General features: G+C 38.9%; 2 protein-coding genes across 8 annotated transcripts; both read left to right on the top strand.

The window, feature by feature from the left end:
• The first annotated feature begins 23,745 nt into the window (after positions 1 to 23,745).
• On the top strand, positions 23,746 to 83,369 carry HBS1L (HBS1 like translational GTPase). Of its 7 annotated transcripts, none has more exons than XM_009095246.4 (18): positions 23,746 to 23,911; positions 26,474 to 26,539; positions 28,302 to 28,439; positions 30,565 to 30,759; positions 58,102 to 58,210; positions 66,246 to 66,502; positions 66,934 to 67,099; positions 68,140 to 68,257; positions 70,830 to 70,976; positions 71,620 to 71,694; positions 72,458 to 72,575; positions 72,760 to 72,828; positions 76,044 to 76,148; positions 78,146 to 78,236; positions 79,831 to 79,939; positions 80,564 to 80,664; positions 81,579 to 81,723; positions 82,705 to 83,369. In XM_009095246.4, exons 1-18 carry the CDS (start codon positions 23,869 to 23,871, stop codon positions 82,714 to 82,716), a joined length of 2,064 nt encoding a protein of 687 aa, XP_009093494.2. In that variant the 5' UTR covers positions 23,746 to 23,868; the 3' UTR covers positions 82,717 to 83,369. The 7 variants fall into 7 exon arrangements, with proteins under 7 accessions (XP_009093494.2, XP_050828163.1, XP_050828164.1 ...); XM_050972206.1 differs by having other exon boundaries at positions 28,302 to 28,379; XM_050972207.1 differs by lacking the exon at positions 26,474 to 26,539 and having other exon boundaries at positions 23,749 to 23,911.
• A 2,243-nt stretch (positions 83,370 to 85,612) lies between these two features.
• ALDH8A1 (aldehyde dehydrogenase 8 family member A1) lies at positions 85,613 to 96,858 on the top strand. Its single transcript, XM_009095242.4, has 7 exons — positions 85,613 to 85,900; positions 89,867 to 90,014; positions 90,386 to 90,541; positions 92,245 to 92,394; positions 93,007 to 93,263; positions 94,063 to 94,224; positions 95,601 to 96,858. The coding sequence occupies exons 1-7, from the start codon at positions 85,763 to 85,765 to the stop codon at positions 96,051 to 96,053; spliced, it is 1,464 nt and encodes a 487-aa protein (XP_009093490.1). The 5' UTR covers positions 85,613 to 85,762; the 3' UTR covers positions 96,054 to 96,858.
• Positions 96,859 to 144,179: the final 47,321 nt, after the last annotated feature.

Below are 144,179 nucleotides of genomic sequence, written 5' to 3' on the forward strand. Positions count from 1 at the left end.
TTTATATGTATAACACTTGTTAAGTTTGTTTGTTGGGGTTTTTTTTTTGGGGGGGGGTGTTTGTTTAGGGTTTTTTTTGGTTTTTTTCCCCCAAAAAGTTGATCAAGATCTTAATACTGTAAAGACTAAAGGTAAGTCCTCAGTCTACTTGCATACCTATCTATGCAATATGGCCTGCTTGATGAGATGTATCTCTCAACCAAAGTTAAAAGCAATGTATATTCCATAACTTTAGGCACTTAAGACTGAGCTGAACCTCTCACTCCAGTGTTATTGCCAACAAGAAGACATGATTTGCAACTTGGTTCAACAAATTCAAAGGAAGGTATGAGTGGAAAACACATCTGGTGGTGACCTTTTTACTGCTAAACTTATCTCTGTCATAAAGAATTCAAAGGATAATCAATAAACACAACATTGAAAACTGAGAAATCCACAATAAAAAAGAATATGACTCATGAAAGGTATGATCTTACTTTGCCTTATTGGTAAAGATGAATCACAACTGTGTGTGAGAGCTAAGTGAAAAGATCAACTGTAAATACTGCTTTCTTTTTCCTACCTTTTATCCTGTTCTTGTACCTATGAAAGAGGTTGCTATTAAAAAAAGTTATATTTTCTTTCTGTGAAGCAATATTCACAAAGGCAGAGTCTTCACAACACTCAGCCAGCCAACCTGGAAGTTAACCTAGGTTTGCTCATTTTCTTCAGTTGCCCAAGTTTTTGCTCCAAGCAAATGAGACCAGTTTTTAAGGTTCAGCTCATCATTGGACTTAAAGCCAGAGGTTTTGCCTTTTTGGGAAACTCCTGCACTCAGCTAAGATGGAGAGGTGGTGTTTTGTCTGAGCAGGCTTTTGAATCTTTGATTCTGAAACCTCATGATTGCAATTTTAGCTTGATATGTTTGCATAATTTTTATGTTTGATCAAACCTTCTTGTGTCTTAGTGCCTGTGAATAAGCTTGGCCTTTTTTCTGGGCAGTCTGCAATTGAAAAATAAAGAGAAGAAGTAAGGGTGATTTGATTTTGAAGTTAACAAAAGTATGAGTCAGTAACTAAAAGAAGTCCTGCTCCTAAACTTGACCTTAGTGGTTATTGGCCTTCGATATAAATTCCTGAGTGTATGATATATACCAATGTTCAGTAAAAACAAAAGTTCAGTAAAACCAAAATTATTTGATTGAATAATTGATTTTTTTCAATAAAAGATGTTTTATAAACCAGAAATATATATATATATATATTTAATTCTTATAAACTCTCATAATACTCCCAGGTAAAATAGTCACAAAACACAGATGGATATATTAATATTTGAGCAGGTAGAGCCAGTTCCATAATCTTTTATAAATCAGACAAACTTATTTTTTTCCAAGTAGTGCTGCAGCCAGTTTTCCTTCACTGAGGATCAGTGCTACTGTAAATTAATGATGAAAGTGGGGAGCTACTTCACAAGACTACTGCCACTAAAGTAAAAACAATTGCAGTTGTAAGATTATCATTCAACCTGATCTTTAAATACTTCAATCATTCTTCTAGGGAAGTGAGTAAAGTCATCCAGAATCTGTCCAAAAGGCTTTTATCACCCATGAAGTGGTCTTTGAGTCAAATCCATAGGTCCATTTATGAACTGCACAATACCATATGCCTCTTCAAAACTACCCAGCACAAGCAATATCCTTCCACCTCTGATTTAACAGGAGAACCAGAATGGATCCCAAGCTTAGCAAGAGGGTTGAGAAGCAGAATACATCTAAAATGCAATATAGGTGTGACCAGAATGTTTTTAGGGGCCCATAGTGATGAAGGGGCACAGGTGGTGAAGGCACCATCAGAAATGTCCCCAGCTCAGAATAAACCAGTATTTCCTTTTTTTCCTAGCCATGTAATATGTCATCTCTCTGCTGTACTGGGCAATTTCTACTGTACTGTCCTAGTCACTATGGAAACATGAAATATAACTGGATTCAGTAGACCCAAGGCAGAATCACATCCACTTGAGATACTGTTTTTGTTTGGTGGGAAGTCACTGATAAGCAGATTTGAAACTAATTCAGCCAACCTTATCTACCTGATGGTGACCACATCAAGATTCTGCTTCTCTCCAGGAACACCACGTGGACAATGACAAACATTTACTGCGGTAGAAATGCAGCCTTCTGCTTCTTCCTTCTGTGCTTCTTATGTCTATTACCTGTCAAATAAATGAATTATTTTGGTGTGAAGTGAGCTTTTCTTGACACACCCTTGTTGCTTTTTTTTATCACTTTATTATCTTTAAGGCTGTTGACATGGATTGTTCAGTAATTCATTACAGTATTTTTATAGACTGATTAGTTTATGATGCTTGGCATCTTCACATCTTTCCTTCTTCCTTTGTAAAGACTTCTGCCTTTTCTCACTTAATAGAGCTCCCCTTGTCCTCCCCAGGCTCCCACATGCAACTGCTAATATTTGGGAAATATTGATTAGTTCTAAAATCAGCTAGTTTGGCTACATCAATCTTTTTGTTGTTTTGTCTAGGGTAAATTTCATCTACCTCTGTAAGCTAAAACGTTAATTTAAATTTGTTCTTTAACCTGCTTTTTCTGTATTGTGTCTGGTACTATTCTGTCCTTCTTAAAATATATTTTTTTCCGTGTGTCTGATTGCAATGTACCTTTCATGTTTGTGTGTATGTCAAGCCATGCTTGCTTGTTTCCTACATTATGTAATGGATTTATACATTGTTTTCCTCCTCCTTCTAATACATTAATAGCTACTTTTTTCCTTGAATTTTATGCCTCATGATAATTTAAATATATTTTCCATCTGAGATTTTTCTGATTTTTCCCCACTTGATCATACTTGGAAATAACACTTATAAAATAATATGCCTGTTAAGAGTGCTGGTTGTAGAAGTGGAAATCCTAACGTAAAGGCCAGGAAATACAAGTTTAAGTACTTAGCTTGCAAAATAAAGTTCCTAAAAAATGGGAATAAAGTTCCTAAGCAACTGGGAAACAGGCAGCAGTTGTTGTACAAAAAGAAAAAGACTTCTTCCTTTCACTCAAAGCTTAAAACCAGTAGCTGTATATTATGACACTATGAACTAACTCAAATATATTGGAAAAAATATTTGTAATATCAGGAAAATATGGAAAAACATAACTGATGTCATTAGGAAAATAGTGTCAAGATTATATAAATATTTTATTTTTAATATATTAATCAATAAAAATTTATAATCGTTTCCTATAGAAGATTATATTTTAGGTTTGACATACAAGTTCTCGAGCTGCATCATGAGATGTGTTGTGCTTATCATGTAACTGACCTAAAATCTTTGAAAAGTATCATATGTACTTCTCAAATAGCTTCTGTGAGTACACGTTGTCCCTTGTATGGTCATGTATCTTTCTCTCTTCTGTTTAGAAGCCTAGGCTTTCATAAAGAGTCTGTGTTTTCTTTTAAAAGCTGCTGTGATATGCCTTTGAGCATGTTTCATTTGCTGTTTTGACTGGCTTGACTTTTCACTTCAACAATTCAGCTGAATTACAAGTCTTGCATTAATTTTAATTAATCCTTTTGATAACATTAATAACAAAGAAGTCAGTCTTATCAGGGGTAAGAATCAAGAAGGATTAAGAAGCTGAAGCATGAGGGACAGAATAGAACATGAATCAGGTCTGCCAGGTGGAAAATGAAATGATGAAGAGAGAAGAGTAGGGGGTAGCTCATGAAATAGAGAAGAATTAAATTGGTGAGTTGGGAGTTCACAAACTATCAGACTTGCCTTCAGACATCCCAGCCTTTTCTGAGAGGCACAGTGAGTACAGGCACTGCAGTTCTGGTAGTGATGACACAGAGAAAGGTGGCTGTCCATGTTGCTGTCCTGCACGAAACTGGGAGCAGGCACACGTGCTGGCTGTGGAGAGATCACATGCCATGAGCCTGTGCTGGGCTGGAATGCCAGGTGTTCAGGGATGCCTTCAGTAAAAGGAAAGGAGATAGATGACCTAGCTCCAAGCCCTTTCCCACCCATTCCATGGGGCAGTGGTGCTCCAGATGAAGGAAAAGATGCTCCATCTCCCACCTGTCACCATATCCTCTGAATATTCTCTGGAGATGCATGCTGACCTTCTTGCCCTTGGCCACATTAAACATTTTTTAAGTGGCCTGGAAGAAATAAAACAGTTGGCTGAAGTAGATGGGTCTCATACAACCGAGAGCAAAGATTAGCTATGAATTTCTGGGTGCTGTTCTGGCCACATTAGCTTGAAATAGAGACTGAGTTTTTAGCATGTTGTTATTCATAACAGAATTTTCAAACCACTGAAGGACAGTTAGTGACTAGTCCCCAGTGAACATCAGTGAGGACTAGACACTCAACTCTCAGCTGCATCTCCCTTCTGCATCACTTACAGGGCTGGCAGAAGGCTAAATCAGGGAAGAGGTAGACTAAGGAGTGTTGGTGGGGTAAATAGGAATAAGAAAGGGAGAACAGCAACAGCAGAATATACCCAGGTCTTTGGGTTAAAGGACTATTGTATTAACAGGGATTGGCAATCCTCAGTGGAAGTATGGATGCAGGACAACACTTCTGCGTGGTTCTGAGAATAGAAGTAATTTTTTTAACAAAAGTGTATTTAATGTAATTGCAGGTTGCATGTGTTGAAAACAGTTGTTGCTTCATTAGAGTGTTTGCAGTGTGGGAGGTCAATTTGCAGATATATACATACATAGCTGTACACATATATATAGCTATATATATATATATATATATCCTTGGGAATCCAAGTAGCTTTTCTCTGACTTCTAGTGTTATGTTTAAAATAGCACGATGGCTGTTACTATAGTACAGCTTTATCATGTGCACTATTTAGGTCTGCCAAAATAAATGGGGATGTAAAGGAAAGAGAGGAATGGCGGCTGACTGAGTAATGTTCAAACTGTCAAATTTCTCATGAACAAATTAGCTGATCCTAATCTAGTTGACATTGGGAAACCATCCAGAACACTTTTTTTTATTATTTAGGGTTTTTGATATGACTTTTTATTGGAACTGAAACCACTGCTTCCTTGGCTCTGATTACATCCTTCCTCACCACAGAGTGCTTGGTACGGCAAGCAGAGAGAAGTCTTATTCTTATGCATCCTGCCTGTGCATCAAGACAAAGGAGGAATAGGATAAGAGGAATAGGATAAGAAAAAACTCTTTGCTGAAGGCAGCCTGGAGAAGAAAGCCTATGGTCGGCTGATGCAGATGTGAGAATGCTCAAGCTTTGCAAGAAGCTTAGGCTAGAGCTGGGCCATTCCATCATATAAAAACAGTCACAGTTTTGCAATGATCCTACTGAAACTGGACTTTTCCTTTCCCATCTACTTGGAATAATTATGTGTTCTTATTTTGTCCCTGAACATCTTGGAATCAAAACCCTGACAACAAATGCACAGAAGATAAGTTCTGTTGTAAAAAATACTTCTGTTGTATGTGGGTGAGCTGTGCCAGTTTTAAATTGTCATGGGAAATCTCTGGATGTGCATATGATATGCTTAAATGTGATGCTTGGGAGAGCTCTTCAGAAGTCTGTTCTTCAAGTTTTGTTCCAGTTCCAGCAGGCTGGTTCACCAGCTCGGCTTTCTGGTTGAAGAATGAACAATTTGTTACTTAAATACCTTTGGGTTACAGATTAAAAGTGAGGTTTGGCTAAGTATCAGTGTGTGGTTGCTAGATGCTGGGGAACTAAAAGACGACAACCAGAGGGAAAAGAAGGAAGCTCATGTCTTCTGTTCAGAAACAAAGACAGAGAAAAAAGAAAACCCTTAAAAGGGGAAAATTAAGAGTTACAGCAACCACATATTAGAGCTAATTGCCCGGACACTTTACGAAATTTGATTTCAGTGTGGGGGAACTTAATTTGCTCTTGGCAACAGGGTAGAATGCTTAATTCAACTTAACAAAAATACGTTTTTTGAAAGAGGAAACAAGACTGACAGAATTTTGGCATGTCAACAAAAAGCAAGAATACAAAAAGAAAAGGATTAGTGAAAAGAAGATCAAGAAAGGATCAAAAATATATTGGCTAGAGTCCAGGAAACATTTGTTACATTTTATAAGCAAAGCTATTCTTCCCAAGTGTGTAGAACAGAGGAACTAGCTGATCTTTACCTAAAGCAATATTGGCCACCCTGTGTGCTAATGAACAGATGTCCCCATAGGAATCAGAAAAGCGTTGATCTCCCCATGGTAACTGAAATGGCATAAACTGCCAGGTCTACCTGCATTTTCCTAAATGGAAAAATCACTCGGGACTTGGACATTTAGACTGATCTATAAGTAAACAACACTGTCCATATGTTTAACATAATATAATAAAATTATTTGACATTTAGTAAAATCTTTCTTCTTTTTAAATTCTGTTTCTTGCAACATAAAGATCTGAGTCACTCCATAAAATGGTCAGCCTGATAGAAGAAGAATATTTTTTCCATGTGATGTTCAAGTGTACTGTGGCAAAACCAGGGCTGCAGGACAGCAAGAAAGTCAAAATATAGATTAATAGTTAATATAGTTTCATCAACACAGAATGTATTCATCAGGAGGTTTCAAACTGAGAGACCCCTCATTTGCTAGTGGCCAATGCAGGCATTGAATACTGAGTTAGATCAGTCTTAGGTCTCAGCCACAACAAATATTTTTGCAATCTACTCTTGGACTCCTAAGACCTGATTTTGTATTTGCCATGTTTTTCTAACAAACTTGGGAAAAATTTACTCTTAGCTGCTATTTCCAGGTGAGGGTTGTTATCTAAATAAATAGGCATTCTGTTATGAAGTCAATCAGATTAGCTCAAGACAGGCTCAGATTGGTTCAGTTAGTAGTTAGCCTCTTCAATATCACACTGAAAGGGACTAGGAGTGTTCACAGGGCCATCAATAACACAAACCACAAATAATCCCAAACCTGATTTTTTTTTCAGGTGGTTGCAATCGCTGATGTATGCCTTGAAGTAGAATAAAAATTCAGAGCAGAATTACTAGAGGAATTATCTGACTGTTGGTGCTGCCCACCCAACATTTTTACGTTATCAGTGCGTAATAAGATACAGAATGAACAGAGTAAAACAATTCTTCCTGTGGTATAAACTAGGAAGGGTATAATTTATTTTATTCAAATAATTTGTCTGCAAAGCAGATTAAAGTTGAATGACTTTCTAAAACTATTCAAAGCTATTTCAAGACTGTATAATGTCAATTTTCAAGTGTTGCCTGCAAAATTTTCTGAATACCTTGATACTGCTAGGATACATTTATACCTTGCTTAAATTCAGATCAGCTGGGGAAAAAACATTTTGGACACAAGACGGTGGGAACTGTCAAGAGGACTAGTAATTGTAGGCCAGAGTCTTTCACTGCTAAATTATGTCCACATCGACATTGTTAAATGTGTGAAATTACTTTGATTTAGCTAAACTCAAGTGACCCACAACTGTCTCTTTCTGATATGGAAAAACTTTTTTTTTTTTTTTCAGTTTGTATTACCTCATTTGGAAAGGGATTCATGCTTGACTGGGAAGAACCTTCTCATACCTGACAGAAAGTTCAAGCTATTTTTATCTGAGCAGTGATACTGGTGTAAATGACTGACTCAACCTGCCTGTGTAAGTAAGGCAGGAATCACAACTCAAAGGCCATGGAAGCAACCAAGAGTCATAATCTGGTGGCATTCTGCTAGCATGGGTTCTGTTTCCTTGGTCCAGTTCCTGGGAGATGACCATCACCACCAGAATTCCAAGTAATTTGCTTGGATCAAGTAGAGAGTCTGATATAGAGCAGTCAATTATCTGCACTAGAAATACCCCTCCAAGATACAAGGAGCAAGTAATGTAAGCAATCTTACCCACTAGAGCCCACTGGTATGGCTGTTGAGAGGCTGAAAAAGAAGAAGAAAACTAAATCACAGGTTTTTGATATGAAAAGTTGCTCAAACTATTTATTCACAAGGGAAAAAAAGTTTTTGAAACAACTAGAGATTGTTATGGTTGTTATCAGAGTTTTAAAAATGGCAGTGAATCATCAGAAGTCACTTGCAGTGACTCATGCTGTGGTCAGAGCTTTCATATGTCAAACAGGTATTTTTCTCAAAGAATACCTTTTCATGTTCTTTGTTTATATTCAGTTATGCAGGATATGTCTTTGTCTTTAGTCTTCCCCACGAGCCCATACTGTGAGCCAGTCTGACCAACTAGCTAATTGTGCAACATGATGTTCTGTACGCCTTCTGGTTCAGCCATGGTGAGCTTTGGATTGGCAAAGACAGCTCAAGTGGCCTTTGGACTACAGTGTGTAGGTACACAAGAAGAACTCTGTTGCTGATTGCTATGGGATGGGTTGCGTGGGCTTCTGCCCAAGCACTGAGAGCAGATCCTCTGCCTCCTGCAATCTGGCCCTACATCCAGTGCCCACTGAAGCCCACTCATGTCTGACTTCACTGAGCTTTGCACCTGGATGATCCTTTAGAGTGTAGCAGCCATATTTTTATTTGACAGTGCCCTCAATAACATCATCAGGATGATTTGTCTGGAGTGATGCTGAGACACTTTTAGGAAGAAGGATGCAGTTGTGTTCCAGACTTCCTTCTTAGCTCCTGCCTTTACTAATCACCTGTGCAATGACAGTTCTTAGAGGTTCAACAGCAACTAGGTGGGTAGGATTTCATTTTCCTGTAATGCACTATTTACCATGGTACCATGCTACCTTTAGGATATACACCTAAAACCACTTCACCCCGTTTTCAATAACACCTGTTAATTATTCAGTTGAATTTTTTATTTTGACTGTACTCAGTCTCTGGGGAAAAATCTTGCTGCTGATTTTAAACATAACTTTCCATTTGGCTTGAGTTTTAGTATTCTTTTCTGTATTGTATATAACATGCCTGTCTTTGGAATTTTTTATTATTTTTATTATTAGTGAAGAATTGTACTGAATAAATGTGATACATTAATGTTATTCCTTACAAACACATTTGGAAGATGTGATAATATATAATGAAAGGACCAGAGTTTCTCTGAATACTTCCTTAGAAATTAAAACCTTTATAAAAAGCAATTTTTAAATGTTTGTATAAATTTTTAAAGAAATTCATTACTGGTTAATTTTAATGGTGTTCATAGTATGGAGTCATGGAGAAGACTAAAGACAAAGAAATGTCCTGAATAATTGAATATAAGCAAAGAAACACAAGAAGGTATTCTTTGAGTAAAATACCTGTTCAACATACGAAAACTCCAACCAGAGGTAATGACTTCTTTTTAGAGGAACATATTGCTGGTTTGGTGATTTGGGGAGGAATATTCTTTACTAGTACAATGCAGTCTTTTACATAGGAAGCCTGATCCTTTATAAAGGTTCAATTTGAAATAAAAAAAATTAGATCTGTAAGGCAATTTTGCCAGCAGTTGCCCCCACACCTCTCCCTCCTGGCATTTTTGGAGAAATCAAGAATTTGCCACAGGTGGAGTAAGTGTGTCCTGGAAACAGTTCCTGGGGCACCCCAGTGTTCCAGCTGGGCACAGGAATCGGGAGCGCTGGCTAATCTAGACCGGTGACCAGGCTGACTCCCATGGCCCTTGCTAATGCCCGTTTACAGTTCTGTCCTTTGTACAACTCCCCAAGGCTTGCATAGAGTAGTACTTGAAGAAGTGGCTAGACTTGAGGAAGCAGTAATTTTGAGACTCCTCTTCTGGTATGGAAGGAAAAAAACTGTGGAGACTTGTAACGGTGTGGTCTATGGATGTGTTATCTCTGTTCTGGTGTTTGACAGGCTTTTGATGCCGTGATGACTCACAAAAAAAAAGAGTTGGCAGAGAAGCCACGATGGGCCATGTGCCCCACTAGTGATAGCAATGAAAAAACAATGTCTTGGACTAAAAGTTTGTGTCAGCCTTTGTTTCAGAAGATACCTTTGTTTCAGAAGATACCTTTTGTTATCACTCTTTGCTTTGAAACATATATTTGTACAATTAATTATGCTCAAATTTGGTCTTGTACTAATATATTAAAATACTTCTGTGACAGTTATTATTTTTTAATTGGACTTGAGATTTTTGTCAGTAGTCTAGAGAAAATTAATAATGCTAATCAAACTGAAATGATATTCAAATTTTCTGTGTGCCTGTATTACAAGTGCTGTAATTGTACATTGTATTTGTTTATGCAAGTAAACATTTGAATGTTTAGAACTGATGCATATACATATCAACATATTCCTTAGCTATTTTGTACACATGCTTTATTACATTTAAAGATGCATTTGGGGTATTTATTCATGCATATGCTTATTGAATAGCTTACTGCATGCTGAATATTTCTTACTGCAGGGAGGTTTTGTATTTGTAATTAATAGGTGGTTCCATAATTCCTTCCTAAGCAAAGGAATTGATGGTGTCCTACGGATTTGAATCTTTTGTGCCTTAGCCATTTCGACCTGTCTCAAGAGTTATTTTTTCATGGCTGACCTGTCAGGATTAATGTGCTCTGTGGTCAGCCAGTATGTGTAGCTTCATTGGACAATAAGGCAAATATTTATTGGAACTGCTGAGTTCTTCTTCCTTTTGCTCTTCTGCAGAATTAATGTATGATGGTATTCCACTAAGGAGTTCAATTCCAAGAAGCACTTAGGATCATAATTATCTTGGAGATACTTGCCACATTTTGAAATGTCTAGAAACTGGCTAGTGAAGTCAGAAGGTATGGGGCAGGAGACAGGTAAAGGAAGAGACAGACCTCTGGACACAATCAAATGCTTATCACTTTAGGAATTCAAGTTAAAAAAAGAAGAGTAAAATTTATGACGTTTCACTTACAGTATCTACAGTAACTTTTCAACAGCTCCAGGATAGAGTTTGCTTCAGATCTATGGTTGCCCTGGAATTCATGGCCTGAAACTAGGTTCAACTGAAAAAGCAACAACTAAAACAACAAAGTGTTGTATGGCTTTACTGTTGCAAACAAAACCTTCCAAATAAAGAGCAGTATATCAAAGGTTTTTTCTATTTGGTCCCAGAGAAAGCTCGATGTAACAGAGCAGGGAAATCTTACAGTCACATGACATGATGACATGATGATATGGGCTATAAATACATTACTCTCATACAGTAGTTCCTCTGATCTACCCAGAATGATCCATAATTCTCTTTGCTTGCATTGTTTTCACCTTGAAAAATTTTTCAAATTTTCTGGCACTTTTGTATCTCCTTGGCCTAACTTAAGTCTTTTTTTCACTTTTTTCTTGTTTCTAGTATTCAAGGTCTCTTAGCACCTGTTGGCTGTCTCATTTCCCACAGTTTGTGTCATCATGTGATAACACCAGCTGAAGGACTGCTTCTAAAACAACAACCACAAAGGCAGACTGTGGTTTTGAGAAAGGCACGTTTTGCAGAGGGTGACATCCAACACTATCATGATGCCACCTGCATCTATATTTGAAGTAGTCTCAAAAGTAATATGAATCATGTCTGACTTTGTGTGTCAGAGGTCCAGTGTAGAAATTTGAAAAGAAAATTAGCTGCTTTTATAAAGAAGCTGAAGCACTGAAGTCAATTACCTCCACTTGGATAATCTGAGGCCCTAACCATATCATCACTTACCATGACTCCTATTCCTTAGCTCTTTCCTAAATAAAACATCCCCAAACTCTGTACCACATTCCCATCCTACCTTGTGATCCCAGTAGCAGCTGTACCCACAGAAAGTCTTTTTGCTTCAAGTTGCCTCTCATTCAAGTAGAGTGAACATCTTCTTTCCTAAGACTTCACTCTCTGCCTTCAAACATATAGAGTGAAGTGACACCTGCTACCTACCTGAGCAGAAGACTCACCACCCTTAGGGAAGACTTATGATTGGGCAGCAACAGTCAAAAACTCCCTCTTTCCTCCCCAAACAGCCAGACAAAACTAGGATGCTATGAGTAGGTATCTTTCAATGTTCAATTACTTCAGCTAGAAGGGCTGGGTCTTTCACATCACTGCTTTCTCCTAGAGGATATGATACCTTTTGAAAGAAAGGTACTGCAGAAAGGCTGCCATGCCATGAGAAATACTAAAAAACCAAACCCAACCCAAAGATGCATTATGACTCTTTAAAAAATGCTTCCTATTATCCCCTCATATTAATGAGAACAATGAATGGCCTTCTCTGCCTACCTGAACCTGAGAAGAAATTCAATGCCATAAAAATTAACACTATACTTAAATCCATACTGAACAGGCACCTACGTAGTAGGCTTTGATATGCCACCCCCCACCTCATAGTTCAGAAACAAGTTTGATTCTAAGACAGCTTCAGAAAACAACTGTATAGAGTTGTGACCAGAATAATTCAGATCAAAATAATTCATTCTCCTGTAAATGCTCAGGATTTTCAATTCTCAAAATGCTGCTTTGTCATATTATTACAATTACAGTGATCCAACGCTCAATTGCACCAGTTGTGAATGTTTCCTCAGATGTTACTTTCCCTGGGATGAACAACACCTGTCCTTTTCCTCAGCAAGGATAGTCAGCCCAGCTAGCTGCTAGCCTGTTTTTAAGGACAGCTACAACACCCCTTATATACTTGGGAGAATAAACAGGAAACAAAATATTTGAGAATTGGGATGCAGGTTGAAAACGTGAGAATACACATCTTGGAGATCCTGAGGCCATGGTATATGTGCTATGTTTATTAGATACTCAGTAGTCAAGACAAATAGATGGGAGGAGTGGAGTATGGGGAGAGGGAGTGTTACACAAATGGCAGAGAAGTAAACTGTAGATGAAGAAACTTAAGAGAGTGGCTGCAAGCCTAGATAAAGGTCACAGAGTTTTTCCTACACATGCAAGTCAAACAAGGTCAGAGCTCACACTCAAGCACCTTTCTGCAGTTTCTGGTACTCCTACAGTTTTAGCACACTTTGATCCTTGACAACTAGCACTACTATCCCAGAAAATGTGTGGGTATCACTACATGGACAGCATGATATACAAGCCTTGCCATTAATTCTGCATAAAATAAATCTGGTTGGGATGGGGTGGTGGGGATTTTTGGATCTTAATTCAAGCCATGTCACGTGTCTTCCAGGTCAATGTACAGTTTCCAGTCTGGTTTACCTATAAATGTAGTCCAAAAGACCTGCTGTAGAAAGGGAGCCAAAATAGAGTGGTCAGGGGCTGTTGGTTGCAAGCCTCGACCTCTTTTTCTGTCTTTCAAGCATTTACTCTAGAGATCAGGATAAAACAGTATCTAAAAGCCATGAATCAATTCAAATAAGAACTTCAGATAGTTTATATAGGAAGCCAGGTTATGTGGTAACATTAGACACTTGATTTATAATCTTTAAAATTATCTGTATTCCTGGACAAGAAAGAAAAGAATGTTTGTCAGAAAGGAACAATAAACTCACACAGAAACCAGGTAAATAATTTGTGTGAAGATGAAACCTGTCTCAAAGGTAGTTAGTTCCATTATTACAGAATGCTGGAACTAAGCTGTAAATCAACAGAAACTTGTGTGTGGGTTATAAATGAACATAAAGTATTGTCTTCCAGCTCTCACTGCTGATACCAGGAAAAGCCTTACAGTCTTCTCTGGCTGTTGAAAGAAGCATAATGAAGTGCAGTATTTCTAGTTAAACAAATCACATGGGTTTTTTTGGTAATTACTTGTTGTCTTTTGCACACAGGCAAGAGGTTTCATTCACCTTCTTGTAAATATTTCCTTGTCTTTGCAGAGATAAATGCTTCATTTTGGGATTTTTTAAGGGGAGATATTTTGTTTTTCAGAACCAGGTGGGATTTTGAGAGCAGAGATGGAAATACTGAAGTCAACTCATTTTTGTTTCTTAGTGGGAGGCCCACAGGAAAGAGCAAAAACAAGTTTCCTCAGCCCAGACAAGTTTAGCAAGATAGTATGAGCTGAGAGCTCAGACACAGACACTGATCATCTGCAGGCCATGTATTTGATGAGCATAGAGCCCTTATTGTTGATGGTGTACAAATCCCCCCAGGAATTGTCACACTAATATTGCATAACCAACCACTTCATGCTCAGTAGAAAAAATTTACACTGATGAATGGGGGCACTCTTTGAGAAACATCATAATGTGAATTCTCATGTCCATGAATCAAACAATGAAAAAAAAATTGCATATAACTTAAAAAAAAAAATTACTGATGGTGGCTTAGCTAAAAACCTTTATCAGAAGGAACTGTCCTAAGTCATGATTGCACCGTCAAGGTGATGGTGTTACACAGCTGCCTGCAGCTCCCCCACTTTTGTGTGTGTGTGTCCCTGAACAAACAGATCCCTGAAGGTCACACTTGCTTCTTCCCGTGATCCCATCTGCCTCTCCTGTCACTGAGTCATGTCAACATTGTTGTCCTGCCTCCAACCACTCTGCCACTTGAAAGGCTAAATGTGGGCTTCACTTCTTGCTTTTCCGGGCTAAGTTTAGTTCATGAGAGGCTGCTGAAGTACAAACAGGTACCATGGAACTGGAGCTCACTGCAGTTGTTAAGGGTGAAGACAAGGTCACTGACAAACAGCAGGAAATCAACAGCTGAAGTCACAAACACCATTAACATAAGAGCTTTGCAACATATGGGAATGTACCTATAGCTGGTTGTACTCACAGAGGATGGATGGATGGATGAATGGATGGATGGATGGATGGATGGATGGATGGATGGATGGATGGATTAATGTACAACACAATCCCTAGAAGAAGCATGGCAGTACAACTTAATAAGCGTGGCAGTACAACTTCCCTTTCTGCTCATGCCTTCCCAGCTCATGCCTTCCCTAACTCCTACCATCAGAAAGCCTAATAAAGAGTAGTTATAATCTAGCATTTGCACACCGTGGCAACTGATATCTACATTTTTAAGCACAAGCTTACTTTTCTTCACTCGTCTGCTGGCCTGTAGTTATACAAGTCTCTCCATACTTTGTTTTTCATTAGACATTTATCCCTCAAGTAAAGAGGAGAAACAGAGTAAGCAACTGTGTCTATCCTGCATAGAACTGGTAGAAATGATTTATTTTATAAAGCAATGATTTAATCAATTTGCTTTTAAAAGGTTTTTAAAGATTTGGATTCTTTATTATTACAATTGCCCTTTTTCCTTGAAGATCTGGTTGTGGGGAAAATGTGTATAGAAGAATCCATTATTCCCTTCTTGCCTGGGGCTGCAATTATAATGCTAGGCCAGATAGTACCTATTACCTGCCTGCTTCCTGTTATTTTTGGAATGATCTTAAACAAGGTGAAAGTGCTTATTCAGGGTGCAGGAATAGGAAGGTTTTATTTCACTTATCCAAATATAAACTCTGTATTTAGCCAGTATTTTACATGACAAGCTAAGGACCAAAATCAATTCATCTTTATGTGAATCTTACAATAATGTCAAGTAAATTGGACAAGATCCTGAAATAACAAGAATTACACATCCTGTGGGAATCTGCAGATGTTGCATTGTCGTTCCCAGCAAACTCTGTACACCATGTGGCAGTGCCTGCAAGCACCTCTTTTTTCACTTTCTAACCCTCACAAAGTATTTACTGTTCACAGTCAAGTGTGTTATGTCTGTATGAGGCTCAGACTATAAATAGTCACATTGCTTATAACTGGAACAGATTGTTTGTTTGAGCATACTCTTGAAATAAATCTTTTTACATAAAAGCAACATGTTCACCTTTTCACCAGCTAAAACCTTTTCCTCAATACTGCTGATGCAGAGATCACATTTAAACTATATTGAAAGTCTGTCTGTGTTTTGCTTTTTGTTGTTGTTGTAGAGTACTATAAGAGACAAATTTAGCTTCCAGAGAGATAGGACAGCATAAAAATTAGCAATCTGTTTGGGTAAAACTGAATGTAGACCTCATTTTACAGATTTTGCCCATGCTGAAAGAACTAAATGCAATAATTTTGACTTTCCTCAACTATTATTTTCCTTTCTTCATGTATATATCTTTATTATATTTTTGTCTATTTAGCTATATTTTTGTCATCCATTCTCAATTGATTGATTTCTCCCTGGCTATTTACAATAGAAAAATATCTCAACAAGATTTCAACAGCTCACTTTGTGCCTTGGAAGCCTGGAACCAGTGCGACTAACCATGGGTTCTTTAATTTACATTGGTAAGTAATACAGTTTTCTACCATTTCACACATAGCTTAGGATTCTTTTCAGAAATCCAGCAAATTATTGATGCATCTATCTAATCCTTCACCAAAATAAGGGGTTTGGGTGGCAAGTAGACATTTTGATACTAAATTTATTGCTACAGGATTAAAATGTATTCTTGATTACATTTCACTTAATACACTTTTGTACCTTGCAAAGTAGACGATAGTGACTTAATTCACTCAGAACTCTAAATCCTGCGGAGTCTCAGTTATTGGGCACTGAATAGAAGAAGTTCAGTAAGTCCTGAAGATTCTACCATCAATTGAAGCAATGTGGATAGCCTTTGATGATTTCTATTAAATACTTCAGACTGCAGGAATAGTTTATGTCAAATAAAAGAGCTATTCTACATGCAGTGAAGGGATAAAATGTGGATTCTTTTGCACTGTATCTGTTGTCCCCTAACTAATCTTCACAGCTGTAACCAGAATTGTCTCTATATCTCTGACCCATCACTGGGCCCACAGCATGAAACATTCACTCTTTTACTTGTTTTTTCATCTGAGGGAGCACTAATTTGAGTCCCCCTCTTGCATCTTGCCACTGAATTTATGATAATTACATATATGAAAATTGTTTTTTTCATAAACTTTGCTTCTATAAAAGTTTGCAAATTCCTCCCCCTCCAAAGCCTCCACAAAAATTACTAACATCGAAGGGAAATTAAGTTTCAGCTTTATTTGTGAGTGCAGGGCAAAGAGAGCCTCTGTTGCTGCAGGGATCTCCTCCATTCCAAGATGATGTAGCTGATATTGTAAGCGGTGTTAGCCTCTGGGGTTAGACAGGTATTGTCTGCAGGAATGATTGGTGCAAGGTACCAGTATTAAGTATTGTGGGAAAATATTTTATCCATAGCAGAGAGACAGAAAGCACCATTGTGTCCTTGCATGGTTTGGGGAAATAAAAAAATTAATGATAACTGAATTTGGCTTACACTGCAATGCTGTTGTGTCTTTCACAGAATTCATTCAATGGATACAAACATAAAACACATGTGGATTTGAATGCAAAGATGAATTCCACCACATCTACAATCAGCAAAAAAAATCACATAAAACAATTATAATTTTAAAAACACTAAGCAAATATTTAAATAATTAGCCTGTCTTCAGAGACAGCTTAGAAAGTGAGACAATATTCTTTTCTGATGAGTTTTTTTGGAAGTAGCATGATGTTTAATTAGAGCAGCCACATCAGTTCACTTTGGACACCAGAATTAAAATATTGATTCATAAGGCCTAAGCCATGTTTCCTTTATAAAGCACAGATATGAAAATTGGGGAGATGAGTAAGATATCTCCAGTTAAAGTGAAATCATGCTGTCACCCACGAGGCAGCTGCTGCAGCACCCTAAGACCAAAAGGTTACATGCTGCTGTTCATAATAGATGGTGAACAAACTTGGAAACTTTGCACTGGTAATTTTAGTTTTTAATTGGTGTTTCTCCTTTACACTTTGTGGCTAATGTTTTCCTATTATCGAGGTCTTGCATATTTTAAGCACCCACCCAATTCTGTGGTATTATGTATTTTTTTTTAAGGTCTGAGTGACAAGTACATTGATATAAGTGAATCATCATTTTGCAGGCATAAATTTTTATCAGATCGGTTTTCTAATAGATTTATACATTTAAGACAGGGCATCTGCCGTTAAAGATTAGCTCTTGGAAGATAGGACGTTGTTCTAATAGCAAATGATAGACTTTTATTCTTTAAACATGTGAAACAAACTAGATAGTAAATGAGCATCTTGTTAAGTAGTTTCTGGTTATCAGATAAGAAAAAAGGGAACTAAAAGGATATTATTGTGCAAGATTTCCATTCCCTGCTAGAGTCACTGCTTAGTGCTGCAGGACTGCATTTGACTCTAGGATACTCCAAATATGATGACAAAGCAAAAAAAAAGCAAAATAAAAAGCATCTGAAGTGCATTATATCCTGTGATTGCAGGATGAATTAGCAATACCTTCAATGGGTTTCTTCAGTGTGCAGTACATGAGAATCATTTGAGAGATAAAGACAGACTTGATAATTTCTTGAAGAATCACCCTTGAAAGTGAAATTTTTGGGGGGAGAGGAAAAAAAAAGACTTCAGTCAAAGACTGACATATAGTATCAGTCTGAATGAAGCCACATTTCTTATTCATCAAATTATGCTCCCTGACACTTTAATACCACATAAAGCTCTTCAACCTGATGCATCCCAGTGTTACAGATTCAATACTGAGTCTCATGTGGGAAGAAATGACTCAGAATAACCATGGAGGTAGTGGATTTCTGAGAGAGACAAGTACAGGGGGTTTCCCTGACTCAGTGGCCCAAAATATATAGCTGTGTTTGTCAAAGGCAGGTCCCAAAAATGTAAAAGTGCAGAACACAGAAAACAAAATCAGTAATTCTAACATAATTCTTAGACTTTAACAAGCTGTCTTCCCAAGCTAAGTATTACTGTGCCTCCCAGAAGCATACATGTGTCAGCATTTGTTTTTATTTTAAGTCCGTCAGAAGAGATCAGTAGTGGAAAGTCCCAGTCAGATTTGTGTCATGAATTACTCTATACAGGGAAGCTATGGATTTCTCAAACTGTATTTACCCTGCTTTGATTTGCAGACTTGTGTAATGTCTCTCAAAAGACATTTTCTAGGATCTAAGTTCACTTTAGTGCTTTTTTCCTACAGATGCAGTAGAAAAAGATCTCACTGCTGTTACTGAAAGCTTGCTTGCATCTCTATGTCCAATCATTACTGACAAATGGATGAAGTCACAGTTTATGGTAGTAGCCAGGATCCATGACAAACTCGTAAAAGTGCTTTATAAATTGATGTATATAATCACACACAACAGAATGCTGCCTATATGCACTATAAATATATGTATGTGTCATAAATTGCATTAGTGTGGACATGTGCATCATATAAAACCAAGTCATAATGACAGCCTTCTGTTTTGCCTCTTCCTTAGGTCTGCAGTTCCCTTAATTTATCCTGTCAGTCACTTGAAACAAGAAAAGCATGGAATCTCTAACATGAAGATTTTCTTACCTTGCAGAATTTTACATAGACTTTAAATATTTACTGTGATTATGTTTAAGTATTCTTGTCAGCTACATAAGGATGTAAACTGAATCTTGCCAATTTTTTTAACCATGATTATTTATCTTGATCATGAACTTTGTAGTCTAATTCTGGGCTGAATGAAAATTGTCTACATTTATCAGTTTAAAATTTGCCTTCTTTGAGTTTCAAGGAAATTGAGAAAAGCTGTTACTATGAGAAAAAAAAAAACCCAATGGTTATTCCTGATCTACTCCTAGTATAAACTTTGGTCATGTTCCATTTTATACATCTTCTCTGTAAGACAAACTCTTAATGCTTTTCATCTTTCTTCATATAATATATTTCCCATACCCCTGATGATTTCATCACTTATCTCTCTCTGTACCAAGAATAAACTTCACAGACCAACTGTGAATGCCATTTTGTTGTAATAAAACATTGTTTTTTATTCAGGGGTAAAACCAATAGATAATAAGTTTTCATTGAGTTCTTCACAGTGGCTTTAGCTACCATGCTCTTGGCAACCATGCTCGAATTTGAACTCCTTCTGTCCCAGCTGTGTGGTTCAAGGCAGTTCCCCTCCTTGCAGAGATTGAACTTCCCTTTCTGGGCCAATATTTGGGTCACTGCAGATGAGAAGCAGCCTGAGAGCCAGCAGGGAGGCAGCAGGGTGACAGGAGAATTTGGGATTGAAACCAGTGTTACAGAAAGTATAGATTCACCTAAAGCCGCTGAAATATTTTATTCCTTATTGTAACAGGAAGTTTACATACTTGTGAGGAACACAAATGTGGTCAACTCGGCAGTGTTAGGTTTATGGTTGGATTGGACTCAATAATCTTAAAGGTCTTCTCAAGTTTTAATGATTCTATGTTAAACTATACAAATAGGTCACTTTTACAGACTGAATTGCCATTGCTTTACTGTTTGCCATCAGCTGCCATCTAACTTAGCTGTTAACAGATCCTGTTGAAATTGTGTAAGGTCTTAACATAAATCACTCATATGTGAAACTTGTTGTTCTGCACTGATCCATTCCCAAAGAAATAATAAATATATTTAACAAGCTCATACATACTGTGGAAAATTGAAGACACTTGCTAGTTACCATATGTACAAAATGATAATTTATTAATACTCTTTGTTTTCTAACTTTTAAATCAGCTCATGACTCCATGGCATCATCAAAAACAGACATATTTACTAGCCGCAGTTCTTTTGAGCTAGTCAGATCATTTAGCAGCTGGAAATGTGTTTACTGACCTTGATAATCTATGTTTTAGAACTTAACAGCCACACCTGGTAGTGTGGTAAAATATCTGGAATTATGCTGGTTTTTTCCTAGACCAGGCCTTGCTTGACTTTGGTTTAAAAGGACAATACAATATTGAAATAGACTGAATATTTTGTAACTAAGACTACTAAACTACTAAAAAGCTTGGCTTCACTTTAAGAAGAAATAACATCATATGAAAGACTTTTTACTTAGCTAAAATGAAATTATTATTTTATTAACTGATTTTTACATTTACAAAAAAAAAATCATAGTGCTGGGGCTGGGAGTGCCCAGCAGATTGCTGAAAAAAAGAGAATTACCAGAAATGCTGCCACCTGGATTGACACCAGTGATCTTAGTTCACTTCTTAAGGCACACACCTTAAAGTAATATATAATCTCCGTGGGCAGGAAGGAAATGAATGCCAGAAGTGACCTGGTTAGTCATTCCTCAGTCAGAGCTGCTGGAGCCAGACTGATGAGGTTCTCTGATGGTGCTTTAATTGCTGCTGAAGGAATAATGTTCAGTTGTAGAAGACTGCTTTGCTATCAGATGAATACTTTTCATGAACCTTGCATTCACACACAAGTAGCACTAACTGAGGTATAGCTAGGGCTTGAGGACTAAAGCTTATTATTTCTTGAATATATCTCCCTAAAACATTTACATATGTCTCAGAATTAAGAAAAGGAATAATCACAGTGTGTTTATGACTCTTTGAAGATACTATGTATGAAATAATAATATGAAATAATTGTGCTCCTGTAAGAAATTGTTTTCAGGTTCTTTTTTCCTTAAGTCTTGAATGATATAACCTATTACACTTTAAATGAAGAAAAATAGCAACCTTTCAAGTTCACTGTTAATCCCATGGAAAGACTACAAAGTATATAATCTCCTCCATTTGGTTTACCCTTATATTCACCTTTATATTTTTACAACTGTTATTTATTTCCCTGTTTTGAACTAATTTTGAAATCTTGAAAACAATGTTACATTTGACTATCAAACAAATAAAATGAGCATTATATCTGTGGAGGTCACAGTCAATGAAAATCAAGAGAAGTAATGAAAAAATTCAAACATGAAAAATTTATTATTTGATAAGTAGCTAGTGATTTATGTAAAAAGCATCAATAAGAATGATAAAAGAAATATCTTTGCAACACAATGGTCAGGTGTGAGAAACGAGAACTGTCACTACCTGCAAGAAAAAAAAACCTAAATGTACATGATCAATATTTACTGGAGTTTTTGACATTTGAAGAATGGGATTGAAGTAATTTCAGAGACTGGAAAGTGTGTCTTTTCCAAAGTAAAGCTGTTGGAGGCAGACTGGCAGGATGCTCTATAGTTGTAGTGATTTAGTGTCTCAAGTTACTTCACTGAAGGCTCAGAAAGCAGATGCTGGAATCAGGTTTTGAATTTAGAAGTGTGCTACCCTGGCTGTAGTAATAATGGATGATAGCAAGTCTCCACTTTTGTGTCTTTGAATCATGTCAAGAGATTGAGACAGATAAGGATTAGCACAACTACTGTCAAACCTCTGCTGCAGAGAATATTTGGGACACTAAAGGCCAACAGGACACCAGTATTAACCAGAAATCTTTGTTTCCAATTCTTTTTTAATTCTAGCACCATATGGAAGTCATTATATAGAGCCTAAGCCTGTTCAGCCAAATGTGTTTCTCTGTAGAAATTAGTTAGAAATATGCAAATAATATAAGGAAACAATCTGCAACTTTGCATACTATTTGTATATGAACACAAACTTTTGGCTTATGGTTGATACTCCCTGCCTCTGGCAGTGACCAGGAAGGATGTGGAGTGGCAGATAATGACAATTTTGGCATGTGGGCAAGGACAAGACAATAGTTAGGTGCCAGGTACAGAAGCAGGGCATGTGCATTTGAAGGGATGTGTGGCTGTGTGCTGGGGTGTCAGAGGACATCTGGAGTGTGCAGGTGGCTGGAGGGGAATCGATTTCTGGTGTTCTCAAGACTGAATGATAAGACGGTAAATAAATTATTGAAGGTCTTACAGATGAAGACACCTGACTTCAGAAATATTAATGGTGTCATCTGCCCAGCAGCTCCTGAGCCCATAGGTGAATGCAGGTATGTGGGAATCAATTGGGCTGGCAGATACAGAAACAGATTCTGTCAGAGCTGGAGCTCATGAACTGGGATCTGTATCCCAACTCCCTTTCTCACCACAGCTTAAGGTCTCGTCTGCTTGTCCTTCCCTGTCTGCCCCAGCAAGAGGAGCAGCTGCAGGGACATTCCTTGGTTATCCAAACCCTTGGCAGTGCAACTGCTCCTGCAGGCTGAAACTTGGCAATAGGAAGTGTCACAGTAATGTGCCAATGTAGTCAGATCCAGGCTCCATGGGGCCTAATGCTTTGACATTTTTGCTTCTTAACACTGCCAACTGCAATGCTAATTATTACAGCTTGCATTTACCCACAGCAGCTCATTTAAGCCTATAGCTCATTTAAGCCTGGCCACTAATCAGTCCCTGGATTGTAATGGCTACTCATCACCAAAAAGCCAGGTCACCTGGAGTTGTTTCAGATCCAGAATTGAGAAAGGCCTTGTACTTAATTTCAAAGCCTTTCAAATCCTGCTCCTGTGGTACTATACAGATCACAGACGCTTACTTCAAGCGTGTTTAAATAAGCCTACCGTTAGTGAATTTAGGCCTATACAGAATGCTCCCTTTCCATCAGTGATGCAACTGTTTTCGAATAAGCTTTAAAACACTTGCTTACATGAGTGCATGTAAAACTTCCCATTTATGGCTTGAATCAAACAGAATCAAACATTGACAGAAAATGGGCATCTCCTATCTAGATCTCCCTTGTAACTCACATTACTAAACAGACAGCTACTGCAGACAGACCCTGCAGAATCACAGCAACGTTTATTCAGACTGGAAGAGGCCTCCAAGACCACGGACACCAAACTCGGGCAGGTCTCCAGCACGGCAGCTCCACCTCAGCGCCAAGTGCCACCCCCAGCCCCACTCGCAGGTTGCCCCGCCGGGGTCGCCACCGCCCCCGCCGCCCCCGGGCGCCTCAGCCGGGCCGGCCGGGAGGGCGGGGCGCGAGCGCCTCCGGGAGCCGCCCCCGGCCCCGCGCGACCCGAGCCAGGCGGGACGGGCCGTGCGCATGCCCAGCAGCGCACGAGGGCGGAAGCGGCGCCCTGCGCGCTTGCGCAAGAGGGGATTTCGCCAGGCGCCGCCGTACTTCAATATGGCGACCTAGGCCGGCCGCGCTAGCGTCACCGCGGGCGGGCGAGCGAGGCCGCCGCTGTCGCCGTCATGTCCCGGCACAGGAACGTCCGAGGATATAACTACGACGAAGGTAGCGGTTATGGCGAGCAGGCGCTAGCGGCAGAGCTGTGGAGCCCGCCGCAGCTGCCGGTCCCTCCGCGCTCCCCCGGCCCGTGCCCCTAGCACCGGCCGGCCGGTGGCCGCGGGCAGCAGGGTGTAGCAGGGCTCGCACGGCGGTAGGGGAGGGCCCGGGGGCTGTCAGGGGCGGTGGGAGGGGAAAAGCCGCCCCCTCACCTCCCCTCGGCGGAGGTTGGACGGGGCTCCGGGCGAGGCCTCTCCCCGCCCCGTTACCGGCCCGTTTCCCGCCCGAGTGGGAAGGGTCGGGCACATGTGGCCGCTCTGCCGTCCAGGATTTCTTCCTGCTGCCGGGGCTCTCGGGAGCTGCCACGCGCGGAGAGAGTGGCCTTGACATATGGTCCAAGCCACAGCTGTATTGCCTTGAGCTGCCCAAATTGACTCAGCTTTTTAGTAGCGTCACTCACTTGAAAAAAGCCTCAGTATGGTTGAATCCATCCATCTTTAGTCTTGAAAAGCTTAAAAATTTGTATTCACGGCCAAACTCTAGGAAAGTGTTAATAGGTTGGAGTTAACAGCTGTTACTTGAGGAAGAAATGTAATTCTTAAAGATAGACTTTTTTAAGTGCTTTTAGGGAATAATTTCTTTTTCAGGCACCTGTCTTATTTTACTTAAGCATCTTGCGTGGAATGTCAGAGTTCTTCCATAAGAACTTGGCTTGTACCTGCAGTGCTGCAGCTTTCTTTGTGCCCTGGTCCCATTAACTTACAGAAACTGTAAATCAGAGTAATTTTTTTTCCTCTGAAAGTCTTTATTTTTATTGGCTTGGGTTGTGGAGAAATGGACACACTTCCATTCATACCAATATTTTAAAGAGCCCTTATGTGAGAGAGCAGCAGTTTTGTTGCTTCACTTTGTCAGATTATTAAAAAAATGCAAGAAATGCTTCAGTCTGCCCCTGGTCTTCTGTTGAGTGAACAGACTACACGGTTTTTTATGTATTATAGTAGTACAAATTGGGTTTTGCACTCTAATATTGGAATTTCTTGGGAGTTGTAACTTCATGTGAGCTGTGCTGGCTTTGTGTTCCCACCTTGAAGTTTCTGCTAGTGTAAATTTACCTAATATAGGCAAAATCCTGAGCTAGACTGGGAATTTTACTGCTTGATTTTTCATCCTGTAGAGACCATTTTTCATCACAGATTGGCTGAAATGTTGATTTCAGCTGAGTCGCTGGCTTTTGAGAAGTTGAATGTGCAATCCATAGAGTTAATTTCATCAGACTCTTTTTTAATGAGTTTGATGAGATACTCAGTAATTTGCTGTAGCTATTAAGTTGCTTATTGCTATTGGAAAGATGATTGTGAGGTTACGTGTCAGGTCTTTACCCTTGTGCCATATGTTTCTTTTGTAGTCACACAGAATCATTTATGGCCCAAATGAAATAGACTTTGTCTTCTTCTCTATTAAATGCAGTATGGTTTTTTTATGCTGCATGTGGTTCTGTAATGCACAAATATGAGTTGCATTTCTAAGCTAAATATTTTCAGTATTTTTTGGTTTCCTTTCATTGGAAGGATTCTGAGGCCTTAGGTCTTCTGGTCTTTATTTGACCATGTTCCATTTTTTCCCCTCTCCTTTCTGAGATATTGTGATCATAACCAAATATGATATTCCATCTGCAGATATTTTGACAATACAGCTGGAATGCTTCAGTAGCTTCTACTCTGTTCTCTGTAATTTATGTGGTTTTTAAATACTAATTTTTATGGTCAGTGCATGCTGTGGTCTGTCTTTTACAGCAGTAAAGAAGAGATGTTATTTATGAAACTGCCAAGTGCAGTAGTGTCTTTAATAATAGTTTGTTACTTTTTTCATGTATTTCATTTTTGCTTAGTGAAAATTACACTATTTTTTAAGGATTGGCATAGTACTAGGATTCATTTTTGGAGAGAAAGGTGAATAACTTACTCTTTTTATTTCTTGGTGCCTTTTTTCTTTTCCTGAGGAAAGAATATTTTTATCTTTAAGTAACTGTATAAGATACTTGCTTTTTACCTGAAAAAATTTTGCGCATTCAAAGAGAATTGTGAATTGATTTTTTTGTCTTGCTGAACTTCATTTGAAATGTGGATGGGTGTGAGCATAAAATAGATAAGAAAGGTGAGAAATGTGTAGGAGTGGAGTAGAAATTGTAATTGAACTGCCTGTCTTGGATGAAGATTGAGAGGTCAAGGAAAAATATCAAGAGAAGTGCCAGGGTAAAGATTTGTGGAATGTAGAAAGTTAGATTTAGTCTGTGAGGGCCAAGGAGATGCTGAAAGAGGAGGTGTGAATTATGGTAGCTCTTGGGAATTTTCAGCCTAATGAGTAGACTATTAAATGTTAAATTGTATTATTGTAAGAAAATTCTGTTATTGGCACTTGGAAGGTTATTTCTCACCTAGGTAAATAAACAGAACCTCACTGGAATACAGGAAATGCATTATTTCATAAAACCTTGTGCAAAACATATGCTTTGAATTATAATATTATTTAGAAATTGTGCAGATTAATCTTGCTATTTTTGCTTCATAGACTTTGAAGATGATGATGTGTATGGCCAATCAGTAGAAGATGATTATTGCATTTCTCCTTCAACAGGTTAGTTCAGAAAATTATCAAGTATTGTTCATTGATACCTTCTGATATTTATTTCTAAATGAAAACAAATTTTAAAAGATAGTGACACTTCTGAAAAGTGCCCAGTGGCCATAATCCTGTTACAGTCAGTTATGTAGTGTTAGGCATTGGACATTTGAGAGTCCCATTAGACAACTGGCCACATCTTGAGTCCTACATACATATGTGTTATCCTAGATGGTTGGAATGTACTTGTTAATGTAAAAATCTGCTCTGTGGGAATGTGTTGATAATCTTGAAACATTTGGTGTCTTTTCCTATGGTTAGTAGGATCTACCTGGGCTTAACAGTTGTTATTGTGCACCTGGTAGTTGATGATTTCTGCGCACCTTTGAATACATGTGGGACAGGGAGTCTCGTTGTGGGTTACAGTGCTGCTCCTCTCATGCAAGATCACGTGGAGCTAATCAGTCTTCCAGCATTTGCAGTGTTGCAAAGTAGGATTAAAAACAGCAATGGCTGTGTGCTCAGGTGAGGCACAATTGGAGGGGCTCAGCCCAGCTGAACCATTGTGTTCTCCAGTCAAGTCTCTGACAAGATTATCAGTTTAGGGTTTCCCCGGATTTGGTGGCAGTGTTTCTAGAGCTGAATGGGCCCTGGAAATAGTACAGCTGGTGTTGACATGAAGCTGTGCTACTGCAGGTAACTGGTTTGGATCTAATCCACTGTGTGACTGTGACATAGCGTGTGACCTCTGGCCAAAGGAACTTGAGATAATTAAGTCTTTAAAATTCTCCCATGCTGTTGATTTCAGTGATGAAAATGTGCAATGTGTACCTTTTGCTCAAGTATAGACTGATAAATGGCAGAATCAATTCCTGACTGTGCACAATAATTTTCCTAAAAACTCTTTGTGGGGAGCTTCAATTATAAAATAATCTGATGCAGATTGTATAACAATTTTAATAGTTGCTTCAGTTATGGGGATTGACTTTGAAGTGGTGTGTATGCATTGGGGAAACAGTTGCTAGGAATTGCTACTTCTGGATATACACCTGCTTTCTGTATGGATTTCAGAGCTGGGGAGAATATTAATGGCTTAAGGCAATTTGTTTACATTATGCTTTGCACATTTCTGAGAGAGTGTAATGACTGGGGCTCTTGTTCAGCAAGGCGTTTTAGCTATATATGCCTTAATGCTGCTAAATCAAAGTGAAACCATGCACTTGTTTAAAGTTTTCTGTGAATATGCATTTTTACTCATGGGCTGTATTTCTAATGAAATTCCAAGAAAGAAAGGATGTGTTCAACTCCATTAAATTCTTATCAGTAATTTAACAGTCACATACTTTAAAAGCCATGTAATTTCATGCTAACTTTTTAAATTCAAACTGAAAGTGGTTGAAAATTCAAATTTAAAAATGGTGTAAGGTTCTGAAGACATTAGGCCATAGATTTGTATAGAAAATACTGCTTCTCAAAAGTGGAGTATAATCTTTTTTGTAATGCTGAACTTTGCAGAATTACTGCATTCCATTCATACAAGGATATTTCCCAGCCTGTAGTTTCACTGTGATGGCAACTTGTTTATATTCTAGCATGAGCTGTTGTATGCTCTGTGCAGTCCTCAGTTAGTAGTTACTGCACAGTAGTGTCTCACCACCCCCTTGAAACCACTGCAACAGTTCATCATCCTAACTTATTTTACCTTTATTTGTGTTTTGCCTTTAAAGGAGAAAAAAAAATGACCTTTTTTTAATACTTTGTTTTTTACCTAATGCAGCAGCTCAGTTTATTTACTCCAGACGAGACAAACCAGCCACATTGTCTGAGCCATTAGAAGAAGAATATGGCTATGAAGGTACTGATGCTGCTGCTGATTGTTTAACACCCACTCATCAGTTGACTGAAGTTGATAGAGGTAATTAGAGAAAACTCTAAGAATAATCTCTTACATGAATTAAAGTTTTGCTAGAATAGTTTTAAATTAATGTTTCTTACTTGACTGACATTGCTCACAGTTTTGAAATCTTGTTATAAAACAGTACCCTTCAGGGAGCTACCTTCAGTGGTCATTCTTCAAGTTCATAACTACCTTTTGTGTACTACTTGTAACTTGGTTGCAAACATTAAAATGTGTTCTTAGTTTCTTACTAGAAATAATGAGATTTTACTTGAAGTGGAGACATTACAACAGCTGTACTGACAGCTCAGATCTTGACTCTTGAATATTATAAACTGAGTATTAGTATTAGAATGATTTCTTTTTGCTTTGCATTCCAAAGTATAGCAATTAGTAGTATTTAAGGGGTTTTCAAAGTGTCTCATTTCCTTGAAAGAGTAGCCAATATTCTGTACAGTCTTTTCTTACCCTTACCTTTTGAGTTTTAAGACTTTTATTTCCATTCAGTCTTGCAGCCATCAATTCCATGTTACAAGCTGAGTTCTGAACTGAGCGGTTGGGGGAAAATGCTTGCTTTTGTTTTTTAAACTTGCTGCCTAATTGCCTAATTACTTGCCTTGTGAAAAAGATTCACAAGTCTCTTTCCCAAGTATTAATATAGTTTTTAATGTTTTGGAAATAATCAGGAATATTTTTTAAATGTTGAAAAGATCAGACTAAAGTGTGTTGAAATTCGGTTCTTAAAAAAGTTGCAGAAAATTCAGAACAGTGAATTAGAAATAATTTGGATTCCATGTCAAGTAAATTGGTAGAAGTTAAGCTAATGCTTAGAGATATGGTTAAATATCATACATTGGGCAATAATATACATGTTTTTACAGCAAGAAATAATGCTGTGGAGGGCTATTTGAAAGGATGAGCCAGTATAGTAGTACATGTGATCTAGACAATGCAGTCCTCTGGCTTTGCAGAATGCCTTTGACAGACTCAATCAGTTAAGACCTGCTATTGGAGCAGGAAGGAAAGTAACTTTTTGGACTAAAACAAGAGGGGAAATAAACCAAAGAAACCTCAAAATAGCCACCTCTACTGTGAAAACAGCAGTGGTTTGATACAGTGTGTAGTGGTGGCCATTAATACAAAATTACTGATGTAGCCAGGGTGGCTGCAAAGAGTTTCACAAGGTTGTTCTTGTTGGGTGTTAGATAGTAAAATGGCAACCAGGACATGGTGCCGGGCTCTACCCACATTTGTTTTGCAGGGCAAATGTCTGGGGAAGATTCGCTTGCTATTTGAATTACAGGTAAAGGGTGATAGTGTAAATAACCTCGTGGAGGTAAGAATTCTGTAGTGTTGAATTCCCAAACTTCTTTAAACATCTTCTAGGAAGTGTTCAAATAAAAATATGTAGCTGTCTTCCTGTTCTTCTGTTCCTGTTTTCTAAAATCTGAACTGGCAGAAAGCAGGATTTCAGGAGGATTTTCTGCTCTTTAGTGTTTGTATGGCTTCCAGTGAATGGCAGCCTGGTGAATTTTCAGTCTCTTGTTGTGTGCAGCAAGTATCTTAGTGAAGGCTTATAGTAGTTGCAGAAATATTCTCCAAAGAAAATTGATTTAATCAGCCCAAAAATATATTACAGTTTCAGAAAAGGTAAAGCTTACAGGTAGTTTGAAACCTGGCGTGTTGATCCAGGTTTTCAGTTGTTAACGCCTGAGGACCCTGAAAATGCTGTTTTACTTTGGGTGTCAATTGTAGCATATAAACATTTAGAATCCCATTGAACAGCACGTTTTATTTTGACTCTATTGCTTTGGATGATTTTAAGGTGTTTATTTGTATTTCTTCTCTGCAGAGAAGATAGTTATTTTAGCACATCAATATATTTCAGTACTGAGTCTTCCTAGATTAATAAATAGTCAGTAATATGTTCTTTATTACAATATCTGAAGTAGGTCACATATTCTGCAGGGTTTGGGAACAAAGTCTATCAGGGCAGTAAATGAGATTGATTAGCAAACAGAAGGGAAAATATTACAGGAAGGGTTAAAATCTTTAGAAATTAATTTCAGAGGTATGGTGCTAGTGGTTAGGCCATTGAAGACATATTTTTGGGCAGCTTATAACAGTCATGTCTTTCTTTCAGCCCGTCTTAATTCATGCCTTGATCAAATGAGAGAAGTTTTGGCAGAGTCCATACCAGAACAAACAATGGTGCAAGCAGTACTGGATACTAAATTTGATGTACAGAAGGCTTTGGATCTTGTGCTTTCACAAGGCAGTAAGCAAAATGTGAAGACCAAGAATAAGGATGCTGTGATTTTAGCAAAGACTACAAAAGGTATACTTATATTTAATTGCTTACATTCAAGGTGATTCATTTCTATCTACAATTTAATTTTGGCTTTACAAACTGTGAAGACACTTATCATTGCCATAGTCATTTCTTGGAAAATGAAAGAAGACTGACTTACTATATGTGTGTTCTAAAACATTTCAAGGAAAGAGCTTTTCTTGAGCGAGAAGTCAAAATAACACCTCAGTGTCAGTTTAAATTCAAGCTGTGACCATCTGCAGTTCATAATAGATTTCTCATTTATAATATATGACTTAATTAATGCATGCTTTAAATTTGAAAGGCATCTTTAAATTTTTAGTGCTTCTGTTATTTATTTGGTAAACTGACATCCCCCACCCCTACTATCTCCCTTTTAGGGGAGTCTCTATACAGTAGCTTTTTTTATTCTGATTTGTACTTAAATATTTGTAGTCTTTACTGACATTCTCTGCTGATTCTTAAAGTTCTTTATGTATTTCTGTAGATACCTATGATTTACATGTAGAATGTTCCTTACCTTTGGATGACACTTAGTAATTAAATGCCTTTTCATGTTTCTTGATTTTTTTTTTTTGTTGTTGCTGCTGTCAACTTTTAAAAAATGGGATATTTCATTGTGACTGGACTTCCATCTGAAAATTATTGGCTATTGTAAGGTAAGGAGACTTACATTGTTGTCCAGAAATGTGTGTTGATACAGACAGTTTCTCTTGTGCAATAGACAGTTTTGCTGACAACACCAACAAATCTGGGTTTGGAAATTTGACAGCCAAAAGTGACTCAGCTCTTTATTCTTTAACTACAAATTTTGAAAAATCCAATATACCTTCATGTGAAAGGAAAGGATTGGAATCCTCTTCACTTGTTCTGTCAGCTGCGTTCAGTGATGATTTGTGTAAAGGATCATTTTGTGCACCTGTGAATAAACAAGCAGAGAAGCAACTACCAGAAAGTGCTAAAGCAGTAAGTTTGGTTCCTGACAGTCAAGATGTTTACTCTAGCATAGGAAGTAACCCATTGAAGTGCAAGGAAACACAGGACTTGAAATCCTTGCTGATGCAGAATGTGGTTTGTGATTCTCTGAGTCCTGAACACAGCATTCCACTTTTTTCCTCAAAAACTTCTGAATGTAATAGTAATGCTAATTTTTGTAGTCCTCCATGTTTAGGAAGTGCTTTAGGAAACTTGGCTCTTGATAATGAAGTCAGTCATACTATAAATAAAAAGAATGAACTTCTTGAAAATTTTTCTTCGCTTGCACAAAGTAGAAAGCAAGAAAGCCTCTCTTCAGACATGGCTGCATTGCCAGTGTTAAGATCTGGAAGTACATCATTGGCTGACTTGCTTCAAGAGCACCAGGAAAGCAGTGCTAGCCACTGTTACTCTTTGGCTGATCTTTACACCCAGTCAACAGCAAGTCTCACTGATAGGAAGTTGGGAACTTCATCATTGTCACAACTAGTAAGTCAACCCCAAACTTCAGGTGGGATGCCAGAGCTAACAGGGTCTTTGTCTTCTCTAGCCCTTTCTGAAGTTTGTCCAGTAAAGGAGGTTGAGAATTTATCACTCTCGGATTTAATAGCAGAGACTATTGAAATAGATAAAACTCAGCAAAGGACGGATTTGCCCATGCACAATGTAATTGAATTGAGGCCCTCCCAAGGAACCAACATTGATTTAAGTGTCCTTGTAAAAAATGCAGGTGTATCTACAGAGAAGAGTGTGGTAGGACAGTCAAATGTCTTAAGTCCTGAAACAAAACTTGTAAAAGAAAAACAAGGAAAATGTCCTGGTTTTGCCAAAACAAACAGAAAACCCAAAAAAGGGCATGGTAGTCTTAAGAGGCAGGATTTGTCCCTTTCATGGATAAAGGCGCTGCGTGCAAGACCTTCAGCTTTTGCTTTAACCTTGTGCCTCCGTTATCCTCCAAAAGGGTATAAGCGGCGCACAGTTGGGATACACAAAACTTTCCTATACAGTAGACAAGTACAAGATGTAAAACCCAAGGAAACTGGTCCTACAATAGCCATAACACCGTTTGACTTCAAAACAGCATCTCCTGATGATATTGTGAAAGCTAACCAAAGAAAAGCTTTTACAAGGCAGTAATGAGAAAAGAAAAAGACATCAGTGTTGATGTTGAATTGTACTTAAAAAAATCAATATAGGACCTATTTATGATCCAGAGTTGATTTTTTTTATTATTATTATTTTTTTAAATTGACATATTACAATTCTTGCTGATAGGTAGAAATTTGTATGTGAACTTTTAAAGTGCTGCACTGAATATCCTAATTTTTGCATAATTTTCACAGACAGTTTAAAATTTTTAACTTTTGGAAAGTCTTGAATTCTACTATACAGATACTGCATGTACAAAATTCTGTAAACACCGTTAGACTTCTTGAAATATCACTTTAGGTGTTGAAGATACAGTTCATTGGGAAGAACAGTGAATTATTATTTTGTAAAGTAATTTACTTTTGCTATATGCATAGTTTGGGGAGCAGGAACCTCAGTTTATATTACAACTGTTTTATTAAATGTTCTTAAGGTTAGATTTTCTGATAAAGGTATGTTATTAAACTGCCAGTCTTGTAATGGATGTTTCCAGTCAATGTCATTATTCTATCTTTATACTGATCACATTATTAAAACAGAAATGCCTTTAGTTTTTAAAAGCCTCAAGGACCTCAGGTTTTGACAGTTCTGGTTGTAGTAGTACATGTGTAGTTTTTGATAGGACCAAATTTGTAGCGGAGCAAGCAATTAAATTGTTGTTGTGCCCCGTGACTCCAGTTAGCTATCAAAATGTGATATCCAGCATTTTAAACCAGCAATTTTATAGGTATGTACATGCTGCATGTGTTTCATAAGAAGCTTCCCTAGGATTCTATTGCTTATTCTCAAGCCTTTCAGAGAAGTGCTGAAGTTTCAGTACTTTCAACTGTAGCATGAGAGTTTTTGCTCAATGGAAAAAAAAAATAAGGCAAAGCCTAAGTGCTGTTTGTGTCTGCCTCTTGTCTTTTTTGATGAAAACTTCCTTCAGAAATGGAAATGCATTCTCGTCTGCTCTTTGTACACATTGCTGTTACTTTGGATCTTTACGTGAAAGATTCAAATCAGAATATTCTGAACTTACTATGGTGCCCTGTTAATCGAATTAGTAGCTGCATGTATGTTTTAACTTTCCTTTTAGTACACATTGACCTCTAATATGTTTCCAGTGTCATTGGCAGTCTTTTAGATTCAGAACAGCAATAAGTTCAATAAAAGATACTGCTGCAACTCAAAAAATGTGTGTTCATAAACTTATGCTAAACATGGCAGCTAGTATGAAACAGTAGATATGATTTTCATCTAGTTTTAATCCAATTTTTTTGAGCATGTTAGGTCAAAAAAAAAAAAAGACAAATCCTTTAGGTTTATTCCTGACTTCAGATTGCACTACAATATTGTTTCTAAATAAAATAAAACAAAACATGTTCCAGTTCTCTCAGGTACAAATTTAATGGTCTGTATATATTGCTTGTTTGGCTAGTTGATGCATCTGTCACTTAGGACTAAGAGCAGTGTGATCTTTGACCTTGTGAATGAAATTGATGTTTCTTACCCTAATCAATAAAAGTTTTATATAATGACAGTGCTGCAGTGTTTATGTTCCAATTGATGTGTTATTCTATGCTAACCTATTTGGAGTTCCTTTAAAGGATTAAATAATACAATCCAATATTATGTAGTATATACTATGGTCTGATAAATTCTTTAGCAGGAGCATAATTGATTTCCTAAGAAGACTTTCTATAGAATCTGGTGCATACTGATTGTACTACTGATTGTTTTAATGATTAGTCATAATAGCATATTTTACTGTGTCAAAAATAGGAAGTGCTTTTCAGTGATCTCTTTCTCTGCAGTTAATCCAAGCTTTAACTTCCTCCTGCTTAAAAATCCAAGTCTGTTTTTCCTACTGACCAAAGGGTCCTGTTAGCAGAGTTTGTAATTAAAGCTCACATTTCCCAAAATTGTGTGTATTTTTCTAGTAGAGAAGTTTTAATTTTTCACCATAAAATACGAGTGCAAAGCTTGGCGTCATCATGCCTGTTATATTTGTAGGTGGTTTTGCTTTCCTGTGTTTCAGATATTCCAGAAGACTTCATTAATGTCAGTGGAGATTTCTAATATGTGTGGGTCCTTTAAAATTGAATAGCTTTGCTTTCACATCTAAATATTTTCTTACTTTTTCTGTCTAACTTCTCTTTGGTTCTGGCCTATTTTCTCATTCCCCCGGCTGCCCTTATTTGCATAAAACTCCTTAGAATTTGTTATAATTTTAGAGCATGAACTGGACATATAACTAAATATAGGTTCTGTGGATACCATTGGAACAACTGGTAGGGGGCAAAAGAACATCAGCATTGTATATTTTTCATGGATCTTACTGTGGGATTGTTACCTTAGTAAATAACTTTGGATCTTGTTAGGCAGCTAGATTTTCATATATAATTACTTTTTCATTGGCATTTGACTCAGGAGTTAGTGGTCGTGAAGGAGCAGTATGTGCTGTTCAGTGTGTAAACAGTAGGGGAGGGATTTTTCCTCAGTTTGTAATCCTGAATCCTGAAGTGAGCCTTGGATTAATACAGACCTGCAGGCTAAATATTGGGGAAGGTACCTAAGTGGTAGATTAACCCGAATTCCAATTAATTTTCAGCAGAGATTTATTTTCATGCCTAGACAATCTTATAGTTTTGTTTTTCTAAACAAAAAATATTGTGCCACTATATTTGCTTTTTAAATTAAACAGGTATTTTAATAATTTCTTTATTTATTCCTTTAATTATTTACTGAGAATGAGGTATATGGTATCAAGGATTGGTTTAATTGTGTTAGAATACTGCATGATTTGGTATGTGACTTTTTGTGTAGCAACTGTTGTTTGGCCTTTGCACTGAAGGGTTTGTGCCTCATGAAAGTTAGAATTCTAGTAAACTAAATCTGCCTGTTTTATGCTTGACATGGTGAGTTTATTTTCTTAATTTATGTATATAATCCCCCCTCATTTTGCAGCTATTGTCTATCTTTGGCTAATATGGGTTAATTGTGTTACTTGTTTTGGAATTCACATATTAACATTGCAAAATACTTGTCTCTGCATATAAACAGAAAAAGATGATAATATTAAACTGCATACACATACTACTACTATGTACTCCTAAGGCATTTAGTACATCAAAATCTATCTTGTGCATAATTTTTAAATGGCTGCTGACTATTTTTAATACAAATTTAACTTCTGGATGTTGCTTTATGTATGTAAATAAAATGCATTTTATTAAAGGACTGAGTTAATTACAATTTCTTGTTAACTTACCTGATAGAAATAGAGCTCAGTGTTCTGTAATGTTATGTCTGTTGTGGAAACAAAGTCCAGTTCTTGTCAAGGTTTGCACCGACGTTCTTTGCACAGAAGATTCCTTTGGAGAAAGTAAGGCAAAATCTATTTGGACACTTCTCAAGATCTTAAGTTTCACATGCAGCAAATGGCTTGAATTTTTAGAACTGTTGCACAATAGTATTTCAAAATGTTACTTCTAAGAGACTAATTGGTGCAGGGGCATAGTCTTTGCAGTGTTTTGCCCTATTTCCTTACTGTGCCATTCAAAAACATTTTCCTGTAATCTGTGAACAGTTGCTGAAAATCTGCACTTATGCAAACTAGTACTGCAAAAATGAATATCTGGACAAAAGATTTGTGTGAAGATTGAATATGGCTTGTCTTTTGATGAAGCATATGTACTTTATTACAGTGCCATTATACAAGGGCAGTAGCTCATACACAAGCTAGGGTTGTACAGCCACTCAGTCACATATTTTTCAAATCTCAAGTACTCAACTTCTCAAATTTTTAAAATGTTTTTGTATTAGATTTGATTATGGATCAATATTTCAAGCAAATATTTCATCCCACTAAAGGTAAACTTTAGTTTAGTGTAAAGGTAAACTTCCTAAAGTGCTTAAAGGGGATACTTCTCCATTTTTTTGGTTGTTGTTGGTTTTTTGTTTTGTTTTGTGGTTTTTGTGGTTTTTTTTTTTTTTTTTTTGTTTTGTTTTTTTGTTTTTTGGTATTTTTTTAAATAGAATTGAGTTTTTATGGTTATCTTACTTTTTTTTTGATTCATTTTGTTGAAACGTAGACAGCTAATGAACTTAGATTATATGTTCAATTTACTACATCCAGACTTCTAATTAGATTATAGGAAATGACATTAGTTCAAGTCACCTATCTGCACTGGAGAGCAATGCGAGGAAACAAAAAGCAAATGGTGATTTATTATTTATTTATTTATTTATTTATTTAATCACACTCTTGTCTTCCGAAATTGTTATTTCAATGCAGTTGGGTATGGGTCTCTATTTTAGTATGGGTCTCTATTTTAGTATTGCTGTATTTTGCAGCAGTTGCTCCTTTGTGGGGTCTGTTCAAGTACACCATATTACCAAAAAGTAAAAGCTAATTGCAGTTTGTGATTTTAGGTAATTCTTGAGATGAACCATCTGTATGAAGCTGCTCATCAGCTTCTAGTGTCATCATGGAAATGTTCATTGTCTGGTTTGTGGATTCATTACATTGCATGCTTAAAAATGGCCTATTAGAAACAATTGTCTGTGACTTCTGAGGTATGTCAGTAGTTTGTTGCTCAAATAATTGATTAGTATGCTTATTGTTGGTAGGATCCCTTTAGAAAATAACCCATTGCCCTAAGTTTCTGGTACTAATAAGACCAGAAGATGACTAGAACCTGTAAAATGGTTGTAGTCTGTAGAGATTAAAATGATACTTGAAAGAGAATCTGTGAACCATTTCTTAAGAATTAGACTTATGAAAACATAATAAAAATTATTTTGCTCTTTTTACAATGAGATTATGGAGATTTTAGAGAAGAGTTGCTCGTGAAGTATTTACTTATCATCAGTGAGGTCCGAGCTGACTGGAAACTGGTGAGCATTGTGCTGATTTTCAAGATGGGCATTAAGGATGACCTCAGAAACTACAGGCCCATCACTCTCACTTCAGTGTCTGATAAAGTTATGGAAAAGATTTTCCTGGGAGGTGTTGAAAAACATCTGAAAGACAACACAGTGCTCAGAGCCAGAATGGTTTCATGAAAGTCCTGTCTGATTTTGTTTTATTATAAAGTAACCTGCCTAGTTGGCCAAGGGAATCCAAACACACATGTATATAAATATATACTCATTTTGTTTTCATAAGTCTAATTCTTAAGAAATGGTTCTAAGATTCTCTTTCAAATATCACTTTAATCTCTACAGACCACAACCATTTTACACATTTTTGGATTTCAGTAAAACTTTAGATACTGTCTCTCACAGGATCCCTCTGGAGAAAATGTCCAGCATGCAGCTGGATAAACACATCATGAGATGGGTGAGCAGCTGGCTCATGGATCAGACACAAAGGTTTATAGTGAGTGAGGTGACATCAGACGTCTCTAGTGAGGCTTCATCCCTGGCCCTGTGCTCTTCAGCATCTTCATAAATGACTTGGACTCAGGACTGGAAGGGATAATGAGCAAGTTCACAGATGATGGGGAATGGGGAGGAACTGCAGACTCCCTTGAGGGCAGGGAGGCCCTGTAGAGAGACCTCAGTAAATTGGACAGTTGGGCAGTCACCAGCCATGTGAAGGTCAACAAGGGCAAGTGTCAAATTCTACACCTAGGGTAGTACATACAGACTGGGGAATGAGAGGCTGGAAAGCAGAGCCATAGAAAGGGACCTGGGTGTCCTGGTCAATGGCAAACTGACCGTGAGTCAGCAGTGCCCTGGCAGCCAGGAGAGCCAACCCTGTCCTGGGGGCATCAGGCTCAGCATGGCCAGCCAGGCAAGGGAGGGGATTGTCCTGCTCTGCTCTGCACTGGGGAGGGCTCACCTCCCATGCTTGGGGCAGTTTTGGATGCCACAACATAACAACATTAAACCATTAGAGAGCATGCAAAGGAGGCCATGAGGATGGTGAAGGGCCAGGAGGAGAAGCTGTATGAGGAGCAGCTGAAGTCATGTGGTCTGTTCAGCCTGAAGGAGACTGAGGGAAGATCTGATCCCAATCTGCAGCTTCCTCATGAGGGAAAGAGGAGGGGCAGACACTGATCTCTGTGGTAACCAGTGACAGGACCTGAGCAAGTGGCCTAAAGTTGTGTCAAGGGAGGTTTAAGTTGGATATAAGAAAAAGGTTCTTCACCCAGAGGGTGTTTGGGCACTGGAACAGGCTCCCCAGGGAAGTGGTCACAGCACCAGCCTGATGGAGTTCAGAAGGTGCTTGGACAATGCTCTTGGACACATGGTGTGACTCTTGGGGTTGGTGCTCTGCAGGGGCAGGAGGGGGACTTGGTCCTTGTGGCTCCCTTCCAACTCAGAATATACTGTAATTTTGTGATTTTTGTTAGTGTGTGGAGGTAATAGCTGATCTAGATGGATATTATTTTGGTAATTTGAGTAGTTTTATCCATAACATAAAGAATGTTAGCTTAATTCAGATTTCTCTGGTGACATATGTTCTTGACATGTGTAGCATTTCTCAGATGTCCTTTGTTCTGGTATTAGTGATATTCAGAGATTGCAATTTGAAACAGAGTCTTGTAGTAAGTTGTTCTCAGTATAGTCAAGACAAGCAAAGATTTTGTTTCAGGAAATGTAGCTGGTATTTACAGGTTCTCTGAGAAATCTTTCTTAAAAATCAAATTTCTGAAAAGTATTTATGTGAAAATGGTTCCTTCAGTGAAAAATGTCTGCATTTTCGTTTAATTTCTTCATGTTTTTTTTCCTAGCTAAACTACATTTTCATTACTTTCTGCTTGTGTTAGTGTTACAGAACAAACAGATACTGGTGATTTACCAAGGTTCTGTTCCATTTTAGGCACCATTAATGGAATTGTTAATCACTTTATGGCATTGAGATTTTTGATTTTAGTGATGCTTGAGCAAGAAGGAGGTCAGGTGTCTGTAAATGTGCAGTCCTTGCAGGAAATAAAAAGCACTGCAAACTGAGTCTGTTTGGTCTGGTTGTTGTTGGGGCAGCAAGGAATCTAGAGTTGAGCTGTCTTTGTGGTGGCACTGGCTATTTTGTTTTATGGTAATTTCTCAAGAATAACACCAAGAACCAGTCTATTTTTATAAATATTTAATAAGAAATAAACTTCACATAGAGAGTTAAAGTAAGGCATAGGAAGCTGAAAAGCCTTACTCATGACATGCCAGATAATCTAGGAATAGAGCACACGTCTCAAGTCTAGGTTTGTAGATATTGGGCTTTGCTACTTTCTTTTTCTTATAGAGAAGCAGTTAATAGATATTAATAAAGAAACAGGTATTTCTTCACTGACGTGTAGCTTTGGTTTATGCATTTTATTAATTCTGCATTTATTTTAGATTTTGACATAACTGGTAATACAGTGTGGGCAATTTCAAGAAAAGAACAAATAAAATTGTCAGGTGCTTACCTTGCATTTTGTTAATGCTTCTTTTAATTTTCTGGTTTTTGTTTTTGGGGCTTTTTTTGTCTCTCCTGTATAAGTATCTTCCTTTATTTTTGCTTTACATCAGTAGCAGTTAAAAATGAAAAAATCGCACAAACATCACTACAATGTGACTTGATGTAATTAGCTCTTTCTTTTTACTCGGTTGAATGCAGCAAGCTTTGGTTTTGGTTCAGAATGATACGTTTCTCTTTCCATGGACAAATACTTGTTCTCTGTCTTTTTATGTTGTCATGGTCATTGTGATAGTGGTTACTTCTTAGTGCAAAGTGTCAGAATACAATTATTGTGCTTTAACAGAAAACATTTATCACTTCTGGTTGTGGGTAATGGACAAATGAAGTTGGGAGCATTCAATGACCAAAATAACCCAAGCAAAACCAGACAAACTGATACTTTTGGATTTTATTCATAGGGAGAATTCCAAAGAAGAGCAAACTTTCTGAAGTTTAACGGTGATGTACAATATATTTTCATTAGCTTTAGATTTCCTCATGTTTTACTGCCATTTATCGTATTAGGCTTTGATGCTTTGATTTTGCTCATTTGAAAATCCATTGTTTATACATTGGTAGCTGAGAAGAACTTTTTATTCCCATCTTCAGTTGAATGTGGTAACTTTTCTGTAACATTACAATTCTCAAATGCCTGCTATAGAGATGAGGACCTGTTGTACTTGATTATACTCAGGTATGTTGTGCATTCTGCCTGTGACAAAGAAAATGTGTTCTTTTCTCAATGGAAATGTTTGAAATCTGACATGATGTATCTTAAATCATGGAAAGTAAATGAGAATTTAAAACTTCCGTGTTTTGGGTAAGAAAAATATATACACAGACTTTGTGAAGTTACTGAATCTTGACACGGAGGTACTGTGTGGGTTTTAGAAAGGAAGTGGCTTATTTCAGGGAAAAATGTGTCACCAGCAATGAAAAGCTTTTTAAAATCCTTTGAAATACAGTTTTGAGATTCTCCTCATACATACTGTACACCTACACTGGAAAAAGTGACACTCCAGGCTTTTTCTGAGTTTTCCTTCATGGTCCTCTAAACACTAGTTTGGTTTACTTTTGTTAGGACAAAGTGTAAACCAGTACAAAGTCATTTCCATAGTTGACTGTATCATGTATAAAAATTGGGTGTTTTGCTTGGAAGCCAAGAGATGAAACTAAAAATGATTGTGTCCTTTTTAGAACTTTGGAATTCCAGAAGAACCAGAGATCCTGGGGAAACCGTAGCTCCACTTGTTCTTACGGTGTCCTATCTCAATCCATTTAGGTCACGGTAAAGCTCAACTAGCAACCAAGAAAACTTGGTTTTCTCAGTGTCTTTAGAAGGTAAAGTGAAGAATTTACTAAATTCTCAGATGGGATTATTGGGAATATGATTGGAGTCAGATTTTTTAAAAAATCCTATTTTAAGGATGAATGAATCACTGCTGCTGTACTGCTATCATGTGTGAATTTAAAGATTGTAAATCCTGCCTGAAGCTGTACTTCAAGTTGTACCAGAGGAGTACTCAAAGCGAGGGCATGCTGTTGGGAATGCTGACATGTTAGTGTTTTGCAGTTGAAAACTAGTGCATTTCAGCTCTAGAAACTAGTAATACATCTAAACATTAGAAGTGGCATATCCAATCCAAATAGTGGGAGCAAAAGAAGCAGACTAAAATACATTGCCTACTGGTAAAAAGGAGCTTGAGTGCTAACAGGAAACCTGGGAAAATTCAGATAATAAGTTGAAAAGTAAAAGCCAGGATGGTGTAAAAATGCAGGCTTTAAACACAAAATTACTTCACAATGTCTGTTTATGCTAAAGGGTCTTTCACTACAATTACTGTTCCTTCCCTAGAAAATTTGTGTCAACAATGCAAACTTCATCTCTGTATAGTCTTCTGGATATGTTTCTTCTGTTTTGTGGGTGATTGAGAATTGTTACAAAGCACATTGGTTCCATAGTCTAGTGTATTATGACACATATATATCAGACATAACAGAAATGCCACCATTTGTGTGCCTCTATTTACACCTGAACTATTTTCTTCTCAGGTGACAAGATACTACCCATTTTTCATCACCTCAGCTTCTATGTTCAGAGCCTTTCAGTCTTCAGTGAGGACACTTAAAAATATGTGAAATACCAGTTTCGTCCCTTCTGTTACACTTGTGATAATTGAAATGGCCATTAAAATTAAAACTCATGAGTCCACTGCCAGAAGCTAATGCTTAAAATGCCAAAAGCTTGGAAAACTAGCTGACTTTATTGTGGAAAATAGTTGTGTCTGCAGAAGTTGTAATGTCATGTTGTCAAAGATATGCAAGAGCTTTGACTGACTGTTGCTTCTGTTCTTTTTCTATGTTTCTTACTGCCTATAGAAGCTCACCCTAAGTGGAAATTTTGTATCTAATTAATTCCAAAATATGAGTTGAAGTTATTTTGGGTACTCCTTGTTGGAGTCCCTGCTGCAACTTTTTGTGGTTTTAGAATCACATTTTCCTATTTTTAATGTTTTCCTCTTCCCTGTTGCTGACCCACATAAACAGGAAAGTGACTAACTTTGCTTGTCCACTAGGCAAGATAGCGTAACTGTGCTTGAGTTGAAAAAAAAAGGAAAAAGAGTGCCATCCAAAGATCTTAAATAAACACTTTTCAAGGCAGAAATGTGCTTTAAATTTTATGGTTTTGATGCTATTTTTATGATAACATGGTATGCAAACAAACTATTGCAAGATTGTAGATGCTATCTGTGTGCTTACAGGTGCTACTGTAAATGTGAAGTGTAGAGAAAAACATGAAGCAATGAACTTGAGTCCATGTGAGTTCCCTTCTAAAGTCATGACAGAGTGAAATGCTCTGCTCCAGGCTGGCGAATGAAATTTTTCTGGTGTTGATCTCTGTCTGATAAATCTTTCAAAGCTTGTCTAAATTCAATTTTGCTTCTAAACTCAGATATGCAGCTTTTTATAAATCAGTTTGTGTCTCTGAACTATTTTGGCAATGGAGAACAGAGCCTCCAGTGTTATGTTTCACATTACATCTATATATAGGTTGTTATTTTCTAAATACGGGTCTCTCTTTTTCAGATTATAGTAATATTAGGTTATAATTTTTTCTAGTCTTGATTAAACAAGTTCATCTTTGATAATGCTGGAAATCAGATAAGTTTGGCTGACACCATATGAGTTCATAGGAAAATGTGGAATAAATAAACTTTCAGAATAGTAATATATATAAGTATTGCAAGTATAGATAAGTAATGCAGATAATGTAAAACATGCTGCAGTTAAAATAAGAAAGTGTTCTTATGCTGAAATGTGGTGCAATTTTTATGATTTTTTCCTAAATTTTTAGACAGAAGAGGTAGGGTTTTTAAAGGTGAATTTCGTGTTTCTCAAATGTGTGCTGCTGTGCATGTCAAGTAGCTTTTTTGTACCTTGTTTACTTCAGTTTGGCCAGTATCTGTGCTCTTCCTTGCAGTGGTTTCCCTGATAAATACAGTTAGAGCTTAATTCTAGGATTTTGTATCAATTAGCCACTCAAGGCCTACTGTCAACTAAATTACCAAATTAATGGTAGGGTCTCTAAATCCTTAGCAATGTTCAATGTTGCTGGTAGCATACATAATATATTCCTTAGGGAAATATGTCTTTCTGGTATATAATCTGTTGTAATTAGGTGTTTGTACAAACTGCACAGCAGTGGTCCAGGAAAACTTCATGTCTTTTCAGAAAGCTTAAGATTAGTCTCTAAATTTGTAGTAATAGTTGTGTGAACTTTTTTCAGTTATGTATTTTCTGCTAATATGTTGGTTTTGATACTGTGGAGGTTCTGGACTGCAGATAAATTAGGTACCTTTGATCAGTCTACTGCATTGATGCAGCTTAAGTTTGTTTTGCGAGTTAAATTCAGAGATCTTTAACAGTTTCACACCTAGCATTTGAATATTCTTTGGATTACCAGTAAGATATTTAAATAAGAAAGAATTCTGAAGTTGTTGCTTTTTGGGTTGTTTTTTTTTTTTTTTTGGTTTGGTTGTTTTTGTTTTTTTTTTCCTTTGTTTTTTTATTAACCATTGCTTCCTTTTCATTTCTGCCCTTCCTCAAATGTACTCTATTTATGAACAGGACAAGATGACAGTGTGGTGAACTAATTATGTTTATTTAGGGAATGAGTAGGGTGCTTTCCATTACAATTAAAGGAAGCAGCAAAAGTAGATGTTGAATGAAGCCTGTTGATCTTACAGTGAAGACTTATGGAAGATTTCACAAAAACAAACTGGAAGAAAATGACATGACAGTAAAGTATGACTTAGTAGTATCAAACTTCTTTGTTTGAGAGTTTCTAACTCAAGCTTTGAGAATGTGGTCATCATCTCCTGTAGACATATTTGGTTATTACTTGTCTTGTGTTAAAGGTAGCTGCTGTTGAGTAGGTTTGTGTGTGTGATGATTGAGCTTTAATCTGTGTAGCACTGAGGACAAAACTGAGATGGCACTTTCTTTCCAAAATGAAGGAGTTGCTCAAGTTTAGGAGGTACGTGCAAAAAAAAGGTGTCCTTTACAGCACAGGAATATCTGCAAAGTCTACCAGCAAGAGATACTGGTGTTGGTGTAGCTAGTTATATCAGAAAAGCTGAGTTTTGAATGCCAGTAGTAAGATAGAATAAAATACAGGTTCACCAGCATCATTATGAGCAGTTAAGGTCTCTTCCAGTTGTGAGCAGTCACATGTGGAATAGCACAACTTTACCTACCCCGTTATGTTATGACAAATTACCAAGAACTAGCAGATAGGAGTGTGACTGGACTTGAAGCCTCATTTCCCTTTGTTTCTCCTCTGATGTTCCACCATAAGTGGCAAATAGTATTGAGAGGGGAAGATGTTTAAAGTGGTATCTAATAAAAAATAGGGAAAGCATTCTGCTAAATAATAGCACATGGGAAATATAATCTCTAGTAGTGAATTGTAGATTTTGAGCATATTGTAGCATATTGATGGTGCACCTACAACCCTTGGTTTCATGATGTAAGAACACTGAAAATAAAATAAGGCTGGAAGGAGGAATTCTTAAGTGTTTTCTCCTGGTATTATGTTTTTAAAATTGAATGCCCCTAGAGTACTTAAACTGTCCTATCTACATATAAATAATTTGTAAAATAATTTTTTAATATTAGATTTAGGCTGGATCTGATATAATAAGTGTTAAAGTTTGCTTTTCTGAAATTTCTAGGGAAGAATTGTGATCCTGTAGTTATTTTTTTAATCCCCCACTTAATATGTTGATGTTGAGTAATAATGCAAAATTGACCCAATAGCAGGACACATCATCCCTTAATCAGCAATCTTGGAACAGTTAAGGTGGGGAAGAGTAGGTTGATCAATATTAGTCTTATTTGGAGAAAAATGCAAAGGAGAAACAGCACCTTGTTAATTATTTTTCTTGGTTCTCTTAAGTGTTTTTGCTTCATTATTTTATGTTTAATACTAGTACAAGAAGCACTTTCAAAGGGTTTATGTTCAGTCAGAATGTTTCCTTTGAACAGATTGTGTGAAATGTTTAGCTTGACCTAATTTGCATGTGCGAAGATCAATGTATTTTAGTTCCTTTTGAATCTGATTGTTGTTTTTTTAACATTTACTCTTTCTGAATGGTATAAATTTGAACATTTTACATTTTTAGCTTCAGAGTGATTATGCAAGTGGCTTTTAGATGTATGCATTTAACTGAGATTCAAGATTAGAGAGATTAACTGAGATTAAAGATTCAATTTTTAAAAATAAACTCAGTTAATCTATTATTTAACTTTTTACAAGGTTATACATTTTCAGTAGCTGCCTAAGTTTTGGATATTAGCAGATTAGTTGGAATAAGAGATTTGGGATAAGAGATTAGTTGCAATAGCAAAAGAAGTAGGATTTTCAAGTTACAGTACCTTTGAACTATTCTATTTTGTAAAACTGTAAATACCATCTCTCCCACTCTATTGTATTTCATTACATCTCCAGTAATTAGGAGCCTATCAGCTCCTAGGTCTGGGAGTTGTGTATTGGCACCTGTCACCAATCAGAGGTACCTTTTCCCTTATTCATGTGTAATAATTAATGTAAGCTATTTACAGTAGTTAGATACTTACCTTATGTGAATTCCCATTGAAAATGAAAATTCCATTCATTGAAAATGAAAATTCCCGTTTTCTTGGGGACATATGGGCAGGCCCTGTTCTGCTAGATTGGTTTAAAAAGTGAGAGCAAGTATTAGGTGTAATAGCTCCTATTTCACTTCTTATTCTTGGGTTCACTGAGCTAGCAGCCTTGCATAGAACACAACTGTTTCTGAAGGTGAGCTTGTTAGAATGTCAGTCTTGTATTTTAATGGGTTTATCTTCACTGGAGCCTGCCTTCTAGCATCATTACTTCCATTCTACCTAATACTGTCAGCTTTTTCCTTGTCAGTTTCCTCAATTTATTAAAATTGCTCCTGATGAAGAAATCCAAACACTTAAAATTGTCTTGTGGCAGTTTGGGAAATGACTGTGTCTAATTTATTTGGTCAAAGTAATACCTTTTAATGATTTTTATTTTGGGATTTAAAATAACACACCTATTTTTACTGTATTAGAGAGAGGTTTTTTGTTGGTAATGATTTCTTTTTTGTGTTCTTGTATCTAATTGTAGTTTTCAATATGGAGAACCATAATACTCTTTGGTACGTTTTTTATATTATGACTATTTAGAATATTATTTAAATTTCAGAAGAAGTTCTGCAACTTTATTGATCTTTGTTCCTTAGTATGTCTTTCCTCTATAGCAGTTTTCTTTCTTAGTGAAAGCAGTGCAATGCACTGAAGCAATTCTTCTTGAGTTTGGATCACCACTATGGCTATGGAGTGTGGAATTCAAAAGGCGTTTAAGTATTTGTAGCAAAAATGCAACTTAGTTTTGCTTTGAGTTATGTACGTGAACAAATACTGAACACAAAGATGATATTCACATGAGGCTCACACCCAAACCTGGTTAGTAGTTATAGTGAAATGCTTTTCAGTGGGAAGGTTGTCTCTTGCTTAAGTAGAAGAAAAAAGCCCCCCAAAACATCAAGAGTCTGAACATTTACTGTGCTGTGGGTGATACCCATATCATCCACAGTTTCTGTCAGGTATAGTAAAGAACTTTGTACTTAGTTTGGCCACATCCCTGAGAAGTACCCTTACAACTGGCTTGGGAAGATGTCTCCATCTGTTTTGAGTAGGAGGTGGTGGGCATGGCAAGGACAATCAAGAAGTCAGTTCCATCAAACCAAAGCAAAACCCCTTGAAATACAAACTGCTCCATATAATGTACTTCCATCTGTTCCATTTCTGCTGGCAATCCTATCCTTCCACTCCTACTCTCTTTACCTTTAATGAAATTCTAGTAAATACTATTTCTTCCTTTATCTTCATTATAGGTAAAGCTTTCAAAATGGGAGTATTTGGCTGACTTTTTGTAAAATATGTAAGTAGAATATGTCTATTCTTTTGTCTTTTTAAGGGAAAAAACCCCAGAAACTGAAAGGGGATGTCTCTGAGGATTTGCTGTTTGATTACCATAACCTTGAAAGCCGAAATACAAAAGTCAATGTCAGTCAGTGAGTTGCTCCCTTGTACTCATGAACAACTCCTAGTTTTTTTGATTAAATGCATTTGTATTTCAATTTACAGTAGGGGATGGGTGTTTGTGTGTACACAGTATTATGAGTAATTGCTGTACTGCTGGACCTTATTTTCTGTTTTTTTTTAATTTTAACCTATACTCAACCTGTTGAACACTTGCTTCTTTAAAATCACATCTTGCATAAGCCCCTGAACTGCTTTTTTCAGTAACTGAAAATTTTTTTGATAGGTGATTAGGCTTTTGGCCTTCTGAAGCCACCAGTCTTCCCCTCTGAAATGCGCCTTGTGCTGTGGCATTGCTTTATGCTGTCTGCATTGCCAGCTCTTAAGTCATGGAGAGGATCTGGTGTGATTGTAATGTCACCAGCAGAGTGAGAGGGTTGAGAATTCAGAGAATCTAAGTTTAAATAAGGTTTTAGCTAGTCTTGCCTAGAAGTCCTCACCACACAGAATTTTTGCATTTTTTTGGAACTTAAAAATGCTATAAATATTTACAGCTTAAACAGTTGTGTAGGGCTAGTAAATACATTTTCTTCTACAACTTTAGAATGCTGTCTCATTAAGTTTCTGGAGAAAATTTGCAGAATGGTTGTGGAAAAGTTGAACAAATGTAAGATGATTTTACTCTAAATACTGTCAGATTGTTTCTATTTTTTTTTTTGTGTTCACTGTTCTTAAACTTCTGTTTCTTACTGAAGTAGTTTTAGTGCATAAATAAAAGTTGTGCATCAGGAATGCTTTCTTTTTGTAAAATGTCTTTCACTCCTTCAATACACTCAACAGAAATATACTTGCATATATAATGTCAACATGTAAATGGTATGATGTTTCTGAATTATCTGGATAATGTGCAGATAGCACCATCCTCTGGCATTATAACATTAGTTATGGATTAAACCTGAAATTGCTATTTGTTATTTTTGGAAATTTGATATAATTGTAATAGAATGTACATACTGTACTTTCAGTTTTACATACTCATTTTGGTCCAAGGTTTAACAGAAATTCTGGTAATTTGCATGGACTCTGTGTTCTGTTGTATTAAGTGACTGGCTAAAGGGGATATCTTTTTAGGGTTATCCTGCCCATAGTGCTGACTCTGCTCTTTACATGACCATTTATGGTAGGAAGTTGCACTTCAGAAATATCAGACCGAGCTTTTTGTAAATCTCAGTGAAAGACAGTTCACAGTCATTTAAGAAGAATTCGTTGAGTTAGAAAACTCAACCACCAACGACTTATGGTTGTGTATCTGGTGGAGAGCAAAGGTGCTGTTACAGAACAACTGCAAATATCTAATAAATTATTTTTACAGGAGATTGTAGCCTCAGTTACGGATTGAGAATGGGTAATGGGTATCGTTGGCATTGCTAGAATGCAGAGCAATACACCTCCCACAAATTAGGTTTCAGTAGTTACAGGATGAGTTGTGCTGAGTTACGGTCATGTGAAGGACTGGAGTTTAGTCCATTGAACTATAAGCAGTAAGTATGAGAAATATCTCAGGGACATCCTTTTGAAAAACTTGGTGGATGAGAAAGTTGCTGTTTTGGTAGTCGAGTTCCTATTGGACCTTTACATGTCGGAAACATCAAAAGGAGACAGCTGATGTTTGGGTTCTCTCAAAAGGAAAAAACGCACCACCCCCCAGTCTGCCCTCCTGCACAGGAGATCTCCATTCTTTTATTTTACAGGGGAGGTGTTGGCTTAGTGAAACTGGAAATCTTAAGAGTTTTGCTGTAGCATCATTGCCTGTCTTTCCCCTAACAGATGAACCATGAATGCAAACCAGATTAATTATCCATGTTTCTGGAAAGACTGTACCAATAGTCTACATGTAGAACTGGTCTGTGCATTTATTTTCTGTCATGTGTTGCTTAATCATAATTTCATAAAAATTGGAATGTTGATTTAGGCATCCAGATATTGAGACATACAAGTTTAAGTTGTGACAATGCTGAAAGCTCCTAGAAGTAATAGACATGAGTAAAATCTTTTCTACAAAAATATACACTGTTCTCTGAGATGTGTTTCTGGCAACATTAGATATTCTAAATGAAATGTGCACCATTTGATGGAATGATTGCAGTAAGGAGTCACTTGGAAAAAATAGTTTTAATAGGTAACATTAATTTTGTGCTGCTTCCAGGCTTGACCATGTGTAAATTAAATAAGTCCTGATGGCCAGAAAATTCTTGCAGGAAGATGTTTCAGGTGAGGAGAGCAAGAGGATGCAGCTCTAACTGACTGCTGGATTCTGTATTATTTGGCTTCTTTTGGGGAGGTAGTATTTATGGCAAGAGACATGGTGAGACTCCAGAAATTTCGGCTGTGTTTCAGACAGGAAAGAAAATGTGTTGTTGCCTTGTTATAACACATTCCACTATCCACTTCAACCTGGTCTAAAATCCATGTCTGTGTCCTTCTAATCCTCTAACTTATTCAGTTCTGTTCAATTTTTTTGTTGAATTTGTCTTTGTGCCCTTAACACAATGCTTATTTCTTGATGTCATTCCACATTTTTTATTGGAGTTCCATTTTTTTCTACTTCATAATTTCAAACTCCTTATCTAGCATTTCCCAGTTTCCTACCTATTTTTCCAAAAATTTGCCATTATTATTTTCCATGTTTGCTCTTTTCCAGACATACTTGGCATTTGCTTTCAGTTCTACTCATTTTCTGCTTCCTTTGTTCATGTTAAGCTTTGAATGTAACTTGTCATGGAGTATATGGCCTCTTACTTTCTCCTTATACACTGTTTTTCCTCAAGTTAGGTTGTTCACTAATACCGTAGGTTTGCTTTTTTTCCATGCACTCTATTAGTCTGTTTCATCTTCTCTGCTTGACTGATTTTCATTCTTCATGTTCTTGATAATCATGTGTCTTACTCCTTGCCAGTTCTCACTATATGTTTTTTTTCTCTTGCCCTCCAGTTTTGTTTGTTTTTATGATGTATCCAGGACAGATTTATGCCTTCAGTTTATTGTTGTGGTAGGAAACTATGGAGACCACAGGAGAGGTAGAGTTTGAGTTCAGGTGACACGGTTGTGTCCTGCCTGGACAAAAACAGTTTTAGCAGCTACATACTGAATGTTGATGAAATGTTTCAGGGATTTAGTTTTTAAAACTTAAGCCATAAGAGCGTGTGCAAACTGTTTGCGAAGGCAAAATCAAGTGGATTTTCAGAATGTGGAAAGATCACTTGATGGATTTAGTTTATGCAAATAATACCTTCCTTAGAAGGTTTTTTAAAATGACACCTATTCTATCTTTTATCTTCCAGTTTGTTTGTTCTCCCTGTTTGGAAGTTAAAAAAAAAAAAAAAAAAAAAGTAAAAAAGTCAGCTCCAGGCAGGAGCCTCACTTGAACAAATTAATTTTTGCACTAGTGATGTCAACTTGCTGAAAACTGCAAACACTGAAAGTAAAGCCAGAGAGGTGAGGAGTGCCAGCTGCTGGCTGTAGTAGGCTGCCAGCCCTTCTGACTGGGGCTGGTGAGCACACAGTTGCTGCAGCTGCACATAGTGAAGCAAACTATTCTGGAGCTTCAGTCTTGGGATAGCAAGTTGTGCTGTTTGTGTGTTGTGGATCCCAGAAAACTGGTCCATGATGGACAGACTCAGGAATATCACCATTTAAGAACCTGCTGTATCTTTCTTCCCTCTTGTATCAAACCTTAAGAACACACCAAAAAAATTCTTGTACTTAGGTGCAAGTGAACATTTTTATTTTCAGCATTTTTCAGTGAAAATGCCTACTCTGAGTTACATGAAAAAAAATCATATTCACCCTCTGAAACTTTGCAGAGAAGGTAATAGTTATAACAGTGAGACCAAGTTACCTGGAAAGCCCCTGACTGTGGTTTCTATTAGGAAATAACCTTTCTTTTAAAAAGAAAAAGTTCAGTGTTCTTGTTTGGAGAATTGTTTTCAGTAATATCTTTATAATGGCTGTGTCTCATCACTGGGTGGTGACTTAGCAAGTTGTCTTTTCTATTAATTTGCAGTGTTGCATTGTTTTTGGAAGTGCTGTGGATGTTCAGTAGCATCCACTTGTATGTTGCAGTTCATAGTAGCATAGTGTCATACGTTTTTCTAAGAGTGGCTGTTTTGAACCAGTTTAAGTACTAAAGTTTGCATATGGAAGGAATTCTGTAAGTTGAAGTTTTCACATATACAGACTTTGTCACTGCTGTTGCATCAAAAGACATTTAATTGATGACCTATAGGGATGATGCACAGCAAGTTACATGTAGGCAGAATGTTTTAAAGGTCAGGAAGCTGTCTAAATTTAGGAAAGCTGGGATGTTCTGAGTTCTGTAGTCATATTATGTACTGGTGGTACATTATTAAGAGTCTTGGACTTCTGACAGTGTTCTCAGAGTTGTGATATGTTGGTAATACTAATTACAAACAGTACCAGTGCCACTGGTGATAGTGTACTGCATTCCAGGGCAAACTTAACTAACTGCAAGTTACCACTATAGCCTACAGCATTTTGTAGCATTCAGGAGTGTAAAATAATTCAGTTTAATTATGAAACCAAAACAAATTATTTTCAGTAGCATTTCTCTAATTTGACAAATTTCGATATTTCTTTATGTTATTTTTTTCTGCGTGCTTTAACATTTGAAGAGATAAAAAATAAAATTCTACTGTTTTTAAGGCAAATTAAAAAAAATAATGGCCTTAAAGCTCATGAGGTTTATGGCATAAATAGAAAAATGTAAACAGTTTAAAGTTTTTCAGGTGGGTTGTGTGACAGAATAGATTTATTAGATATTAATATCAACCCAGATATATGTGGTCAAACAGGTGATAGATGGCTCTGAGCATGAAATTGTGTGTAATCATGTGGGTGTCTGCATCTGGTTAACTCACTCATGTGTAGTCCATATTTGAAATATTTTCACAATTACAGGATCTTAAAATTAGTTTAAAATCATAGCAGAGCATAGGAAGGGAAGTATGTTATCTTGAGAGGAGCCTTGGTTATTAATTTTGCTTTTCAGACAGAACTTCTGAGACAGTGTCTTCTCATGAGAGACAGTGTTTTCTCATGACATGTGCACCAAGCTCATGACGTGGTGCACAAAACTAGTGCCCTGTTTTCTTTTATGTAATTGGTGGCTATTGCTGTATAATGAGCAGACAGAGGTGTAAGTGACTTGTTTGTGGTTATATAGAAAGTCTGTAGCAGAGGAAAGGATGCAAACCGTATCTTGTAGATTAGAAAGCATGGTGTTGCATCTGTGTTTTTTTCTCATGGCAGTGCTGGTTTAGACAGCATTAGGAGGACCTGCTTAAGTAACTTTATTCTATCAAGTGTCAGTTAAATGTAAGATTCTCTCCCCATTCAAAATTGAAATAGTATGCAGCTGCCTTCGAGTGCACATCCAATTTTGAAAAGAGAAGAATGAGTATAACCAATAAAAATGTCAAAATCATGCAAGTGAAAAACTAACAGCAAGCTGCCTATAGTTAATTGGAACATATTTCCCTTGAAGGTGTGATCCTTTGCCAGTGCTTATATATACCACTAGTAGTTGGTTTGTGAGCAGACATGGATTTATTTAAATGGAATTGCCATCTGAAAAAACATAAGCTCAAGACATGCCTGTCTTTCCATTTTTCTTTGTTTTTCAAGCTGAATTCAGGCACATGAAACATTCTGGTTCATTGTATGAGAAACAGGCTTCTCTGTGCAGTGGGCTAGTTGAGTGTAGAGTTTCAGCGCCAATTTACAGCTGGATGAGTGAAAGACTACTTGGGAGGAGAAGCTTCTGTGTATAGGAATTGAGAGCAGTGGCATTTTGTTACAGTGGCAGTGGCATTGGAAGATATGCTCATCTGGACAAAGTCAGCGTGGATTTAAATACCCAGTGCTAGTGTGCATTTCTCCAAATATGCCAATATCTATTTGGTATCAACATGTCTTTCTTGAGAGAGTGGCTGTTTAACAGATTCCTCTTGTTGTTCACCTCTAAACTACCTGGGAACAGACTACATTGTCAATCAACTCTTCCATTTACTGAAACCTGCCATACCTCCAACAGAATTAGAGAAAAGATTAATTTTATCTTCCTGTTACTTTCAGTGTTAATTATCCAAATTGAAAAAAAGACTTATCAAGCCTGTTATGTTTGATAATGTAGCCAGAGCAATCTTTTTCTTTGTTTGTACAGATCTTCTACTGGTACTGCTTACAACCAGGTTTTGAAAAGAAATCCAGAGGGAGTTGCTCACAGTAAAGGGAGGTGGTTGACTAAATCTGTATATTTCTACTATTGCATCTTGAACATCTAGAGACACTGTGTTAATTTTTAAAGACTATTTCAATGTTTTACATCCTTCCCGCATATGTATTTGTCTATGTCGTCATCATCATCATCCCTCTTATCAGTCTGCAGGTACTTTCTTGTGCCATCAGATTTTGGGGTTGTATTGCTAACAATTTTGAAGTTATATCAGGTGTCATTAATAATACTTTTTGAATAAGTCTTAAAAGACTTTTGAGTCTGTTAAGTCAGAAGACGAACTAGCAGTCACAGGAAAGGTAAAAAAACAGCCAAGAATAATTGAAGAGGACTTTGTCAAGGTGTCATACACTCCAGTTGTATTGTAGTAATGGCAGTGCTTTTCTGTCTGTTCCCTTTGGTGTTAGGCTGATCCCAGTTTAATACTGAGACAAGGCTGATAAATATACTTGTAGTTTTGTAGTAGTGTTTGCCTTGTAGCTACACCGTGCTTTAGCCCCGGTACTCTGATGTCAGTGCAGTCTAAGTACCAAATACCTCTCTGGAAGCTACTTTGCTTAAAATAGGCTAGAAGTTTGGGGTTCTGAACATTCTGAATTGTGAGAACTATCATGCTGATGAGCCTTTAAGATTTTACTTTATTTTCAGTTTTAATTTTTATGATTGATAAATGTATACTATGTGTTTCTCTGGAAGGATAATTTTAAAATTTTCCTAGTGTTATGTTGAGCAGTGCATTTACATGTAGGGATGCACACTTAGATTTATTTCTTGCAATGCTTAGGGTAGTGAAATGTAATGAAGTATTGGGACTTCTTTTGGAGTTTGTGAAAGATGTATCTGTTTTTATTTTATCTGTACTCTTGATTTAGGAAACATACTGCCATTGAATTACATAGGTATGTGTTTGAGAATGTCCAAATGGCAATAGGTATGAAGAACTTCATGAAGGCCTTCTTGGTAAAAATCTGTATATCCTTGTAATCCTTTCCTTTCAGAAGGTGATTTTCCACAGCTGCTCTTGTTCTAATCAGATTGGGATTACTGTTTCTATGTTTTTTCTGGGTTTGTAGTACACTTCAGCTGCCATAGGGTACCCTGCTTGTAGATTAAGAAGTGTTTTAAGAATTGTATCAGCTTTGTGCATTGACTTCCTTTTAGTTCCAAGGTGCAATTTAAGGATTTGCATGCAATCTGTTAAGTGCCGAATAGCTTTTGCTTTGCCTGCTAGAGCAGATAAGAATTTATCACGCAGTTTTCTCCGGTTCCCTATAGATTAGATAGTAAAGTATACTCCTTTCCCAGCCTTCTGTCCTTTGTAATGAAGCCATAATTATTAATCTTTAATGGCGCCTGCAATGCGTAAAAGACAGACTTGGTCCTTATCTCAAATGTTCTGCTTGATTTTATTGTACTTGTACTTTTTATAACTTGTACTACAATGTTATAAAAACATTGAAGGCTGAAAATTGTATTTGATGCTTCTATCAGTAGTGTTACTAATAATTCTTGCCTTGCCTTTTCATCTGTATGAATGTCGCCATTCTTGGATTATTTCTATGGTTTGATTTGTCTTTATATGATCCCAGTCTGCTTCCTTGCTCCACCTATGCTTTAGTATTTATTTATTTATATAATTATTTATCATTGTTATTGTTACTTATAAAACTAAAGTATAAATAAATAAAGAACTACACAAACTGTCAGCTTTAATGGACTGTTATTTTACTTTCCCTTGTTCTTTGTGTATTATTTTACTTTCTCTTGTTTTTTGTGATTTTATTTTTGTATCGTCTTTCAACTTGTAGTGTTTCCTAAATTCTAGTTTTAAGGTGTTTGGTTTTGTCTCAAATACTCCATTTGTTGAATGTGTTAAGTCTCCCTGTACAATTTAACTTTAAGGCTGTGTCAAATGCTACAGCATCATTTGTACGGAGTAAAGCTTGATTTTTGATTTGATTAGAGATGATGTGTTTTGTAAAACCTTTGACTTTTGGACTAATAGATTGCAAGTTATTTTCAAGTTATATAATACTAAGTATTGTCTTTTCTTTCAACTAGTCTCATTTCAATTTAATTGTGTTATTTTTAATTATTAGTTCCTTGTATCCAGATTTCAAACATGGTATTTTCTGAGAATATGACATGTAAAGCATTCATGTTTACCTGTCAGTTGAAAATGATGTCTGCTTGAAAACTGTTAGAACTGATGCAGAAAAATACCATACCAATTTGGCAACAAAAGTAATGTAATTTTTACTGTAACTGCAGTGTTTCCTTATTTAAAAAATACTGTCAGCCATCTGTTTAAGAGCTTGAAGGTGAAACACTATCTTTGTGCTTAACTAAGAGTCCCTGTCCTGTGAGAATTTTATATTCTGAATATTTATATTTGTTAGTTACATGATTTGTAAGCCATGCTTTCTGTTGTTGCCTTTATTTCTCCTAATTTTTTTTCTTATTTATATGCAACTATTCATCAACCACATAGAGAGTACTTCTTGCAAAGAAGTGGCATATAAATAACATGAGTATCAGCAGATAAGACAAATGAGGGAGATGAAGACCGAGTCATCAGATAAATAAGAATGTCTCCATCTGTATTGTAATTGTTTGCTCTTTTGGTTTGCTGTTGTAGACATGTCTGTGGTATTCTGCTTCCTTGCCTGAAATCTTCAGCAGCCTTGACCGCAATCATTTATGTAACCTACAAACCAATTTGATCTTGTGGTTTAAAGGTGTAGCCGTTGTGCTTTAGAAGGAAGTGCAGCATTAACATAAATGAGTAGGGCCAAATGGCTCCAGTAGTTCATCCTAATGTAGTGTATCTAAAATACTTGAAAGAGTAACTTGGTATTCACTTGACTTTTGAGTATCCAAATTGGTCCAATACTGGAAGAGTAGTGGTGTTTTTCTAGTTTTCAGATACACTTGTAGGTAAAGTGTGTTTAAACATTGCAGCTTAATTCTGAATTTGGATTATTTTTTTGCTTTGTCATATGTGTAACATCCTTCAGAACACAATGTGCAGCAGCTGTCACAAATGCTGTAATACAGGAAGTTTTTTTCCCTGAAGGAAGAAAGGATCCTAAAATAATAACAAGGGAACTGTGCAAAGAAAATGTCTAATTTACTTCTTTTCTATAAACCCCTCCTCTGCAGAGTAAATAATTCATCTTTTTTTTTATAGCTTGATAAGAAACTAATAGCACTGTAGTGCTATTAGTTGTGCGACTAGTTTCCTAAAACTAAGAATGAGCTTTAATTGTGTTTTCATTTAAGTTAGGGTAAAAGTCAATACCTTTAAGTAATTAAGTTACTCAATTCTGGTAATTACTTCCAAATAACCTTGAAATTAACTAGCTTTGGAGTATTGCTTGGCTTCTTGAGTGTAATTCAGTATAAGACAACTCTGTTTTCAGGTTTCAGGGAAGGCCTGGCAGCCCACACATAGCTGGTGCTGCTGCTAGCATTCTCTGAGTTGGACATATTATTTTGCTTTACATTGTTAGCAATATTAAAGCAAAAGGAAAACTCTAAAGAAGAATTAATCCAATCATCTAGTGAGCAGCTGCAAACTATTTCTTTATCTTGTGCTGCATTAAATGCTTCTGGCACCCTGCAGAGCTGTTTCTAGTAGAGCTCTTGCATGGTATAGGTGTCATGTGCATGCTTGGAGATAGAGGTGAGATTTTCACAATCGATCTAACTGTAGATTATTTTGATTAATTATGTAATATATCCACATAAGACACTGAAATGTGAGTGTTGGTCACGAAGGACTGTATTGTTGTGTTGGAGAGAAGTAATGGGACTTGTTAAACTTTATATTTAATACCTGTTAGTCACAACCTTAAGTTCAAACTTACTTTTTGTCTATTACTAGGAAAAACAAGGGATTCCCAGTCAGCCAGAATGGAATCTGAAATTGTGCCAAAAATTGCCAAAATGACAGTGTCTGGAAAGAAACAATCTATGGGATTTGAAGTTCCATGGTAAGCCAAGCCCTCATACATCAAGGTACATCAGCAACTCTTCTTTCAGACTGATGCACCTGTAGCAAGTTTTCTTATTATTTTTTTCTATTTTTCACAGCAGTTTTAGTGTCACTCTTCAGAACTAACCATCTCAGCTTCTTGTTTGACTCAGAATTACTTTCAGAAGATGGTACCTCACGTTTTGAGTTTAACAAATCCTTTCACTATGAATAGTGCATAGAGATATCAGGTAGTCAGATTATTTAAACATCCGCTTCATAGAATACTGAACTTTCTTGGTGTTCGTTTATTTTAAATTTAGTTCTCTAAGTGGAATTATGAAATCAATAAATCTTAACTGTAATTGCTTGTTCTTCAAAGGAAGTAATGTATTTAAGAATAGTTGATGGGGAAAACAATCACTTATGGCTAAACCATGCCTTCCTCTGCAGCTTTTATTAACTTTAACAGGTGTCCAGGGTACAACTGTTGTAGAGTTTGGTCCTACTTGTGCTATAGTTAAATTAGTGCTTCTAATTTTGTCATGACTTGGAACTGTTAAGGAGGATGTCTCATGAGAGCAAGAAGACAGACATCTGAATCAGAGTCTACCTACAGCAATAGCCAACAGTGAATAGTGAAAGAAATATACAAGAACAGAGCATGTATGTTGGGAATATGGTCCATGACATATCATGGAGTAGTGTTCTGTGGTTCCACACAATTTTTATTTATTTTTTGGTTTTGTCTATTTCTATCAAGAATGGTTAATGTGTTTCTCTTACTTATGTACCCTTATTCTGTTTTGAACACAGTCTTACAGTCTTACAGTAGCTATCTAATGTGTGGCAAGAAATTCCACAGTTCATCCTGAGGTCAAAAAATTCTCAAGTGTAAGTGCCAACATCCCAGCCTCATGTTTGTAATTCTGATCTGGAAAGCATTCTTAGAAGTAAGAGGGCAGCATAGTCTTTATCTTACAGTATCTGGTGCATGTTTGATAACTGAGTGGAAAGCAAGCAGTTTCATCTACTTAAGCACTTTTAATACGAGGTGTGAAACTGCTGTCATTATTCATTTATGCTATCATTGCTAAAAGACATCACCTTCATTCAATCTCCTTAGATGCAATAAGCTCCAAATGAAAAATTTCTGGGGCTTTCAAAATATTTTGTCTGTACTGGTTGAGAATTGCACTATGTAAAGGAAGTGTAATTTTTTTTTCACTTGCTGTCTACTAATCAGTAGGTCTGGGTTTGACAACTGGACTCATGAAGTTACAGGCACCTTCATCTCTTTTGTTCTTATTAAACTTCTTAGAAGTTGGAGTTTTTCATGTGGACTTCTATGTAGTAATTTAATTTGGATAGAAGTTTAGAAAAAGAAAGGAATATTAAGTGAGTGAAGAAGATCTGCCAGCTAATTTTATGTAGTTGTGATTGATTTTTTTTCTATTAATCTGTAATAATGGCTATTTAAAAATGGCATTATCTTTGTTTCTAAAAAAGAGCAAGTACAGAATTTTCTATCTCTGATACCTAGCATGTGTGCCTACTCCACAGGGAAGGAGGAGATAAGAAGAATGCTTCCTCATCTGAGACTTAAATAATTCTTTGATAGGCTAGTGATGACTCGTTCTCTGATGAAAGGTGGTTGTCTCCAACATGGTTCTCAGCCATTCTGCTTCTTTTCAGGGTCACTGACCATGCTTGCTTACAGTTCAGTGGCAGAAAAAAGATTAAGCCTTCAGGACCTGTGGGTAAATCCTCTAGATAAATCTTTAATGTTGCCCTTGTGAGACCCCATCTGGAGTGCTGCCATTCAGTTCTGGGGTTTTCAGCACAGGAAAGACATGGACCTGTTGGAGTGGGCCCTGAGGAGGCCACCAAGATTATTAGATGAAGCATCTTTCCTGTGAAGAGAGCCTGAGAAAGCTGTGGTTGCTCAGCCTGAAGAAGGGAATGCTTTGGAGTGACCTCGTTGCAGCTTTCCAGTAGCTAAAGGGGGTGTGTAAGAAAGATGGGGACAGACATTTTAGGAGGGCTTGTTCTGACAGGACAAAGGGTGTAGTGGTTTTAGAATGCACGAGAGTCTAGATTGTATGTAAGGAAGTTTTTTACAGTGAGGGTGTTAAAACACTGGAACAGATTACCCAAAGAGGTGGTGGGTGCTCCACCCATGGAAACTTCCAAAATCTGGCTGGACCAGGCTTTGAGCAACCTGATCTAGTTGAAGATGTCCCTGCTCATTGCAGTGGGGTTGAACTAGATGACCTTAAAAGGCCTAAAGTATTCTGTCATTCTGTGATTGTGAAGATGGTTTTTAATTCATCTCACTAAGTGGTACTGCTGAAATACTAATTGTAAAAAAAATATTATTTTTACTGTTGAAATTGGATATTCTTAAGGTATTTGGTTGTAAGTGGGAGGAATAGGTAAGAAGTGGAATGATTTGTAAAAGAGCATGAGATTTGGAGCACAGCCAATCAATGAATATGGAAGAGGATACAATTTAAATGGTAAAGTTACCTGCATGTCTTAAAGACCTCTCCTTCAAGGAGTCTGATGGGGCCTCCTTTCTTCTTTTGTCTAACAGACTGCTGTGGAGGCACTGCCAAGGCCTATTACATTGACTTTATAGAAGCAGAGAATCATCTATTTCTAAACATGAAAAACAAAACATGAACCTCCACCACAATGAGTGTTAGTTTTTTTCTTCTGCAGTTACCTTCTGGATTAATGGCAGGAAAAGGAGTCTGTGTTTATTAACACCTAAGAAAGACTTGTTCCTTTGACCTATTTTATAACTTCTTTATGTTCTTGGCTCTTTGTTAATTTACTGCAGAGTGTTTATAATAATACAGCTTTTTTAAAGTACATAGTTTATGTCACTGACCAAAAGCACCAGTATAAATTATTCAAAGCATTCTAAATGGTTTCTAAAACATCTGTAACTGTACCCCCTACTTTTACTCAAAAATATTTGTATGGTGCTGGTGCAGGTACCATTAGAAGGAAATTGTATTGTACATATGAACTAGTTTTTGTTGTTACCTATGTGGGGTCTTAAAAGCAATTTTAGGACCATGTTTTTAAAAGCAGTAGCCTTGCATTAGCAAACAAACCCATTCTTTAACTTTTCAGACAATTATTCAGTCTTGTTTTGAGGTATAACCTCATATTAATCAGTGAATCTTATTTGAAATGGATGGATAATTAGTAGCCATTAATTGCTTTGAGCATTGATTGCCTTTGTTGCTGGGTATTCTTAGTGGAATTGTCTGCAGAAAATGGAGTTTGCTGGTAAACTGATGCTCTAGCAAAACTGTTTACTGGGCTTTTTCTTTCTGTTAAGTAATAAAGGAAGCCAGAAGAAGTTGTGACCAAAAAAGGGTTGATTATTTTAACTAGTCTGACCAATATTTTGTAATTAATAATTTTGAAAGGGGAAATAAATGTAGACGTTTCTGTAATGACTGTAAGTACTCCAAAAGAGTCGGTTGTGTAAAAATAATTCAGCCAGCATCGAGACTAGAAGGTTGAAAATAATGTTTAAAAGCTAAATTCTGAAGAGTTAATATTTAGCAGATGAGCTTTCAGGTTCCTCTTTGAATGCGTGGTGGTGTGAACCTTTCAATACTTGTGGGAGATCAAATGCCTTCTAACATGTCTTAGAACAACATATGTTTTATTTATTAATATTCCCAGAAAACAGTAATGTAACCATAACATTTTATTCAGTTTACTGGTATGGTCCTTGTTGTCAAGACAGCTTAGGAAATTTCTGGCCTGGCAGTTTTAATTTTTACTAAATGTTGGTCCCTGCCAGGCTTTGGTTTGTCTGCTGATTTCCAAAAGAGCTGTGATAGGCTGTTTTGAGATTTGTGCCTGAATTGCTGATGGTCAAGCTTTCTTGAGTACATCATCTCAGTGTGTATGCAAGGTTTGTAATAGTTCTGTCCTTTAAAAGAAGTTGAGTTACATAATCAATCAATGGCTCTGTGTAACCAGTGGTTGGCAAGCTAAGACTGCTTTTGAGAGTTCCATCAACTTCTCAAACAGTGATGCAAGCAATGGTTTAGGAAGTGGTCTTCCTCCAATATTTTTTTTTTTTCATATGGTAGTTTGTCATGGCTCAGACCGAGCTTGAACTTTACTGCCAAGATGCTTTCCAATGCAGTTGGTTATACTCTCAACTGCCTGCACTAGTGACACACTTGTACTGCCTTCTGACAGGGGTTTTTGATTCAGTAATTCTGTAAAACCTTGTGGGAAGAGGCTAGCTGAAGAGCATTTCCAATGTCATTCATTTTTTTATTGACAGTCAGAAATGGAGCTCCTTAGCATTTTTTGGAGTCGTTATCAAGCTTTCAATAAACATGGTTGCCATGATGCATAACTAACTGTCAGGGTCTTAGTGTTGCATTTCTCTTCATGTACTTCCATGAGACTGGAATTTAACCTGCCTGCTTTCCTGCTTAGGTACCTAGCAGTAAACTTGTTCTCCTTTCCCCTGACGTGGGTCAGCAAAAAGCTGAATTGTGTTATTAGGGGTACTGTGTAAGGAGACCATATGCTCTCTCCATTCTGATGTTTCTTCTCTGAAATGGTAAGTCTAGCTTTATTGTGACACAAGTTGTTTCCAGGTTTCCAAAACATAATAATATCTGAAACTTTTAAACTCTAACAGTGTACTGACTCTTTAAATACTGTACACTTGAAAAAGTAGCAAGGCCTAATGATGGCTGGAGCTTTGTTTCACTAATTTCATTTGTATCTAGCACTTTTACTTTGCACCACCCAAAATAAAAGCTCTTTGGCAGCCTTAAGCAGTGGTGGTTGCAATAAAAGCTACATAGAAATGAGACAGTACTTGGTCTCTGGCAATAACCATGGTTCTTTCAGATGCTGTAATTAATTTGAATTCTACCACACAAAATCCATCTTGTTTTGGGGAATCCTTACTGACATAGGCTTTGGCCTGCAGGAAGATCTTAGCATCTGGGGTTAGAAAAAGAATCATTACCTAGTTTAATGAAATAAAATTTAGAGGCTTGCAAATAACCTCTCCATGAAAATACATTCTTGTCTGTTAATAGGCTGATGTGACAATGCTTGAATATATTTTGGAAAGCTATAGAAAAATATGAGAGTTATGTTTGTGGGTCACATTGCCTTCAGCTTCTTCTAAATAACTGCCTTTAAATTTTTTTTTCACTTTTGAAAACTTGGTTTTGGAAGAAATGCATACACTGAGAAGGAAAGAAAACTATTGCCAGCTGTAAAGGCTGTTTTGATATGACTTCTTATACAAATAGTTTTCTCCAGAACTTCAAATATTAGACTTTCAAGGAAGAAAACTTGATACCAATGTAAAATACCATATTTGCATTTCAGTGTGACCTTTGCATATTGGCACTAGTCCTGGTACTTCAGTGTGAACATGCTAGATATTATGCTGCTAGATATTATGCTGAGACTGAAGTTTGCCTGAAGAAAGGGAAGAAGATGGAAGAGTCTTAATCTTGATGAAAGTTGCCTAATGAAAATTAATTGTAAATGTATGAGGCTCTTTTAAATGATTGAGACAAAAATTATTTGTTATGCTTTACATCATTCAGATGATTTTAATACCTTATTACAATATGTAGAAAAGTTAGTTACCACAATTCTCTGTATATTTACCCTCTATCAACTTGATTGTTTCCAGTTTGTTTTCATGAAGTAAAATTTCCCTGCAGAGACATTGGAGAAAATAATTGTTTTGCCATTCCAAAGTAGGTTTTCAGCTAAAACTTAATGTACTATTTAAGGAATTTTAAAGGCAGAGCCTCTGTTTAGGCTTATAGAAATGCACTTACCTTTTCCAGTCAAAGAAAGCACAAATAGTTGTAGTGACTTTTTTCCCTGTGGAATAATTGGCATGTAATCAACTTCTTCATTGCTACATGTAAAGCAATGATGACCAACTGTTGTTTTGGTTTAGAGATTCAGGTGTTATCAAGGTTATTTAGCTTGTCAAGCTGCAATGCTCTCTGTAACATGGTGATATTTGGGGATACAGAACCGTTGGCTTTGTAGTGTGAATTCTAGAATGTCAAGATTGTGTGACCCAAGGCAGTAGTTTGATAGAAACTTGTCCTTCTCCTAAAAGTGATTTAGAATATTTTGATAGAGTAACTTCTTTTTAGAAAAGACTTTAATACAAAAATATAAATAGACTTTGTACATCTATGTTTTATTTAATATCAAATAGACTTTATACAGAATTGTTTATCCATTATGCAGAAGCACAGGTACCATCTGTACCCCTGCAAGCATCACGGCTGGCATAGAACAGGTTGTTTGCTTAGCTGATTTGGGAAGCCTGCCTGGGTATCCAGCCTTGAGGCAAGAACCTGACCTTGGGTTTTGTAGCCAAAAAAATGAGTGTTGGAATTTTTGCTTTGGTCTCACAATCAAGAGAAAACTTGGCTTTGGGCCTTATGAAAAGGTGTCAAAATCAATCAGTCGGCTGCTGTACTGATAACACAGGTGGGTTCTGAAACTGTGGGGAAGAAGGGGGAGCTGTAAAATGTCCCATGTTACTTATTGCTGTAATGAGAGGCTAAGTTTGCATTTGATCTGAACTTTTATAATGTTTAATTTTTTAGATCATAACTCTTCAACAGCTTTCTTTAGTAGACCTAACATGTTGAGGCTGTATTGTTCCATGAGATCTATGTAATGGAGAAGGGACTAAGGCAATGCCAATACTCCTACGCAGACAGAAAATGAGAAGTAATGTCAAATAAAAGCTGAGATGTCACAATGTGGGATTCTAAAGTACCAAACCAAATAGTTTTGTTTGTAGAAGTCTAAAAGATTAAAACTGGGTAGTTAATTGTGGCATGTAAACAGAAAGTGGAGAGTGAAAATTTCACTGTGGATATGGAAACCCTTGACTGAGAGCCTGCATGAAGCTGTTCCAGAGAAAGCAGTCTGCAGCATGATGGTATGAAACTTGAAAGGATTTCCAGTTTTCCAGGGGAAGAAGCTTCTTCCCCTTGGTTAAAATTTTGAGTATAGTGTTTTGCAGGGATTTTTATTTTTTGTATAATCAGTGGTTTGTATATTGACATTTGCTGTAATAGAAAGTTGGCAGACCTGTAATAACAGCTTCTGTTCCAGTCTTGTTTCTTACATAATTGCCTACCATACAACTCTATCAGGCAGTAAGAAAGCTTTTGCTGTCTTTAAAATATTACTTGGTGTTTGTTTTTATTGATCATCTTTGCTATGACAGATAAAGAATAATATTGTACATTCTCAGAAAGCTTGTGTCAATCAGGAAAATATGTTCTTTTATAAAATGTAGATAAAAAGAGACAGTATAAGAAAATAATATATTTGAGATTATTTACCATTAGGATTAGTATGGTGATTTGTAGGGTGTTAGAAAAATGGAGTTTGAGAATCCAAATCTCTTTAGTCCTGGGTGTCTTGTTTGATGCATGAAACAATTCTTTTTCAACATGGATAAATCTTAACTCATCTGTTACAGTTCTGTATAAGCATTGCACTTTAAATTTTAGCTTCCATGTGCTTAATATCAACTCTTTATGTTATATTGCTGTTCTCAGAATACAACATTACTATGTTGAACTGTAGTAATGGTACTGTACATGGAAACTGTTTCAGGATCTGTGCTTCAAAGTTGACTTGGGTTCTTAGTTCAGAGGAAACCTGCTCTGTGGTTATTCTGCATAATTGTCCTTTCCCTTTCCTGTTAAAGGAAGGGTCTAAGGAAAGCTTGTTTATCCTTGTTTATCTGTTTCATATATTTTACAAGATTTCATCTTATCTTGCTTTTGTAAACAGTGCTGCTTTTCAGACAAGATGTTCAGGGCTGGTATCTGTGCAGTTTTTATCCAGCTGCTTATCAGTTCCGCCTTAATGGGCTTATCACATATTCCTTGAGCTTACATGATAGTGAATGGAAAACTCAATTTCTCTCCCTTATTTCTATGTTTTCTTTGCCATTTGCATTCTTTGTGTTTTCTTTTTTCCCCTAGTGCGATTGCTGAGGAGAATGGCCACACTAATACACCTCAGAAAGGACTGTTACCTGAAGATGCCAGTGTAGCTTCTGGAGTACTTGAGGCTGTCTCAACATCTGCTCCTTCACCCCAAGTAATGCAGGTTTCAGAAGAACAGAATATGGTGGCTACTCCAGCAAAAAAGTCAAGCAAGGCAAAACCACAAATAGATGTGAAAGCAGAGTTGGAGAAGAGACAAGGAGGAAAGCAGCTGCTGAATTTGGTGGTAATAGGTAATACTGTTAAATTACATTTCTGACAAACATAAAGTTTAAAAACTGAGTTGACTGAAAGTCCTCTCTCCAGGGAAAGCAATCTCATACTGTTTTCAATTGCATCTGCATTTTTGGAGGGAGTACATTCACGTCTTTGACTTGGACAGTGAGGTTGAGTTAGAGTCCCTTTGAGCATACAGAACATGTTTGGTTTGGTTTCATTGTTGCAGCATGTTCTTTTTAGCATGAATTTGGAGGTGCTCTGTGGCTGTCATGCTAACTGACTGTAACCTGTCTTCCTGTGTCTCTGTCTCACAGGATTATGAAGTTGTATGGATTACAGAAGAATTACCAGTGCATGTGATGTTCATGTGTTTAGTATATTTCTTGTGCTATACCTAAATTGCATAAATGAATAAAATTGCTATAATATTTATTTTCTTCCACAGGACATGTTGATGCAGGCAAAAGTACTTTAATGGGTCATTTGCTCTACCTTTTGGGAAATGTGAACAAAAGAACTATGCACAAATATGAACAGGAATCTAAAAAGGCTGGTAAAGCTTCATTTGCCTATGCATGGGTCTTGGATGAAACTGGTGAAGAAAGAGAAAGGTAGAAATACATTTTGATGAGAGTTACCTTTTTTTCTCTGAAAGAGCAGCTTTTGTCAGAAAATATTAGTCTGATAAACTAAGCATTGAACTGTCAGTTCATCATGTGACTTAGATTATTTTTAAAATAAAATCTGCAAATTAACAATATTTGTATGCTTTATAAAAGGCCTTTATTAATTTGAACTATGAAATTTAAAATTGCATTTTTATATTGAGAAGTGAGTTTTCTGAATTGGTATTTTTGATTGATTTTTTTTGCTCTGAGTTTTTTATTTAAAGAAAACACTTATGGGAGTAATCTGTAAATGTTTGGGATTTTTGGGAGCTTATTTTGTTGTTGGGATTTTTTGGTGATTTGAAATAGCATACTGACAGTATCTTCTACTACAAGATGTTTTGTCCTTGAAAGTTCCTGTCTGTCTTGATTGTAAGGGAGATGCAGATGACTATCCCAGATGCAGACATGTGCATGGTAGGTGTTTGCATTTGATGAGATGGATCCTATCCTGTGTGTCATGCAGAACATGTGGAGGGTAGTGAGACGTGGAACTGAGTCCAAGTGTGTTGTGGTCCTTCCTTGGTAATCCAGAGTACTGCCTGTGCATCTTTGCAAAAGTGTACCTGTATCTCAATTGTCCTATACCACCTTTTTTTTTTTTTTAAGCTCAGCATTGTTTCTCTTACATTACATTCTCTTACATTTTTCTGAGGAACTAAATATCAAAAGTATAATTAGTAGCGATTTAAATATGCTACTAAACCATCAATTTTCATGGTTTTGCTGTGCTTGTTGGGACACAGTCTAAGGGTGCATGGGAGTGCTGGGAATTCTGGCTATTTTTCTTCACAACTGGATTTGCTAAAAGGCAGCTCTAGAGGTTTCCTCTTCCAACACACAGGTATCCCTATGGTGAAGACTAAATCAGTGAAAGATATTAAGGGTATCATTTCATGGCTGTGTTTTTAATAGCTTTCTTTATGTCTCTGTGAAGTTTTAAAGAAGTTTTAATGGTGCATTGCATGTATGCTTTATTTAAGGGGAGTGACAATGGATGTGGGTATGACCAAATTTGAGACACCAACTAAAGTAATTACACTGATGGATGCTCCAGGCCACAAGGACTTCATTCCAAATATGATCACAGGAGCTGCACAGGTAAAGATGGTCTAAAATGCTTTTTCCAATATTAGTATTATTTGAAACTTCTTAAATTGTTTTTTTTTTTCTTTTAAAATCTAAGACAGAATGGAATGGAAAAAATTGATGGTGTTAACCTGTCTTTGCATTTTCTAAACTTAAAAAATAATGTGTTTGTTAAACATTAAAGGTAGTTGCTTTTTTTGATGCTAGTGTTTGGGAGGAGGGTTTTATTATGCAAGTAATTTAATAGTTGCAGTTTGATAAAACCACACTTGGGCTAGGAAAGCTATTCAGATACGATATATGGCTAGTCAATGAGTGGTTCTGTGAAAGTCACATTGTAGGTTAAGATTTTAAGTGATTTTGAGCATAAAGAAAAAGGATTTATAGGTCAAGCAAAACACATTTTTATATTTTCAGTGTATTTTGTAGGGGATGAGAAAACAGATAAAGTTTATACAGAATGCATTTATCTTGTCAAGAAGGTATTTGCTGAGACTGCATGCCACTTGTACAGGAGCAGTAGGTGAAGTCAATAGCATTGGACACTACCCATTGAAATCAGTATGGCACTTACCAGTGTCCTATAGATTATTATTTGGCAAAATAATACCTCAGAGGTGAGGGAAAAATAACATGGTTACATGATGTAAAAGGAGTGATTTTTTTTTCCACCTAAAGGCACCCTTTTTTAAATAATAAAATTGGTTCTCCAGAGCAGAGATTTAATAATTTTTTTTCCAAAGCTAAGCTGTGTATAGGTTTTTTGCTTTGTCTGTGTCATAACTGTCTGAAATATGGGTTTATGGGTTATATCTGAAGATCTTTGTTGAGTACTTGGATGAGTACTGCTAGTATGATCTTAGATAGAGAATTGCACTGTAGGAAGACTGGTTTGTCCCAAGTTCTGCTTTAGCTCTGAAGCAGAGCCTGGGTGAGAATTGTGACCCAGTGCTTAGGCTGCAGAATAGTCAGAAGTTTGCAAATTATGGTGTTGTGCTTTTACAGCCATCTATATGGAAGAATATGTGTTGTAGCAATTTTGAGTTTTAAAATTAAAAGTGAATCTTTAGTTTCAGAGCAGTGGAAAATATTGACTCAGCTGTGCTGTTTTTTTGCAATTGTTGTTTAAATAGTTTTTTTCTTTTGGGGGAAAAGTAACACAGGCAGAAGTATTAAGAGAAGAGTTGCAGATCCCCCAGCAATTGTATCAGTTCAGCAGAAGAGAGGTTTGACTGAATAAAAGCTTGGGATCTCTGTGCTCCATCTCTCAGGGTGAGGGGGGGACTGGTCTCTTCTGGAGCCTGTTAAGGAATCACTGAAACTTTGCAACTTTCTGTTGCCTGCTTAGTGCTGAAGCAAGGCTGGAAATGGCTCTAGTGCCTTTTTATTGTGGAGAATGCTGCTAGGAGGTGAACCCCCCCAACTGCTGCTATGCAAAATGCAAATCAGCCTTATCAAGGCCAGCATCTGGCCTTTGATACACATTCAATAAGTCCTTGAGGTACTGATTTTATAATTTAGAAAATGCAGAATGTCTTTTGTTTTGAGGAGCAGTTCACTGCAATGCACTTCTGAGGCTGGGAGCTCTGAGGAAATTCATCAGTTATCCTTTTCCTGTTCTCACACTCCTGCTGTCTCTGAGCTCTGAGGATTTCATGCCGAGGATGAGGCCAGGGAAGTTCAGACTCAGGACTCTTCCTTTTCCTGGAATTCTAAAGCATAAGCATTTAAGGAAAGGGGAAAAGTACCACTTTTTCTTCTATCTTTCCATTATGTCCATCTCCTCAGACCTCTGAAATTGTCTTACACCTGCCTGTTGACACCAGTACCTTTGTTGTTCACATCTGTTGCCATCGCTTAGTACATGATGATAATCTAACTGGCAATTACTTACCAAAGCAGGAAAAGTACAAAAAATATTAGCAGAATTTAAGGCTAGCAGCAAAATCTGTCTTTCCCAGTGCTAACATGCTGACTTTTATGCAGTGCTATAGGCTGTTTGCTCTTAATGCTTTGTCAGAGGGTTTGTCTAGGTGATAAAATAGGCTAATTTGTCTTTTGTTGCCTTGTGATTTTGGCATGCTCCAGTGTCTTGAGGGAACTGTGAAGCATTCACATCCAGCATACAGTCAACAGTACAGTACAACTGGTTGTCCCAGTTGTATAGTGTGGTGATTTGTTTGTAGTTTTTGCAGCTTCTCACTAAGAAGACAGTGTACAGACTGAGGCAGGGAGAACTGGACATTGTGCTCATACATTGTTCTAAAGCTTCTGAGCATAAGCGGCTTTTGTTTAGATCTGTGCCACATCCACAGTGGGTAGATTGAAGGGGACAGGTTCCCCAAACCAGCAGTTGTCCTGTGTTTAACCAGGAGGTGCTGGTTTGTACAAAGGATGACATAATGCCATAATATCTCACCAAAATGGGTGTGATACAGATGGGACTGAGCAGTTTCAATTACATTTGGAGCACATCAGAATTCCCTCTGTGCAAAGTACATTTTGTGTGAAATATTACTGATTGAGGTATTTTCCCAGATTATTTCCACCTCTTAACCACTTTTTTTTTTTCTTTATAATGTAGGCTGATGTGGCAATTTTGGTTGTGGATGCCAGCAGAGGAGAGTTTGAGGCAGGGTTTGAGACTGGAGGACAAACTCGAGAACATGGATTATTAGTGCGCTCTCTTGGAGTGACACAGTTGGCTGTTGCAGTCAATAAAATGGACCAGGTACACATTTAGTTTCTTCATTTAAATGAAGGGCTTCTGTCTAGATTTATAGATATTAAGTTTAAGGATCAGTATTGTGAAACTTATAATAAAGCATTGTTTCTTTGCTTTCCAGCTCTGTTCTTTACGTTTGGACTTATGATGCCAATCTTTTTGTTTATGAGTGTATTTTCAAAATACACAGAAAACTAATTTTGGTACTAAAATGAGCAGGGGTCTCTTTTGTACTTGTGGAAGTCTCGCATAACAGTTGATCTCAGTGGAATCTGTAAGATCATCTTGGTGGTCACTTAGGTCAAGACCTCAATAGTTTTATTTAAATGTGCAAAATGTGTTAAAGATTACTATTTATTCCAAGTTACTCCTGTAGTGACTATATCTTACTGCACTTGAATTTTGTGTAAACTTAAAAAAAAAGTTACTCTTGAGATTAAAAGGGCTTGCAATTTTAAGTGCTGTTTGTGATCAGTAATTGCTAATGTGTATGCTCTAATATATTCAAGTATGACTGCACCTGGAAATCTCATGTTTATAAATACACATCTGTTTCTACTACAGAATTGATGACATGCAGCTGTATGTTCAAGTCATGGTTAAAAATCTATAATTTTATTATCATATCATAATCTGTCCTTTATTTTAGGTCAATTGGCAACAGGAAAGATTTCAGGAAATTACGAGTAAGCTTGGCCAATTTCTTAAGCAAGCTGGCTTTAAGGTAATATATTTGTGAGGATTTAGTTGCTTTGTTCAAGCACTTGGGTGGGATGACATTTTCCTACAATCAGGTTATTTTGTGTCACTTTCCTGCTACTGCTACATGCACATAATGTAGCAGATGCCTTTTCTTCCTGGTAGGATGATATTGAGCACTGCATAAGGGTAGTCAGTACTTTATTACTCTTTGTGTCATCATCTTTGTTTGGGTCTGTTGAATCTTTGGGGTACTCAGATCACTTGTAGTTTCTTGGAATGGTTGTCTACAAAGCAGAAGAGACCAAGGATTGTCTATCTTAATGTTCAGGATTACATGAATGACAGTAGATAGTTTTATACTGGAGAAGGTATCAGTGTGGATTATGAGCTCATGAGAGCCCTCCTCTCATATTTTCTGAGTTCCAACTACTATTCATTTGGACTGGCTGGTCTTGCTGCAATCCCTATGCATAAAGCAGCAATTCAAACCAAATTTCCTGTCAAACATTGAAGAGTTTATTACCTGAACTCAGTTTCTAGTTGCCAGTATTGATACCATCATATTTAATTATCTCCAACTCTTTTTTGGGGCACAGTGATCAGGCAAGAGGTAACCACAAAGGAAATGGATCCACTGGGTAACCTGCCTTCTCCAGGGGAAATACAAATGTGACAGCTATTCTTTTAAAGTTTAGGTGCATAACATTGAAAAAATGCACCTCTCCCTTCTGCTAGGAGATCCTCTTGTTAATGTATGCTTCACATCTGCTTGTTTTCTTTATTAGGAATCAGATGTAGCTTATATCCCAACAAGTGGCCTTGGTGGAGAAAATCTAGTCACAAGAGGTCAGTCAAGTGACCTCACACAATGGTATAAAGGAAAGTGTTTGTTGGAGCAAATTGGTAAGTGCAATTTTCCTCATTTAAAATAATACCTCTTAGTCCTGTGTGTGTTAAAAGTTTTATTTCGGGGAAAACGTGAGACAAAGTCAATGGATTGCAACATAATTAATTTCTCTAATGGAGAAATTGCTGAGATAGTTATTATATACAGACATTCTAAAAGATTTTATCAATTTATTTGCAGATTCTTTCAAGCCACCACAGAGATCAGTGGATAAACCATTTAGACTGTGTGTTGCTGATGTTTTTAAAGGTTGGTTGTTTTTATAATGTTTTTACCATAATTTCACCTATATTTAACACAAGTATTAAAAAATGCTGTCAAAATAAGACTTATAGTTGGAGCTTCATGTGTAGTCCAAGGCCAGAATAGGACATTTTCAAGTTCTATTCCTTGCCAAATTTTAAATAGTACTGCTGAAGGTGAAGCACCCTGGAAAAGAAATTAAGGAAGCTAATCTGGATGACCAATTATTTGTCTGTGTAATGAGTTCATGGTTCTGTGGGACAGAATGTAGGACTTTCCCAGACTGCTTTCGCTGGACTAAATCAATATTTCTCAAACTTTTTATGAGTGTGGCTTTGGGCTCTTTTGCTTTCCAGTCCTAGATTTTAAACAAGTATGTCTTGTTCCTTTTCTGTTCATTGTTGTAGTTGTGAATAATTATGTGTTCCTTAATTTTTGTATAAAAATTTGGACAGGTGAGGTGGAAGAAAATGGTGGTGGTGGTGGTGAGACTGTTACAACCAGCCAAGGATTTAAGGCAGTGAGCTATTCCCTAGCATTAATAAAGATAGGAACAGCAAGAGCTATAACCAGTTCTTACTTTGATTGTCTAGTGGAAATAGAGTGCCTTGAGGCTGTAAGATTTTCATGGTAAACTTGATTTTTTTTTTCCATTTTGTCATTTACAATTGCAGATAACTTTGAAGAAATAAGGTTTCTAGACTCAGCCAATTTAAAACATTCTGTAGGTCCCTTGAGAAATGTTGCAAACCAAATGACAGCGTGATTTGAACCATTGTAAATATTTTTAATCGAATATGATTATTGAAATTCATATTTTAGGATATTTTGCTTTCTATTTAGGATGTTTATAGGGGAAGTACAAAAAATCAGATCGAAATACTGATTGTAAGTAGTATAAACCTGGAAATACCAGGTTTGTGCAATTTTCATGTGGGCCTTTGAAAAAACACTAGATATTGTGCATGCCCTCAGTTAGCTGATTTAACTGAAGCCATAATGCTGAATATTGAAGAGTTGCATGGGAAATTACCTTAGTGTGATATCACTGGTTTTGTCATCTATGCCATCTCTGTGTTTAGTTTTTCCTCTTTGATTTCATGAGCTGAGGGAAAGTATGTTAGGATTCTTGATTGAAATCTTTCAAAATAATATATCACAGCTTTTCAGCATGCAATAATCATTTTTGGGTTGAGAAAGGTTTTGCAAAATGAGCAATTTTGACTACATCTATTTTGCTAAAGCATGCAAAAAAATATGACTTTGAAAGGGACACAATTTACATATAGAATGTTTATCACTAAATGTGTCCTTTTAGGTGTTTTTTAGGCTACTTTTACTTACGTTATGATTTAAAAACTTAATCAGCTTTGATGCCACCAGAGGAAGTAACTGCAGATACAAGTACATGAAGCAGCAGTTGTTCTCAGCTCTATTCCAGTACCAGTGCATGCTCAGGAGGAGCTGTCCATAGAAGTGTGTAAAAAGTGAGAGTGATGAGTGTACTTCTACCTCGTTTGGAAAACCCCTTTCTCTATTAAGGCTACTCAGATATGATACACCTCCCTCAGCCAGCTTTTAGCTGTTATCCTCCACAGTCCTCCTAATATTCATTCTCTCCAGGCTAACTATCTCTTGATCTGAGAGGTCCCTGTAAATCCCTTTGCTTCTGCATCAGTCCCCACTTACCATATTATAATTCTGTCTAGGTTCTGACTGATCTGACCCTTGTCCACCAACCAAATCCTGAGTACAAAGAGCATGTCCTGGCAGAACCCAAATGATGCACAGAAATTGGACCATTTTTTATGCCCTGATTCTGTCTCCCACTGTCCATTTTGCACTTGCACTGATTTCAGGGGCAACTAAAGGAACTTGACACTTTTCAGGAAGCAATCAGCATGGTAGTTGGTGAAGCTTCAAAGATCACATTGGTTTACCAAGCCAAACCTGGTGATGACGTGAACTAAAGACAAATTGTTCTTGATTGTGCTTGGAAGTGGCTGAGAACCTGGAATCAGGTCATGTTTCTGGTTGCCGCAAGTGCTTGCAAAGCCAACTTCAGGTTGTTTTGTGCAGGGTATTGAGGTGGTGACATGACTTGGGAATTCTTTTTCTAGCCAATACCAGCTTTGACAGTTTTCTGTTTGACATTTGATGTCATCTGCTAATTGTCTGTGTTTCAACTCATTTGCTGGAATGAATAGAGGAAAACTAGCATGCAGGCATACTGGTAATATTTTTCCTAATAGAAAGATGGAAGTGTTCACTGTACAGAAGCATTCATCAGTATCTGTGGTAAATGGAAAGAGCAAGTAGTAATTGACCTCAAGATTGGAGATCAACTTGTGCTTTAAAATTCAGCTCCAAGTTCAGCTTTTAATTAAATGTGAGACACAAAATACTAAGATGCTTGCTTGTATCACTGAATTCTGATGTTCAGCAAAAGATTATTTGTTGTTTGTGTGGATCCTAAAAATGTCATTGTAGAATCAGTTCAGAGGGTTGTTTTTAAACACACCTGCAAAGACATGCTAAGATGATGAGGCATTTGTTAAGGTGTATGTGCAGAAATGTCCATGTGTAGCATATCTTTGGTAAGTAACTGGCATATCATTCAAATGATGAAGGCTCTTATGACATTGAAGATAAAAACTTTGCAGATCTTTTATTCAGAAATACTTAATAATCTCCAATTATAATTGTTTCTCATATTAAATAGTACTGAATCATTCTTTCACTTTTCCAGGAGTAAAAGTAATATGCAGACTGAGTATGTAGGATTCTGACTCAGTTAAACAGTAAATGGCATAGGAATTTGCACCTGTATGCATGAAAATTATTATGAAAAGTCTGTCATATCCCTTTAATCTGTAATTATAGTGAGAAAGTGCTGAATTAAATAATATTGCTAGAAATTAAGGGGCTTAGTCTAATACTGAAAAAACTAAAAAATATTTCTTTATGTACCTACATTTGTTTAAAGAAGACTATCTCTTGCTTAGTTCTGAAAAACATAAGATCTAGAGGTTTTGAATTTAATGTTTCATTTTCATTATGATGCACAGCTGGCTAACTTGCAAGTACTGAACACTGCTGAGAAGGGAAAAAAAATCTTCATTATATTAAAAACTTGTCTATGCATTGGTGAAGGACTAACTTCTGATGGGCAACTGACTGTATTATGAAGTTTTTTGAAATTGTTGCTGTGTTTATTACAGACCAAGGTTCAGGATTCTGTGTGACTGGTAAAATAGAAGCAGGCTATATTCAGGTTGGAGAACGACTTCTGGCAATGCCTCCTAATGAAACTTGCACTGCAAAAGGTACAGTCTTCAGAAGCGTGTTTACTTTCAGGTCAATACTGGGCTAGAAACAGTTACTGAAATGGTAACAGACTGTCAAACTGATACTAACTGTCAAACATAAATTGTGAAAGCATAAAACGAATTTCTTTAGATGTGACTGTGTCTGTATAAATATGTCTGTGAAGAGTATGTGAAATCTTGCATGCCTTTTTTTTTTTTTTTTACTGTATCAGATAATCCAAATGCTATAGCCTTGTGGCTTTTGACATGGCTTTATGAATGTAAAAGCATTTCAGTTCCAGCAATATCTATAAAGATATTCCGTACAGGAATCATTAGTATTCAGCTTTACTGTGGAGTGTTTCTTCTGTTAGGAAGTGTGAGGATGTTGAACAACCTTTAGAAATTAATCTTATGAATTGGTTGTGAAAAAGCTTGAGAATAAAGTCATTGCTCCTGTTTGATGTTGTAAGATTTGTCACTGATCCTTTCATAGTGTCAAATTTTCAGGATACAGTTGTCTTGAACAACTAGAAAATAGAAGAAAATTGGATTTAAATTTCAATGTATTTGATTTCTGGAAAGAAATAGCTAGACATTAAGTGCTTAGCTGTTTCCTGATTAAGCTTTCGTCTTTGTACTGCAGAGTTGGTTTTGCTTCATATGCAAATAGAAAGATAAAATTATGATTTTCCTACATTGGCCAGTGAATAAAAAATTGAGTCCTTGAGATATGAATAGGTTTTTGTATCTAAGTATTTAGCCTGAATACAGCAATGTGTTGATTTGGTTGTCTGTTCTGTTCCAAACCCAGCTCGTTCAGTGCTAATTTGGGAAGCTCTTCAGTCTATCAACTTACCCAGTTCTGTGCCCATTATTCACATGCACAGGAATGTTACAATAATGTGGATGAATTTGGGTAGCAGACCACTGTAGTCACTCCTCTGTGTGGGGAGTAGAGGAAGTACCATGGAAACAGATGTATTTTGTCTGAGTATCTCCTGCAGCACGATTCTATGGTTTTTCTTTTGTACTGCCACTCCTGTGACTGAAATGCAAATGAAGGTTGGGCATATAAGTTCATTAAGCATTTACTATTTATATTCAATGTAAAGAAGTAATAACTTAATTTAGCATACAGTACTTACTTAAGGCAATGTGCACATTAGGATTCAAGTTGTTAATTTCAAGAGGCTGAATTTCTTTCATTCTGTGTCGATGACAGATATATCTATCAATAATTATCAGCACTGCTTAAAAAATGGTACTTAACATGGTTACATGTTTTTGGCAAGTGGTTTTGGGAACAAATCTGCAAGTCAAGAGGTACAATCTACAGCAAAATAGAACTAGGTCCTATAAATATATGCAGTGTTTCTAAAAATCCAGGTTTTTTTACTTTCTCTCTTGATGTCCACCAGAAACCTCAGTATGTTTAGTCAGAGCTAATTAGTCTTGCCCTCACCCATCAGGCAGGTTGTCTTTTAAAGAAATTTAAACACATAAAAATTGGAATTAAATTGCTTGTAAAGGTGCTTTCTAACAGACGCGATGTCGCGAACGGAAGGCTTCAGTTACACTTTTTTATGAAAGAGTCAGCAAACCCACTCAAGGTAAATGAAAGTTGACACAGTACCATTAAAGTATATGAAAGATGCGGTCTAGGGTGTGCGTGTGCCTCAAAGGATGGGTGGGGCAGATATGGAGATATTAGTAGTGCAGCGTTTTCAGAATTGCGTCATCTGTGCTGCTGACTAGGGCCAGGTCCCCTCCTCTGGCTCGAATAAGGCCATGTTATGGTGCAGGGTGTGGTGAGAGAGAATAGTGAATCCTCACCAAGGGGAAAGAGAGGCTTCCTCAGTCTTCTCAGTTAAAAAGCTTTTACTCTCAACCCATTCATACTGAAAATTGATGAGTAATGGTTGATGAAGCACAAATGGCCCAAACAGAGCTGTTTGTTTGTAGCTCAGAACCTAGGTACTTCACTGTGAGGTTCTGTTCTTACTCATTTCCAGGAATCACACTGCACGATGAACCAGTTGATTGGGCTGCAGCAGGAGATCACGTTAGTCTCACTTTGACCGGCATGGATATCATCAAAATCAAGTGAGCAAAGCTGGGTTTCAGTCTAAGTAACGGTTTGTTTTTAATGAAAAGCTGTATAACTATTACACTGGGCTATATTACAGCGGTTTACTTGAAGAATGATGTGGCTACCGGGATATTTAAAACCAAAGTGATGCATATCACCTGGCTTGCATGTACAAACGTTGGAAACATCTGCTGCATGTGCAACGGCAGCCTCAGAAGAACACTGTCAGTTTTCATCCTTTGCCCTAGTGCTGACACCAGTAACCTTCTGAGCCTTTTTCTTTTAGACTACCCCTTGGACATTTTAATTGCCAAATAAATTCAACCGGTGTTGCTAAATAAAACAGAAAATTTTTAAAGAACTTTTCAAATTATCAATCATTCTAACAGGACACATGCAAACAACTGTCATTTTGTACTAATAAGTAAATCTGTACAAGTGGAATTGATGGAACCTGTTTATTCAAAACATTTTGCTACTTGTAAGATTTATTTTCCTAAATGTTTTTGCTAAGGGGTGGCCTAATAGTGAGGTGCAGCAAATCTCTTTTTGTCTTCTCCAGTCTGTAGGATTCATGCTAAGCATTAGCCTCAAGCTTTTAAGTGTCAGCTCTTACTCAGACCAGATAATTGCATCCACAATTTGTTCACCTTTTTTACATTTCAGTTGGACTTCAGACAGCAAGCTTTCAAGCTACTCTTGGAAAATCTCCTTGCATTGATAGTTTTTCAAATCTATCCTCTGATTTAAGGGAAAAGTACAGGTATTCTATGTTGCCACTTCATAGTGGGGTGGGATTCTCAGTGGTGAAAGGCTGAGGGAAGTCTTGTTCTAGTTGTTGAATGAAGTCTTGAGTCAATTTGTTATGTTGATGTCTTTATCTTTTGGAGATATGTTAGGGTTGTCAAAAAAAAGCTGTCAATTTTCAAGTCCTCTTGATATTGATGAAATTTGATGTATATGTTTAGCAGGCTGTTTTTTCTCTTCCGTCATGTGTGGGATTAATTTTCCTTTCATTTCAGATGGCTAAAACTAGCCCTTGTGAAAAAGCTTTGTCTAGGCTGCTTACCAACTTGTTACAAGCAGCAGATTTCTTGCGACTCAAAGTCAAATTTGGAAATGAGTGTTGTTGACAGCTCAGGTTTTGAATCCTGATCATGATGTCCCCTTGTTATCCAGACAATACCTGAGCCTCAGGCAGCAGTACTGCAGTTTTGGGCACCCTGCAGTATTTTATGCTGTTGAACGGAAACCCTGAATCTCTGAATGAAAGTCTAATTCTTAAAAATATCTATGCACAGGAAACAATGACATTTTCAGAAACTGATTAGCAGTGGAGGTAATTGTTCACTGAACTAGACAGAGCTCTTCATGCATACACACAAAATAAGGTAGACATTGTCTAGGAACACATTTTGTTACAGGTGTCGATACAGTGTTCCTGGAGGTCCACACACCTACGCCCCCCACCACCCTGCTTATATTGAAGTGGTGCTGCTTTTCCTTCTCTTAATCACTGCCTTGGAAAAGGATAATTATTTGACACTTCTATGTCAAGAGATATCTGTTTGTTTTTAATTTTTTTTTGTTTTTTGTACTCTCTTCTAGTGTGGGCTGTGTATTTTGTGATCCCAAGGAGCCCATTAAAGTTTGCACTCGGTTCAGAGCTCGGGTTCTCATCTTCAATATTGAGGTTCCAATCACTAAAGGATTTCCTGTAAGTCTCTGTGAAAACTGTGTTCATGGCAGGTTGCTCAGGGCTTTTCCTCTCTGTTTGACCTCCTGAATATGAAACACAGTCAGAATCCAGAAGTGGTTCTATCTCTACAGAGGAAAGAGATTCTTCTGTTTGAAGATTTGAAGTGGATATAAGGGGCTACTGTGGCTGTTTATGCATATTCTTACTGGCTTTTAATACATAGCTGAGCCATTTCAGAAAATGTGAGTTCTACCACAGCTAGGCTTTAGAAGCTCACATTTTGGGGAAATACAGTAGTGCACTTAAGTGTAAGATATCTTTTCACATAATTTTTTAAAGAAATAAAATAGCAGTTCATGCTACAGAACTGTCCTGAGGTGGCAAAGGCAAAACACTGAAGGATGAAAAATGTATTTATGATGACATGAAATATGGCCTTTGTGTCATATTGGTTGTGATCACAAAGTTTAGGAGCTAGGAACAGTTGCTAGATGTGAGGCACACGCTCCTGTGAGAGAAGTTTTTTATAAGTATTTGTTTTAAAAAAAAATAAGTCTTAAAACCAGCTGCAGTTTTCAGCTATTAGCACCTAGGATTACTGATTATTGTAGGATGTTTAATAACTGCAAAAAATATTTTCAGGTGCTTTTACACTATCAAACAGTAAGTGAACCTGCTACTATTACAAGATTGTTGAGTGTCCTGCACAAAAGTACTGGTGAAGTGACAAAGAAAAAACCTAAGTAAGTGTTATGAATAGTTAATAATTACTCAAGAAATGGGTTGATGTTTAATACACAGTATATCAAACAGGTTCTACTATGAATCAATTGTATGTTATAAGAATATGCTTTTATTGTTTTAGTTGGTTTCATGTTTGGATTTCAATGTGCTTTGCAAACTGAAAAGCCTCCTGCCCTCTTGATAACTGCAGAGCACCTAAGAAGTACAGTGATTTAGGCCTAAGGTCACGTGGCAGAATTAGGAATGAATCCTAGATCAGCAGTGCTTAACTTAAAGGATTTTTTTCTCCCTCTCTTTTTTTTTTTTTTATTAACAGTAATTCTTCTTTTACTGTTAAAGCATGGGATCCTTTTATAATTCTGGAGATGGCTAACTGCCTAAAACGTGCTTGACTAGACAATGGGTCAGTGCGAAAGAAATTTAGGGAATCTTCCCATACAGCTACAGTAACAGCCCTCTAGTTATTTAAAATAAGGTTTTTAAAATAATATAGCAATGATATTTGAGACATACAACATTTTCAGAATAATCCTTTTCCAGAAATTTTAGGGCTGAAACTGTTGCAGACTTCTACAAAGTAATGAATGGGCTTTTTAGCTGTGGGATAGAAACAAGACTTGATTTCCACATGGCATGAAAAAACATGGTGTTAATGAGATAATTAGCTGCAAAACAATTTGTTAAATGCTGGGGTGAGTGCCAAGAAGTTTTTGAAGAAAACTTAGATGCCTTATTAAAATGTGTACTCCAGGCAAATGAGTTTTCAGTCTCATGGCTTGGGTTATAATCGAAATCAAGTTTGATAATTGTACTCTGGGCTTTCTAAAATGATTTTTCCTGTTTATTCATTGTTCTTTTCTTAATTTATCCGTGCATACATTTTTAATAGAGTTTTCTGCTTTTTTACCTGCAGGTTCTTGGCTAAAGGCCAGAATGCTCTAATAGAACTACAAACTCAAAGACCTGTTGCTCTAGAGTTGTACAAAGATTTTAAAGAGCTGGGGAGGTTTATGTTACGCTACAGTGGTTCCACTATTGCTGCAGGAGTTGTTACAGAGGTATGGCATTTTTGTAATAGACTTTCTGTACTGCAGAGAAATGGTGTTACAGTTAAGACCTGTTTTACATCCTCTAGCCCAAAGAGTGGATTTTTTTCTGCTAAAAAAGAGACAATACTTCAGCAAGATGTGAGGAAAATTTGTCATGATTCTGTCTAATTTACTAGGAGTAAAAATTACCGTGTTTAGAATTTCCCCTCTTTTTCCTTGAGTTGAAATGCATCAGTCTTTTTGACATCTGCTTGTATGAATATTCTGGAAGCAGTTTGTAAATAAGAAGTGTTGGCCATTTTAACTGTGTGTGGGTTGAGTCCAAGGTCTTTTTCTCTTAAAATTAAGGACAGTTGTACATTTGATTCTTACTGATGCCAAAAAACATTTTCTGATCCTGTAAGGAAGCTTCCTCTTCCCGAGAGGAAGCAAAGACTGTAGGACTAAACATAAATGTTTTATCTTCTACTAGAAGCAAAAAATGTGAATGTCTTTCTATCTGTCCCTTTAAAAATTCTTGCACATTAATCAAGTTCTGGTACTGAGAACTGAAGGCTGAGTCATTTAATGTCAAAACTTAGAATTAGAGCATGAGCTTTTCTGGTTTCTCCATGTATGTGTAGGAATGATGTGCTAGGTCAGTCAGAGGTCTTATGGGTGTATAATACTCCTAAAAGTTTGCCTGGTCTTAAATAAGATCCAGAAATATGGATGGATTGAACCCATTTTTCATTAAATTTAAGTTGAGGTGAGTGAGATTCTATTTAGATCTGCAATGTTTAGAGCTAGACTAATTTTTGTAGAATTAGAACATCTTTGATGTTATTTGGGAATTGTTATTTTCGTACTTGTCTTCTTGTTCCAAGAATTTAAATGCAAAAGGAATTCTTTTTTTCCACAACTATATAATACTGAAAAACAGTGAGATCATTTTACACTTAGTACTTAATTTTTCACCAAAGGTTTTTTTCCATTTGCTTATATTTTTAGATTAAAGAATGACAGTGGTGACAGAATTTCCACCGTCCAAGCAAAACTCAGTCAGATATCCAAACTTCTGTGTAAGAATCCAGTTATCTCAGTTGAAGGAACAAGTGCAATTAACTGGGGAGAAGATGGTGGTGACAAAAGTCAAACTGTGTGAGACATCTGGGGATCCCTTCATCAGTCTCTCCTGCTGCAGAACAAGATGCCAACTGACAAGGAACTGCAAGTGTTGCACTTCTTGATCTCAAGAATCTTATGAGTTTCTCCATGTGGAACTTAACCCTTAGAGAAGTTGATGGAAAAATATTAGAAAGCTGAATTAGAGAAAAAGATGATGAATTATCATGAAACAAACTTCTTACTTCCAGACACAAATTGTTTACATATTTTCTTTGATTGCTTTTTTGCTGCACATTAATTCAGTAAAGTAACTTTATTGGTCTAAAATATTTTTAGGTTTGAGTTGAATGCATATTCAGGGGAAAAAAAACCTATTTACCTTGTTTTCAAGAGAATGGCATGTAATATTATTGTGGGATTGTTTTCCCTGTCCCAAAATTTATTTAAGAAAAAAGAAACTTTCTTTTGCTGTGTAGTGGAAGCTGTGCCAACTTTGGCTAATTTTATTTTTTAAACAGTGAGAGTAATAAAATAAATTTGTCTGAGCACTTTTGACTCCCTCATCTTTTGTTATTTAAACACTCCTAAATTATGTTAAATCATTCTTTACTTACTATAACTGAGAAGTTTCAGAGTAAACTTATGAGTTAAAATGCGAAACTGGCATCCACTTTGGCTTTCTGAAGAAATAATTTCAGTTTTTCTCATGTTAGTCAGTGCAGCCACTGCACATACACATCTCTTTTATCCAGACTTAGTGCTCTTTTGAAAACAGGCTGACAGTTTAATCTTGTGGTGTCTGCTAAAGCCAAATTGTGCTGACTTACGCCTGTAGCTCCTTCCTGCTTTTCAGTAATGGGGCTGATGAGACCTTCCAGCTGAAAGGAGGGTCCTTCTGCCACCTCCAGCTCAGGACAGACACACTTTCCTACAACTGGCAAGTGATGTTGGTGGGAATTTTGAGAGGACCTCAGGTATTTCAGGACCTGTATGTGAGTGCAGATTGGAGACAATTCACCTTTGCCTGGAGTTAGTAGTGGGAGGCAGGAACTGAAGCACTCACTGCAGAGCATTGGTCTAGGGGGTAAACTGAAATAAAGCTGTGTCCAAAGTAGTGAAGAACACAAAAATGCTATAGTGGTTAGTTAGTTCACAGTCCTGTATGGTCTGTACCTACTCTTCCCACATGATTTTTTTTGGTAGGTAACTTTTTTGTGCTTAGGTTCTTTAGCCCCAGTTCAGCAGCTACCTGCCCTTGACCACATTGATGAATTGTTCTGTTGACTGCATGGATATTTGTAGACGTTTCAGCAATGCTTTATATGGAAATTACTTTTGTAAAAGCTTATGAATCTGAAATACCTGAAAATTGTTACTGCCAAGTTTATGAATTACCACTATTTGTTATGTCTTTTTATAGACCAAAAGTTGCACTTAAATATTTACCAGTTTCAACATGCCACTGTGAAGGTTTAGGTGCCCTTGTTGGATTCCAGAGTTTTATACTGCCAAGCTCCTGCATTGAGTCGCCTCCACTTGAGCTTGCCTTCAAACTTAGAAAATGTTTAGGTTGCCCTTAAGTCAGGGGGCAGTTACAGTCTTCAGTTCTAAGACTTGCATAAATTCCTTACTGTTTATGGACAAGGAAGTGTAATACAGGGTGAACCTCTGATAACTCTTCTCACATATGTTTGCATTAAATTTTGAGGCTCACTTTTCCGTGATGACTGAAAAGCTATTGCATGCTTTCCCAGTTTGCAGCTTGGGAGAAGCAGAGGTATTACATAATCCACTTTCAACTTGACTGCTCTGCCTTTCAACACAGATTTGAACTCTGCCCAGAGGTGCCACTTGGTTGAAGCATAAATGATCTGTTGTTGTGCAATAGAAGCATATCACCTTTCTTCAATCAAAATATGATTGCATGTGATCCATGTGAAACTTGATGGTTTGGCAGTTGTCTAGGATGCAAAATCTTCCTCAGATACTCACAATCTCCTGGTGAGACCATACTGCTCTCTGGGTGTAGTATTTTGAATATCTCTGGAGAACAAGCATTTTAATCCTCAGCATGTCTTGGAAGAAATGTCTTTTACACAACTCTTACTGGTCAGTTTAGGTTCTTGGGAAGTTAATTATAAAAAATGGAAAAGCTAATTATATGTAAAAGGCTTCTCTGTAGTAAGGTGGCTTCCACTGGAATATCTATGGGAGGGAGAGCATGAGAGCCAGTGTCTTGTTTTTTTGGGAGAAAAAACCTAATGAATTTCTGACAACATATAAGAGTGTACCAGGTAGGACTGTGCTTCTCAACTGTTTGAATTGAGGGGTCACTCAGCTGTTTGTATTGTTTGATGTTTGGCGATATTGTTGGAAAAGAGTCTCTTAGCACTTAAAATCTTTTGGTTTGATAGGTGCGTTGGTTTTGGGGATACAAGGAAAAGTATTGATTGAACAGTGAACATGAGCTGCAGACATGCTGGTCTTGAATGTCTGTTGTCTGTTGACTCTTAGAAGCAGGTTCCTGGCCAGATGTTTGAGTGCTGAATTATTTTGTTTAGTTGTTGCAAAATATCTTCAAACTGTAACATCAAAAACTGTTACACGTAGAAGTTCCCCTGTCAAACCATTCTTCTCCTCTCTTTTTTTCAGTCCTTCATTTCCTACAGATGAGAAAAGCTGGTTTCCAGCAACTGTGCTGTTCTTCCCTCCTTGCTTCAAGTCCTAGAAAAGAACCAGGTGTTAGAGTAATACTAATTTTTTTCCCCTTTGCTCTTTCCTGCCGGTGTTGCCAGGGTTTGTTCCCACTTGTAAACAAGTGGTGCAGGGAAGACTTAGAGATGGGGGAGGAGTTCAGACTCACTGTGCAAATACATACAGACATACTAATCTAAATTGATGCCTCGTTGAAAAAAATCACAGGTGAAGCAAGCAGGCTGCAATGGCTCACTCAAAGGCTCTCTTAGTGCTGGAAAACTTCATAGGTGGCAAATTTGTTCCTTGTTCCTCCTACATAGACTCCTATAATCCGTCCACCGGAGATGTCTATTGCAGGGTTCCAGACAGTGGCAAAGAAGAGGTGAGTACTATCCATGTGTACAAAAAAGTGAAAAATGTTAAATGCATGTAACAATAACCTTTTAAGTGAGAGAGGCTGGAGGTGAGAGAAAGAAAAATGATGACTCCAATGCTTAAATAAGTAAATTCTTGATTATATTGTGGTATTGCATAACCCACTGCTGCGGCAGCAAATGCTGTCTTTTTTTTTTTTTTTTTTTTACATTTTGCTATTAGAAAGTTATGGTCTGGATTCTAAGTTGGTGTGAATCAATAAAGCTTCAGTGACTTGCAGGGAGCTCCTTCAGTAACTTGCATGGAGCTCCTTCAGCTCACATGGTGGGAAATGCCTTGTGCATAAGTTCACAATAACACCCCGACAGACTGTAAATATAAACAATCTGTGAGAACAGTGTTTATTGATAGTTTCTGTAAATAAGTTTAGAGGCACCATATGCAACTCTGCTCTCCCTTAGTGTCTTGATGATTTGCAGTTTTCATTTAAAAAGGTTTTTGGCTTGCTGTCTCTTCTCTGAAAATGGTAAAAAGCTTTCAGACCTCTCTGGTTTTGATACTAGCAGTTGGATATTCAGTGGTTGTGATGAGTGTGTTTCCTTATGACATACCCTGTCCTCTGCATCCATAGGGTTTCCTGGTCTTGTGCTCTCTACAGGGGGGAATGTTTCCTGGAGCACTGTACATATTCAGGTGTGGATGGGCAATGATGTTCATCAGGGGAGCTGCAGTTTCATTGCTGCTGTTTTATAGGGGACCTTCAAGTCTGTGTCCAAAATAGTGTTTCGGACTTCGTGAAGAGGAAAGTGACTGGACAAGCTTGGATAGCACAGAGGGCTTGTCCACTGTATTGTCAAATATGGACAGCATTTTGAAAATGTTTTTTAAAACAGACTACTACCTTGCTTGCATTTCAGCCTTATTGACAGCTTCTCTCAGCAGAAACCTTTGCACTGTAATTTCAACTGGGTAAATATTTGTTAGATGCTGATGACCAAGGGTTAAAGACTAACAGGTTGAGTTTGTTGGAATATGTCTGTGTAAGCTTCCTGTCCACTCATTTGCAAAATAATTAAAACCAGAGAGATCTGAGAATGCCAGAGGCTGCTGGTCACTCTAGAGATACAGTTCAAGCATCCTGAGAGCAATGCTTTTATCTTTCAGCTTTCTGAGTCAGTGTTTGTGTGTAGCAATGGGAACCCAGTTTAAAGACCTGTAAATTTGGTGAGTGCTTTAGTCTTGCCTTTAGACAACTGTACAAAAAGGATGTGTTCTGCAGAGCTGGCATCCACTGGGGGCTGATGGAATATGCTGAAGAAAATGCAATCACATACTACTTGAGCTTATCTAGAGATACCAAATAAGCATCTAGACCAGAGTTCAGCAAAGGACTCAGGCTGCTGGTTTCTAGCAAGGCTCAATGTCCAGTTGCATATTATCTTGGTACATTTTTCTGGGAACTCAGGTGAAACAAGGGGAGACAGTGAGGTTGTTGCTGACCCTGGAGTTTAACACCAGCTTGGCTGTTGTGGCCATTTTAGCCACTTTCTGCCAAAAAACACTGAATGTATTTTTTTTTTCTAGGGGTTAGTTTGTTCCCTAGCTAGATATCTTAAATTCTGCATAGCAGTACCACAGCAAGACTAGCAGGTGCCCTGTATATCCAAAAGACAGGCTGATGAGGACTAATTAGTGCTGGCAAATATCTGCTTTAAAAACATTTCTCTTTAAAGAACCTGGCTTCTGCACATCATCCCCTGAAAAAGCAAACATCTTGTCCTGAGGGATGTTCAGCATGGGGTGTTTTGATAGCAACCTTTTATGATGGGTCTGGATTGTGTGTTGTTTCTCTGTGTCTGTCTCATGCAGAAGAGGAAAGCAGAAGGAAGTGTTTCAGACACAGGAGTTCATAGTTGAATTCTTATGCATGTTTTCTTTGTGGCTTTGCTTGCTGGTTTTTGCTAGTCAAACTAAGCAACTGTTTAACCTTTGTATGCTTAGTTCTTCTCTACAAATCTCTCTCCTTTTTCCCTCTTATATTTTCTTAGATAAATCTACTGGCACTTAATCCCTTCCTTTGCTAGTTTTCTCTGCTGCTGTTTGTGAAAAAGCAATATTTTTGTCCTTCTTCTAGACCCACTGAAGGGTTAAAAATGCAGACAGTATTGACTGTCTCTTCTCCTGGCAGCACCAGGTGGAAAAGGCCACAGAGAAGAGGACAGATGAGCAGCACAGGACTGGAGGGTGGAAGAACAAGTTAATTAGTGAAGGTGCTATGGTTTCACAGAGGGTGAACGTTTTCAGGCTAGCTTGGCATCTGCACTGGACTCACTCAGGAAGCTGCAGTTCCTCTTTCCCAGGCCTGGTTTGGTCCAGCTTCAGCTGTTCAGTGGCTGACAGCCTGCTGCCATGGTACAGTCGAAAGAGAAGAGTCCAGGTGTCTGAGCTTGGCCAGTGATCCATGTGACTCTACACTTTGGTTTAATTTCCCACCTTGCCCCCTGCACTGGTGGTGTTCTGGCTTTCAAACTCCGGGTGTTATTTTTACAGTGCCCATAAATTCTGATGTGTGTGGGAGGGTGAAGGAGAAGGGGTAGATGGATTTTATTTTTTTGCTTGAACTTCTGTGCCCTCATTAGTAAAAAGTCTTTGGAATATCTGTAAATTATTTTGTGATGGTTTTTATAAGACCTGTGACAATCTGAAGGAACAAATTCAGAACTCAGTTTTGTGGAATTGGTGGAAAGGAGCCTTCAGTGACTTCATGGGAACTAGCAATATGGCAACATTCAGAGAGGTCATAATGGTCTGATCAATATTGCATCAGCATCCTACTAGTTATTGATTTGGGCAAAACTGAGGAAATTATATGAGCAAAATTTTAGGAACTCAGCTAAGACAGTTTTGACTAAACCACCACTTTGATGCATATATTAGATAATGGGAGTATGACATAAGTGTTACACAGGAAGCAAAAGCTGGGAAATAGGACAGTTAATTAAAATATGGAAGGATATTGATGACCATCTTTAGTTAGTGTGAGACTGGTAAACATGAAGAAGGAACTGTTATAAATCAACAGATGAATGATGCATGTAACTTCCATTGAAGAGTCCAGAGGAAATGACTGATGGGACAGAAAGCCTTCTGCTGAATTTTAATCCTTTGAAGATAGGTCTGCTTCAGAAAAGTGCTGGTAATTTGCCACTGTTCAGAAATGTCAGGCTGAAGGACCATGCAGCAATCATGTACATCTCAAGCAAAATACTGATAGGAGTGCTGTGTATCTGTATAAATGCATTTAATGATTCTTACCTGTAGGCTTTGTTAGGTGTCTGGTAAGAGAACTGACTAAACTCCCAGAGTTGAAAAAGGAACTTTTTTCTTTTTCCTGAGAGGGCATTAATGGCTTTCTAGCTGTGATCAGGTAAGATAAAATTTTCCTCAGTGAACATTCCCTAAATATATTCTTAGTCCTTGCTTGAACCAAATGGTGGAATTAAGAGCTGGCAGAGCATCCAGCCCCTTACTTTCATCACTGCCTGCTGTGGCTGAAGCCTGGTGTTGCAAGGGTTGTGCATATTTAAACTGAAGCTGTGTTTGCTCTGGGGAGATTCTTGCTCTTTCCTCCATGAGAAAAAAGATTGTTTTTGTTTTGGCCAGTGGCACCTGCTGGTGCCAGTTGACCATTCCAGCATTTCTTCCAGGCCTGGAGGGTGGCCCACAGGTTGCTGTAATTTGGAGAAAAACAAGATTTCCAGTGGAAGTTTCTTTTCTAGATATTCTGTTTCAGTAACACTTCTTGAGTTATGGTGTAGTGACTTGATAACAATGGAGAAGCTTTGAGGAATTGCCATCTCCCCAGCAATGTGGTCTGGATTGTTACTCTCTGAAATAGGAATTTATCTGCTATGTGTTTAATATTTTCTTAAGCCTTTCATTAGCATTCACCATCCCTCTTTTGCTTTTTTAGGTGGAAGCTGCTGTCAAAGCTGCCAAAGATGCCTTCCCAATTTGGTCCTCAAAAAGTCCATTGGAAAGATCTCAAATCTTGAACAAATTGGCAGACCTGATTGAACATGACCTGGAAGCATTTGCACAAGCAGAGTCAAAGGATCAGGGTAAGAACTGGAACTGTTGATCTCAAATAAGTGTGCCTTGCTGAATATTGAAATGGAGGATTTGGATGTTTGGTTTTTTTTATAGTATGAACTGTTGGAGCAAATTGGAGTAGATGTGCATGAACCTTGAGGAGGTTTTGGATTTGGGATTCCTGGGTGATTCTTGCTTTTAGGAACTACCGACTTTGACTTCAGTTGTCAGATATTTGGAATTACTAGAGGGGAGCTGTTGTCATTGACTCCATTTGTACTGTGCTGCCTTTGGGCACAGGACAAAAGAAATTTCCCAAAAGACACACAAATCAACTTTGAGAGCAGACTGTAAAGCAATGTTTCTGTCCATGATGACAGAATGTTTGTTTTTGTTTCAGGAAAAACGATTACATTTGCCAGGACAGTGGACATCCCTCGGGCTGTGCACAACTTCCGGTTCTTCGCCTCTTCCATCCTTCATCACGTCACAGAGTGCACCGAAATGCCGGCCATGGGCTGTGTGCACTACACCTCCAGGGCACCTGTGGGAGTTGGTATGATGATCCTCACGTGCTGAAAAGTCTGCCTCCCTAGGGGCTCATCAAAGAGTTTTTGAAAGCATTTATTATCTCAGTCATGTGCTAAACATGGGCTTGTCTGCTAAAGCATCAGCAGCTCCATGTAAATTCAGTTATGTGACTTCATGGCAAAAAAAAGAAAAAAGACTGCATACCTAAAACAGCTTCATCTACTGCTCTCACCTTCACAGTCTCTCCTGTGTTTTGCCTCTGTGTGTCTGTGGGTGAGCATTACAGCTGTGGGTCAGTGCGATGTGCAGAGCACTGAGCTCCTGCTCCAGCGGGGAAGACTGAATCCCCCTCTCCTTTGGGAAAGCTGTAGTAGTCTGTGGCCCCAGTGCACATGGATGAAGAAACCACTCTCGCTGGGGAGTTGCTGAACTCAGCCACTAGATGCTGCTGCTGCTTCAGAAAATAAAGTGGTTGTCCTGAGCTGACAAGTAACAATGTTGTAATGATTTCATTTTTAGGTTATGTTATACATAATAGTCTAAATAACATCTAACATTAAATATATGTGAGTTCTCCACATTTACACTTCAATTACTTAAAACATAAAATTGGTTAGCTTAGAGGAAGGACCCTGTTAAAACTTTTCTTGAGCAGTGGAGAACATGACTTTTTCTGGTAAAATTATTCTCATAAGGAAAAGTCCTTCCCTCAATCTGCTTCATCAAACAGAAAGAAATCCCATGGCTTTTGTAAGGAGTCAGACGTGAAAATTACAATTCCTATTAATATGTAAACTGAAAATATTCCTAAAGGCAATGACTGAAAATAATTCTGGTCATTCAGCAATTCATGGGAACAACAGTTTATATAGTGATAAATGTTGGCACTCATAAGTTAGACTAAAATTTCTCTGGAAAATGTGTACTGTATGTTATGCAGAGTTTGTTTAATATTAAAATTGAAAAATAAAAAACGGCTTTAAAGAGCAAGAGAAAGCAGGAATATGATCTGAAATGGCACATTCAGCCTGGAAAGAGAAAACTCTTGGGAGACCTGCAAGAGAGCTTAAGAGAGAGGGACTTTTTACAAGGACATGTAGTGATAGGACAAGGGGTAATGGCTTCAGACTGAGCAAGGGTAGGTTTAGATGTTAGGAAGAAATTCTTTACTGGGAGGGTGATGAGGCACTGGTACAGGATGCCTGAAGAAATGGACAATGCCCCAACCCTGGCAGTGTTCAAGGCCAGGTTGGGTGGGGTTTTGAGAAACATAGTCTAGTGAAAGGTGTCCCTGGGAGGCTGGAACCAGATGATCTTTAAGGACCCTCTCAACCCAAACCATTCTATAATTACTTTCACTTGCTCTTTCCTAACACAAAGTTTTACCACAGACGATTGTTGCAAATTATTGTTACGGCTAACCTTGCATTGATGCTCCTGCAAAACACTAAAAAACTTCCTGAGAATATAAGATTCTGCCCTAAAGAAGCAGCAAAACTTACTCAGAGAGTTCAGCTGATCACTTTTAGAATCATTTGCACAGGTCTTTTGAGAGACTATCTCCCTGTGAGAAATGCTGGAAATTTATTTTACATATTGTCTGGAAATAAAAGCCATGGCCAAATTCCCTTCAGAGATCTGAATTGGTGTATATAATTCTTGAGGTCAGAGAAATGAGTTTTGTATCCCAGCAGACTGACCTCCTGTCTTTGTGGTTTTGTTTTGCAGCTGGTTTAATCAGTCCTTGGAATTTGCCACTGTATTTGTTGACTTGGAAAATAGCTCCCGCCATTGCATGTGGAAATACTGTGGTTGCCAAGCCAAGTGAGATGACATCTGTCACAGCCTGGATGATGTGCCAACTCTTGGAGAAAGCAGGTAAGTCCTGTAGCATGCTAAGGAGCAGGAATAGAATGGAAGTGCTAGTCTGTGCACCAGGTTTTTTAGTGCATAAACCAGAAGGTATTTAAAGGCTCCAGGAAAGACTGCTGTAGCTGAATGTCGCCCTGGAGAACGAAAGGATTTCTCTGTCCTCGTACTATCCTGTCTCCCCAATCCAGCTGTTGCTCATTTTTTTCCACTATCTTCTGATGAAAACTTTTGCCCCTCCTGCAGTCCATTTACAGATGTCCTGAGTCTGTGGTGCAAGCACAGGAGCCATGAGAGAATAAAGGAGTGAGAATCAGCTCTTGGTGAGCTCTTTACTTATTAGTGTCACTCTGTCACAGCTGTATTTGGTGCACTCTTGATTAAAACTGGGAGAACAATTGCTTGTTCCCTGAATGACCGTACACTGCATCCCTGGTGATTCATGTCAGACAGGCTTGATTAGTGGGACTGCTTTTATCATTTAAGCCATGACCCCTAGAGCTGTCCAACACGTGCATTTCAGCTACTCCTGAAGCTAAGGGTTAGTGTTTTTCACAAAGTGAGGCAGCACCCTCGGAGGGACAGGAGGGTACAATGACTGTGTGCCTTTGTTCCCATCAGGGGTGCCTCCTGGCGTGGTCAATGTCGTGTTTGGGACAGGGGCCAAGGCAGGAGAGGCCCTGGTGTGCCACCCCGAGGTGCCTCTGATCTCCTTCACGGGCAGCACGCTGACGGCCCAGCGGATCACGGAGAGAAGCGCTCCGCACTGCAAGCGGCTCTCGCTGGAGCTGGGCGGCAAAAACCCCGCCATCATCTTCGACGACGCCGACTTGAGCCAGTGCATCCCCACCACCGTGAGGTCCAGCTTTGCCAACCAGGTGCCTCCCGCCCCTGTAACACATGAACCCAGTTGGCAGCAGGAGGGGTGTGTGCCTGAGGGTTTGTGTGCATGCTGCACCTGCCTTTGGATCTGAATCTCAAATTGTCAAGGACTGTTTCAAGATGGTGTTGGAGAAAATCCTAAGTAGAAAACTAGGAAAAAGGTTTCATTATTCCACCAGGAGGGACACAGAGTAATAAAAGGCTCTTTGTGCTCTCCGTCAGAAGATAACAAGGTGTTATTGCTCCTCTCAAAGTACGTACATTTCTTATCTCTCAGGGAAGCAGCTGCTTTAAGTTCCACTGAGTAAGAAAGTGGGGAGCTGGTTGTTTTCTTAGAATTAAATAAGGGAACTTCCCCCAAAATTTTAACAACATTATTCTTCCCTCATCACCACCCTCAGGAGAGATCACCAAAGCCAGGAAATTGTATCTGGGCAGGTGTTAGAAAAATAGCTTGGTATCAGAGAGAGATTATCAGGAAATGGAGAGAGATCATTCAGAGTTGGAAATCATGTTTCCTATTAAAAATGTTGGAGAAGAAAACATGTAATTTATAAAATTAAATTTACTTATGGTAGTGATTGCATGATACTGATACAGTTTTGCCTTTTCCTTCTCCATTTTTTTTTTAATCTGGAAAAAAATCCCATTTTGCAGTGCTGGTTATTGTAGTTTGCACTCCCAAGGATGCAGGGACACAATTGAACTGGGTTGTAATTCCTAATACATGTCAATAGTGCAATGTAGTATGAACCAATATTGTTGATTTCTAGTTTGTTTCTTTCTTTTTGACAGGGTGAGATCTGTCTCTGCACCTCCAGGATCTTTGTTCAGAGGGGAATATACAGTGAGTTTTTGAAGAGGTTTGTGGCAGAGGCCAAGAAGTGGAAGACTGGGAATCCCTCAGATCCTACAAGCGATGTGGGAGCGCTAATAAGTAAAGAGCATCTAGAAAAGGTGATGCTACATGGAGTTTATGTGATTTCATCTCATCTTTTAGAGGGCTAAAAGGTGGTTTCAGGACTATGTGGGAAAGAATCTTGTTATCTCCAAGATCAGCTCTGAGGGATGATAACTCAAAGCCATCATAAGGTATCTTTTTAATGAGGTTTCTGTTGCCTGTGGCTTGGGATCGTGTGATTACTCTGAAAAAAATATCAAACTCCCTGGGAAAAATAATTTAAAATAATATTTCCTCCTGTTTGAATGGGATAAATAAAGTGTCTTCTAAGTCCTGAATTTATACTCACAAATCTAAGAGTTCAACAACATTTTCTTGGATTTTAATAGTGCATTTGCTAAGATCACTAATTTACCTAATAAGTTAGTTGACAAGGTAAAAGTTTTATTTTTATATCACTCTGGCAAATTCTGGCTTTTACAAAACAGTTTCCTAGAACTGTTTGCAGTAATTTGTAATGGTCTGTGTGTGGAGAGCAGCTGAGATGCTGCACAGTTAGACACAGTCTGCTTTAGAGGCCTATGTGAAATGAAAGGTGTCAGAGTTCAGGAAGAGCAGATGTTTATATCCCAGAACTCTCTGATGCAAGAAGCAGACTGAAAAACCACAGAGTGAGAGAAAGCCAGACCTTTGATATGCTTCCCTGATGCCTCAGAAGGTTCTCCAGGTTCTCTTCTTCTGAAGTAGAGTGGTAGCAGCATCCACTTCTCCAGGTCTTTGTAGCACCACAGAGAACTTCCAAGTTTTACCTACCAAGGTGCCTAAAAGAAGAAAAAGATAAGTCCTGTGGTATCTCTGTGGTCTTTCTGTAAGGAGGGAAACCAGGAAACAATTGCAGAACAGCAGAAAGAGGATCAACAGTACAAGAACATGTGTTCAAGGTAGCAAGCTTATGGTAGCAGCAGCCATGGAAACATCTTTAATCATTTTTTGATGAGATTTTTTGTAGCGTTCATGGCTTCATCATCACAGTGGCATGTAAACATTCAAAAGCCTTGCCTTGAGGCAGGAAAATACTACTGATTCCTTGGAGTAAATGAGTGAAACATGGCATGGGATACGTAGCAAACTGCTCCTGGGAGAAGGGAGGGAGGTTCTGGAACCACTTGTATTTTCACTGAGGGTCCTACCCTTTTGACAATACTTAGTGGGAAGGGCCAGCAGTGTTTTCTGCCGGACTAGTAAGTGTTAGGAAAGAGAAAACAATTGCTTTTTTCAGCAAGGAATACGCAGCTTTGCATACAAAATTTAGGGAATGCTGCCCTCTATTGTAAGAGGGCAGCATGTTCCAGCTGGAGTTGTTCAGGGGCTCCTGCTGAACCTTTGGAATTTGGTGTCCTTTAGCAGTGATGTTTTTCTGCTGCTTCCCCAGGTAAGGACCTACGTGAAGAAAGCCCAGGCTGAAGGAGCCAGAGTCCTCTGTGGAGAGGGAGTGGATCCTTTGGCCCTCCCACCTGGCAACCAGAAAGGCTATTTCATGTTGCCCACAGTTATTGCTGAAGTCAAGGATGAATCTTGTTGCATGCAAGAAGAGATCTTTGGTCCTGTGACGTGTGTGGTAGCATTTGATACAGAAGAGGAGGTGATCAGAAGAGCCAACGGTGTGAAGTACGGCTTGGCAGCCACGGTGTGGTCCAGCAATGTGGGACGTGTTCACAGGGTGGCACACAGGCTGCAGTCTGGGTTGGTGTGGACCAACTGCTGGCTTGTGAGAGACCTGAACTTGCCATTTGGTGGGATGAAAGCCTCAGGCATAGGCAGGGAGGGAGCAAAGGATTCCTATGAGTTCTTCACTGAGGTCAAAACCATCACAATAAAGCACTGACCTATGTCAACAGAAGTATTTTAGAGTAAAATAAATGACAGCAATATGAGTTACCAAAAATAGCTCCTTAGAATACAGGCCATTCCTTTCTTGAGCTTTGGTCAAGTAATATCAATGACAGCTGAGAATGACCGTCCCAAATGCTGATGTTAAAGTCAGTTTTTCATGTTGGATGAGAAGGTCAGTGTGGAATCCACAATCAACCTATCCAAAGGCTTGCCTGTCTTACAGATCACCTTTTTAATATTTTTGATATTTTTGATATTCCTGCCTCAAAAATCTGTCCCTTTAAGGCAAATTGGAGAAAGAGTATATGGCAGTAGCTCTGGTTTGTGAATTACCTTGAGGGACAAAGTAGCAAGCATGTGGTGAGACTTATATTGTAAAGGGGAATCAGCTCATTTTCACTCTACATAGTGTGGTCCACACCTCACTGATATCAGACAGGATTGATACTACACTACACTGAAAGCCTGAGGAGCTATCTTCAACCTACTCTAAGTGGCTTTAAACCGTGGGGTCATGACATTCTCTTGATATTCATGGAGACAATAAATGTTTTAATTATAACCTTCTTTATGGTAGGGAGCTGAATCATCCTAATACCTGTTCTCTGACTGTTTTGAAATGAAAACCTTTTGTCACTTCAAGACCTCAGTCATGGTGGTTTTTACATCCCTGCACGAAAATATTGGCTGCATCACACACAGTGTAACTCTTCATTAATAAAACCTAGAATTTACTCCTGAGAGAACAAACTGTTGGAAATGTTTATCGCCAAAATATAAAACCACTTCCAACTCTTCTTCATTTGTTTGCAGAGATTTTTTTTAATCTAGTATCTCACAAACTTGTTTGCCTTCAACAAAAAGAGAGACTTAGATATACCTCCACATCTCTGGATGCCACCTGGTTGTAGGGCAGACCTAGCAGCCAGGTTGGAACTGTGGGCATTTGATGGATTTGGTACAAGAAGCCCCAGTTGAAGGCGTGTTAAGGAAATATGTAAAAATTATAGGCTTATGGAATTGATGTATTCTGAAGAAGCATAAACATTTTATTTTGAAAATGCCTAGATCTATTCATGACCATGTGGTGGCAGCAGAAGACTTGCTTTGGTGTTTTTAATCCCCAGTTGCTCAGCTGGGAGGAGAATAAGCAGCTATATCAGTGCGTGTTTCATTCTGCCGATTTCTTTTCTATTTACTCATCCTGTTTGGAAGAGCACAAGAACCAAAAAGCTGTGGAACAGTTCATTAATTGGGGGGTGACAGGAGCACATGGGGAGCAGACATTTTCAGCAAGAACAAATAGGATATTGCACAATTAGTAGAAATGAATGGATAGCTTCCCCCATCTGGATCTGGTCTAGGTTCAGGTTTAATTAGATGAATTTTCTTTCAGGGGTTGATTTTGCATTAAATGTGATGGGAGATTTTCAGATGTATTTCACAAGCTGGAGACAAAGGTCTGTGTGTCATCTTCATGATTCTGGCCCAAGACATCAGAGGTGGAGTGGTGGGTGGGGTGGAGACAGAGCTCTGCAGGACCCCCAGGTGTGGGGTGTGGAGGTGGTGGCCCTCTGTCCAGCATGGCTGTGAAGATTTCTCAGAGGTGAACTTCTGGCAAGCCCCATTCCATCATCCCTGTGTCCAGCACCTCAGAGAGGTAAGGGAAGTCTGCTGGTGCCGATGCTGCTGCTGACTTTGGGCAGGAGGGAGAGCTCATGTGAAGATACAAAATATTGTCCCTTTCTGCATTTTCCACCTCTAATGGAAGGAAGGACTCCTTCCTTCTATGGTTATTGTGCAGTTCAAGTACTTTGCTCATTCTGCTATTTCTTGCCCTTTTAGATTACTCTACATTCACACATGTACAGATGTGAGGGTGTTACCCAGTGGGGACATTTCCTGCCAGTAGAAATGGGTAATTCTTGCATTTCCCATGCCTACCTCCAGCCTTAGGTCCCAGTCCCACAGGGAGCTGCTGGTGCTTGTGGCAGTGAAGCAGGTGCCAAGGGACAGGTTACCTGCTTGTACCAGGAGCTCTCTGTGGGTACACAGAATTTTCCCATATACCAACAGCTATGAGCTTTCCCATGTTTTTTATTCAGACTGACTTCCAGTGCAGCAACATGTAGGGATAACTGTCTCATCTTACAGATGGAGCAGTCCAAGGGCTTCTTCCTACAGATAATGAAGGTGTCTATTACAGCTGCTTTGTTTCTGAGTTTTCTGCTCTCTCTCCAAGTGAACAGTGAAGAGGATATCCTGGAGGATGAGGCAGGCTGATCCAAGTTATGAGGTGATGGCTCTTGCAGAGCTCTTCAGGCTACATTTTCTGGAATTTTCCAACATGACAGTACAGCTTTTTTTTTGTGTACTGCCCTGGCTTGAGCATGAAATCATGTGGCCATTGGGAGGATTTGTTTAATTACTGTTATGTAAGTCTCAAAGAGTTGCTCCATCTGTTAATTCTTACTGATGGAGCGAGTACAGTTCAGTTTAACACTAGAAGATTATCTCACTGGTGTGAGATGATTACTTACATGGGGAGGTATTAATATATTTGCCATCCTTTACAGCTCTCAATTAGCATAGGGTTATTTCTGTTCTATTTCAGATCTTTTGTCAGCCTGTTTATGTCTGTACCCAGTTATTGTATAATGCCTGAAAGCAGTTTTGCTTAGGGAGACTCTGCATGTGCTTTGGAGAGGGGACACATCAGCTGTAATATTTATATTCAAATCAAGCTATATCCATGTTCCCACAGTGTAACTTAGGCAAAGCAAGACATTTGGAAAAGTCTCAGGGAGGAAAACAGACTTGACTTTTTGGGTCAGAGAAAGTTTCATGTGTAACTTAAATCTGCAGAACAAGAATGTCAATCAGTCCAGTAAGCTAGACTGGTTTTAAAACCCAGGCTTTGAATTTCTGAACTTCAGAAAGCTATACCTTAAGATTCAACTTCACAGGTAGAGTCAGATACTTAAGATTTTCCTCTTATGAACAACAACAAATAAAGGAAAATGGGGAAAAAAGACAGTGGGACTGTGAGGGAACAGTGAGGAGTTTCTGTCCGGGCTTGTCTTCAGGGCTTAGGTTTAAGTTTTTGCTCAGACTTGAAGCTTGAGCTCAACACTTGTCTCAGCTCTAGAAAGGATACTGGCTGGAGTGTCCAAGTACTTGTCCTCAAGCTTCTTATTAAATTAGAGGATTTTCTGTATGGTGGGAGAGTGAAAAATGAAAACGGAATGAAATTTTAGTCTTAGAGTAAGACCAGGGTCTCACTTTCCACCCTAGATGGTAATTAAATATGCTATAGAAAGCTAAATACAATGAATAAAGGAAACCAACAACAGTTGCAGGAAATTCTGGGACATTTTCTTCATTGAATTCTGTTCCCCTCCTTTCCAAGCATTTGTTTTTGCACTTGGAGGGTGATGTTTGTACTTAAGGGACAACAATGCACAAGGTTTTTTTCTAGAATACATCAAATCTCTGTTGGTAGCAGTTGCAATTTAGGTGAAGATTGGGGTATAGTGAAAAAAAGAGGGAAGCCCTGCAATATTATAACTGGTTAAACAGGATGCATCTTAATGCAGCTGAAGGCTGGCTATGCAGCCAGAACCTCTGTGTATGGTGCTGCCTCCTGAAAAGGAGCAGCTGAAATGGATTTGGAGATTATAAGGGAAAGTGCAATCAGTGTGAGAATACCAGTTCAGCCAAAGCAGCCCAACAGTGTAGAACTCAGCCTGAGCTCTGCCACGTCATTGCAATTAACAGGAGAGCCAGCATGATGCTGGAGAGAATAAGCAGAACTGTGCTAAATCTGCAAATAGTCTTTACCCTTGTATATAACATTACTGTCATGTTGTGCATCTATTTCTGTTCTCTTTAACCAAGAGATTTGGAGGGAGAAAAATGACTCCAAGTTCTGAAAAAGTCCTTCTAGTGTGGGACTTGGATGATGCGTTGCAACACCTCACAAACACCTGTTTTACCAAGACACCTGGTGTGTGTGTGTGTGTGTGTGTGTTTTCATATGCAAGGAAGAAATTGCAGGGGTCAGTGATGAGTCTAGAGGGGCAGATGCACACTCCTGGGCTTCTGTGTTGAAGAGTAAATTTTGTCTCTTAAAACATGGGAGGTGGTGGAGCACACCTGGCTGGTATGTTCTCTGGTGGGTGATGAGTTAACCACTGCACAGCCTGCCTCGTGGCATTTCTCTCTGGCACCAGGTGTCCTTAATAACATCCTAGAAAATGCAGATGCTCCCAAGAAGGGAGCACAAGGGTCCTGGATGGAGAGTTGTTTAAGGTGGAAAGAGGAAGATGGAAGCTGTGACCTGTCAGGTGGATCAGGCCCAGGTTTCTCACCTGGATGCTACCCCTCTGTTTTTGTCCTGTGCTTAGGGAAGCTGTGCTGGACCTTGCAGCTTGGCAAGGAGGACCTGGTCCAAGGAGCCCACTGGAACATGAGGAGGTGACAGACAGATGCTGGGCTGCAGTGGAGGCTGAGGCAAAAGCAGCTTCCCCATAGGCATGTGGGGCCTTTGTGTAGTTACATGAAAGATGAAATAAGAACATTTCTCTGTGTGTAAGAGCTTCTGTGGGGTGCCCAGATATGATAATGATGGGGTTTGTAATATTACTCAAACCCACAAAAGGCTTCTTCCAGGGTATTGCTAATGAGAGCTATCTCCTGGTTTCAGAGAAAGGGAAGTAATTACAGACTATTTATTGTGAAATGAGGACACACATTCATTCACAGGGTGCTAAACTTGTCCAATTAACTCTGAGCTCCTGAAATAATAATGAGAAGATTATGCTACCATTTTAGTAATTGGATTTTCTCTTCCTTTGGGAGCAGTGCCTATTAAAGTAGCAGTATATCCTTGGTTACAGAGAGATTTCATGTTTTTCTTCAAGTTTGGCTGACCCAACAAAAAAGTCAGGCAAAGTCACATTTTCTGCAGCTGTAATATGACATTTTCAGGGATTGAAAAAAAAAATAAAAAAAGAAAAGGAACATTTCCTAATGTTGCCTGTATTTTTTAAAACTGATTTGTTTACACTTACTTGGCTGCAGTGAGTTGACTGTGTTTCACAGACGAAAATATGAGCTCTTGTCCTCAGGATGAATGCCAAAATGTTTGTTGGTGGAAACAGCAGAATGTCTGTCTGGGATTCTCTTTGGGATTCTTGTGGTGAAATATCCATGTTTTCACATGAGTACTTATTAGCTGAAAGTAGGTAATTTCAGTCCTGTTGAATGGCTGTATTTCAGTCACTCTTTTCCAAGCAGAGGACATGGAGTAGGTTTGATAAGATAACCTTAGAAGTTTGACTAGGAAATTACCTCCTTCCTCTGCTGGTTTGATTCCAGAACTGCACTAAGCTTTTTGAGGATGGAAAGGCTACTTTTGTAATCCATAATTATATTCCTACAGTTAATAATTTTTCCCGAGTTGTCAGTTTTGCCTATTCAAATGCATAGTGTGGAGAGGCTTTTTGGATGTTCAAATGTATCCCTGGCCTTTGGGCTTTGAGTCATATGGGACAGGGGTGAAAATCAAACTTCTACAAGAGCCACATGCACCAGAGTTTGTTGGTGATTCAGAGAGAAATTTGCTGTTACAGCGCTGTGAGATTCTTCTAATCAGTTGACCCCTGCAAAGAGCTTCAGGCTGCTTCCTCTGTTGGTGATTAAAAAGTTTGAAACCTTTGCTTTATGTTTAAAAAATAAGGATGTGTATGTGCATAACTGTTTAGATATGCAGTTTCCACAGTGTGGTGCTTCTGTTAGAAGGGCAAGCTAAGGTATTGATCCAAGTGCTTCCAAAGAAACTCTCACTCTGGTCTGAGACCTTCTTCCCTTCCTTCAGTTTCTTTCCATGAGCAACCTGGAAGAAAACAAGTTTTTTAGATTCCTGAGCTCTCTATACCACAACATGCTTTGTATTTGTCGTACTTAACACCATCCACTCATCTAAATAATAAAACTACCTTATTTTGAGAACAAGGGTTCAGAGGAAGTCACATTCCTCTCAGCTGATACAAATCAATGTCTACCTTTGATAGCCAGCTGGTGGTTTAGTTCTGGTTTTGCTGTCATCCTGCCTGAGACTCACTTTTCCTCCAAGGGTCTGACTAATACCTCTTTTCCACAGTGGAATTAGAGCATTGTTTACCAAAGCAAATCTTTGCCTGAGAGATGTAGCTCTTCACCACTGGGGAGGAAAGGAATTACTCCCATTATTCTCCCTGAGGTTTGGCTAAGTTATTGCAGTTCATGCAGTTTGGATGTAAGGATGATAATGTTCTGTCTAAGGACAAAATACAGCAAGAGGTACATTTCAGTTTTCTTTTTAAATATGTTCATTCTTTCCTTCCTAATTAATATTTAGAAATGTGCTGCCATGTACTCAGATTCACTTGCTGTTTTGCTACTACATACCACTTCTCACCAGTGTTAGTCAGTGATATGAATTATTTAATGGGCATACTGTGCAACAGAAACAGCATTTTTAGCTGGGCTGTTATGTATTTGGACAGACACAGAAAAAATGACTTTTTCAGAGAGCTGTCAGAAATCTGCTTCTTAAAACTATGAGCCCTGAATGCTGAAGAAAATGCTGTAATGTTCTAGCCATATTGACTCCAATGTCCCATTTGGGTTACCTGTCAAAAATAGGTGGTGAAATCAGAGCTCTGACTGAGATACAGCTGGGAAACATCAGTTTCTAAGCAACCCCTTAGACTCTAAGAAAAACTTAGATGAATAATCCTTCAATTAGGCAATTTCTCTGTTGTACACATCCTATGCAGCATTGATCTGCTTTTTATGAGGTTGGAAAAGATGGATTCTGGTTATCTGTTCTTAACACTTCCTTTGAAGGTCTTTCCAGCTTCAAAGCAGTGTATGAATTTCAGTTAATTAACCTTCTTTGCACATCTTACATCTGGAAATGTGAGCCATTTTTCTTCTTGCTGCTGAGGCTATTTAAGGACAGACTATACTGTAATGCCTGCAAGACATTTCTTCAAAGTGGGTTGAGGGTAGTTTTTTCCCTCGTGCAGTAATGTTCTGAATGGTTTGACTAATCTCAGCAGAGAAGAAAGTTGCTTTGTATGGAAGAGGCAGAATATTCCTGGCTGAAATTTTCTTGCTTATTCTTTTCTTTTGTGGTAATATGATTTATGTTGTCTTCAGGCATCCTGGAAAACTAACTGCTGGAACTCCAGGAAAAAGGTGTCAGCTGGTGTGTGCTCTGGCTGCTGGGTCTGGTAGGGATGAGTTAGAGCAGAGCTGAGGTAGAAAGAGTGAAAGATTTCTGTGTGCATCCCTGGGAGGTCAGACACTAATTCAGGAATGCTGGTAGTTCTTGTTTCACTGTAGATGAATATTGTAAATCAATTTATATTCCTCTAACTAATAAAGATACTTAAAGTAACAGCAGATGTAAAGAAGCAGAATAAGTGAGGACTGGACTCAGATGAAGCTCAGAAAAGAAAAAAATTAAATAACTTTTATTGGGGGGTGTTGGCTTTTGACTTTGAGGTCATTCAAATCATGTAGAGAGGGAAAAAGCAACTGCTGACACTCATCTGTGTGAAGGAAAATAATAAATCTATGGCAATATTTGGAACAACACAAAATTTTCTTTTGGATTTCACTGCCATGAAATAATATAAGAGTTTAACTTCTTTTGGTTTTAGGAAACAGCCCTTAAGGGCTGGAGTTGTACTCCATGGAGCTGTGGCTGGGATGCTGTCAGCTTTTGAGTGCTCCTGAAAGAGCTCTGCTCCTTGAAGCTAAGTCAGGTAATTTTTATGATTAATTCACAGCACTGTTTCTACATGTGGCTACTTAGCTATCCTCTGAGTTAAATTTAAGGAATGTGAACACTCAAAGCAGTGATTGTGCATGGACTAAGCCCTGCATGATCAGAGCAGCAGGTGCATTAGGTGTGCCAAATCAGGCTTGTTTAGTTCTTAACTGAACTGGAAGTTTCCTGGGGTTTCACAAATGAAATTCATGTGAATTTTGGTTTGGTTTTATTCTAAGTGGCCCTGAACAATTTATCGTGCTTTGAATAGATATAATTTGTGGTCCTGTAGTTCTCCATGCAGAACACTTGGTATCTGAAACATCAGAATGGTAATAACTCTTATTTCTCTGTCGGGGAGACTGATACATACTTTGTGGATGGAAAAATGTGAATGAGGAAAGTGCTCTCTAGTCCTAGGGAAGATACTGAATTTTGTTCTTCCAACTTCAATGGAGGCTTTTTTCCCATCAGGGACAGTTTTGCTCTGGGTTGGTAAGTGTGGGGACGAGCTCAGACCAGCCCTGCAGAGCTGGGAGGACACAGCCCATTCTCAATACTTGGCTTTTGGTCATCACAAGAGGAAGTTTGGCCAAGCACAGCTCCAGCTCTCAACTTTCCACTTAGAGCAGCAATTCTCCCTGGAGTGGAATGGAGCTACAGTAAAGAGGCGGTCAGACTGTGTGACCAGAGTATTGTTTAAAGGTGACTGTATATCTCAGATCAGGGGCAGTCTCGTTTTCCCTCTTTCCCTCCAGAAGGTTAATACAGCTCATGATCTCAGGCAGCAGTCACATGGAGTGACACTGCACCCTTTCCTCAGGAAGCATCCAGTGCAGTCCAATCTTTGTAGAGACCTCATCCTGATCTGAGAGGTGAGGGTCACGTTGCCACACCTGGAAATGAGAAAGCTTTTCTTACAGTTCTCGTAAACGTCAAGACTAAGTGATGAGCCCTGGGAAAAGGTGAGGTGAATCTCCCCACCCTATCCAAGACCTTTTGGCATGGCATTGTGCATTGTGAAACCCTGGGTGATAAAAGGAGTGCTGCTATTTCTGTCCTTTGGCACTGCTGCTCCCTGCTGCAGGTTCACAGTGATAAACTGGCCGTGAGCTGCTTCCATGGAATAGTTATGGTGGTGGCTGTGCTTTGTCCCTTGGTGGCAAGGCAGAGCTTGCTATGTGGGAATGAGGAGTGGCTGGGGTTGGTAACAGTGATTTGTGACACATCCCCACCTATTCAGGAGGATAAATATGGGCAGGGTCACACAGTCTTTCCTCAACATCCTCATTACCTTGAAATGACACTTTCCAAAGGGGCATTGCTCTTGCCCTGTGTAATTTAAAATGATGGCTCTGTGCCATTTTTAGGGTGGTGTATTCTCTACTGTAAAGTGTTTGCATTGTGGTTATTTAGAGTTGTTTCCTCCACCACCCCTAATTCTGAGAAAACCATAAGTAAAAATACAGAGAAATGCTGTTAGGATTTACAGCCCAAGAGACCAACATTCACTCCTCCCCAGATGGAGGCAGACCAAGCAATGTCTTCTGCAGTAGTGCCTCAGCTCTGCCCTGCTAGGACTAAGAAAAATTCTGTGTGCCCAGAAACTACCAGCAAAGGTGCTGGCAACCATGTTAATGCCAAGGCTTGGATCAAACTCATTCACTTTGTGCTGCTCCTCAGAGAGGTCACTGGGCAGCACAGACTTTGAGCTACAGCACTAGCTTGACTCAGGACGGCAGTGATAGCCCAGCTAACAAAAAGCTCTGCAACTTATAGCTGCTCTAGGGTCCCTGGGAACATTCAAAGCCAGGTTGAAAGGGGTTCTGAGCAACCTGATCTAATGTAGGTATTCCTGCTCGTGACAGAGGGTTGGACTAGATGACCTTTAAAGGTCCTTTCCAGTCCAAACTGCTCCATGATTCTTTGATTCTGTTATCTGGGAAAATGAATAAAAATATTGTTGCTGCTAGCAGAAGGAGGTGTGTGTGCACACTCACCACCCTCCTCCTTGTCCTACACAGTGGGGTTGCACCAGGGTCTTGTACTCTCCCTTCTAATTATGACTCTGTTTTAACCCTTTAAGTGGCAGCATGTCTTTTGCTCGGTACAGTGGTTAGCTGCTGAGGGATGTGCATAAACATGTTTACTCTTCCATAAATCCCATTATCTGGCAATTCTTCACAGCTGGGGTCTCATTTCATGCTGCTTTTTCTCCTATTAGAGGTCAGAGAGAGTGACTGAGCATGTAAATAAACTTCCCAACAATTTTACACCCTGCTGTTGCCCACCCTGAGAGCACAAGCCTGCTATGTGAGCCCTCTTTTATAGTAAGGCAGCTGGAAAGCAGTAAAAAACTCAGTTCCTCCCCTGTAAGCCCATCACACATTTTGCTCTTCTGTCCCTGTACACCTTCAGTCACATGTCTGCAAGTTCTTGTGAAGCTGAGTAGACTGACAGAGCCAGCTTTGGATGGCCAAGGCAGGACATTGAGTAACTTCCATTGCAATTTCCCAGGCCTCTGCTTAGCCACCACACAAACTTGCCATCCTCCCTGCATTTAGCATCCAAATGTTCCATGCTTCTCAATCCTTTCCCATAAGTGTCTAGAAGCATTATGACTTCTGCCTCATGCCAACCTCACTTGCAGCTGGCAGGGAAGGGGCATGAAAGTCCCTGATAAAGGTTTACTTTTCATACATTCCCTAAAAGTAAACTGTGTCACAGCTGGAGAGCTAGGTACACAAAACTCCTGTTTTTTTGCTCTCAGGAATGTCAAACCTATTTAACGAAACATAAAACCAGTTTTAGTAGAAATGCCTGTAGTTGGTGGAGTAATAACCCAGAATGGCTCTTCCCTGAAGCTGTTGGTCACGTTCACCTTCTCTGGCCCAATATCTATACCCAGCACTACGGATTTTCTCTGGCACCTAAAAATTTTGAGTAATTCTATCTAGTTTGCATTGAGGTTGCGAGTTTTCACGTGGCTTCTTGAATGTTTTTAAAAGGTTAAAGCTGAGGGAGAAAATGGTGTCACTATGGAGGGAAAGGAAGGTCACACTTTTCCTATGGCTCAGTATCTGATTGCCTGCTCTCTCCTTCCCCTGCCTTTGCCAGACTATGAATAGGGAGGTCGGGGGTGTTTCCTGCAGGCCAGCTGTGGTTTCGCTGCTGGAAAGGCTCAGCTACAAGTGAAGAGCACGGGCTGGATGAGAAGCGATGAGTTACTGGTGACTGATCTCAGCTGATGGGGGGAAAAAATGACTCCTCGGTGAACTGGGCTCGTTCCCAAAACCAGAAATCCATCACTTTGAGAAAGGGATTAATGGAATGCATCCAGCAGCTCTGCTGGCCCTGGACAGCGGCTTGCACTGGAGCCACCGGACGAGGCGTTTCGTTGTGTCGTCGTGCGGTTATTTATATCTTCCCTTGACTAGCACATTTGTTTCCCCAAAGCAGAGTGGGTGTATGGTTTGCTATTTTTTATTCTTTATTAATTTCTAAATATGAACCAGCCCTGAAGGGTGTGTAGAGCTGTCCTGCTGATTGATTTGGATGGGATGGGAGGAGGCTGAGGAACTACCCCTGTCCTCAGAGGTCTTCTCTCCTTCTCAGCATTCACAAACTTCTGGGCCAAGAAAGGAATTTTCCTTTCTGCCAGGTGGCTCTTTACTAGGGGAATGGTTTGGCTTAGTCTGCAGGATTAAGGTGGTTTTATATCTATTACCTTAAGCACAACAGAAATTTTATGAAAATAATAATTTGTAGGGAGTGGTGGTGCTGTACGTGTTTTCATGATTTTTTTGCTTGGGCATGACTAAATTCTGAGAGTTGTAAGCTTCTGTGGAAATACATAGCAAGGAGGACTAAGTTTAGGGGCATTTTAATAGTGATGAACTGCAAATGAAATGTTCTTGAAACAAATTTGTTGTTAGCTGTAGAAAACTTATCTGATTGATCATATATATTAGGAAAGTATTCTCAATTCTTTCCCTCCTGCTTTTGTTATTGGTTTTTTTTCAAGTATTGTATGAAGTTACATTTCAGATTTGCAGTAATTTAAATTTTTGAAGTGCAAAGTGATTTTTTATGTATTTACAAATCTAATATTTATATAAATTGAAAAGAGAATGAATGAAGCTGCTCTGCTATTTCTGTGAAAGCTGATTAATGTTTAAACAAAAGGAACACCAAGTTCTCATACTGGGTCACATATACTCATTTCAAACATGGCTGGAGGCCCTCCCTACTTTTGAGTTTGTCAAGAGCATTTTCACAAGGCTTTCCAATGTCCCTGTCACAGATAATTTCCCAGCAAGTAGTTCTCAGGCATTTCTCTGGACAAGGAGAAGATATTTGTTTCCATCTCAAAGCTTATTTGTCTTTATCACTGGGGTCAGTGTCCAGTATTAAAGATGGTGAAAGACTTCAAAAATATAAGTAAGATTTATTTAAAAATTAGTTACTGAAGCTCACTAACTGCTAAAAATTAAATTTTGTTCTGGTTATTAAAAACCCCATTTGTTCTCATCTTTTTACAGTGATGTTTTTTCTTGTCTGCTTTACCTATGCCTCTGCAAGTTTGAAGTACAATACAGCAAAAAGGCAAAGTAGTAAAAAGGTAGCAGGAAAGTTTTTCCTGTGAGGAATCTGTGTACCTAAGGCTTCAGGTTCAGGTACTAGACCAGATCCAGATGTGATATACTTTGAAATAACAAATCTTTGGATATTTGCCTGAAATTGGTGTCAACCTATGCCTGTGAAAAGGTCCAGCCACTTCTAGTGGCAGATGCTGTTCGGGTTTTTTTCAGCTTCCACTTTCTATGCTGAGACTTTAAGCTAGTGTAGTGTGTAAATGGGAGGGTGTTGGACATTTGCAGCTGTGTAAGACCTGACTCTAAGGTTATGAAATAGACCATAGACATCAGGCTTTGTGAAACAGGGTTTAACTGAGGTAAGGCAAGCTCGGTTACTTTACTGTGTATGGAAAAGCTTAACAGGATGAAAGGATATAGGAGAAAGCAACAAGCATTTTATCAGCTGAAAACTGGAAAAATCTAGGTGATATGTTTTTGACAAGTCCAAAAATAGGTAGCAGAAGCAAAAAAATTTTCCACTTGTGTGTTCCCATTTCAGAGCCAGCTGAATTAAGCAGAGATAAAGTGACTTTTCAGATCCACTGTGAAGTAGCTCTTACTAAAACTGTTCTTTTTACTTATTTACTTTCCTGTATTAACATGTGACCATTCTCTAACATGAAAACTGTCAGAATAAGTAAGATTCCCTAGGAACATGCTATGGAAAGTATCTACCTTTTTTTTTCCCCCCAGCTATAATCTCAAAGGCTTCATGTGTGTTTCGTGCTATCAGAGAAGTACTTGCATTGAATTTCAGGGATGTTGTGTGTGATTTACTTTTGAAACAGAGCATCAGAGCCTGCTTAATCCCAGGACATCCTTGGGACCTCACTGTTTGTGGGGATGTTGTCTTTTGTAGCAGCTTGTATTCAGACTGCATATAAAGGCCATGAGCCTTTCTGGCAGGTGGCAGCAAGACACTGGGTCCTTAATTATCCTACAGTGACCTCAAGGAAGGACATCTGACTTTTTGTACTGGGCATGGTCACTGAAAGGGTGGAGGGAATATCTGGAAGCTGCAGAAATCCAGCTGTTCTTCAACCAAGTCATGAGAACACTGTTGGGGAACTGAGTTTTCCTCCTAAAATTCCCAAGAAGTAGCTCAGGGCCAGCCTCAAGAGCACCTTATAAAAGCAGGTAGTTTAGGAGGTCTCAGGTTTTTCAACATAGCAAATAGTTTCAGAAATTGTTATGAACTTGCCTGTGACCTTAAGGCTAAACAGCAACTTCTGTCTTGCCATTCTGCCTGCTTTGATACTTTTTCATTTATTCTTTCCCACACATCTATTTTTCTGTCTGACTAGCTGGGAATGTTTTTCTGTTCTTGGTGGACAAGTTGGTACTATATTTGTTCTTTGCTCCATAAAACTGTGATAAAAATTGAATGCATATTGTGCACACACAAGAAGACTGCAGATTTGTGATCAGGGATTGGATGTCCCTTCTTACAACTGCTTTGATGGTGATTAGCATTTGCGTAATAGATTCCATCAGGTGTTCTTTATAGAGGAAGCGAATGAAGAGCCTTCCTTACCAAGGAAAAGGAAGTTTCCTTGTAGATTAAACACCTGTTCTGTAATATCATCTTTGGGGTGTTTGTTTGAGCAGGGAGTGAAGGCCTTGTTAATTCCTCAGTGCTAAGTGGCCTTTCAGAGCAAGCTGGACAATCCTTGGCTTGATGCTGCTTATCAGAGCTAGTAAAGACTGACTGCAGTCTGTTGAGCCAGCAGGAGGAACAGCAGCAGCTAGTAAAAGAATTGAATTCTGGAGGTGTGAATCTTCACATGACAATCAAAACATTCTGCCTTTCACCACAAGAGCTCTGCCACTGATTATTGCTATAGCAACTAGGCTGTATTGAGTAAAAGAAAACAAAGTCTTTAGTGATTTATTTTTAAACAGAATTCTGACTGACGTCAGGGGACATCTTGCATGCTTAAATTTAAATATGTGTTTAAATACTTATTAGAGCTGAGCAGCTCCCAGAGATATTATTATGCCTGAAGACAAAATCTTGCATTTAGCTGGGTGGAGAGGCCTCTTTAATAGTCTGTTGTGGCAATAAATAATGGAAATCACAATCTGGCATTCAAAGTTAATAACCCAAAGTTAAGGCTTCCTTATTTCAGAATTATATTTTGAAACAGTGGAAACGAAGGAGCTTTGCTGCAGCAAAGCTATAGGACATAATTATCAAATAATGAGAGAAATAGCAAAGATTGCTCTCACTGCTCAAGCAAGAGCATTGCTGTAGTGTTCAGTGGAAGCTGTCCTTGCTTGGTACCCTCTCAGCTATGGGGAAGTGAACACTCATGACAAATAAAGCTGTCTGGGGCCAATGGTATCAAGAGTTGAAAGTGAGGACACTTTGTCCCAGATACCCTTGGCAGGTTAGTGGCCATTGCCTCACACTTCCAAATGCCTGTTTCCTGGTTTGCAGGCTACTTGTCTGAGGTCAAAACTTTAAGGTGACTTGTTCATGCCTGGACCCTGGGATTTTGATATCCACAGCTTCAGGGGTGTCTTGCTTTGTCTTTGTGCTAAGTCTGATAAACTCTGCTTTATCAGCTCCTGGCATATGAGTGTCTTCTTCCCTTAGTTTACTCACACTTAGCATTTATCTTCAGTAGAGGATTGAATACGAAATTGCACTTGTTACTCCTAGGATTAGAGTGTCCACACATGGGCAGTTAAATATTATCACAACTACAAGAGATGATGCTCTTCATGCAGCCAGGCAGACTGTGCATCCCCTTTACCCCAAAGAGAACTATTTCCACCCTGCAATAGGTGATATTAGGCTGATCCTTGTCAATAAGTAAATTACCTCAAAACCAAAGTTGTACTGACTGGAGGGTGCTGACTGTGTGGGCAAGGTGTCAGTCTTCCTGTAGAAAAAGTGGGGAAATTATGAGCTGATCCCATTCCCACTGAGGCTGCTGAGAGATTTATTTGCTGTGCTCAGCATGGGCAGTAACACTGGCTGACTGTATAGCTTGGAAGGAAAACTACAAAATGTCCAGTAATTTTATGCATTCTGTCAAAAGTCTGGTAAAGGGAAATCAATTTCTAATGTAGTGTTGGATTATCTGCTGTGATCTATTTTAATAACTTGGGAATGTGCAAACAACCCTACAAATCTTAATGAATCATACAGCAGATGTCTGGGGTGAGAAAACGATGATCTCTCTGTTACAAATGAGCAACAGGGGCACAGAGAAAATCAAAGATTTAGCTAAGCCCTTTGGTTTATTTTTTAATTAACATTTTTCCTATACAAAATTAGCCAGTTCACAAAAGAAGGATGTGTGAAACCTTTAGCCACAGAAGGCAGAGAAACTGGGTTACTAAGTAGAGTTTAATAAAAAGAATGTATTCATCTCCATTCTTCTGTTGGTGGGTTTAAAATATGGTGTAGGGGCATCACACGAACTTATCTTTCTCCTGGCTAATATTTTTTCCCACCTGCTACACTACTTAGATACCAGAGCAACGAGGTGATCATGTCATTACTGCTATAAAACCCAGAATAGAACATAACAAAGAAACTAGAATAGATACAAAAAAGATCTGGAAATTGCCTTTTGTTACAGTAAAACCCACTGGTTTAATGATCTTAAAGGCCATCTTTTTGGGCTTTATAGCAGTGTAATTCCACTGTCCCTCATTTAGTACCTCCTCATTTACACCAGTATGTGTGAAACCATTGTATTCTGTAATACTGTTCTTGTATTTTGACCCTGCATTACTGGTTGGAAGGAAGCTCATTTTTTCCCTAGGCTAGAACTTTAACATCATAGGTTCATGGTGCAAGAGGGTTTGAAGAACTTAATGTACTTGTTTCAGGCTTTGCTTCTGGCCAGGGTAATTATGCCTGTATTTCTATTAAATTTGTTAGTAAGGACCTCTGGTTGAAGGGAGTCTACAGCCTCTCAGGCACCCTATTCCCCATCTCTGCCTCTGCTGCTGAAATGCTTTCTGCTGGCATGCAACCTGAATTCTCCCAACTGTGAATGAAGGTCACTACATCTTCCTCCTATCCATGATGGACAGGAACATTTTATTACTTCTCTTTTCAGTAGCTTTTTAAGGTATTTTAAGGTGATATTACCTCATGCAAGTCTTCTTTGTATGCCATGCGTTCCAGATCTCTCATTGTTCACTGCTTTCCCCTGGATCTCTTCACACATATTGTGAAGGTGGCACCAAATCCTGGGTGTGGTATCCAAGTGAGAACTTTCCAGGACAGAACAGGCAAAAGGACTACTTCTTATATGCCATATAAATTGAAAATGATGTGTTAGTGGTGAATATAGATCAGCTTTGAACTATTAAATCTCTCAGGATCTGCTCTTCTACTATTCTAGAAGCTTGCTCACCATTGTTTTTAATATACCATCTCAGACTCTGTATGTTCATGGTGTTGTTATAGCCCAACATGCAAACAATAGTTTTCAGGATAGTATTTTGAGTTGAAGAAAAAAAAAAGTTATCTTTAGAAAAAAGTAAATGCTGCACCAGTGCATAAAAACTTGTTCAATCAAAAATGTGCAAAAGTTTCTCTTGGGTTTTGCTTTAGGAATTGCTCTTTCTCACTGAAAGAATATGGAGGGAAAACCCATCTGTGGGAAGCTTTGAGGTGTATTTGACACTTCTAAATCCCAGGTTTGTTGTCTGTCTTCCTCTCACTCATCTTCCTCTCATTTAGGAATAAAGAAGATAAAACATAGGTTTGCTGGTGAGGGATAGCAGTCCCACAAAGTGGACACACATGGTCATCATGTGCCCAAGTCACGACCATGCAGCTGCATCCCACTCCCCACCTTTTTGTGCAGCCTGCAGCTGTCTCGTGGCCAAGGGCAGCTACACAGCAACACAAAGGGATGGGTGTCTGCAGGCCAAATGGGAACAGAAATGAAACATGTGGAATTTCCCGGCATGCAGCCCAGCACTTAGCTCATGGGAATGTGTGGCTTCTGGAAGGCACCTGCACCTCAACCTCAACTCACAGGATGGGGATAATTCAGATTCAGAGTAACTGCCAGCATCCAAAGATCACTGTATGTCATGAAGTCTTCTGTGATGAGAAATTCTGGGTTTATTTTCTTTAAAAAAAAGTTTCCTTCCCATTTTTGTGGTCTTTCACACCTGTGAAATAAATATTTTGGGTTTAGCTGTAGTTAACTATGGGTAGTTGAGACAGGTGAGCTGCAGTGCTGCAAAGCTCACAGTAAGAATCAGGACAGCTGTCATTTGATGCTGCAGCCACTGATTACGCCTGCCCTACCACGAGGGGTCATTTAGTCTGGTTTCTTTTTTGTGTTTTTTTCCCCTTTTTTTCCTTAAAGAAAGGAATCGGTAGATGGCACTGCGTTACCACAGGACAAGCCACCTCCCTCTGTCTCTAAGATGGATGAAAGACATTGCCTACCTCTGAGTTTTCAGCTGTCTGCTTTAATCTTTACCAGAAAACAAAATGGAAAAAAAATACCAAACCCAAACCCTCACAAACCCACAGCCTGGGTCTGTGTCACTCAAATGTGCTTTAGCACAATTTCTCCTCCTCCATCTTCAGGGTTGCTGGCCCTGGATCATTTCCCTGTGGGACATTCTGGTTAGAATAATAGACTTTATATGCCTTGATTTTTGCACTCTGCTCTTTTAACTTGTCTCTCCCTGTTATCACAAATGTAAAATAATCAGAAGGCTCAGTGAAAAAAAAGCGGGATCAGATCTTAGGTATAAGACTAAACTCTCCAAATGTGGGTGATGTTTGGGAACACTGATCCCCAGCTAAGCTTCTAAGTTGTTTAAACAAATGAAAGTAAGAACTAATGAATGTGCCTAGCTACACGGACATAAATAGCTAATCAAGGGCCATCCACTGACACTGTGAGTGTAGATAGCATTGTTCACTGAGCCATAGCTTCAATAAATTATTGCTATTATGTGCTGCAAATATCCTTAATCGGGGGCTTGACCAAAATTACTTTCAGCGACCAAGCTTGCAAAATTGAGCTGTCTCATTATTGCAGAGTTGCTTGCAACAGCTCAACATTTTTATACATCCTTGAAATTCATAAATTCACAGTTTACCGGAAAAAGAGAACAAACGAATGAAAAAATCTTTAAGATATATAAAATGTTTACTGAAGCCCAAATGAAACATTTTTGGTCATTTCTTATCGACTCAACGACCCTTTATACAGTAGTGTTTCTTTCTTTAAGAAACCTTGCTGAGTAGTAGCACTTGGAAAGAGCTCTTCTTTGCAATCTCAGAGAATGTCTCACTGTGCTGTTCTCTTTAGTAGCTGCTGTAGCTGCAACACAATTACAGAGGGAAGAAATCTAATTGTTAGGAGGGAGATCAACCTATTCACGGGATTTGCAAGAAATTACACTGCACATAAAAATATGATTTCTGGCTTAATGCTGCTTTAATCCATTTTTTGTGTTACAACACCATTAAGATGAAAAGTATTTGAGTTTTGAATGTGAAAGTCTTGAAAGGAATGGTGCCACCACTGTGCCCAATATCCTCTATTTTCTTGTGAAGAGGTTTGGTTCGGGTAGAGCAGCAGCCTGCTGATAACAAAGGGTGATGGATTATCTTTGTCAAATAATGCATGTTTGTCAGCAGTCACTGGACATAGGTTTTCATAATGATTTTATTGTATTTCCCCTTTAAATTCACAAATAGATGTTTATTTCCATGAGATCTCCTTGCAGTTGGAGGAGTGATAATTCCATATGCTTCATTCTCTCCATGGCAACTGTAAATGGGTCAAGCACGGGTGCAGCCTGGCACACAGCAGCTGTGGGAAGGCAGGTGCAGTAGCCTGCCCCCACAATCCCCTGCATTAGCCTCACCTGGAGCTCTCATGGATGATACTTCCTAGGGCTGCAGCCAAAAGTTATCATGGAAGAGGGCTTTTTCAGCGGTCACTAAACCTTTGCTTTGCTCAGTTGCCAAGTACAGTCATATTCAGCACATGGGGAGGCAGGGAGAACTCAGGATAGGGAACACAGAGAAGCAGCAGCAAGGAGGGGTGTCCTAGTACTTTGGTGCTTGGAATTAGGCAACCCTGTGTGGATCTTGCATAATGTGTTTTGTGAGGCTACTTACCTTGCATGTGGATAACCAGTTACATGGTCTGAAGGTGGCATGATTCAGTGCTGCAGCTGAAATGGACAAGAGGAAACAAGAATCAGAAATGACCCAACTTTACAATATTGTGAGAGTAATTCTAGACTGATTGTTGAGGGAGAAAACCCAGACAAGTTTAGCTAAAAAATTATAGCTAAAATATTATAAAATAAAATTATAGTAGCAACAGGCAGATGAGATGGAGACATCCATTAGAGTTTTGTAATAGGAGCACTGAGAATAATTCTCAAAGCTGAAAGGCAACTGCATTTCTGAACATCTGCCTGTGCAAACTGGGATGGGTAACTCAAACCTGGTGTCTAGTCCCTGCACATTTTGATACCATATCTTTGAATTCTCACAGCAGTCTTGATCATTTGGTAGTTTGAGGCTGTCTGAAGGATAAGTCATCAGTTTATCTGCTTATTGTCTCCATTACAGACTGGGGTAAATATGGTGCATGGGTGGATGGAGAAGAGCTTTTGCATGGGTTTCTTGCTCAGAAAATCTAGTTTGAATATGCTAAAACCACACTGCAAATCCAACTGACAGATGGTGAATTAGGACAGTCAAGGTTTCACTTCAACACTGAACCAGAAGGGCAGTATGGGCACAATCTAGTGAACACAGAAACAGTGGGTTGTGAGGGTCAAATGCTTCTGGTGTCTAAATGGAGATGCTTTTGTTCTCAAGTCATTAAAAACTCAGCAGGGCAGTGGTTCTTTTGTCTGCAAATGTCTAAATGATCACTTAGCTCACCATGGCAGTTAATATTTTTTCTTACTAAAATACATGTCATGACACAATTGTTAGATCATTTGCCCGCAGGATGTTCTTCATACTGTTTTTTCAAACCTGTAAACTCAAAAGCTCTTCTCTTCTGAGTCTCAAAATACACACATGAACTAATCTGAGCCATACACACTCTTGTTTTTCAGCAACATGTGGTGGTTAGAATTATTGACAAATGATTTAAGGATCATTATTTCAAATGCTTACAATTCCCTTCAGGTGTGCAGAACCTGAGACACATAGAAGCTGATTTTGGAGGAGAGCAGAGCAGTCACAATTGCATCTACATCAGTGCTGGTGGCATGGGTAACAAAGAGGAGGAACAAGAGGCCATACTTCAGCAGCAAGGCTGTGATGTAGTTGCCATCAGGGAAATGTGGAGGGGTGACTGTCATGACTGGAGTGCTGCAGGGGGTGGCTCTTCAAGAGGACAGGCAAGGAAGAAGAGGCAGTGGGGTGTCTCTGTAGCTCAGGGAGTGCTTTGACTGCACAGAGCTTGAGGATAGTGGTGGTAAGATTGAGTGCCTAGGGCTGAGAATCAGGGCAAAAGCTGGTTAGCCAGATATCCTGGTGGGAGTCTATTACAGACCAACCAGCCAGGATAAAGAGGCAGATGGAATATTCTACAGGCAGCTGGCTGAGGCTTCACCACCACTAGACCTTGTTCTTGTGGGAGGCTTTAACCTGCCAGTGTCTGCTGGAGAGCCAACACAGTGGAAAGAAGTCAGTCCAGGAGGTTCCTGGAGCATCTGGAAAACAACTTCCTGACACAGCTGATGAGGGAGCCTACAGCGGCAGGGTCCTGCTAGACCTGCTCTTTATGAACAGAGAAGGGCTGGTGGGAGATGTGGTGCTGCTTTGGGCAGAGTGCCCACAGAGTTACAGGACTTTTTGGTTCTTGATGGATTAAGGAAGTGGTCAAAAAAGCCTCTGCCTTGGACTTATGGAAGGTGGACTTTGGCCTGTTCAGGGCACTGGTTCAGAGAGTCCCTTAGGAAACAGTTCTTAATAGTGAAGGGGTCCAGGAAGGCCAGGCATATATTAAGAAGGAAATCTTAGAGGTGCAGAGGCAGCCCATCCCTATGTGCTGAAAGAGGAGACATCAGGAATATTGGCCTGGTTAAACAGGGAGTTTTCACAGGAACTCAGGGGGAAAAAAGAGAGGTTTTGGCCTTTAGAAGAAAGAGCAGGCAACTCAGGAAGAGTACAAAGATGTTATATCGCAGAGAGAAAAAATGAGAAAGGCTAAAGCTCAGATAGAAGACAATGTGGCCACTCTATGAAAGACAATAAAAATGTTTTTAAAAATACATTAACAACAAAAGGAGGGCCAAGGAAAATTTCCATCCTTTACTGGATACATTTTGGACACTGTCACCATGGATGAGGAAAGGCTGAAGTACTTAATATCTTCCTTGTCTTAGTCTTTAACAGAAAGACCAGTTATTCTCAGGGCAACAGGCCCCTGAGCAGGTAGGCAGAGATGAAAAGCAGAATGGACCTCCTGTGGTCCAGGAGGAGGTAGTCAGTGACCTGCTGGGCCACTTAAACTCTCAAAAGACTATGGGGCTGGATGAGATCTATGTGAGGTTATTGTGGGAAGTGGTGGAAGAGCTTGCCAAGTCATTGTTCATCACTTATCATCCATTGTGGCTAACCAGGGAGGTCCCAGATGACTGGAATCTGGTCAGTGTGACAACCATCCACAAGAAGGGCCAGAAGGAGCATCCAGGGAACTACAGGGCTGCCAGCCTGACCTTGGTGCTGGGGAAGGTTATGGAACAGATTGAGTGTTCTCATGTAGGACATACAGGACAACCAGGGGATCAGACACAGCCAGGATGAGTTTAGGAAAGCAGGTTCTTCTTGACCAACCTGATCTTCTTTTTTGACCAGGTGACCCATCTGGTGGGTGAAAGAAAGGCTGTGGATGTTGTCTGCCTGGAATTCAGTACTGTCACCCACAGCACTCTCCTGGAGAAGCTGGCAGCCCATGGCTTGGACAGGTGCACTGTTTGCTGGGTTAAGAACTGGCTGGATGGCCAAGCCCAGAGAGCGGTGGTGAGTGGGGCTGCATCCAGTTGATGGCTGATCACTAGTGAGGGTTCCCCAAGGGTCAGTATGGGGCCCAGCTCTGTTTAACATCTTTATTGATGATCTGGATGAGGGGATCGAGTGCATTCTCAGTAAGTTCACAGAGAAAAAGTGTCAGGTTAGTCTGGTTGATATGATAGTTGGCAATGCCAAGGTGCACTTCATTCAGGATTGGTTTCTCTCCTCCATCTTTTAGAGACAGATTTCAGAACCTATACCTTGATAAGATAAATGTGGTGAGGTTCATAGGATTGTTAGAGGAAGAAATTTGTATTGATGGGCAGGAGTGAATTCAAGGATGATATTATTGCATCGGGTCTGTGGAATATGTTTCAGCTTATAGGGACTTTCTGGATTTTTTTTCCCCAGTATTATGAGCAATACTATTATATCAAGAATTTTTTAAGCCTGGAACTTAGCTTTCTAATCCTTACCTTTGGAAATAATATTGTTTCTAAGAAGAAGGAGTGTAGTTTTCATCTCGAAGGAGTTTGCAGTGTATAATATGTATAGCTGGGGAGTGCATGTAAAAACACAAAACCTTCCTGTAGCTTCTCTACACTTATTTTCATTCCACATAAAAGGCTTTGAAATAGATATCAAGAAAACACAATATCTATTGTCTGCTTGGGGAAATTTAACATAAAAGCATTTGTAAGAAGGAAATTACATAAAAGTGAGGTGGCAGAAGTAATGGAGATTTAAATGAGAAAAAATCATTATGAGATGAGAAGATTGCTTATCTGGCTGTGTATTAGAATAGAGTTCATCTGTGATTTCTGTTGGTGAATCTAGATAATGGAATGAACATCATTTTCTTGCCTTTGTAGCTGGTAATTTCTATTGTTAGTGAGTGTATTCATGTGTTTTTAAACATTATGTGTATCACAAATAATACAAAAACAGAATTCAGTAAACATGATTGATGTCAACATTAAAGAAAAATCAAAGTACATTTAAATCAGTTTAATGAATCACATATTGACAAAAAAAAGAAAGCATATTATCAGGAGAACTGGGAGTCAGAAAAGCAAATCTTCAACAATATTTTGTGGAAGATTTATCTATTCTGAGATGCACAACTTACCAGCTAAATAGACTGGATATACTAAGATACTATATGATTTTCTGGCAGTGCTGTGAACTGTACTGGAAAAGCTGACTATGGGGACACAGTCTCTGATCCTGCAGATGCTTATGGATGGGTTTAACTTTGATCACTGATTTCTGTTGAAGTCAGGGCTAAGAACCACCTGCTTAACTAGGCCAAATTACATTGGCATTTGCGGGAGAGCTTTTCTTCAGTAATATAAATTTGTTGTAGTGTGCATTACTGGTCAATGGGAAAAAAAAAGAAAAAATTGATGACTGCCATTCCCTGGCATTATTTCCAGTGGACAGGTGTTGAGAGTTTGGGTTTTTGTACTGCAAATGTTATCTCTGCTTTCATAGACTTGGAAGCTGCTGCAGAGTACTCTCTTAGTAGTCCAGTCTCAATGGAAAAGCATCATGTCAGCAGGCAGCATACCTGAGAGGGAATACAGGATAGATACCCTGCCCTCAGAGCTATCGTGGCTCCCTGTAGTCCTGTGGGTGCACTTGGACCCCAAAGCTGGTTCTGACACTAGTTGGACTGGGAGTGGAGCCATATTTCCAGAGCTGAGCCCTTCTCTTGATTCCTCTTTGTATAAAAGAAAAGGGATGGGAGAATAGGAAAGGGGTTCTCTGCCATAAACCCTTTGTTCTGAAATTCACTTTCCACTCTGTTTGGGAAGCACTACTCAAGGCAGCATCAGTTGCTAACTTTCAGGGCAAGTTGCATGTCCCTGCTTGCTTTCCAAAATAGGAGTTCGCTCCCAACCATCTTCCTTCCCAATTTTAAGCTCCTTGCTTCCTTTTACACACCCTTAGGCAGCAGTTCACTCTCTGGCTTCTTTCTTCCCTTCTTTTTCTGTCTGCCAAAATGAGGAATCCAATCCTATCCTTCTTTCTTAATTGTTCTTCTTCTTTCACCTAAGGGGTAAAGATGATCTAGCCTTCCTTCCATCCTAATCCAAGTTCTTGACATTTGCATTGTCATTAAAGGCATGGTTGTGTTGGTTGCTATTGCTTCAACTCCCAGTTGCTCTGTGAGAAATGTGGGGGACTTATCCAGCAGCTCCTGGGGAAACATCTGTGCAGTCAGTGGCAGGAGCTGCTGCTGCCACCCCTCCCATATTCACCATGGAAGTTTTCAACACCACTTGTGGCATGCAGGCCATGGATGGCAAACCTCAGATCTTGACATCTGTTATGTGGGGCTACCTGGAATACTGAAGGAATGGAGCTTTAGGTGGGACAGGTACATGCTGTGGGATGTTTGCATATGCTGAAAAAGAATATACGCTTGATTAGAGAGATGGAAAGGAGGGTTTGTACTTAAGTGGCAGGAATGTGAACTGGGCATCCATAGTACTGTAGTTGTGCCTCACCATTTCCAGCATTACATTAACTTAAGTCTATGAAGTACAATTCTCCATTTAGAACTAACTGTCTGGGACCACAAAACCAAAAAAAAAAAAACACCAACAAACAAAAAAACAGCTATTGTAGCCTTTTATAGGTGCATGAGTGTAACTTGAAATGATCACTTTCAGCATCAAGATTTACAACAGCTACCCTTCAAGCTTCATAATGCACTTTTTTCTTTTTTCCTTTCTGACATATTTGAAGAAGAACATGTTTTTGAAGGATACCAACTAGCTGGCTCCTCATTCCAGTGGCAGCTGCACCTTCAACTTACTGGTTTGAGAAAGTCAAATGCACTGGAGAAAAACACCCCCAAGGAGAAAGTGTCTAGATGTTTAGTAGAGTCTCATTCACGTTTGAAAAACTCCATGTGCTTTGTGTTTAGGCCATGCTTAGAATGGTTCAAGTAAACAGTCAGAGGACATTTACATAATCAGTTCATGGATTGTGAGATCCCTGTTGACTCTGCTCCATTAGTCTGCTGTTTACAGCCATTGCCTGTGCCTGCATGGAAAGTTTACTGCTAATGTGCTTCTTTGGTTCAGGAGGCACACTTGTCTTATCAGTCAAGCTTTCATAAAGAAAGCAGTGCGTTCTGTGTAGGAACCTGATTGAAACCTGGGGCCCACTGTGCTCTGTGTGATGAGCTGCCTTCAATGCAAAAGCTTTCTGATGCAGTAGTAAAACCTGTCCAAATAGCAGGGAAACAAGATTTTTCAGATCAATCTCTGTAAAAACTCCATCAGTGTGTGCTCACAGAACTGTTCATAAAAACGTTGTGTCTGTGACTTGAATGTTTGTTTACAGCCATATTTCATAGGTAAGCAGTATTATTTTTAACAGCTTTGAAAGAAAGGTATTTTGGGAAAGGCTGGATGATCAGTTTTTCAAACTGGATGATCCAGACACCTCGGGTCAAGGTACAAGGCATTGAACTAGGTGCAAGTTAGTTGAAGCTCATCTGTTCTCTGTGCCATTTTTCTCCTGAAAGATGGAAAAGACATCTCTTTCTACTGTTGGCTCTCCTTTTTCATGCTCATTAGCTTCGTTTACACTGTAACATCTTGAGACAGAGATTCAGGTCCAAGCCACCACTATTACCTGAAATCTCAAATGAGATTTCAGATGCCCCTTTCAGAGGGGCAGATCTTCTATTCATCCACTGTATCTTTTTAGACTGAACATGAAGGGAATCTAACGTAGATGACAGTGAGTAACAGTCAATATCCAAGTTTGCTGTAGGTGGATAGTCAGTTGCCCTGTGTGGGCTCTCTAAGGTCATCTGTTACTTGAATGATTGCTATGCCTAGAAGTATAAAATGTTTACTTCCCAGGATATATCTTAGCTCTAATTTGTTTTAGACTTTATTGCTGATTAAAGTTCTTAGACAATATAAATATATTTATTCAAAAGACATCTGGGTGTAGACTTAGGCGAACAACTCTAGATGACCCTGTTTGAGCAGAGGGTTTAGAGAAGATCTAAATGGGAACTTCCAGAGTTCCCATTCAACTTTGATCAGCCTGTGAGTCTGTGAAATACAACAGAAATTAGAGAATAGAATGCAGAAGGGGAAAGCAAACCAGTAATATTGTGGTGGGGTAGACAGAAGCATTTGCTGCTTTCTCCTGAAATGTTGGCTTCAATGTAAATGAAAAAACCTTTGGGGTTTATGCTGACTGAGCTGTGAAATGTGGCAAAGCAGCAAATAGGGACGACTGCAGCCCATTTTGCCTTTAGATGGAAAAGATGCAGGCAGCAATTTGGGCCTTTAATGTGTTGCACCTTGTATATACTGGTCCAGAAATTGAATCCTTTCATCTCTACCATACACTTGTCTTTTATTTATGCCCTTTTTGAGTCTGATACTGAAACCCAGACTACCTTATTTAGCTCTAGCAATACATGCCTTATTGGGAGCTGTAAGAGAAAACAGGGCTTTTTGCAAGTTTTAGTCTCTGCATTAGTCTAGTATAAAAATTGATAGTACTTAACCATCACCATATAGAACAATTTCCACTCCTTTGGATTAACCTAGCCAGTTAATTTTCTTAATTAATTTTAATGCTTTCCAAATGCTTACAGTTACCTCAGTCTCAGATGTTTTTTGGCCAAGTCAACCATGCTTAATGATTTTATTCTTTCTACATAAGTCAGATTCACATAGCCATAAACTCCAGGAATCAGTTGGAGGAGGTGAAGGAAGACAATGTCATGCATTAACATTCCAGCCCATGTGTGCTCACCTTGTTGGCAGATGGTCGAGAGAATACATTTTTAATATATTCCTGGATAAAAACACTCCTGGTTGGTCAGGGCAGGAATGCTTTTTATCTCATTTCAAAAATCTATATGGCCCAACAGTGAGGATAATCCAGGGGCTGGAACACCAGAATTTACAAGCAAAGTCAGGAATGCCTAGATTTATATCTCTGCTTCATTTTCAACCACCTTTTTCCTATTACTGTTGGCAGACCACTCAGAGGTGCTGTACTCAGGTTTGCTCCTCAGTGCTGCAAGATCTGACTCCTTCAGGGCCACTCCATGCACTGAAACACTCCATGTTGAAACTGGAGATTTCCTATGCTGTGTGCCAGGAGAAGCAGCCTCCTGTGTAGAGGCAACAATGAGCAAAATACACTGGAAGGGTTTTTTTGGACCAGCATAGAGGGTCTATCCAAAGAAGCGGATACTTTACAGAATTCCTATCTGTTTCCACCTTTTCCTGAAGCTGTCTCATTGCTCAAATGTGGTACCAAACAATATGCATGAGTAGCTGCTGGACTACATTGAAAATATCCAAGATGACAAAGAGAAGAATTCAGTTCTTTGCATAAGTGGAAGCAAAGACTCAAAGTCTTCCTTGCCTGGTGGGGGATCTTACCATGGATAAAGTCTGCTGCCACTTTGCTGGAAGGATATTGCTCTGCCCTTGTTTGGTCTGCTCATGGTGGATTAATGAGGGACTGGTTTCCCTTCATCAGTTCACCTGGCAGATGGGGATAACAGTGCTCTGCCGTCTCTTAGGGGTGCCATAAGGATAAACAGATTAAAAGATTTTGCAGTGCTCAGAGATGTGTAATGGGGGCTGTGGAAGAAGTTAGGATCAGTAAAATGGCAGCAGAAGAATAGAAGGTCTCCCCTTATTTAAGAACTGCAACATTGGTGCTGTCTTGAAAGGAGTATCTACCTCTTCCTAACAGAAATATCAAAATAACTTTCATTTTTGGAAAAGAAGCATTTCTGCCTAGCTGAAACTGCGTGTCTTTTTCCTTTTTTTAATGGCAAAATTATGTTCAAAGGCTGGGATTTTAAAACTTTAATTTCCTTCTTTTTGGGGTCACACACACACACACATACACACACAGAGAGACATCTGAACTGATCAGTATTTGAAAAAAAAAAATCTGATGTTGTGTTTTTCCACACTGATAATTCCCCATATTCTAAGGGAATAATCTGAAGTGTTGATTGTTTATTTGATGTCACCTGACAAATTAGTAGGAGCCTGCTTAAGAGCTTTGGCTTGGGTATTTCAGCTTCACATCTTAACAAATTGTGTGAGGAGAGCTACAATTCTCAGATTTACCAAGAGGCTTGTAGTCAGTCTGTTTTATACAGTGCTGCTATTAACAAGCAGTCAATTTTTACTGTGTCATAGTTGTATGTGTAGTAAAATGTGGTAACAGTTAAAATCCTTTCTTGACTCCAGGATGATAACTTTGATTTCCTATTATTCTCTTTCAGTTTTAAATCAACATCTGAGAACAGGAATTAAACAAATAATAAAATAATAATAACAGTGCAAAGTACATAGTTGGGTAAACTTGTCAATTTTTCATAAGATCAAAACCTGGACTTCTTTTTTCCCCTGTTGCAACCTAAAATCAATGAAGAATGATGAAGGCCTCCTTCTCTTTTCCCTTGTGCCCTTTATTTATTCTAATTCTCAGGGCATCAAACACCTGTGTTTGTCCTCTGTCACTCATTGGTATGGGTTGGATTAGAATCCAGGCTTTCTCTGTTTGAGAACACAATGTTTTCTTCCCCAAATTTGTCAAGCTTATGAAAGTATTTGTTTATTCTGATGTCATATGTTGAAGTAGATGAATGATGAACATCCCTTCTGTCTTTTCAGATTAATGAGCAATTACACAGACATAATTAATGTGCTGTACATTTGTTCTGTTTCTCCTGTAGTGCCCAAGCATAGCAGGGCTTTCATTTACTGATTGCTGTTGCTAGGGCTCTAGGTAGTGTACTTTTCATGGCACAAGTCAAATTCAATTCAGCTTGTTCTTTTTAGCCCTGAGGGGATGTCTTCAAACACTTCTAATTCTCATTCTGGTTCTTTCAACAGCATGCCTAACAAGCAGAGCTCATTTTCCTTAAGAGTGCTTAATATAGCTGTGTGGTTTTATTTTGGCCAGCATATTGCCCATCAGGTTTTAATGTTCACTTTGAGAAGAAGAAATTGTCTCTTCAGATATTTGCAACAAATATTACACTGGCATAAGGTGAAATGAGAAGTGTTCTCAATTTTTGTCCTTCAGTGTCTTGGGAGGTAACTTGCTCTCAAGTAGAAAGCTCCTTGCTTTGTAGAAATTGTAGTGTCTCTGTATTTTAGCAGCATAGGCTGCTCTTAAAACTAAAATGCAGTCCTGAAAAAGTGAAATGCAAAGTGAAATAAGTGAAGCTGATCATCTGAGATTAACTTTTTGTAGCACTATGCAAAGGAAACAGACAGAGGAAGAAAAATGGATAGAGGTCTGGTAGTTGAGGCTCTTTCTTACAATCCAAAAATCAAGTTAAGAAGCCTGAAAGCTTGGGACCTTGTGGGTGAGCTAGTGCTGGTTATGGCAAAATGCTCAAGAAGCTGAGATGCCAGAACCTTTGATACCATAAGATGCCCCAAAGGAAAAGTGGCAGGACAAATTCTGGACAAGCTCCTGTCTTTCACTACAATTTGCCTAAAATTTCTTGGTTCTGACCAGTCAACAGGCTCCAATAAAAATCTATTTTGTTGCAAAATTCCCCAGCAAGTGTAATAATACCTACACTGAATTACTGACATGATAGCGTATGAATGAGTAATAGTTTATTGCTCAAGTGGATAAAAGGACTGAGAACATCTAGAAAAGGCTGCACTGGACTTTGTAATTCACTGGACACATGGCCTGAAGAGTGCCAGTGTTGCTATTAAAAACTTGCTGATTCCATTAAATGCAGATGAACAGTTTTGCCTGAATATCTTCACAGTCCTTCCTGCTGCTTTTTGTTTCTTTTTATTTACACTGATCTTGCAAGACAGAAGAGGTTTTTCCCATGAATTTGTTTGCTTCTCTGTTTGGTCACTGTCTGAACTCATGTCCTCTGACAGCATTGTATTCCTCATTTCTGTTGTCACGTACTGGGATTAGAGAATCTTTTATTTGGCCTTTATGGATCACACAGGTGGAAGAACACTACAGTCCCCTTGCAGAGCCTGCTTTCTAACTAAAGTGACATTTTCTCTTCTGGCTAGCTCTGGAGCCCATGGAAATAAATCCCAGCTGGAGTATCAGGCACATCAGTAGCTGCAGTCATTGTTACACATCCTGTCAGTTAAATATGTGAGGGGCTAAACAAGTCTCACCTGTCTGTACATAAACACCTTTCACAATATGGTGGGCCAGGTGGGGAGAAGTCAGACAACAGGCAGGCAGGACTAACCCTGAAAGAAATGCCCTGAAATTATGGCAGCAGGGGTATAAAACTAAATGGGGTCTATAGCATCCCATGACCTACCACTTTGACACCTACATTTTTTGGGGCGCTCAGGATCAGGAATGAAAGGAGAGGATATGTTTTTTCTGAAAAAGCTGGGAAGAATTTATGTACATGAAATGAGCTTGACTTCCATGCTCCTACATAGAGATATTATATATATAATATGGATATGTAGATAGGAGAGGTTCCTGTTCAAACATTACAGGTAGTCTATCTGTTAGACTACTGCATAGTCTATCTGTTAAAAAGGGGGGGATTCAAAGAATTTATTATGTAGTTTATTTATTTCTAGTTTCTTCCTTCCCTGACAAGCAGGAAATAAGAAGTATTGTTTTAAGAATTACAAAGATAATATAAGCAGTCTTTCTCATAATATTTTAATTTGTGTAGTAAAGCCCCAGGGACTTGCAGAGTCCTGTAAGACATTCTAAGAAGCTCCTTAGCTCCCATGTGGCAGTGACATGGAGCTGTCTAAGGAATTCTCCAGCAAGCTAGCTGTGTAAAAAACCTCAGAGAAGAATATAATACAGGATAAGTCAGCTTATGGCAACTTTTTTTTTTCTTCTCCTCCCGGTATCTCTTCTGGGACCACAAGAGATTGACAAGAAAGCATGACCTTAAAGCCTGACTAGATCTCTATCTTTCCAAGGAGCATATGGACATGGCTTTGCCTCCTCTTTCCTTTTCACCAAATGGATTTGGGGCTTGGGAAATGTTTGGGGATGCTGCAGTTTAGAACAAATGACTCTATTATTTCAGACCTATAATGTGATTTTCAGTTGTGTAACTCTGAAAGAGGAGAGATTTTAGGGTATTTCACAGGGCAGGAGCTGAGTTACCACATCTGTAGGGCAATGGGTGATTTGGAAGTCACTAGTATGAAAGAACCTAGAGTTTTTATAGCACACCTCAGACAACATATGGTACTCAGAAGAGCTCAAGAGGTTAAGAGCTGCCCAAATCAAATATTCACTGCTCAGTAGCCCTGGAGTGCACTACCTGTAAATACTCTGGGGTTTATAGGCATGTCAAGAAGGCGATGAAATGTACTTCTGCCTCCGGAAGGGGAATTCATGTAATAGCATTCATTCCTTTTATAGATAATACTGCTATTTAGGAAGTCCTAAAGTACATGATGTCTTTGCTGATTAAATTTCCTGTGTAAGCAAAATGTTCATAAAGTTACATAAATGCATTTTTCTTACCTCTTTGCTGGCAGCAGCTGCCCGGGTTTCTGGAGCACTCTGACTCTTGCTTTGCCTCTGTTTCTTGGTGAGAAAAGAGTGGAGGCAGAGCAGAAAAACTGGGAGAGAAGAAGTGATGTTGTTACACTAAATCCTTCTTTCTGACTATCTAACTCAAATCCTTTATTCCATCTGTGTAATTCATACATCCTTCCCACATCTTTTAACTGGTCTAGGCTCCCTATGGCCTGACAGTTCCCACCTGAGGTTGTTAAATACAGTCTTGATGAACTAAGTGGCTGAAGTAATTTCCCTTTTTATCCCTTGTGAGCTGAGCTGAAAAACCAAGACCACCTGTTAACTTGAGCTTGCTAGAGAGCTCCTTCCCTCCCTCTCATGCCACAAATTCTCTTTTTTCACACTCTGGGACTATTTTCCCATAATGTAACTTTCACTGTATTGGTGAGTCACCTGTCAAGTTGTGAGACAGATGTTTGCCAGAGGGTGCCAGACAATCATACTCTGCATCACCTTCTGCAAGCAGTTCAACAGAAACAATTGTGGTGGGGAGCATTGTGGGCATGTCCTCTAAGGGAAAAATTAGGGGGTAGTTTTGCTGCCCCTGGACTGGTTTGTCTGACTTTGGTATCCCTTTGTTGGAGAGCAGACCCTTGCCCTGAATTTTCAGCCAATTTAAAGAGTGAGTCAAAGCAAGAGGGGTCTATTTCAAAGGTTCCATAATAACTATTATGAGTCATAGTAAAAAGGAATTTAGGAGTAGTTGTTTTGCCTAACTCATGATGTCCAGTATGATCAGCAGGTACCCCTCTTGCTGACCTTCTAAAGGAGCAAACTGTGAATCAAATTAAAGGAAAGAAACAAAAGATTTTTAAAGAAAATGGCATCAGCTCAGCCATGGAATGCATACAAAATCAAAGTTTTGCTGTGTATGGTTTTGCAATACAACTCTCTCTTAACAGATGGATCATTTTCCTGTTGTTTATAGAGAGTCAATGTCCTTAGGGCTGAACCCCTTAAAGGATCTAGTGCGCTTAGATAGGAGAGCTTAAAACATCCTGTGCAGGGTTTAAAAAGTCAATCTGGAAATTAAGAAAAGGAAAAAAAGATATATGAGGAGAGGAGACACTTAAAAGACTCTAAAATTCCCTCAGTTTTTGCAAGTATCCTGTAATTATTATATTGCTTTTTTGAGTCACATAACTAAAGATAAACTGAATCTGCTGCATGGCTCAAGGGGCAGCTGGAAGTAACAAGCTCAGCACACTCTGGCCTTTTACTCTGAGTGAAGGGTAGAAATACAAACTGTGCTGCAAGCCCTTTGGCCCAAGAATCAGAAAAACATGCTCCTTTATTTTGCCTCTTCACGAATCAGCAGCAGCCCCCTTTCAGACAGTGCACGATGGAAAGGTCAATCACCTCGTCGTCAGTCTAAGATTTTCTCTGTAGTGCCATTTGTCTCATTTTTGACAGCGATCAGCAAGTTCTGCTCAGTGTATGTGGGACGCTGCTGCAGACAATTTACAAACATCAGGGGAAAGAAGGGAGTTGGTGGTGGTTTTGAATTCACAAAAGTTCTTCATTTTTTGCTGTTTATAGCGAGTACTGAAAAACAAAATGAGTGTTTTGTTTCCTGATGTGCACAAATATTTGTTCAAAATAACTTAAATTGTTTACTGAAGTTACTCCATTTGAACATTTCTTTTTTAGGCATCATGTGAAAGCTCTTATTTCTTCCATGATGGATATTTGTCATCAACTCATGTGAATGTTTTGACAAATCAAAGGATGGATTGTTCTGTTTTGCTTGCTTGGATTGTGAAATAGGAATATCCATAACATGACAGGGCATGAAAGAGCCTGAAATGAATTAAAGCTGTACTTTAATGAATGGGCTTTTAATTTAGCGGATTCCTCAGAAACAAGGGTGGTAAATCCACTTTCGGTAAATCCAAAGGATGGTTGACACAAACATTTTGTATGGGTGGGTACTGGCAGACAAGAGCTGATGATTCACCATTCCAGATGGACTGTTTTTCAGCAAATGAGTGTTCTAGCTATCATATTTCAATTGGGAGAACTGCTATGGTGTAGAGCCAATAAAATGTGATTATCTCAGCTCAAAACCTGGACAGATGAAAACATTCTCAAGCTGGATACTTGAAATCATCCAACCAACAAGTATCTCTCCTTCACTGTAAAGTAGGCAGGTTTCTACCTGCTGAATTGTTTTCTCAATTGGGCTGAATGGAATTAAGTCAATGGATATTCCATGATGAGCATGGAAGGACTGAGCAGGCATATACAAGTGAAACATGTGATAATACTTAGTGCTTCATTCAAAGCTGTGTGTTAATTCAGATGCCCCTCTTGGCATATGTTGCACCTGAGTGTTTTTTAAATTTTAAACCATAAGCAAAGACAACACCTACCATCCATTCTTAAGGAAAAAATAGAGAGATCTGTATCCAGATGTGTGTATGATGAAAAATGTGACTCTGCATCTGTACTAAGTATTTAAAACCATTGAATTTTGCCACAGCAACTATGCCAAAAGATAGGGGTCTTTAGAAAGCAAGACCTATAAGGGAACACAGGAAATAAATTGGATTATTTTGCTTCCCTGATCTTTTCAGGAAGTACAGGTTAAATGTACTATTTGTTCCCTAGGAGTTTAGTAACCCACTAACAGAACCTGATGTACTTCTAACCATCTGATGTCTCATTATGATGCAGGCTTGCATCACTTTTTGCTTTCAGATGTGTCTCAGAGAGTACCACCATGTCCATGTGCCAATTTGCATGGGAAGAGTTCAGGGCAACTGACATTTTTTCTGTGCTCCCATTCAGAGAGCACTTCAGAGAATACTGGAGCTGAGCCCTGTAATCATGACCCCAAATAAACACCTGGGAGTCCTGATTGCCAACAGTTCCCTCAGAAAACCATCCAGTGCTAGTCTGGAGAAATGCTTTTGTGGGATATGTGACAAGAGCATACTTAAGGATAATTGTGCCCTTTTCCTGACACAGCTTTTTGGTGTTGAAGGTGCTAGCATGAGTTTTAGTCCTTGGTGATCCCTTTGTGTTAGATTTTGTACTAACCTGCTGTTAGGCTTCTAGTTCCAGCTACAGACACTGACTCATCACTGTAGAAATGTCTCCTACTGCCCAGTGAGGCAATGTCCTGTGAACAAACTTACCGTCATCAATCAAAACTATTTCACAAACTTGTTTCTGGCTTTTGTTGACCCTATGTTTTTGAGCTAAGAATGCAAAATGCAAACTCTGTAGCTCAGGACTGGAAGTTTGGATAGGATAGGAGGCACTGTTTCTCTGCATGCAAGTGTGAGAATATGATTGCAACCAGGTCTCTGGTGTAACGACTTTGGGAGGTAAAAATGTAAAACCCTTGAATGCGTAAGCATAAACTCTGCAGATGTTGTAGCCTAGTTTAATAGCTGGTTGACTGCTTCCAGTAAAAATGCACAAGAAGATGTGAACACAGCAGTAAACAACTTTTCTTATATTTTTTATGAGGAACTAAGATTTTTCACCCTAACTTATTGGCACAGCTCTTGCTGACCATAATAACAGCAATACCTAGTGCTACTGTAGGTTTACCATGCATTGAAAGACACCAGCCAGAGTATCACATACATTAGACTGTTTGTGACTCAGTGACATGGTTAGTGTGCAATAAACAAATGCCTGGAACTGGTATCTCTACCATGGAGACATTCCCAGCTGTGTTAAGTCGCTACTAGTACACTGTTGAACATGATGATATTTAAGGGATGGGGAATACAAAACTCAGCAAAGGGTTAACATGGAAATTAGATGCCAGGGTAGATATGACAAGGCACTTTATCACATTTAGCAAGACTGTTCATTCTAGTCTGACCATGATGTACACTGGCACCAAACTGGAGGTCATTGACCTGACCTTGTTTGCATCTGACGTTGCTGCTTTTGAAAGCAAATGAGTTCTGGTGCTACGAGCTTATAGGGCTGCCAGTTTCTCAGCAGATTAGCATTGGCTGACCTTCTTTTTCAGACTAGCTTGTGCAAGCACTCCCCTAAGGATTCCCACAGATCACGTAAGTGGAATGAAATGGATTGATGGAAGTAGCAAATATTGAAATCTAGCCCTGGTCCCTCTGGTTGAGCAGGATGTGATGAATACTTGCATGTGCACTAGGCAGGCAAGTACCTGCTTCTTCTCAGTCTAGGAGAGAGGAAGGCTTACGTAGAAGGGCTGTGTGGCACAGGGCAGTGGGGAGCACACATCTGACTCCCTCTTGACTTTAAATTCTAATTGCCTGGATCTTGCCAAACAGTCTTTCCTCCTAAGCAATGGCCTGTAGCGATGCTAGGAGACATGCAGACACTTTGCTCTGTAACCGCATGTGGCAGCTCCTGTTCCCTTCCTGCCACGTGTCTGTGACTGCTGCAGCCAGTGGCGGGCAGGGAAGGTGAAAACTTGGCTCTTTTCTACAGCCATTGTCAACCCATTGCCTTCTGAGCTGAGCAGTCCTGGAAGCCTGAACTGCACTGGTCTTGAAATATAAGATTTCTGCTTAGAAACAAAGCCAACTGGGCTTTGGTTTTGCTAAGACCTTGATCTGCTTTACACCTGATGTAACAGGGGTAACCTTACGTAAGCAAGGCATCACTGATTGTAATTGGAAGGCAAACAATCATGTTGAAAATGCCCTCTTGTAATCTGTGAAAATCTGGGGTGGTTTACTTAGGGTCACTATGGACTGGCTGCTTTGGTTAAATGGCCAGGTGATCCTAATTGAACCCCAAACTTCCTGAAGTGCTCTAATTCTTCTTAGCCTATGCATATTTTTCTGAACTGTTTGGGAAGTGCTACATGTGTCTGTTCTCATGTGCTTTTTCTTCCTCTCCTCTTTACTTTTTTCCCTTTCCCCACCCTCTTCCTTCCTTCCCGTCAAAACAATGACAGCTTCTGTTTTGCAAAACGGGCAGAATTTTAGCAAAATTTAATATGGTAAAAATTTTTGGCCATCTAAATATGTGCCTTCCTGTGCTGCCTAGTTCAGGGGTAAAAATTACCTCCACCTTTTTTCTCCCTGCTACCTCTGCCCCTAAACTATTAAAACAAGACAATATATTCCTAACAGTTAAAAAACCTCTTTATTTCTCAGATGTACAAGCAGTGTCCTTTCCTCACCCTCCATCCTCCCCTGTACCTAAACAAAGCACAGGCCAGCGGGACCAGAGTGTGTGAATTCCACTGGCTCCCTCCTCAGCCATTCACCCCCATTCCTCCCACCAGGAGGTGAACACCATCCACACATCACTGGAGACAAGAACAATATAAAACTATCTGTTTTCAAATTTTCTAAATATTTCCCAACTTCCATTGCAGGCTGTTGTCTCCACACTGTAAATCCGTGCCAAGAACTCCCCAACAGCATTCTCCTCTGCCTTCCCAAATCACTCAGAGAACAAACAAACCTTTCCCTGAGTCGTTGATTTTTGCAAGAGAGCATTTTTATTTATTAAAAATGAAGGGAGAATGGCTAGAATGCACAGTTTGCAGCTCACAGCTCTTCAGTCAAAGCCATAAATATGATCATTGACAGCATAAAGATGCTTTCACTTCTGTGTACTTTCACCTGTTATCAGGATTTTTCCCTGCCCAGAGCAGTCAGGGTACAGCCATGCTGGGGAGGAAACAGCTGTCTGCCAGTTTTCTAGCCTCTCCAAGCCCATCTATAACTGTTGTTCCAACTATAACTATTTTTTACAGCCTGAATGATAAACTTTTGAGGTAACAAACAGTGTGCACAGGACAACGTTATTATCTGTACTGCAGTAAGCCATACTGAATGGCTCAGCCCAGTTGGGAATGTGTTAAATTAGTACTGGAACAATTTAGAAGGCACTAAAATTAATTAGGAGGATTTTTTTTCTTTATTTAGAATTTTAAAAATTAAGTTATCTAGCACCTAATCATTGAGTTGGACCATGGAAATTTTCAGTACACATCTTTAGAAGTACTTAAAATGATTTCAGTAAGGGCTAATATCTGTCTGTGAGGTCCCAAACCCATGAAGTTGTAGACTTCTGATAGAACCAAAAGTGTGCCTTGCTCTATATGAGTGCTTTTTTATTGGGGCATGACTACATTTTGAGCAGGCATATTCCTCCATTGCCTTCATTTATTTCCCCACTATTCTAGTAGTGTAGTACATTTGTATTTCTATTTTATCATCTGGCTCAACTGACTATGGCTTTCTACTTTTTTAAGGAGCCACTGGAGGAGAAGTCCTAGCATTTGGCGTTTGTGTTTCAGCCCTCCAACTCTTCACTGAGCTGCCCCAATACAGAAAGCACGATCCAGTGACTAAAGCAAAGAAAGGAGCTTAAAAGAGAGTGGTTCTCTTTCTCAATAAGACATCAGTAGCTGTCACGTAAAACAAGCAAACAACTTCTTCAGTTCCTTGAGCCATGATGTAAAAGAGTACATCTGCACTGTGGTGTGATTCAGTCTGCAGGTGAACAACATCAGGCAAATAGAGTGAGTTTCCTTTCATTCCATTCAAAAGCTTGTGTACCTGAAAGATTGTCTTTTGATCTTTCTGATCTTTTGTCCCTATCTGTATCACCTGGTTTAAAACATAAAGAGGTCAGAATCCTTTCTGAGGGGCGGAGAGCTTGTATTTTCCACAGGTCTGAAACCATCTTACCACTCCCTGGTGCCTGAAACCTGAAAACCTGTGTCAATATGTCCCAAATCTGGCACCCAGATTACAAGGCATCCAAGGTAAATGGCACCTGAGAATTCTGACAGTTGGTCCAATTGCCTAACAGAAACAGACTACCACAAACCTTAAGCTCTCATCCTTACAAAAATGTGTCAGGGTGCCTGTAGAGCTGATGTATTGATGTGAAACATCATCCCTATTGCTGTGGAAGACCTGTTTAGCAAAATTGTCTATTACAAAATTAAATCTCAGAGCTTTGCGTGTTTGCTTGTTGGCTGGCTTGTGTTTGCTTGTTTGCTTCATCCAGCTAGAAGCAGAACAGTATTTCTGCCTGCTTTGGATAGAGCTTGGGGAAAGGCTGATGGAGCCTGAATCTGCATCTGACAAGATCTGGTTTGAGCTGGAAATATTTCTTCATCCTGAAGTTCTCTGTTGCTGCTATGGCATGTGTTTCACTCCAATGAGGCCTGTTTCTGATGTTCATTAACAAGAATAGCTCACTGTGACTATCTGCAAAGGTGTGAGAAGAGTGATAGGAAATGCTGTCACTTTACCTCAGGGAACTGAAGACCACCAAGCAGGCAAGTGAGACAAGACATGGCAGGAAAAGCAGAACATGTTTTTGATAACTCCTGGGTGTGTGACCAAGGACTGGATCTGTTCCCTGTCTCTGCACAGCTTGAAATCTATCCCAGTCTCTGGAGATGCAGAGCATCAAGTATACTGGAGATATGTTGCAGACCCGAGTCTGCCTGTTTAGGCAGCCTGGATGGATCAGAGGCAGGTCCAGGACTCACCACAGGTCTCCCAGAAGGCATGGCAGTCATTTCCAGATGTAATTTACTTTCTTGGGCTCAGGGGATGCTGCCATCTCTTAAGTGTTTGAACTCAGGCTGCGAGTTGTAGGTGCATGACTTGGGAAGATTTGGGTCAAACAAAGTCTGAAATGTGGGCAAAAAGCCCACATGCTCCTCAGTCATGAGGAGCAAAAACTTTATGTCTGTACTTGAATCTGTTCCCATTTCCACTTACCAGTTTGTGAGGGCCTTTCAGCAGCATTCTCCTCAGGTTTCTCCCTCACTATGAGCTAAAACAGGGTTGTTGGCTCTCTGAGCCATGAAGGCAATTCCTTTTGAGGCAGTACACTGCTAAACCTGCTCAATAGCTCTCAAGAGGAGTGTGAAGACTGTTTTTACAGCTGAATATGGTGCATGGGTTGAAAGGAAAGCTTTTCATCTTAGAGGTTCCCTACCACATGTTTTTGTTATGAAGAACAAGGTCAAGTCTTCTAAAGTTTAGTGCTACATAGCTAACAGTTTGCATAGGGCTTTAGACAAACAAAGGAATCTATGTTGTTATAAAAACAGAACCCGTACTTTTATATAATGAGCTAAAGTAAATGTATTGCAGCTTAACAGCTGATTTGGAAAGTCCTTTTCACAGTTTCTGTAGTCTCAAAGCACAAACCCCAGGAGTATGAAGATTTTTGAATAAACTAAACAGCTCTGACCGTGGTGGACAATTTCATGCAGATGATGAACTGACTGTTTAGAATAGTTCCTGTGTTGCAGGAATACTTGCTTCTCTGTTTTCTGTTTCCTTCAAGCAAACTGCCTGTGTGGAGCTGGGACAGTCTTCTTGGGGAGTGATCAATATGCTGCCACATACCATCTGCAGTTCTGGAATTTGCTTCTCCCACCCACATCATGGTGGTTTCACAATGTGCTTTCTTGTACTGTAGCAGGGACAGCCTCCTCAGGACGTGTTTTTCTTAGTCACATGGATTTGTCAGCCTTTTTTCCTAATCAAATGAGCTTTTCATTGTGTAGTCAGCATTGGATAAGCACAAGGGCTTGCAGATGACTCTTCAAGGAGACTTTCAGTGTATTTAATTTACTGCTTAGAATTTATTTCCTTGAAGCATATCTTACTTCCCCACTTTGACTGAGCAGTAGTTCCCTGGCACCTGTCCTGGGTGAAAATGACATTGTGATCCTTTGTCAGCAGTGAGCAGTATTTCATGTGAATATTTGTGCTGCAAAACCATGCTGTCAAAGGAGCTGTGCAGGGGTGGATAGACCGGGAAAATCTGTGGTACAGCATGAGGAATTAGCGTGTGGGCAGTGTGGCCCACTCATTTGTTGTAGAGACCTGACAGGATCTGGTCCTTTCAGACAGAGCCTGAGCTTACATGGAGCAGTAGAACTCTGCTACATGCAGTGGCACTACAGCAGTTTATGAATCACTACTTGTTTTTCTTTTTTAATATCCTGCTCCCTGGTGATCACCCTGACTCGACAATCCTTTTCCAGGGGGTGCATTTCCTAGCTGTTAAATGTCAAATTATTGAGATTAAAAAAACCTGCCAGTTAGGCTTTGGTTTGCATTGCTGTTGGTAGTTAATGAGCAATGGTATGTGGCTGCACCATCCTCAGGGGCTTCATCTCCTCATCATGTTAATGGTTAGTTATATCCCAGAGAGCCACTGAATGGAGAATATTCCCTCTTGAAAAATTGCTCTCTCCTCTATAACAGAGGATCTGTCTGAGAAGAGAGGCATTTTGTAAGTCTGGTTGAATTCTTCAAAAGGTCTTGAATTTTGGGAGGACTATAACACAGCACATTTACTTATTTCATGTCATGTGGGGACAGTACCCATGTCCTGGGGACTGCCAGACTTGTGGCATCACTGTGGGCAGCTTCAGTCTGTGAGCAACCATCTTGCTGCTGGTATTGTGACCCACTGCTGGTGAGCCTGACCTCTCAGAGTGAGGGCATGAGGTGCAGCACAGTCTGTTGGACTTGTTGGCCTGCCTGAGGAGCTTGTTCAAAGCTGGAGGCATTCACTGCTACGCTGTGCTCTGTATCCTGGGCATGTGCTAAAGCCAGAAGAATACTCAGAAGAGGGAACCCGAGGTAACAAGAAGACAATGCTGCTCAGATATGCTGGTTTTAACCAGTTTCAGTCGGTTTTTCCCACTTCTCCACTAAAATTCTGTTTGGGGGGGAAAAAAGCAACACTCCAAACCTTTTTTTAGTTCACATTCTGGTTTTGTGATTAAAAATAAAAATGTAAGCATGTATGTGGCCCTCTTGAATCACATTTTCTTCTTAGTGCTATTGAATTGGGCTCTTCCAAACACAACAAAGTATTTTCAGAAATATCTTTTTCCACTAATGTTTCCCATCAGACTGCTGCAAGCATTCAGAGTGACTGTGTAAGTAAAGGAGACAAATGACAATGCCAAATAATGCTGAATTGCTTGAGGTTAAAAAGAGAAGGGTTTTGACAGCTAATTGAAATCTCAGTGGTATCTTTCTGCTATGCTACTTCCCCATTTGTTCTCTCTTCACTAGCATTTTACAAGCCTTTATTGATTACTGTGGCAGAATTGTACTGCAAATAGAATCTGAAGGTTACTTTTTTGGCCCATAATCACTGGCTATATATATTTCATATCTATCCATCTTACATATTTCACAATCGGTGCCGGGGAACACCCTGTCCTGGTATAGTTGTCTGTAAAGGTGAAATAACATTAGTAATTTTTTAGATAATAAATTTCGAAATCAGAACAAATTCCTCACTGAGATATACAGAAACTCTCTGTTACTGCTGCATGACCTGCATGCCTGAATCTAGAGATGAACTCAGCTTCACAATTGTTGTAAGTTCCTTCTCAGCCTGCAGTCAGGTCAGCCATCTCTGCCCCTCTAAAGTGGGAGTACTTCAAGTCTTATCTGTGGAAAGTCTCCTTCAGATTCAGCTGGCACCTGCAGATCTCTTCTGGCTTAGACTTAGATTCCCATCTCCAGGGAACCCACCATAAGGTCCCATGTGTCCCCTTGCACCCCTGTCCCAGTCCCACGTGGGGCTGTTTCCCTCTGGGGCTTGGACCACCTGTGCATTGAAAAGCTCATTTCCCAGCTGTGCACATGACTCTAAGACTTTAGCTTATTAGTTAAGGTTGTTAGTCAAAAGGGGAGGATTTATGAACCTGATAGAATCTGACAATGTGTGTATCTTATACACAGTTCATTTCTTATCAACCACAGTTCCTTTCTTATCAACCAAACAATTTCTTTAAATAACTATTAATTTGCAATTTTTGGCATATATCCCTCCTCCTTTTTTCTATCTTATGCTGTTACCAGGTCTTCTTGTGTCAGTCTGAACTTTGGCATCAAAGGCCATTTCCATACTTCAGCACACTCTTAATTTTGTGACCCTATGAAACATCCATACCATAAAGAGTGTCAGGCTCCCATTCTGGTCCTTAGTCTCCAAACTGAATTTGCAACCCAGCTCCACAGGGCATGTGAAACCACATCTGTGTCACTCCCTCTCTGACAGCCATGCTGTTGTCTGTGGTGCTGGAGGGCTACGGCTGCATTTCCTTCATCACAAGTTTCTACAGCTACTTCTCTTGATTTTGCCAGAATTTTCTACACCAGTGCTGGTAACTTTATCAAACAGAAGTGAAATCTCACTGGAATACCCACATTCCAGTGGCCTTGTTTTTCCATTGCACTCCAATCTTGTTAGTCATAAACTCCTGGCCTAGTTTGCCACAATTCTGCCTGAAACTGATGTCAGCTAGAGTTAAATGAATTACCTCAATTTTTCCTTTAGTAAAAAATAAAACACTGACATGCATCTGAAATTTTCAGAACCATGAAAATTTCTCATGGTTCTGAAAATTTCTGAGCTAATACCTCATCTATTACTTTTGGCACTCCTTGGTATAAGTTGTCTTAATCTACTCATCCATTTCTCTCCCATTAGAATTCCCTAATATTCTTCCTACTTCGTTGGAAATTAACTGGAAGTATTTCATCATTATCAGGTTCTTCTTGATCATCCTCAAATTAGCTATTTGAAAACAGAAATGTGAACACTATTGACTGGGACTTTCTCTGATTGCCTTTGATTCGGTCATGATTCCTGCTTACGAAGCAAAAGTAAGTTGTAGAGGGGGAGATGACCTGTTCATCCATATGTTGAACCCAGGAAATGGTTACTCTCTGGCTGCAGTACTCATTACAAGGTCAATAGCCATCTGTATTCAGGTTAGAAAGCTGTCATCTAAGATTTTATTAAAATAGATTTATATTTCACTAATGGCTGCATGCTATTCAATAACACACTCTGAATGTTCAGATTCATTTCATTATAGACTGAGACATAAGGAGTGACTTCTTGTTTTGGCTTGTCCCAGCACACAGGACCCTGCTTGAACCCTGTACATCGGGATGTTGTTAAACACTCATGGTTTGAGACTCACCCGAAATGGATCTGTGTGTGTGTTTTAGAGTGCTAAGCACAATCAGCAATGGTAAAAGTAAGGATTATGGTACCACATGAGGTGATGTTTCTCAGCTGATATTCAACTCTTCACTTTGCCCCTCATCTCCTCGTGTATTTTTCACAGACTCTGAGCCTCCCTGATACACATTCCCTCTGTTTTTTTCTACTCCATCAGTCTCATACAGTGCTGGGCATTGTGGAGTGGGATCATGGAGCTCACCTCTGCTGGGAGCACTTGCTGCCCCAGTCCCTGTGAGTGCCCTAAACTCTCAGGAAATACTCTTACTGCCCAGCAGCCCAGGGCCACAGGTAGGCTGCAGTGGGCAACCTGGACACTTAACACTGGGCATCAAACAACATCTGCAAGTGGGAAATGTAAAACATGTTGGTGTTCATTCCTCAGCTATAAATAATAAAAAAATCCTTCAAAACCGGAGTATATCCTCTCTGTCATTGTTCTTTATTTCCGTTGCAAATAACTTGCAACAATAAAAATGAAGGGATGCCAAATTTGTGTGGCTCTTCAAAGTAAATTCTTTACTTGAAATGAAGTTCAGTTGAAAAGCCTGATCCTTCTCAATAGTTTTGCAGGCCAGATGGGTTACTGCTGTCCTTCAGCATGGAGCCATCCTTAGGGTGCGATGCTCCTTTTTTCTCATAAATCTGAAAGAAAGGGATGAGAAACTTTGTCTCCCTCCTGTCTTGCAGAAACTTTCCCTGCTATCTCTAGGTGGAGTCCCTTAAGGCCATATACATAATGATCCATTCCGTGCTGCTGGCTAATATCCTCCTCTCCAGAGCCATTCCGTCATTGCTGACTTTCCTTACAGTTCTGTCCTCAGGTTCCTCAGACTTTTCTTCCTTTCTCACTAACAAGCATTCATGATTTCTCCCTTAGGCTTCCCAGTATCCCACGGTGGATTTTTGCAACTTTTAATTTCCCGGGAGGGATATGAAAGGTCTACAAGTAAAACGCTTTGCTTGCTCTTATCTGGGAGATTACAGAGGGGAATCGGATAAAAGCAGGGGTTGAATACTCAATGCTTTGCCATTGTCAGCAGCAATGCACTTTTGGTAGAAAATGCCATTATCCTCATGCAGTAGGGTTTAAAAAACTTTTAAAAGGCATAAAAAATTGAGGAATCAAATTCTTCAGGCATTACTCTCTGCTGCCCTGAAGTTCCTTTTCATTGCAATAGAGGCAGAGGAAGGAAATAGAGTGGCTGGATCCCTCCACTCCCATAAAATATTCAACAAAGAGAGACTGTCCTTACTGCATACCTGTTTCCTCCTCATTGTGAGAGCTGAAGGGGGATGTGGAGGACATGACTCCCCATCAGCAGCATAATGAGGTGAACAGGCTGGGTTGGTCTGCTGCTCTTCCAATGCTGTGCAGCAGGAAGCTGGGATTCACACTGATGTCTCAGTTCCTCTGGCCTTTTAAAAAATGATAATTGTGAACATTATCCACACTAATTATTTTTGAGAAGTTGCAATGAGCACCCTTGTAAGAATGTTGGACTGTGTGCACAATTAAAGTCTGCCTAGAGGATAAAGATGGCTTTTTCTTTTTCAACAACACTGATTGGACTCTGACAAAACACTTTTTTCCTTGTTTTTCTTGATGTTCCCTTATGCTATGGCATGAATAAATTACACAGTGGGAAGTAAATGAGAAGATTTCATACTGATAACCATGTCTGTGCTTTAGTTTTCCTTGTTTTGCTCCACCATATTCCCTGCTCTAAATGAATATGTGCAGTTACACAGCTCTGTTCTCTTCCAGTATAAAGTGGCCCTTTTTTCCTAGATGAAATTTTCTTGTCTCATGAAGCTCATCTTCATTCTTTCTTCTGGAAAGGCCTTGAGAACTGTAGAATTATACACAGAAATCTAGAGATGGTAGAAGAAATAATGTTAAATGTTTGTCTCAAGTCCCTATACTTGTACCTGGAGCTAGCAAAGTTGAAACTTAACCTCAGAATTTCAGTGCCAGCCCTTTTACACACTTTCACACTTTCCTCTATTCAATGTTATTGGTTTCAGGCTGCATTTCATAATAACCATTATGCCAGGGGCTGAACTTGGTGGCTGTGGAAGTCAGCTCTGTGTTTCTGCTGGTAACAAGAATGTGCTGGTTACAGATCCATGAGGAAGGATCCTGCACACCCTTCTCACGGGCACGGGGAGGCCAGGCTGTGCTCAGTAATGGGCTGACTCCCTGCCTGACAGCCAGCCAGCCACAGCCGAGCTGTGACCTTTGTTTCCTGCTGGGGAGGGAAGGAGAAGCCAGACCACTTTGGGTGAGCCAGAGGAAGGAGGGTATTGCCATTTGAGAGACAGGCATGTTGGTATAAGGTGTAGTCTGAAGCCTTGTGGCTTTTTTCATTTTATTTCTGCTCGTGTTAGATGGGAAGCAAGACTCAGACTGGACCTCTGCACGTAGCAGGCATGCAAAGGGCTCTGGTTCCTCTGCTCCTGTTTCTAGCCTGACCACGAGCCTCTCTGCTGCTGTTGCAAGGTCCTGTTACCCCTCTGTGCTTGTGCACAGGGCACCACATGGCGTCTTCAGCAGGGAAGGGGCACTGATGACTGCAAAGGCACGGCAAGGCTTCACTCACTCAGATTTGTAAATGGCTTTGCCTATTTCTCAAGGAAAAAACAATGACATAAAGCTAAATAGTGTCAATAGTCTAAACTGGGACTCACCTTTATAATCCACCTTTAATAAACAAAGGTTTTAGTTTAATTACCCTATACTGCATGCTAGAGGCATGTATGTCTCACTGATAGTTGAATCAGGTTACCCCCAAACAACCTTCTGTGATCATAGTTAATTGCATAAAGATTTAAAATTTACAACATCAGCTTTTGGGATTAAAAGACAAAACTGTCAGTCATGTCTCTGAGAACTGCTTTTTTTTTTTCCTGTAGCTGTTGCTTTAAGGATTTCAAAAGCTTGTTTACTTACTTAGCTTGATTGGTGAACCTAATGGTCATTTTGATTTTTTTTGTCTTATTCTTGATTATTTCTAAACTCCCAGACGCTTCCAGGAAAACAAGTTTCTTGAAACAATGTGCCTCAGTAACAGTATGTTATCATAGGAAACTATAGAAAGCTTGTGGGTTTGAAGCAGAACTGATTTTATTTTCAGTCATCATACAGCCTAACATTGCACATAAAAAAATGAATCTATGAAATTTCAATTGTTCCTGTGGGACTGGAATTTTAACTAAAGGAAAAACATTTCTATAATACCTGCTTATTTGTAACACAGTTTAGTGATCTGCTCATGATCAGGTTAACTATCCTCATGCTTCCTTATCTCTTTCAAGGACAATCTTGCATCAAAGTCAGCCCTGCACTGGTAGCTGGCAGCTTTTTCACTCTTGGGAGGGGGAACCAGGCTCTAACAATCACTGCCTGCTGGCTGCCAGCCAGAGGCACAGCATCCCAGATGGCATCACCTACAGAAATGCATATCCACACGCACATATACATGCACATATATATAAATATATGCCTCTACATATATCTCATAGGATTCCTTTTGTAAGGCTCTTTCTCTGAGGCTGTGCCTTTTGATAGAAATTGAGCTCCTCTCAGTCTGGTTGCAGGTGTTCCAACCCATGTTATCAGAGCAGAGTGATGCTGTGGGTGACATTGCTATGTGAGCATCATTTTGCTTTCTCCACCCCTCCAGCACGCCTCTGATGTGATACACTTGTCAGCAAGGGAGGTGTAATGCTCTGGAAGATCCCTGCAATCACAAGCCTGAAAAATAGAGTTCTCCCACAGAGAAACTAAAATATCTCTGTTACCTCATTGCTGGGGATTGCACTTGCAGTAACAACTTCAAAATGAGAATCAGAAGCAGCCCAGTGAGTGGATTTCTCCTTACAAGGTGTGATTGGGAAGTGGCAGTGGTAGAGAAAAGCTGCAGTGTTACACTTTTTTGTGCACCTTTGTTTTACCAGCTGACTATGACAGCTGCTCTATGACACAGTTTTAAAGACTTTCTATTGTCTGCATTACCACAGTTTTGCTGCTTACATCAGCAGGTATATGAAAATCCCACAATTTGTCATAGCTGGCATTCA

Source organism: Serinus canaria, chromosome 3 (genome assembly GCF_022539315.1).
Source record: "Serinus canaria isolate serCan28SL12 chromosome 3, serCan2020, whole genome shotgun sequence".
In the NCBI taxonomy this organism is placed as follows: domain Eukaryota; kingdom Metazoa; phylum Chordata; class Aves; order Passeriformes; family Fringillidae; genus Serinus; species Serinus canaria.

What these genes read in the sequence shown, in the direction of transcription:
- HBS1L (XM_009095246.4), top strand. Translation starts at nt 23,869, where the DNA reads ATGTCCCGGCACAGGAACGTCCGAGGATATAACTACGACGAAG. An exon ending in TTGCATTTCTCCTTCAACAG is followed by an intron (nt 26,540 to 28,301) that starts GTTAGTTCAGAA and finishes TACCTAATGCAG; the next exon opens with CAGCTCAGTTTATTTACTCC. An exon ending in ATGGGATTTGAAGTTCCATG is followed by an intron (nt 58,211 to 66,245) that starts GTAAGCCAAGCC and finishes TTTTTCCCCTAG; the next exon opens with TGCGATTGCTGAGGAGAATG.
- ALDH8A1 (XM_009095242.4), top strand. Translation starts at nt 85,763, where the DNA reads ATGGCTCACTCAAAGGCTCTCTTAGTGCTGGAAAACTTCATAGGTGGC. An exon ending in CAGACAGTGGCAAAGAAGAG is followed by an intron (nt 85,901 to 89,866) that starts GTGAGTACTATC and finishes TTGCTTTTTTAG; the next exon opens with GTGGAAGCTGCTGTCAAAGC. An exon ending in CCAACTCTTGGAGAAAGCAG is followed by an intron (nt 92,395 to 93,006) that starts GTAAGTCCTGTA and finishes TGTTCCCATCAG; the next exon opens with GGGTGCCTCCTGGCGTGGTC.